The following is a 116,875-nucleotide window of genomic DNA, read 5'->3' on the forward strand; positions in this document are numbered from 1 at the left end:
CTTGCAAGTACTGAACCTGGGTTTCATCCTTGCTGCTTCAAACAATGGGCTCAGAATAAACAGTTGTGTCACTTATTAGTTCTGTTCTTGCACTCTTAATGTGAATGGTGTATATTTACTGTGATGAGGGAAGTCTTATGTCTACTCATATGAAATGTTATATATCTATATACTTTCACATGTATGGTATAGTTTATGAGAATATTCTCTACTATAATATGTTATATGGCAACTGAGTGATTAGTGTGAATAATATAACATTGTAGCATAACGAATATAGTTGTAAATTAAGTGTCTTCACTAATATGTATGTTAAGGCTAGTAAAACAACAGTGGAGATACAGAAAAATCTGATTAATATGAAATATAAATTAAGGACTGTAATAAAAAGCAATGAACCATATGTATTAATGATTATTGCTTACAATAAGGATCTTCTATTAAAATACTCTGAGCCATTTAAGTAAAACTGGCATTGTAGGGTCAAAAGACTTATACTGTTCATGTTACTTGTCTTGTTAAATATGTACTGTGTTGTTTATTGTGGTGAAGAGAGATGACAGTTGTAGCAAACTTGTGTTTTATTATCACCAGGGGGGTACCTAACTTATCACTTACTCCTTTTTCAATGACACGCACTGTAAGATAATTACCATAAACCTCGAAAACATTGCAAAATTACATGTGTACATCTTAAATTAAATGTAACAAACAAAATGTTACCCCTCAATATTTTGTTTAATGTATCTCATTACTCCATTCTTTATCTTTAACTAATCTTTTCTCTAATACATGTCACCCTTTCAAATTTTTACTGTTAACTGCAGTTTACCCTTTCTTCTTCTTGTTTCAACAAACTGGCCATATCCCATGGCAGCAGGGTGGCCCAAAAAAGAAAAACAAAAGTTTCTCTTTTTAATTTTAGTAATGTATACAGGAGTTACTAGCCCCTTGCTCCCGGCATTTTAGTCACCTTTTACGACACGCATGGCTTATGGAGGAAGAATTCTGCTCCACTTCCAAATGGAAAAGTTTACCCTTATCATATCTAATACTAAATCTTATAACAAAGATAAGCAAAGCTATATTTTTTTTAGTTTTTGTTTGGAATAATACATTTTTATAAAAATTCTTTGGTGCCATAATAGACATCATGTTTAAACTTATTGTGAAAAATATTACCATTCGTGCTATAACATTAGTCGCCACCTCCGAGAGTGTAGCGAAGGTCCTTCTGTGTTGGCCTTTGTAGTGGGTGTGCCAGGAGACTACCACAGTGGTTGTGGAGCTTGGTTGCATTACGAGACACCTCCAAAACATAACTCCAACCACTCTCGTCTAAGCCACATAAGATATCAAATATACCCTGAAAAAACAATGAGCAGTGTTTGAGGTAATAACCAAACTCACATATTGATTAACATTTAAATTAAATATTTATACAAATTGCAGTTAGACAGGTCTTGGGTTGCTGAAAGAAAATAAGTAGCTTAATGATAAAAATTTACCTACCTAACTGTAATGAAGACGCATTACCTTGCAATAAAATCAACAAGAACAGTAACTGGGTCTGAATGGTTACGGACAATGAATTGAAATTAATACATATACTGTATACTGCTATTATAAAGTAGTGGATCGGTGATATGATATCCACCTGGTGCTTGCCAAATAATTTTCTTCCGGGGAAGAGTTTAGGTTGCTAAATAAATACAGTATACATACATTATTGTATAGGAAAGGTAGGGGGTGTGTGGACCAGGTGTTTACAGTGAAACATATAAGTGAACAGTATTTAGATAGGCTAAAGAGGTTTTTGTGGCATTTATGGATTTGGAAAAGGCGTATGACAGGGTGGATAGGGGGGCAATGTGGCAGATGTTGCAGGTGTATGGTGTAGGAGGTAGGTTACTGAAAGCAGTGAAGAGTTTTTACGAGTGAGGCTCAAGTTAGAGTATGAAGGAAAGAGGGAGATTATTTCCCAGTAAAAGTAGGCCTTAAACAAGGATGTGTGATGTCACCATAGTCATTTAATATATTTATAGATGGGGTTGTAAGAGAAGTAAATGCGAGGGTCTTGACAAAAGGCGTGGAGTTAAAAGATAAAGAATCACACATAAAGTGGGAGTTGTCACAGTTGCTCTTTGCTGTGCTCTTGGGAGATTCTGAAGAGAAGTTGCAGAGATTGGTGGATGAATTTGGTAGGGTATGCAAAAGAAGAAAATTAAAAGTGAATACAGGAAAGAGTAAGGTTATGAGGATAAAAAGATTAGGTGATGAAAGATTGGATATCAGATTGGAGGGAGAGAGTATGGAGGAGGTGAATGTATTCAGATATTTGGGAGTGGACGTGTCAGCGGATGGGTCTATGAAAGATGAGGTGAATCATAGAATTGATGAGGGGGAAAAGGGTGATCGGTGCACTTAGGAGTCTGTGGAGACAAAGAACTTTGTCCTTGGAGGCAAAGAGGGGAATGTATGAGAGTATAGTTTTACCAATGCTCTTATATGGGTGTGAAGCATGGGTGATGAATGTTGCAGCGAGGAGAAGGCTGGAGGCAGTGGAGATGTCATGTCTGAGGGCAATGTGTGGTGTGAATATAATGCAGAGAATTCATAGTTTGGAAGTTAGGAGGACGTGTGGGATTACCAAAACTGTTGTCCAGAGGGCTGAGGAAGGGTTGTTGAGGTGGTTCGGACATGTAGAGAGAATGGAGCGAAACAGAATGACTTCAAGAGTGTATCAGTCTGTAGTGGAAGGAAGGCGGGGTAGGGGTCGGCCTAGGAAAGGTTGGAGGGAGGGGGGTAAAGGAGGTTTTGTGTGCGAGGGACTTGGACTTCCAGCAGGCATGCGTGAGCGTGTTTGATAGGAGTGAATGGGGACAAATGGTTTTTAATACTTGACGTGCTGTTGGAGTGTGAGCAAAGTAACATTTATGAAGGGATTCAGGGAAATCTGCAGGCTGGACTTGAGTCCTCGAGATGGGAAGTACAGTGCCTGCACTCTGAAGGAGGGGTGTTAATGTTGCAGTTTAAAAACTGCAGTGTAAAGCACCCTTCTGGCAAGACAGTGATGGAGTGAATGATGGTGAAAGTTTTTCTTTTTCGGGCCACCCTGCCTTGGTGGGAATCGGCCAGTGTGTTAATAAAAAAATTAAATACTTTTTTCCAACAGACTGGTTGTATCCCACCAAGGCAGGGTGGGACCTAAAAAGAAAATAGTTTATCTTTTTTTTGTGTTTTTTTTTAATTTACTAATGTTTACAACATAGGGTTACTAGTCCCTTTCCCCTGGCATTTTAATTGCTTCTTACGACATACATGGTTTATGGAGGAAGAATTCTGTTCCATTTCCCTATGGATATAAGAGGTAATAAAGAAGAACAAGAACTATAAGAAAATAGAAGAAAACCCAGATGGGTATGTAAAATATATGCATGTACATGCATATGTAATGTGACCTAAGTGTAAGTAGAAGTAAGAAGATATACCTGTTATCCCACATGTTTATGAGACAAAAAAAAAAAAAAAAAAAGACACCAGCAATCCTATCATCATGTAAAACAATTACAAGTTTCCGTTTCACTCACTTGGCAGGACAGTAGTACCTCCCTGGCTGGTTGCTGTCTACCAACTTACTATCCAAGTGTATACATGAATATACAGTATATGTATATTTTAACACAGCTCAACATTATTATTGCATTTAAAAACTTAACACATTTAAAACAAAAGCCCTGAAAATTTTACAAACAAAATAAATATACAGTATATTGACAACCACAACACATTAACACTGAAAATTTTACAAATGAAATAAATATATTAGAAAGTATGCACCAAACCTGTGAAAATCTTTCAGTATTCACAACTGAAAATACACAAACTTTAAAAAACCTGAAGCTAAAACAATATTACACAAAAAAAATATACTAGCAATTCACTGTAAGTGTTCTAAACTAACCTCACATTTGTTGTCATCACAAGGAGCCTCATGCATGTACAAAACATCCAAAAAGAAGTGTGGACTCTGGATGAGGTGTGTGAATACACCTTTTCCTTCAAGAAACTGAGGCAGACACTGTGATCTCCCATACAAAAGAACTGCAAAGGAAAACAATGAAGAGCTTTCATACTGTTAAGCAAAAATAATTTAAGATGTACAGATATTTGTTTATCCTTGGTATTAACTATAGTTATCTCCTAAAAGAAACCCTTCAAGGGAGGTGCTGGAATGCTGGTGAAGGGCTCTTGATCCAAAGAACTGGAGCTATCCTATGCTTTCTTGAATCAAATATGATTGCCTCCCATTTTACAGTCATATAACCCATTTGAGTTTAGCACTTCCTTATAAATATAATAATAAAATGAATAACAAGAGAAGCCAGGTTTATTAATTTTATGAAAAGCTTCTCCGTTCAATTCTTTAACAGTAGTGTTCTGTAAATGGAACTTGAATCCTCAGATACTATATGACCCCTACAGGTTTAGCACTTCCTCAATAAAAAATTAACAATAATGTCAATCCCTAAGGAATATAATAAACTTAATCAAGAGCCTTACAAAAACATGCAATATGTGCTACTTTTTGAGTACAAATTATTATTGTAACGAATTACAGTAATTATTTTATAATGATAATTTACCGAATTTAAAAAGCAATTTTAGTTGATTAAAAATAAAAATTACAGTAATTTCTCATAAGAAGTGAATGTTAAAATACTTGATGCTATGTAATTTTTTTCATTATATGTACAAGTAAATAGGTATATATTTTATTACAGTTGCAGGACATATATGGGAAGAGACTTAGTGCTTTATTTTAAAAATAAGATGTTACAATAACTACAGTATGTACCACAGCATTACTGACTTGTTCTATATACACAAGGTGGAGGAGCAACAGCTGGATTGGAGCAACTGGGCAAGGAGATCTGCTGTGCAATGAGGTCAAACAGAAGACTCAAGTCACAGTGACTCGTAGCTAAAGCATCATCTATGTCATCCAGTTCAGAGATGATCTCCTTTGGGTTATTTGTAAAGTCATGGAGCTGAAAAACAATGTATTAGTTAATGACACCTGCAAATTTAGATCTTTGAATTTATTTTTCCCCAAACCTTCTGGCTAATATCCAACAATTTATGCTTTAACTAAATACTTAAAATACTGGATGAACTAACATTAAGAATTCATTGTACATGTATACTTTCATAAAGATATATAGCATAGGAGAGAGGGAGATTACTTCCCAGTAAAAATAGGTCTTAGACAGGAATGTGTAATGTCACCATGGTTGTTTAATATATCTATAGATGAGGTTGTAAAAGAAGTAAGTGCTAGGGTGTAGGGGAGAGGGGTGGGATTAAATTATGGGGAATCAAATACAAAATGGGAGTTGACACAGTTACTTTTTGCTGATGATACTGTGCTTTTGGGAGATTCTAAAGAAAAGTTGCAAAGGTTAGTGGATGAGTTTCGGAGGGTGTGTAAAGGTAGAAAGTTTAAAGTGAACATAGATAAGAGTAAGGTGATGAGGATATCAAACAATTTAGATAAAGAAAAATTGGATATCACATTGGAGAGAGGGAGTATGGAAGAAGTGAATGTGTTCAAATATTTGGGAGTTAACTTGTCAGCAGATGGGTTAACGAAAGATGAGGTTAACCATAAAATTAATAAAGGAAAAAAGGCGAGTAGTGCACTGAGGTATCTGTGGAGACAAAAATCGTTATCCATGGAGGCAAAGAAGGGAATGTAAGAAAGTATAGTGATACCAATACTCTTATATGGGTGTGAAGCTTGGGTTGTAAATGCTGCAGAAGGAGGCAACTGGAGGCAGTGGAGATGTCGTGTGTAAGGGCAATGTGTGAGGTAAATATTATGCAGAGAATTTGGAGTGTTGAAATTAGGAGGTGTGGAGTACTAAAAGCATTAGTCAGAGGGCTGAAGAGAGGTTGTTGAGGTGGTGTCATCATTTATAAAGAATGGAATGAAGTAGAATGACTTGGAGAGCATATAAATCTGTAGGGAAAGGAAGGCAGGGTAGGGGTTGTCCTCAAAAAGGTTGGAGGTAGAGGGTAAAGGAGGTTTTGTGGGCGAGGGGCTTGGACTTCCAGCAAGTGCATTTGAGCATGTTAGATAGGAGTAAATGGAGATGAATGGTTTTTGGGACTTGATGACCTGTTGGAGTGTGAGCAGGGTAATATTTAGTGAAGGGATTCAGGGAAACCAGTTATTATAGATTTAGCTGGACTTGAGTCCTGAAAATGGGAAGTACGATGCCTGCACTTTAAAGGAAGGGGTCTGGGATATTGACAGTTTGGAGGGACTTCTAAACTGTTGTATCTGAGCGCCTCTGCAAAGACAGTGATTATGTATGAGGTGAAAGTGTTGTATGATGAAAGTATTTTTTTTTAGGGATTTTCTTTCTTTTTGGGTCACCCTGCCTCGGTGGGGGACGGCCGACTTGTTGAAAAAAAAAAAAATTAGAAGACAGAAGAACTATATACAAAAGATGAGGTAATCAGTCCCTCAGCCGTGGAGCTGTGAAGAATCTGGAGCACAGGCAAGAAAGCTGGCGCTTAGATACTGGCGTCAGGTTGAAAGAGGCGGGTAGCAGATGAAGGCATTGTCATTGGTTGGAAGGATTTCTCAGTGGAAGTAGGTCATACTGAGGGACGGGTTAGTAGTAGTGAAGGTTGTAATGTCCTCTGAACCAAGATTCCATGATGTTGCAGTGTCTGACAGGTTGTACAAGAATGATATACAATACCTACAAGATGAAAATTAGACATATATGCAACATCTGGGTATCGTTATTGTAGACACTTCACTATCCAGTGGCTCTATCAATACAAATTCAAGGACATAATTGGAAGGCAGAAGAAATGGATGGCAAAAACGTCTACAGAAGAACTGGATGGCAAGAACGTCTAGAGAAGAAGATGGTGAAATATCTACAATAAAGATATCCAGATGTTGTACACGTGCCTAATTTTCATCTTGTCGGTCTTGTATACCATTCACATACATAGAAACAGCTGTTGGTTGTTATACTACTAGATGCTTAATGTTTCCACAATAAAGTTACCCAAGTATTTCACAAATGTCTCAATCACCTACTGAACAGAAGCAGTGCTTGCAATCTAGCAGTGCATTCAATCTAACAGTGCTTCCAATCTAGCAATGTTTTCAGTCTAACAGTGCTTTCAATCTACTTCAATGCTCTTCTACTATTCATTTAATAAATGGTTATATGAAAGAGAAAGGATTTTTGACCAAAAATAAGGAGTCAACTTATACACAGTACTGAAGTACATATGGCAAAACATATTGCACATACTCAGAATACTCATAGTTACTGCTTAAAAATTAAACAGTGAATTTTTATTCAATACTGACATACCCATATTGGCGATTCATGAAGCACTACTAAAGCAAACTTATGTCTTATATCTATGGCGTGTTTGTTCTGAAGGAAGAGGGTAAGGGCACGTTTCACCATATAGAGAGCTGAGAATTTTGTTCCGTCAGCCAACTTATATGGGGTATTTCCTTCTTCTTTGCATACATCAACAACCAGAATCTATAAAAAAAAAAGCCAAATTATCATATAAAAACACACTGGCACTATATTTAGATTTCTTATACTGCACATCAAATGTATGAAATGTCACTGAAATATTAAATATACTTTTTTTAACACATCAGCTGTCTCCCACCAAGGTAGGGTTACCCAAAAAAGAAGAATAACTTTTATCATCACTCATTCCATCACTATCTTGCCAGAGGTGTGCCAATACTACAGTTCAAAACTGTAAATATCCCCATCCTTCCTTCAAAGTGCGAGCACTGTATTTCCCACCTCCAGGGCTCAAGTCCAGCTAACCAGTTAAATATACATATATGTACATGTATGTACCTTTGAATGTATGGACTACCAGTACACTTTTATAAAGTAAACCCTTGACTTAATGGACTAGCAGAGGGAGAGTTAATGGATGGTAATGGTCACAAAAGATTGCAAAGTTTTGTCCTATCAACAGAAAAAGAATGATATATTACACATACGTACATCAGAGTAAGCCAGAGTTTTACCACAAAATTACTAATCATTTTGCTCGAAAGTCAAGAACATTACTGAACTATGTTTAAAATATTGAGTTAAAAACATATTTCCTAAATCATTTGTTAAATGAATCAGTAAAAAACAAATATTCATTAATATTCTTACATTATCTCTATCAAAAAAAAAAAAGCCTTATAGTGTCATTCACTTAGCCTTTCAGTTTCTTTTACAACACAAGATTACTTTCTAACAATATTTAAATTTATAAAATGTTCTAAATGGTTTAACATACTAACTGGAATTCACTGACCATTATTATGAAAATATTGGTCATGCATTCTTATCCATTATATGTGATAATACTGTATACATTTAGCTTATTTCTTAAAAATCTGCAGAGAAAAGTTGGAGAGATTATGTCCTGCCTCATTATTAGCTGCAATTTCATCATCAAAAATGTCTAACTTTCTCTTTCCTCACTGATGTGTAGTGATTTCTATTTCTTTTACTGTATGATATTATAATAATATCATTCATGTTGATATATAAATTTGCTAAATACATTAATTATACCAAGCAAAATACTGTACAGAATAACAGTTGGCAAAAAAACTTACAATTGCAGAGAGAAATTTTATTGAAACATTTCACCTGTTGAAGAGGCTGCTTCAGTCAGGCTTCTGAAGACATCTGTTCTACAAGCAAAACATCTAAAAGCTCCTCTCTGCAACTGTGAATTTCTCACCACTTGTTGACTCTGTGCCCCATGGCCTGGTGGCTAAAGCTCTTGCTGCACATAGTGAGGGCCCAGGTTTGATTCCCAGCAAGGGTGGAAACAGTGAGCGTGTTTCCTTATGCTGGTTGTCTAAGTTCACCCATCAGTAAAATGGGTACCAGGGTGTTAGTCGACTGGTGTGGGTCACATCCTGGGTCAAAACTAACCTAATTTGCCCATAATGCTCTGCATAACAAGCAGCTTTCTATATAGTAGTTTGTTACTGATGTCAGCTAGGCCTGTATACCTTGTACATGTCCTTGTAGAAATAAAGATATTATTATCTGTGCCATTTGTCTCCAGTATACCAGTGTATAACTTGGTACTCACAATATGTTCTGGGCAGTTAATCCTGGGCACATGCCGCTCTATCGTTACATTTTCAAGGTGTTCAGTGGCTTCTTGTGCCTCCGAGGGAGAGGATCGTCCAGATGATCCATCCTCACCACTCATTTCTGAGGTGTAACTCACTAGAATAAAATAAATGTGAAAAGATATATGAAATACACATAAAAGTTTAAAATTATCAAATAACACAAGTACAAAAAAATAAGCTGTTAAGCAAATTCATTGTGTGCACAGACAAATCAATAGCTATAATTGCAATGAACCATATGATGGTATGTCAAGAAGTACGGTAGCTAAAAATAATAATATTTTGGAAAAATATGTGATGGAGAGAGGGGGTAAAGGAGGTTTTGTGGGCAAGGGGCTTGGACTTCCAGCAAGCGTGCGTGAGCGTGTTAGATAGGAGTGAATGGAGACGAATGGTACTTGGGACCTGACGATCTGTTGGAGTGTGAGCAGGGTAATATTTAGTGAAGGGATTCAGGGAAACCGGTTATTTTCATATAGTCGGACTTGAGTCCTGGAAATGGGAAGTACAATGCCTGCACTTTAAAGGGGATATTGGCAGTTTGGAGGGATATGTTGTGTATCTTTATATGTGTATGCTTCTAGACTGTTGTATTCTGAGCACCTCTGCAAAAACAGTGATAATGTGTGAGTGTGGTGAAAGTGTTGAATGATGATGAAAGTATTTTCTTTTTGGGGATTTTCTTTCTTTTTTGGGTCACCCTGCCTCGGTGGGAGACGGCCAACTTGTTGAAAAAAAAAAAAGATGAATGTGAGATATATTTATGTGAACAAAATGAAGAAATTGAGACACAAGTAAAAAATAAAAGAAAAGATGGCTATGGAAAAAATAAAGAGATAAATAGGGGAATAGAAAATAATCATGAGTTACTGAGGCAAAAATGGTGATAATTTTTGTGATAAAAAGATTATAATAGTGCTGATAGAATTATCGACAATTATCGAGTACACTGAGACAACATAATAAGTGTCCAGGGCCCAAGACTCTTCAATTGCCTCCCAGCATACATAAGGGGGATTACCAATAGACCCCCTGGCTGTCTTCAAGAAGGCACTGGACAGGTACCTAAAGTCAGTGCCTGACCAACTAAGCTGTGGTTTGTACAGCAGCTTACAGCAGTAACAGACTGGTTGATCAGACCCTGACCCACCATGAGGCCTGGTCTTAGACCGGGCTGCAGGGGCAACATTTCGCTCTCCAGGAGCTTTATCAAACTCATGGAGAGCTTTGACATGTAGCTGAATGGTTCAGAGAACTGACACGTTGATAAATTAGACACATGTGCAACTCTTGATAAATTAGACACATGTGCAACTCTTGATAAATTAGACACATGTGCAACTCGATGTGATCAGTCCATCAATCAAGATTGATGGACTGATCACATCGACTCAAGGTTGAGGGACTAATTACCTCATTCTCCTCCTGTTCTTCAAGATTCTCCTTTGTATGGACTGATGAAGCCACTGTGTGGCGAAACGTTTCCTCAATAGATACCCAAGAGTTGCACATGTGTCTAATTTATCAGAGCTTTGACATGTTGATGAATGGTTCAGAGAAACAACAAGTTGATAAATTAGACATATGTGCAACACTTGGGTATCTTTAATGAGGAAACGTTTCGCCATACAGTGGCTGATGAAGCCAGTGTGTGGCGAAACGTTTCGGAATAAAACTATTTAACTTTCGCACCTATGTCTTACTTATCAACTTGTTGGTATTGTGTACCTTGTACATGTACTTGTATTAAATAGATATTATTATTACCATTCACTCCAACATTCCCCACCTGACCCTTCACATCACCACTCCTTATGTCAGCATAGTTGCTGAATCCGACACTTATATATATATGCACATCCTCTCCCAGGTAGAACTTTTTGTGACGATAAAGCCCACTGTGTGGGGAAAACGTTGCAAGAACATAAGAAGGGTGGAACACTGCAGCAGGCCTACCGGCCTGTATTTGGCATGTCCTTCTCAAATCCCAACCCAACCTTGGGTAGCCCATTTTCAAAGCTACCCAAGGAATAAACTTTGACTGCCATGTGATGAATGGTTTGAAAAACCGACAAGTTGAAGATTGAGACACTTATGCAGCATATGGGAATCTTTATTCAGGAAACGTTTCGCCACACAGTGGCTTCATCAGTCCAATACAAAGAGGAAGGCGTAAGGAGAGGAGGAGAATGAGGTAATCAGTCCCTCAACCTGGAGTCGATGTGTTCAGTCCATCAATCTACAAGATTGATGGACTGAACACATCGACTCCAGGTTGAGGGACTGATTACCTCATTCTCCTCCTCTCCTTACGCCTTCCTCTTTGTATTGGACTGATGAAGCCACTGTGTGGCGAAACGTTTCCTGAATAAAGATTCCCATATGCTGCATAAGTGTCTCAATCTTCAATTTGACTGCCATCCTAACTCATGCAGATAAATGGTATAAAACAGACAGTGGAAAAGAATAATGCAATCCTTTATTGACAACGTTTCGCCCACACAGTGGGCTTTATCAAGTCACAATGAAATCTACCCGAGTAGATAGAACATAAGACCGTAGTCGTGGAGAATCTCCACGACTACGGTGGTCTTCGCACCTACTGCTAGGTTGAGGGACTGATTACCTCATCTTCTGTACATAGTTCTCCTGTCTTCAAGTTATGTCCTTGTAGATGAATGGTTCGGAGAACCGACATGTTGATAAATTAGACACATGTGCAACTCTTGGGTATCTTTATTGAGGAAACGTTTCGCCACACAGTGGCTTCATCAGTCCATACAAAGGAGAATCTTGAAGATTCAAGATTCTCCTTTGTATGGACTGATGAAGCCACTGTGTGGCGAAACGTTTCCTCAATAAAGATACCCAAGAGTTGCACATGTGTCTAATTTATCAACATGTCGGTTCTCCGAACCATTCATCTACAAACCTGTCAGACACTGCAACTTCTTGGGATCTTAATACTTGGGAATTCTTCGCTTGCCTAATTCTTGGGCACGACCTACTTCAACATTGAACAAATGTTACACGACCTATGACTTCTGAACCTCTCCTGCCAACGGTTTATAAGCTCCTTCTCAGCACGTATGCCGTATTCTATTCAAGATTGATGGACTGACCACATCGACTCAAGGTTGAGGGACTGATTACCTCATTCTCCTCCTGTTCTTCAAGATTCTCCTTTGTATGGACTGATGAAGCCACTGTGTGGCGAAACGTTTCCTCAATAAAGATACCCAAGAGTTGCACATGTGTCTAATTTATCAAGTTATGTCCTGGAATTTGTATTGATAAAGCCACTGGATGGCGAAACGTCTACAATAAAGATACCCAGATGTTGCACATGTGTCTCAATTACATACCTTAATGATATCTCCTCTCATTCTTCGTCTCTTAAGAGAGTGAAGAATCAAGGAGATTCATTACACAGTTAGTCAACTTTGTCATCCTTCTCTGTATGTTCTCCAATGAATTTATATCCAGTCTGTAGTAAGGAGACCAAAACTGGGCAGCATAATCTAAGTGAGGCCTCACTAGTGATATATTGAGCTTTAAAATAACTTTTGAACTGTTACTGCTTGATATAAATCCAAGCCATCTGTCAGCCTTATTGCCACACTTAGGCACTGTTGTCTTGTGGTTAGGTAAGACACATATGCAACAGTTAGACAACTTTATTCCGAAACGTTTCGCCTACACTATGGAACTGAACTTCTCCAGGCCGAGGGACTGACAACCTCAAATTCTACGACTTTAAGGGTGATGGACTGATTACATCGTCTTCACATCTCTACTGTTCCTGCCTACTTTCTGTATTCGACTGAAGAAGCCTACTGTGTAGGCGAAACGTTTCGGAATAAAGTTGTCTAACTGTTGCATATGTGTCTTACCTAACAACCTGTCGGTATTGTATACCATTTTGATGTTCACTGTTGTCTTGTGTTTAGATTTCTGTTTACTATAAGAACAAGGAAGGAGCACTGCAGTAGGCCTACATTAGAAGAAACGTTTCGTCACTAATGGTTTCTTCAGCCCTAATTAAGAAGCCACTAGTGGAGAAATGTTTCCTCTAATATATGTCCTGAGTTGTACACCACGCCTGATGCCTCTATAATTGACTGAAAAAGCCTACTATATAGGGGTAACGTTTCAATCAACAATACAGACACCTTTTTTAATATTCACACCCATGTGTTGCACACGTGTCACACTCTCCAGTATAAGGTTAGCATAAGAGGTGGCTGCCATGACCTCACTCATCTGCCAGTCAGTGAAGAGGCGGGGCAGCGGGAGGACGCCAGTTTGCAGCTAGGCCACACTGGCTTTTTCCAGCCACAACTGCCTTGACATACTTTTACCATCAAAGGTCAACAACTCTCACGGTGACCAGTTCAGTTGTGTGTGTGACATTGTGGTGGTGTCACGTCTCTCGCATCCACCATTTCTCTGGTGATGTGGTCTTACCGGTGATGCTGCACCAGCCTTCCTGGTTTCCTCTTGCAGGTGCAATGTTGTCAATGAACAGCTGATCAGTAACATGTAATATAACCATCTTCTTGATTCGGTTCAAAAGGAATTCATCGTGTCGGTGAAGCCTCCCCTATCTCATCACTCTAAGGCCATTACGCTGTCTTGAATTCAGGTATTCCATCTCATCTGTAACACAGTATCCAGCAACAAGTTTCCCTAAACCAGCGGAGAAGTGTCTCAAGGTAAAGTTAAAAAAAAAAAAGTTTTAGCACAAAAACTTGAACATGAACCCCTTCAAGAACGTAATGCGTTCGATCCTGCAGCGTCGTAGTGGTGATGCTCGGTTGTCTCGCTGGGCCTTGAAGGTGGCCTGTCTCCAGGATCTATTACAGCACCTGGTAGGCCAGGACAAGTCTATCAACGCCATGGGTAACGTCGCTAGTGATCTACCCCAGGAAACTCCTGCCAAAAAGGGTTTACAGTTGCCCGCCGACAACCATACATCCTGCCATGATTCTCCAGAATTTCTCGTCAAGTTAGCTAAGGTAACTTAAAATTTCTTGTTCTTAAAACTAGCTGAATACTGAGTAGGCCTATTGGCGCCTGTTGGGTAAGACCTAGCCAAACCCATACGTTTGTTTGTTTAACCCAATGTTAAAGCTGAATTTATCCAACTTTTTAGTTATTTCGGTAATTATAGAGGTCAGGTCCTTGAGCGACTGAGACTAATTTATTCCCAAAATGTTCAATTACCTAATGTAACTATGTATCTTTAGTAAGGGTTCATTTAGACTGCTACGCAGAATGGACATAAAGGTTTATCCCATGCGTCAGAAATCTTGTTATAAATCTTGGCAACTGATACTGACAAATTAGTTAAAAAGGACACATGAGCAAACATTGGGATATATTTGAAACCATTTCAATCCTCGAACCGATTACTGCAGGAATACTGCAGTAGGCCTGTTGGCCCATACTAGGCAGGCCCTTCACAAATCTAACCCACTTATTGCTTGGGTAGCGTTTATTCTGTTAATGAGTTGGATTTGTGCAGGACCTGCCTAGTATGGGCCAGCAGGCCTATTGCAGTGTTCGTCCCTGCTTATGTTCTTAAATACTACCCAAGCGATAAGCTTTGATAATTCTGTTCACTCACGTGCAAGTCCCTACTCAGATCCAACCCCTCTCACTTATGTATTTATCCAACCTAAATTTGAAACTACCGAAGGTTTTAGCTTCGATAACCCTACTAGGCAGACTGTTCCACTCATCAACTACCCTACTACCAAACCAGTACTTCCCTATATCCTTTCTAAATCTAAACTTATCAAATTTGAATTCATTATTGCGGGTTCTCTCTTGGAGGGATATCTTCAAAATCTTATTTATATCCACTTTGTTAATTCCCGTCTTCCACTTATATACTTTGATCATGTCTCCCTTCATTCTTCGTCTTACAAGTGAATGTAAATTAAGACTTCAATCTTTCTTTATACGGAAGATTTCTAATGCTATAAATTAATTTAGTCATTCTACGCTGAATGTTTTCTAACAAATTTATATCCATTCTGTAATATGGAGACCAGAACTGAGTTTTGGTCTCCATATTACAGAATGGATATAAATTCGTATTGGACTGATGATGCCACTGGCGGGCAAAATGTTTTCCCAGTAAAGACCACCCAAGTATTGCACAAGTGTTTCATTCATCAACTTGTTGGTTTTCTAAACCACTTATATAACCATTAAAAATAGGTTGGACAGGTACATGAGTGAGTTGAATTTGCCTCTCATGGGCAGTTGGCCTACTTTTTGTGCTCCTTTCTTATGTTCTCTAATGCATTTATATTCAGTCTTGCTCACCCTTGTGTATATCAGAGAGATGAGGATGCATGCAAATCAACCAAAGAGGCACGCATAAAAAAACATTACAAGTAGTCAATTAATGCAATGCTGGGTATGAAAATAGTATATCTGAAGGTCTTTACGAAGGATGTAATGAGCCTTGCCATGATATGGCACACCCTCCAGGGAAGAAATTCTGGTGAAAATTAAATCATCAATGGTTAAAGAATCACCATTGAATAACCCTTGTGGGTTTAGCACTTTAATAATAATGTATTGCCCCATCTGGTTATACTGCCTTTGACTCATTTAATCCTTGTTTACTTTTTCACTAGTCACCCTCAGCATATATAATTTTTATATGTTAATGGCTTATCTGCAGTGTTCCTCTTTTTCTATGTTCTTACTGTTGTTTCCAGATCCTTGTGGTAAAGTCCCTTGCTGAAGACAACCTGGATGGCATCACAGAAAATGTTTTCTTGGTAAGAATGTTTATGTAGTCTTTGCAACTTTTAAGATCAAGAGTGTAGAAAACAATCACTTTTATTTGGTTTTAACTACTGTATTGTATTCTAATGAGTTAATAATTTTTTTACTGTACTTTTATGCACTCAATTTTTGGATATGTTGTTCATCTGTGTTGTTTTGTAATCCGAGAGTTATTTTTGACAGAACTTGAGAACTCTTGAAGAATCTTTACTGTATAAGTTGTAATGTAACAATATTTAAATCAACTTTGATTGAGCTAGTGTATTGGTTAAAGATAAGTTTACCTGGAGTTTACCTGGACTGAGTTCTGGGGGTCAATGCCCCCGTGGCCCGGTCTGTGACCAGGCCTAAACAAATATTAACCATATTCTTGAATGCATAAGGTTTATAATACATCTCTCAATCTCTCCTTCAGAAATACGTGTGCAAGGATAACCAGCCACTTGGTAAACGGTTGTTTCACTACCTCATGACTCGCTGGCAAGAGAGCTCTGAAGTAGAGTCAGAGAATGACGACTTGCAGGGTCTTATGTCTAAAGCAGCATTCTTATCATCAGCAAATTGCCTTTTGGGGCTCTTGTCAGATTCTCGACAACTTGAGTTCTACATTAAGGTATTTGCCATAATTTATACTTTATGAATTAACTGTTCTAAAAAGTTAATGTCATTTTCTTCTGTATGTAAAAAAATCTCTTATTGTACTTACATTAATGATTTGTATAGAATCTGAACTTAAGAATAGATACTTTTGTTTAAAAGAAGACTGTAAGACCATAACAGCTATTCAGAAAGTACTTACATCAGTGATGTTACATGGTAGTTTTTCATTCATCTGAAATTCCATTGACAGACCAGTATTTTCCTATGTCCTTTCTAAATCTCAAATAGCATTTGTTAGCTTTCATTAGAAATAAAGTTGGTAATCTTTAAGAACATTACTCTTCCTGAAATTTCTTTACTCTATTACCCACTTAGGCATGGTAGTACACTTTCAAAAAAGCAATAAATTATATTCTCAACAGGTATTTGCAGATGACAAAGAAAAGATTGAAAGAAAGGATGTGTATGAGCTGGTATTTGCTGCCTATCAGATATCCACAGTTGCCCATCATACTTGCTGCTTGCCAGATGATATCCTCATGGCTGTTGTAAATTCTGCTGTAAGTATCATCATAATTAGCTTATTTCCACAAATCTGTACAACCTTGAGGAAATGAGAGGGCTGTCCTATTATGGTGTTTTTTACACAAGTTATAGCAGTGATTATAACTGGTTTGTTTAATACAAGAGAACTTTTGAGCAATCCAGGCACATTGTATACTGTATTAATATTGGTAGAATTACCGACACAAATGCAAATAATGTGATGTTTTATTGTGGCCACAATAAAATGTCACATTAGTTGCATATGTGTCCTTTTACTTAACATATTGTATACTGTTTGTCTCATAAGAATCCAGAGATTACATTACTTCACTTACAAAATAATATAAAACAATATAAGACAAAATACTGTACTAATGGTTTAGCCCTTGTGGCTTAGCACTTCTTTTTGATTATAATAATAATAATGTACTAATGGTTAATGGAGGCCTGTTCACCTTACATCATACAGCTAGCCACCATAGTGACAAGCAGGTTCACTTCAGCTTGGGAGGCCAGTATGGAGTAAATAGCTCTCCCATGCTCATTGAAAGTGGCACTACAAGACTATTAGGTGGCTTGGTGGCTAAAGCTCCTGCTTCACACATGGAGGGCCCAGGTTCGATTCCCAGTGGGTGGAAACATTTCGACGCATTTCCTTACACCTGTTGTCCTGTTCACCTAGCAGCAAATAGGTACCTGGGTGTTAGTCGACTGGCGTGGGTCGCATCCTGGGGGACAAGATTGAGGACCCCAATGGAAATAAGTTAGACAGTCTTTGATGATGCTCTGACTTTCTTGGGTTATCCTTGGTGGCTAACCCTCAGGGGTTCAAAATCCAAACAAAATCTTATCTCAGTAAGAATATATAATCATGAATTTTCTATGGTTCTGATGTCCTTGTAAGACTCATACATGTGAACCTGTTTAGCATCATTAAATAATACACAGAATCTTGTAACTAGCTATTTTTGTTTGAGGAGAGCTCAGAGCTGTTGGTTCCACGTTTTAGCTTTTTGATCCAGTCGTATGAAATAGCATCTTCATATCTAATTTTGGAATGTTGTGCTATATTTAGTCTGTACATAAATGGTATGCAATACTGACAAGATGAAGAATTAGACACGTGCAACACCTGGTTATCTTTATTTGTAAGATATCCAGATGTTGCACACACAACTAATTCTTGGTATTTAGTCATCTTCCACTCAAGTTTCACTTCGTTTTGCTAGGTGAGGATTTCAGACAGGTGCTGTAGGCTCAGGAATGGGTTGTAATTTTGATATACAATGTGTCAAAGGTTCTGAATGTGACTCTTGGGGACACTTGTTGCCCACTTTGAGAAAACTATAATTGTATGCAAAAAATTATTAATGCATAAATTAATAAATAATAATTAATGCTTCAGAAATAATTGAATGGTTGTTGCTTTTATTGTAGGTTAAGAGTCAAATTGAAAGTTTCTTGCTAAGAGAGAGAGAGCACTGTTGCTGTGGTTGGCACCATTCTAGTTGTTTCTCTGTATTAAATACTATATTAAATATTATTGCTATTAACTTGGCTTATGTAATACTTAATTGTTGTACATGTTACAGATGCATGGGAAGGAGAGTGTGAGCACCAAATATCTACACAGTTGGGTGTCTCAACATTGCCCTCGTCTAGTGATGTGGCTACACCGTTGCATCACTCACATGCTGACTGTTGGTCATCGTACGATACCAGATAATACAGATGAAGGAGAGGTTAGTTGTATAAGGAGATAGGGGTCCCACAGGGCAACATTCTTGGTAAAACAGCTTGCCAGTGCAGTTAATGGCAGTATGTTTGCAAGTGATTGGTTTATGTCCTTCAAAGTTTCTCTCGTGTTAGTCATGGAATGTCAGGTGATGCCCATTCAGACTCTGGTGTCTTACTTTCATAGGTTTACATTAGATGGTTTGAGGCAGCTTGCAGGCGAGTCATAGGTATTTTAAGAGCATTGGCTTCCACTGCCTCAGGAACTGAAAGGCATATTGTACTATACTCTGTCTTGGCCATACAAACCCTTTGTTTTGTCAGAGCTAAACAGGGATGCAAGGTGTATTTCTTGGGTCCTTGCACTTGTTAATGTTTTTGGTAATGAGTAGCCAATGAAATAAATAAGTATTACATGACAGGTGGTCTTTCTTAAGTGTTCTTTCTCATTTTAAGTCTTGTTGCTCATGTTTATAAGAAGCTTAGGTGCAAAAAAGAGTAGTTTGTCCATGATTATATTCTCAAAGGTTAAATTGGTGGGACACAGTGCATGCTTCCCTAGAAATGGGCCACAATCCTCTCAATCACAGCTACTTAATGGACAGTGGTCCACCTACTACATGTAGCAGTTACAGGGTTTTTGACTGTATGGAACTTTGAACAGTACTGTCTCTCCTACACTGAAGGAACTTTGGTTCTGGTGCTCCCACGATTGTCAAAGCCATAATAAGTTTCCCCACTACTGGTTTTTAATTTTGTGTGATGTTTCTTTTCCAGTAAGTGGTACTTTTCCATATTATTAAGAAGATAGTATCATTAAAATCTCCATTCTAAGTGTATTTTGTAAAACAAACCTATAAAAACTTTTTTTGTTTTAATTTAACTTCATTATTCTTTCATATTGTTTTATCCAGCATCAGTTATCAAATAACATAATGTCAGTCATAAATAACCAATTTGTTATAATGAATTAGACACATGTGCAACACTTGGGTATCTTCATTGAGGAAACGTTTCACCATGCAGTGACTTCATCAGCCCATGCAAAGGGCAAAGGTGAAGAACATGAGGAGTTTGAGGTAATCAGTCCCTCAGCCTTGAGTCGATATAATCAGTCCATCAATCTTGAAAAGAATAAAGCATGTGTGTGAAGAACTGGCTTACATACTGTAGACAGGTGAGATGAAGCAGTTGTAGGAGGTATCACACTTGACAAATCCAAATGTGGAAGTAGGTCATGCCTAAAGGTTAGGCAAGTGAAGAATTCTCTTTGTTTGAGCTGATGAAGCCACTGTGTGGCAAAACGTTTCCTCAATAAAGATACACAAGTGTTGCACATGTGTCTAATTTATCAACTTGTTGGTTCTCTGAACCATATATCTACAATTTGTTATGATGTTAGTCATATTTAACTAATTTGTTAATTATTTGTGGAGGCAAGCATACCCTCTGGTGAAAGAAACATCAATTGTGAATGTCTTGAAATGTGTAAAAATGTCTGTTAAATTGAAGGATGTTTTGTCTTATTTAACAGGATGTTCGAGATACACCAGTCCTAGACTGCCCCAGCAAGACTTCGTGTGTAACTCTTCACCCAGCACTCATCTGGCTTTTAACAGGAACTCTGCCCACTATATACACAAAGCAACAGAAGAACCAGGATCTTTCCTCATCTAATAATCTGTTGTTGGATCCTCATGTCTTCATTAACAAAATGGTGGGATTTTTAAGGATTTGTTATATTGTGACTGATAGAACACTGCATTGTATTACAGTGGTCCTTTGAGTTATGATGGCTGGGGTTGCAATAATTTGGAGTTACCATTTACCCCTTACAGAGGAATTTTGTTTTGAGTTGCAGTTACAAATATGATATATGTATGATGGTATGACTGTTCTTTCCTGTCTGATCTCTTTTAGTTTGTTATATGTTTTCAAGTTTTAAATCCCTGTTTGTGTTCTGTGAGGAATATTATACTTTCTAGATATTAACAGTTTGGAGGGATATGTTGTGTATCTTTATATGTATATGCTTCTAAACTGTTGTGTTTTGAGCATCTCTGCAAAAACAGTGATTATGTGTGAGTGAGGTGAAAGTGTTGAATGATGAAAGTATTTTCTTTTTGGGTCACCCTGCCTCAGTGGGAGACGGCTGACTTATTAAAAAAAAAAAATAATCGTTTCTAATAATTTGCATGTTATGATCATTATTGTTTCTCCTTTCTTATGTTCTTATGGACACTAGTTTTGAGTTTCATGACTGTCCTTTTCTTTAAATATTGGTTTCATGTCTTGCCATCTGTTAGTAGTCTCAGTTTGCCATTATTAATGATGTAAACATTGTGGGAATAGCTTGTTCAATTGATCCAAACATTATTAAGAGTGTTCATGCTTACGAAGAGGGTTGGGTGGGTGAATTTAAAGAGAGTGAATGGAGTACTTCTTTTAGTTCATACACCCTGCACAATTGTATTTGATACTTTTCTATCAGTAAACATAGTTTGATTTTCCTCTGTTGTAAGTGCAGGAATTATTCATAAAAACTAAAGGAGAAAATTCAGAAACTACCTTTAAAGAAAAAGAAAATTTATAATGATGTTTTAGTCCAACTTGAATTGAAATGTTGTCATGAGTTTGTCTCCTAGGTGCAGGTTATTTGTGTATTGTCCTAGTCATAGTATTGTGCCTTAAAATTCTGTACCTTTAAAAACTAAAAGTAAAAAAAAAAGATGTCTTGATACCTTTTTTGTTTTTTAGTGTAAAAAATTGCCTCAACATTTAATATAGCTCAACAGTAACAGTGCTGGAGTTGCTTAAGATATAAAGATACAATACATCATTTGTTATATTGAAAGAAATAGCTTAGGAAATCAGGACACCTCTTTACTCTGAGACACAGGTGTTACTAAAGCCAGCTGATGTAATACCATTGTGTTGCATTATCCCTGTCAATCTTTTATTGCTAGCCTAGTTTTTCCCTTAATTTTTAAATGCTTAAAGCAGCTGATTTTCCTTCTGATTCTTAAATATTATAGATTCAAGTGCATGAATAAAACGTTTTTCTTGTAGATTTCTGCTGGAAGTCCTACACACTGGATCCTACTCTATAACAGTGAAAATGATGGCCTCAGTATTAACAGGTAAGTTTTAAGTAGTGAGATCTTCATTATCAGACGGTAAGTAATGAGATTAAATATGTAATAACTCTAGTGAGTGTTACCTATTTGTGTTTGTATGATGAACTAGCTCTTGCAATCACCTCTAAATTTTTTATTGATGTAGATTCTTCCTCTTTTACCCCCTCCCTCCATCCTTTCCTAGGATGACCCCTACCCCTCCTGCTTTATTGGTAAGAATTAAAATATTCTTCACAAGAACTGGTTTAATTAAATTCATAGGAAGAATTATTTTTAATTTTTAACACATCAGCCATTTTCAATGCAACATTAACAGTTGCAGTTTTATAACTGTAGTGTAAGCATGCCTCTGGCAGGACAGTAATGGAGTGAATGATGAAAGTTTTTTTTTTTTTTTTTGGGGGGGGGGGGGTGCGACCCAACCTTGGTGGGAAACGGCTGTGTTAATAAAAAAAATAAAATAATTCTTCCTATGAATTTAATTAAACCAGTTCTTGTGGAAAATATTTTAGTTCTTAGCAATAAAGCAGGAGAGGTAGGGATCGTCCTAGGAAAGGATGGAGGGAAGGGGTAAAAGAGGTTTTGAATGCAAACGTGTGAACACGTTAGATAGGAGTGAATGGAAATGAATGGTTTTTGGGACCTGGTGAGCTGTTGGAGTGTGAGCAGGGTAATAATTTTTGAAAGGATTCAAGGGAATTGGTTAGCCAGACTTGAGTACTGGAGGTGGGAAGTACAATGCCTGCACTTTAAAAGAGGGAGTTAAATGCATAGAAAACAGCATACAACAGATTTTTCCTGTAATATATTTGACAGTTGCAAATTATTTTAGCGTAAAGTTGATGAAGTCATACGTCTGGCAGTGAACATTTAGGGGTGGACTGCAGCTCTGCAGCTCTTATGGATGAGCTACCACTGGGTTTAGGATATTGGCTGTTTGGAGTGATATCTAAACTATTGTATCTAGATGCCTCTGCAAAGACAGTGATTATGTGTAAATGATGGTGAAAGTGTTTATTTGTTGGGTCATCCCTTCTCGGAGGAAGACAGTCGACATGCTGACAAAAATTTTTTTTACTTTTATTGATAAAAAGAATATAATGCTTAATTCATTCATTAATATATAGGTACTTTACTCACAGATTCCAGTACCATGTATTTGGCTACCGAAGCCCAACAATGATGTTCATAACAGCAGAAGGTGGTAACCTGTTTTGCTTGGCATGTGACATTGATTGGAGAGACTCGAAGCATTTCTGGGGTGGCGAGAATTGTCTCTGCATGCAGTTAACCCCAGAATATAAAATCATTGAAAGTAAGGGATATATTATAAGAGTTTTTAAAAATAGTAATAATGACTTACCTTAAAAAATATTGTGCATTACATATATAAGTATACATATTACACTATTTTTAGACAGTTTTGCAAAATCCATATAGTATTACATGCAGTGTTTCAGTGCAGGTTTTCAGCTGTATGATTTATTAGTAATATATACAATCTGATGAATTTGGTAAGAGATTTCAGAAGAGTTTATTTAGCATGCTTGTCTCATAGCCAGTGGAGAGGGGGGAGATCAATTCTTTGTGAAGATTCCTTTACTAAATTTCACAATAATAGTGTGAAATTTCATTTTTTTTCCAATGTATATAATTTGTTGAATTCCTAACTAGTTACTGCTTCATTTGTATGAGAGTGAACTTCATGGTTTAATTTAGTCTTTACTTATTTTTGATTGAATGACAACAAATTTAAAAATGTTGCTTTGTATTTCCTACACACTTCTGGTAATATGCCTGTTGAGTGAGTCATGGTGAATGTGTTACCTTCCTTAGGTACAAAATTAAATCCCCTTTTTTATGTTATAATTTTATTAAGAATGCCATGAGGTAAGTTTCTTCTACAGTAATTGCAATACATTCTTACTTGAAGTAGGAAAGTGTGCAAAAAAATCTTGTTGGGAACAAAACTGAATATGGAAAATACACTTATAATCCTTTTGGTAACCCCACACCTAATCTTCAATCTCTGAATTCTCTGCATGTATGATGCAAATATCATACAGGGAAGAGTAGATGTGGGGTTACTGAAGTGTTCAGAGGTTGAAGGAGGGGTTGTTGAGGTGGTTTGAACATTTAGAGAGCATGGAGCAAAATAGGAAAGGTTGAAGAGAATGGGGATTCAAAGAGGTTTAGAGTGATAAGGGTTTGAATATTCAACAGGCATGTGTGGACACTTTAGACAGGATTGAGTGGAGCCAAGTGGTTATTAAGGTTTGATTTCCTGTTGTAAGTCCTGAAGGATGGGTGGGGATTTTGCAGTTCAGCGGGCTATCTGAGCAGTGATGTGGCTGATGTCAGCATATATCTGGGAGATGGCCGATGTGTTAAAAATTATAATATACAATTATTGTGTAACCAGTTTACATTGTTCTTTTCTCTACGTAATTAGGTGGTGCAAAGATAATGTACTTCAATATATCATCACGAGGGTTTCCAACTGGTATTCAAGTGGGTAAAGACAGCACCAATCGTGCCCTCACACTTGACTTAAATCTCACATTAGTCACCTACCGCATGATTCCTTACAAGTTGCAGTCGATTGAAGTCTGGGGATGTGGTACATGTGAAGCCAAGTAAGTAATTTTCAAGTTCTGTAAAAAGGTTTTTATATAGAGAAAGAGGCTGTTTAAAATTGTGAATGAAATCATTATATCAGGAGTTTCATTACAGGTAGAGAAAAGTTAAAAAAAAAAAAAATAGTAAATTACAGTTGACCCCCAGTTAACGATATTTTTTCATTCCAGAAGTATGTTCAGGTGCCAGTACTGACCGAATTTGTTCCCATAAGGAATATTGTGAAGTAGATTAGTCCATTTCAGACCCCCAAACATACACGTACAAACGCACTTACATAAATACACTTACATAATTGGTCGCATTGGGAGGTGATCGTTAAGCGGGGCTCCACTGTATTCTAGTCATGGTACCTGGTATTGATTTTTTTATTCTTCATGGGAAATGATGACTATGAGTAGAGAGAAATGGTATAAAATACTGACAAGATGGAAAAAGACAAAAACAGTATAATATGATCCTTTAGTAACAACATTTTGCCCACACGGTGGGCTTTATCAAGTCAGTAACAGATCTACCTAGGGAGAATGGGGTGTGTATGTATATATATATATAGTGAGAGTGCTAACCTGAAGAGTGAGATGAATTATGTTAAAAAATTCCTGATAGACTGATGAAGCCCACTATGCGGGCAAAATGTTGTCAATAAAGGATCACATTATACCACTTTTGTGTCCTTTTTTTTTATAAGGATTTCATTTCTGTTCTGCATTCTGGATAGGTTTAGCACTGCATGATTTGGTATGATGCTGAAAGTTATCCTTAAATGTTACTCTCATGTTAGAAAAACATCAAATTTGTATTCAGAGTTTATTACGCAGTTGTAATTAAATGTGTATTTCACTTACCAAAACACAGCTCGTATGTTTTGGTTTTTCCTAGGAACCAAAATGTTTTGTACCACTTTTTTCCTCTGTATTACCAGTCATTCTATCAGTGCTATAGACCTGTCTAGAGGAAAACATTTCCCCAGTATTAACCACTTAAGTCCTACCACCCTTTATTTCAATATTAAAAAATCTTACAAAAAAAAAATCTTATTGAGGATGAATATTAACAACTATGATAATACTGATATGATACTGTGCTTATGGGAGACTCTAAAGAAAAATTGCAAAGGTTAGTGGACGAGTTTGGGAGTGTGTGGAAAGGTGAAAGTGAACATAGAAAAAGAGTAAGGTGATGAGGGTATCAAATTATTTAGATAAAGAAAAATTGGGTATCAAATTGGGGAGGAGGAGTATGGAAGAAGTGAATGTTTTTTAGATATTTGGGAGTTGACGTGTCAGTGGATGGATTTATGAAGGATGAGGTTAATCATAGAATTTATGAAGGAAAATAGGTGAATGGTGCGTTGAGGTATATGTGGAGACAAAAAACGTTATCTATGGAGTATGAAAGTATAGTGGTACCAACACTCTTATATGGGTGTGAAGCTTGGGTTGAAAATGCTGCAGTGGGGAGACGATTGGAGGCAGTGGAGATGTCCTGTCTAAGGGCAATGTGCGGTGTAAATATAATGCAGAAAATTCTGAGTGTGGAAATTAGGAGAAGGTGTGGAGTTAATAAAAGAATTAGTGAGAGGGCTGAAGAGGCGTTGTTGAGGTGGTTTGGTCATTTAGAGAGAATGGATCAAAGTAGAACAACACGGAGAGCATATAAATCTGCAGGGGAAGGAAGGCGGGGTAGGGGTCGTCCTCGAAAAGGTTGAAGGGAGGGGGTAAGGGAGGTTTTGTGGGCGAGGGGCTTGGACTTCCAGCAAGCATGCGTGGGCGTGTTAGATAGGAGTGAATGGAGATGAATGGTATTTGGGACCTGACGAGCTGTTGGAGTGTGAGCAGGGTAATATTTAGTGAAGGGATTCAGGAAAACTGGTTATTTTTATATAGCCGGACTTGAGTCCTGAAAATGGGAAGTACAGTGCCTGCACTTTAAAGGAGGGGTTTGGGATATTGGCAGTTTGGAGGGATATACAGTGGACCCCCGCATAGCGAACTTAATCCGTGCCGGACTTGAGTCCTGAAAATGGGAAGTACAGTGCCTGCACTTTAAAGGAGGGGTTTGGGATATTGGCAGTTTGGAGGGATATATTGTGTATCTTTATATGTATATGCTTCGCTGTTGTATTCTGAGCACCTCTGCAAAAACAGTGATTATGTGTGAGTGAGGTGAAAGTGTTGAATGATGATGAAAGTATTTTCTTTTTGGGGATTTTCTTTCTTTTTGGGTCACCCTGCCTTGGTGTGAGACTGCCAACTTGTTAAAAAAAAAAAATTAACAGCTATCAATCCTAACAGAAATCCTTTTGCATTTCAGAGAAGCACAAACCGAGCTGAAAAAACGTGAAATAAGAGATGTCGAGAATCGACGGAAAGTTAAATTAAATAGTTCTGACTGGTTGGACAATCCTGACCGCTATCTTATTGAATTGGCAGGTACACGCCTAAGTTATGCTCAATATGACACACCTGCTCCTGGAAACTCTTCTAAAAATTCATAGTTGAGGCCACTGATTTCTTTGTGATTGCTTTAAATACTGTACTGTATTAGACCTGACTGCAGTAGTAGTTAAATGTGTTAAGATAGTTATTCAAGTTTTTAAATTCTGGTAATGTATAAGTAAATACAGAAATTAGTGAGAAGACATACTCAGGATATCCATGTTGACTATGGTTGTTAAATCTTGTTTTTGAATGCACATTAAATCCATAATATTATATGTAATAAAGCTGTTAGGTTTGTTATTTGTATAAGTCATATTGTTATGAAATTTGTATGAGGCATATTCCAGTTGTTGGCTTCATTCCATCTTATGATTCCCTAGTCTAGTGATCTAATTTCAGTGTAATGTTGTTTAGTATTCATAATCAGTTAAGGTTATACGCTGAAGAAGGCTGTAATTTCTTAAACCAAATTTTTGTTTTTTTTTTGTCTGGCTTTTTACATCCATGCTTCACTTGTACTAATTTTCATGTACGAGTTTGGTCATGTATTGTTCTGCAATTCACTTTTCCCCCTTCATCCAACATTTAAGCATTTTTCTGTTTTGTTAATACTATGCTATGTTTACAACCCTGTTTTCATATCAACAACTTGACCTCTTTACTCCTGAAATATGAAGTTTATTTTACATGGACATTCTCTTATCCATTTTACTGAGAGTATATTTCAGAGTATATTTCTTTCTTTTTGGGTCACCCTGCCTCGGTGGGAAACAGCCAATGTGTTAAAAAATAATTATTTCTCATACTACCCATATTGTGAATGTTCCTTCTACCCAATCCCATTTAAATTTGTTAACCTTTGCCTTCCTGTTGGGTATTTTCTCAATATAGTAATATCACTAATATTAAAGACTTGAGCCCCGGGATTGGGTCTGCGATAAGTTTTTTTTTTTTTGTGTAATGCATCTTCACATTATGTATTGTGCAATTATTCAGATCCTCAGTGTTTTTTAACTGCACTAACAACTCTTCCTCAGTATTTTTTGTTACTAAGCACTAGCTGCATTTAGTCATTATTATTACTTATTTTTACTAAGTACTTGCTATATTTTAGTTGTTAATTTTACTGAAGACTCTTTCGGGTTTAGCTCTTAGTCTGATTGTATTATTATTAATAGTATTAATTTTACTAAAAAGAAAACAAAGCTTGATCACTTTTACTTAGAACAAAGCTTCATGTCTTATTGTGTAAAGAAGTGTTTTGTGTGATGGCTGAGGTACCAGTGAGTACTCTATGGCTGTTCTATATGCTGGGTTTTTGTTTTCAGATAAACTAGGTCTGTGATCTGGTTTATAGATAATATGCTTCTCTCAAGTTTTTTAAAAGAAGGAAGATTAGCCATTTACTTACACCAAAATGAAAAAGTGTTGTGTAGATACTTAAAAAGGATTTTCTTGCCTGGACCAACAAGCCTACTTCCGTGCCTCACTTTTTTTTTAATATATTTTAACACTTCATAATTTTAGAATACTGTACTGATAATCACTACATAGTGTTTTTAACTATCTGAAAATTATAGTAAATTAAAGTAGAGACAGTTATATTCTTCTTAAGTTAGTCTTTTCCTTTCACCTTTTTCAATGTATTTTGAAGCTGTATATTTTCTCATTCCATTTTTGTATCTTATTTTTAATACCTTTATCATAAATATGGGAGGTACATATTGTCACCCATGTCTGACCATATTATTTTTGTTTGTGGTTAAATGGCTTGAAACATTCTTCTGAACTTGTTATCTTGCCATCCATATGCAACATTATGAAATACTGTGATTGCAAACCTCTTTAGAGGTGCCTTCTTGCCAGTGAAGGGCTCTTGATCCAGGGTGCTCTACATGTCCATCTATTCCTGGGATTGAACCTCGGTGCCTTGCATTCTCTGAGTACTATGTGACCCCTGAGGGTTTAGCACTTTCCATGATAAAAAGTAAATGGAATTACAAATAATCGGGTCTTTGTGAAATGGGTTCTCCAGGCAGGAGAATGATGATGAAAGTATTTTCTTTTTGGGTCACCCTGCCTCGGTGGGAGAGAGCCGACTTGTTGAAAAAAAAAAATACACAGATGTGGGTCTTATGCATTATCTATATATATATTCCTTATTTATAGCTAAATAATGGACACAAAAATTCAGGGATAATTTTTTTTCACATTTATAACATTTGTACATTCAAGTATGTAAGAGTTTTACATGTATACAGTTTAATCTCAAGAGTTGATTTTCAGTGGTATATTTAAGATGGTTAGTAGGTTGGTAGACAGCAACCACCCAGGGAGGTACTACCATCCTGCCAGGTGAGTGTAAAATGTAGGCCTGTAATCATTTTACATGATGGTAGGATTGCTGGTGTTTTTTTTTCTGTCTCATAAACATGCAAGATTTCAGGCACATATTGCTACTTCTGCTTACACTTAGGTCACACTACATAAACATGTATAAGCATGTATATATACATACCCCTCTGGTTCTTCTATTTTCTTATTAGTCCTTGTTCTTATTTCCACTCATCTCCATGGGAAAGTGAAACAAAATTCTTCCTCCATAAGCTATGTGTGTCATAAGAGGTGACTAAAATGCTGGGAGCAAGGGGCTAGTAACCCCTTCTGTATATTTTACTAATTTTAAAAAGAGAAACTTTTGTTTTTCTTTTTTTGGGCTACCCTGCCATGGTGGGATACAGCTAGTGTGTTGAAAGAAAGAAGAAAGGTTTAAGATGGTTTATTTTATAGTTGTAAGCCTTTTTTTAGAATATCAGTTGATTGTAAGAAGATACAATGTTAAACTTTTACTGTCTAGTAAGGGATTGAGTCAAATCCTTTGAATCTCTTCATCAGTGATTTCATAGCTTTATAGGGGTATGGGTGATCTGAAGTCTCTTAAGTTTTATAGGTCGCTAAAGGGTAATAGTACGTACGTATATTGTTTTAGTGATGCACTTAATGAAACTCAAGAAATGAACCCAAATGAGCACCACCACATGTTCACACCATAATGTGCCCCCCTTCCATTCACACCCAAGTGTGCACTCCCGATCCCTCTGTTCACACCCACATATGTGTGCTCCCTCCTATTCACACCCAGATGTACAGCTCTTTCCCTTTTCTTGTGGTGCCTTCCTTTCCCACTTCTTACCTTCTCCACTAATTTAATATTATTATTAATATTTGCTGAATTTCAAATCAGGAGCTTTGTGACAGTTGTCACAGCAGCTTGTTCTGTCATATTTCTTTGTATACATGGCATGTATACAGGTACGTGTATAGAACAGTATTTGTTACTTGTTACAATTCGCCAAAGTTTACATTTTATTGAATTTCTTATTTTTCAGTAATGCATGTTCGTTTATTACTGTGGGGGACTGGAAAATGTTTTTATGCAGTCAATGATTTCTGTAACAGCAGTGTTTTGTGTACCACATCTTTGTTGTTGAAATGGGATTACTTGTAATTCAAGTAACAAAAGACAATTTTTTATGTGGTTAAACATTGGTAGATGGATGAATGAAAAAGTTTGGGTTATTCAGCAGGCATATGTGAGCAAGTTTGGCTGGCAATAAAGCTTTTAGAGTATTTGACACATGGTTGATTATATGGACAAGGTAGTACAATTTTTTTGAATATTTGGAGGGTTTTAGGGAAACTGCAGGCCAGAATTTGTTTTTGGAGGTTTAGGAGACAATCAAAGTGGAGAGGTTGCAGTTCACTGGGTTAGAATTGGATCATGTTAAACATAGACTGAAACTTTGCACACCACTTAATAGGATTTTGTGAGAGAACTTTGAGCCAACAAATAAGGCCTAGTGCTTGCATGTTTATAACTAAAAATTTTTGCTGTAATACTGGTTTTGTATGCACAAGTTGCATAACTACTTAGCAGTTTATATTTTATTACTTTCAGACAAGTGTCCTCATAGGTTTTGTATTTATATTTCTTCATTTGATACTAATGTGTATTGAGTTGCTAAAATGTTAACCTCTCTTATATTGTCTATTTATATATTGCATGTTTATATGTTTTAAAAGAGGATGGGAAGTGGGAGTGAGTCAGTGTTAGAGAAGTGTTAGTGCCAGCTGAAGGGTGGTAAAAATGGTCAGTGGTTTACCAAATTTTCTTTTTAATATGGTGAGGATCTTTGTAAATATGCCCTAATTTTCATAATTTGAGCATTATTCCTGTAGTAATTACCCATTTGCCTGTTCATCCTGACTTCCTAGCTCAGCATTTTCCCAGTCTCTTCACAGATATTATGTAAAGTACTACATTCAGTTTAGCAGCAGGTCACATCCCAAAGAGAACTTGTATACTCACTGTGATCTAACATGTTAATGTATGTCTGCTGGATGTTCACTATTTTCTTTACACCCTTCTTTCATATGTCCCCTACACCTTCCATCCATCCAAGATTTATATGCCTTATTCAGTCTGTCTTGCAAGTAGTATGATTCTTAAGCATATATACTCTTCGAAAGCCTTTTCTAATAGTCAGTATTTTTTTATTAATGTTTTATTGCAAGGGTTCTCTTCAATAAGGGCAGATATTTTAACAGTTTAGTACTATATATACAGTAGACAGATTTTCTACTTTTAGTTGTATATGTTAAAGGTTTCTTCATTTTTTTGGTTAGGTGATCTTTGCTTCCCCCAGTATTGACCTTGTGGCTTTATTAAACTAGAATGTTTTAACAGAAGGTTATCTTTTTATAAGGTTTGTTATTTAGTTTTAATTTTAAATTTCATATATATCAGAAGAGCACAAAAATGTGTGTACACGTGGTAGAATGTTTAGTCATGTGTGCCCTCCTAAACTAGTCTTCCAGTTGATAAAGATACATAGTTGATGTTGTTCCCTGAAAGTTTCTTCATAGTGCTGCTTCATAGCTTGTCTGGCCACTTTATAACTATAATTTCATACTTTAATAATTGCTCTAATGCCTGCATCATAGTATGTGGGGGTACTAATGGAGATTCTGTATCTCCTGGCATGTTAGCATGAAAATTGATTGATGTATTTTAATTAAATTAGGTGTGAATATAAATGTGACAAAATTAAATAAAAATTGGAAGGAGCCACAAAGCAGGAAATAAAATCCCAGGTGATAAAGATTGTTGATTTTTTATTAGCATAAGTTTTATATAATAAACTAGTTTGAGGACTATATTAAATACTGTATGAAATGTTACTGGCATTTACACATATATGTACTGTATGTTGTACATCTACAAAGGAGGATATTTAAATAAAAAGGAGAATAAAGTAAGTGAGATTAGTAGCAAATAAAAGTTTATCATATAGAAAGTATTTGAAATGAACATAAATGTTGGAAGCTGGACAGCTCAAGTTGGAAGACATATTGCTAAGAAATGTGGTATAAAAACACTTGGTGCAGAGTAGACCTTTATTGTAGATGATGATTTCACAAAATTTCGTATATTATAAATACTCTGTAGCAAGTGTGTTTTTATAGCATACCAGGTGGTTAATACAACATTTACTTTATACAGTGCTTCTGTATCACATAAATTATGCATAATTTTTTAAAGATACTTTATTAAATGTAAATAAATGAATCAAGTATGGATGCATATTTACAAGTTAACCTTTTAAGTTATTGTAATTTGTTTATTAGCACAGTCAGATATAGTATGATGGATATGACTGTGATACAAGGCTCACTTAAGACTGCAAGGCATGCTCAGTAAAGTGAAAGGGAGAGTTCAGTTAATGGTAGGATATTAAGTTAGTGAAGATAGTTGTAACAAATACTTGTAAGGTGGCAGCATACCAAAATACCAGTGCAATATCAGAGTATTTTAAGGTGTATTGTTGTTTCTGCTTTATTTGTGTTTCACCAGAGTGACAAGTTCCTCGTTTAGTACTTTTCTTTCTTAATTAAATGCAAGGGTGTCATCAGTGAGTGTAATAATATCCTGCACTATACTTGAGTTCTTATTACACCCATTGTATTTTTATGCAGTATTATTACAGTAGATATTATTAATGCTAAGCAAGTAGTGGTCAGTAATCTGATTAGTTGCTGTTGTCTTTGCACTATGGAAGGAAGCAAGTGTCAGTCATAATATGAAACTAACTACTTACTGATTCGTTTTTAGTTGTCTATAATCAAACAGAACACGCACAATTTACACTCTTGAAAACTTTTTCTTCACATTCAGTAAGACATGTGCATCTTAAAATTTAACTATGGTAGAGCTGAGTAATAATACCTGTACACCACGACTCGCGAAATCATAATGACACGATTGCAAACAAACCATACCACGGACGGGGATAGAACCCACGACGATCTTGAGTTTTGAGACTCGCTGAACGCAGGTTCTATCCCCGTCCGTGGTATGGTTTACCTGTACACCAGTTTTGAGCAATATGTTGGTCTACAAGGGCAGTTGCTTATTGTAGTTTCTAATCAGTATTTTTAAGTCTTGGCAGTATTCAAACTACTAGCAATCAACCTTATATGAATTTCATGTTTTTAGATAATGGTGTTCAAGTTAACAATGCGATACTGTTAGACATTGTGTAATATTTCTCCAGATATGTGCACTTTGGAGCATATAAATGAGTAATTTTGAGGCAACTATTCTTTTAAACTTAATTGGATAAAAACCAAATTACCACTCATTTCTTAGGGGCCTTATGGATTTAGCGCTTTAATGAAAACATACTGTACTCCTTCCTTCAGCAAACCGGCCACATCCTACTGAAGCAGGGTGGCTCAAAAAGAAAAACAAAAGTTAACCTTATTAACTTTAGTAATGTATACAGGAGAAGGAGTTACTAGCCCCTTGACATACTGTACTTTACCACAGAATTTCAAGTGTAGATTCAGACTTGATACATGACTTTCCTTTGCAAAACTGAAAAAAATGCTCAGTGCTGTTTCAAGGATATCCTTTTTACCTGTTCTGTGAATGGGCTCAAGTTTCCTCTATGCACAGCCCATACAAACATTGTAATTTCTCATTCTTTCCTAATTTTCTCTTATTTTCACTCATTCTCTAATCTAAGCTATTTTGTTGCCAAATGAATTGTTATATTATAATAAAAGTTTTTGACTAATAGTATTTGTTTTATTACCAAAAATAATTTTATAACTATAACGTTTTCTTTGTGTCCCCAGTCTTGGTGGCTGATGGCAAATGTGTTAAAAATCTTTAAATGAAATATATGTAGGTGATCTTGAAGAAATTTGATTAAGTAGCTCAACATTTTTAACAAAGCTATTTTACTTTTCTCTTTAATGTTGTATTATGTGCAGTAATTAGAGTGCCTGATTAAGGAACAGATTTCTTCCTTTCCTCAGATATAACATGATTACATTCCATTTCTCAGACTATGATCACAGTGGCTTTATTACTTCTGGCATGATAGTTGAATGATCATGAATGTTTCCTCTCTGGGTTGTCTTGCCCTGGTGGACAATGACTGATGTGCTGAAAAATAGATAACTCAGAGTTAGTATGTCTAACCTTATTTTAAATAATGTTCTTCAAGGGGGATTCCTTAATCTAATTATTATAATTATGAGGAGCACTAAATCTGTAAGGATTATACAGTATCAGTGGAGATGGAAAGTATTCAAGTTCAATGCAGGGAACTGGAGCACAGATGCAATTCCCTAGATCAAGAGCCCCTCACCAGCATCAAGGAACCTCCTTTGAGGGAACCTTACTCTAAGCAACTGGACTTGTTCTCTTTGTTACAATGACTCTGCTTCCTATTGCCCAGGTACTGTATAATCCCTACAGATTTAGCACTTCCCTTATGAATGTATAAATTGTGGGAGCAGGGGGTATATATGTTGAGAGTTTATTTACTTCTAGTTTAGCACATAATCTTGGTTATTGCCACGAGCTTGATCACTATTTCTATTCCTCTGTGAATTTCTAATTTAAGTCTGATGAATCAGTAAATGAGGCCCCTGGCTCTGCTAGTGTTGAGGCATGGAGTTCACCTGACATAAGAACTGTGGTGGACATGCTGGAGTGAGGATGTCTCGCACTACCTGTCATGAGCATTTGTGATGGTTCATCACGACTCGAAATCGTAATAACATGATTCCAAACAAATTACAGAATGGGTGAGGACTTGAATCCATGGCAGATGAATGGTTAGTGCACTGGCCTGTGAGTTTTTAGGCTTGCCTACCATAACCTCTCAACGGAGGATCCTTAATGCTGGTGAGGGGCTCTTGATCTAGTGAATTGGGTCTGTGCTCCAGTTCCCCAAATTGAGCCTGAATACCTTCCATACCCCCCACATGCACTGCATAATCATACGGGTTTAGCACTTACCCACAATTATAATTATATGACTCGCGAAATCGTAATGACACGATTGCAAACAAACCATATCACGGGCGGGATAGAACCCGCGATCAGATTATTATAATAAAAAAGAAGCGCTAAGCCACAAGGACTACACAGCGCTGCAGGGCAGGAAGGAAGCGAGGGCATCAGGTGACAAAAGGGAGATGGATGAGTAATAGGTTACGGATAACAGCAGGGCAGTGGATGGTGAAAGGGTAAAGGGCGGCAAGAGACTGAACTAGAAAGAGCTGATTATTATTATTATTATAATCAAAAAAGAAGCGCTAAGCCACAAGGACTATACAGCGCTGCAGGGCAGGAAGGAAGCGAGGGCATCAGGTGGCAAAAGGGAGATGGATGAGTAATAGGTTACGGATAACAGCGGGGTAGTGGATGGTGAAAGGGTAAAGGGCAGCAAGAGACTGAACTAGAAAGGGCTGAGGGGAGTGCGAAAAGTATCATCAGAGTTTGTGGAGTAAATCAGTCGTTGTCAAGAAGTCAATGAGAGAGTCAGGATTAAAGGAGGGTCCATCAGCAAGAAGGGAAGGTAAAGAGAGAGTAGTAGAACGAAGACGACGTTGGAGGTAAATTCTGCGTGCTCGTTGATAGAGAGGGCAGTCTAACAGAATGTGGCTAATCGATACTGGAACTTGACACTGCTCACAGAGAGGAACAGGGTGCCTCTCCATGAGATACCCATGAGTAAGACGAGTGTGGCCAATGCGAAGGCGGGAGATAGTGGTCTCCCAACCTCGGCACTGATGACAAGAAGATGGCCAGTAACCTATGCTCGGTTTAATAGAATGAAGTTTGTTACCGAGCAGAGTTGACCAACGTTGTTGCCAACGGGTGTGAAGGTGGTTAGCTATTGCAGCAAAATAGTCCAGAAATGGAACACACCTATAGGAAATTGGTAGGTCATGTACTGCTGACCGCACAGCAGTGTCTGCCTGTTCATTGCCCTGTACGTCGACATGACCAGGGACCCAACAAAAAACAATATCTTTATGTTTGGTAGAGATACGGCGTAGCCAAAGTTGGATACGGAGAACTAGGGGGTGAGATGTATCAAATTTTCGTATAGCCTGTAGAGCACTAAGGGAGTCTGAGACTACCACAAATGATGACACAGGCATAGATGCGATACGAATAAGTGCTGCAAGAATGGCATACAATTCAGCAGTAAAAATGCTAGCCGAAGATAGTAAATGCCCTCGCACGATGCTGTCTGGAAACACTGCTGCGAATCTGACACCATCTGAAGACTTAGAGCCATCTGCGTACACAGCGATGGCATGAGAATGAAAGTGGAAGTGATCAAGAAAAAGAGAGCGGGAAGCCACCGTAGACAGTTGGGCTTTCGAGCAAGGGAGTGAGAAAGAACAGACCCGAACAACTGGAACTTCCCAGGGGGGTAGGGAAAAGTGAGATGCTACATGAACATATAAAGGTGGTAACTGAAAGGAAGACTAGCGAATGTAGGCGAAGAGAAAAGGGACAGAGCAAACAAGGGCAGCTAACAAATAAAGAATGTCTACTAATATTGGTGACCATTCTATAAATAGAAGGATTGTGGAGATCGTGAGAGCGTACATAGTAGCGAAGGCAATGGGCATCACGGCGATCAGACAAGGATGAGGCATAGAGGCTTTCAACAGGGGAAGAGCGAAAAGCACCAAGGCATAAACGTAATCCTTGGTGATGGATGGGGTTAAGGCTAGAGAGAGTAGCAGGAGAGGCCGCTGAATAAATCTGGTCACCATAATCGAGTTTCGATAAAACGAGGGCTGAATGTAGGCGAAGCAGAGTTCGACGAAAAGCTCCCCAGGAAAGATGAGCAAGGGTTTTAAGAAGGTTTAGCTGGCTGTGACAAGTTGCCTTTAGAGAGGTAATGTGAGGTTTCCAGGATAATCTACAGTCAAAGAGAAGGCCTAGAAACCTGACTGTATCACGTTCGGGGATTTGGGAGCCATAGAGATACAAAGGATGATCGGAGATGACAGAGCATCTAGTGAAAATAATTTGGTGAGTTTTGGTACTGGAAAAGTTAAACCTATGTGTGGTGGCCCAAGTGGAAACACGGTCGACCGCATGCTGGAGAGAAACTGCAATGAGATGACAGTCAGTGCCTGCACAAGCAATAGTGAAGTCATCAACATAGAGTGATGACCAAATATTGGGTGAAAGAACAGAGGCCAAATCATTTATAGCAAGGAGAAAAAGTGTTGTGCTCAGAACACATCCCTGAGGGACACCTTCAGCTTGGACAAAGTCCAAGGAAAGCACATTATTGACTCGAACACGGAAGTGTCTGTCAGTTAAAAAGTTCTCAAGGAAGGATGGTAGATTGCCTCGGAGGCCTAAGGAGTGGGCTTGGGCCAAAATATTATACCTCCAAGTTGTGTCATATGCCTTCTCAAGGTCAAAAAATATGGCAATAACTGAGTGATTATTTGCAAAGGCATTACGAACATACGTATCCAAGCGTAGTAAGGGGTCTATGGTAGAACGGCTCTTATGAAAGCCATATTGACTAGCGGAGAGACTGTTGTGTGTCTCTAAATACCACATTAAACAGCGATTTACCAGACGTCCCATCACTTTGCAAACTGCACTAGTAAGAGCGATGGGACAATAGTGGGAGGCATCATGTCCTGTAGTACCTGGCTTGCGGAAAGGGAGAACAAGGGAGAACATAAGATTGAAGAGGTGTAAGAGGACTACAAGGGCTGACTGATGTAAATGTTGTAACATACAAATATGAATGTCGTCAGGTCCAGCTGCCGATGATCGGCAAGCTGAGAGTGTTGCCTCCAGTTCCTGAAGTGTAAAAGGCACATTATACTGTTCTTCTCTGAGAGAAGAAAAGTCCAAGGGTACTAACTCTCTGGCAGACTTTGAGGAAGGAAACGAGGGGCATAGATGGAGCCCCCGGGAAATACGGACCAGATGAGTGCCAATTTCAATGGCAATGTCAAGAGGGTTTGCTATATCAATACCGGCGACCCGTAGAACAGGAGCTGGGTCAGGAGAGTATTTACCACTCAATTTCCTCACTTTTTTCCAGACTGAACTCATAGAGGAAGCAGAGGTGATGGTGGAAACATAGTCTCGCCAGCAAGTGCGTTTAGCATCACGGATGACACGGCGAGCGATCGCACGCTTCTGCTTAAAATCAAGAAGTCTCTCATTGGTTCTATTGTATCAGTACCTGCCCCATGCAGCACGTTTCAAACGTACTGCACGAGCACAAGCAGGAGACCACCAACGCACGCACTTCTGAGAATGCTTGCCTGAGGTTTGGGCTATAGAATGATAAGCTGCGGTATAAACTGACATCGAGAAGAGGTGTAGGAGCTCATCAATGGAGGATGAAGAAGGAACCGCACTAAAAGCAGTGAGCTGCAAGTAAAGGTCCCAATTTGCCCGATCAAATTGCCAGCGAGGGCTACAGAAAGGTGGTGAATATTAACTAGAAGTAAGAATGATTGGAAAATGATCGCTGTCATGTAAGTCCGGTAGAACAGACCAGGTGAAGTCTAGTGCAGTGGAGGAAGAGCAGACTGATAGATCGATGCAAGAGAGAGTATGAGTACGAGGATCAAAATGGGTAGGAGTACCCGTATTTAAAACATGGAGGGGGTGAGAGGCGAGAAAAGCCTCCAACTGGATGCCACGTGAGTCACAATGAGACCCCCCCCCCCCCAGAGGAAATGGTGGGCGTTAAAATCACCAAGTAACAGAAGTGATGGTGGTAAGGATGAAACAAGAAAGGCAAAGTCTGGGATAGAAAATGCTCGAGAAGGAGAGAGATATAAAGAACATATTGTAAACCACTTATTCAAGTGGATACGGGCTGCAGTGTAATGCAGTGAGGTATGGACAAATAGTTGACAGTACAGAATATCATTGCGTAGAAGAAGGGCACTTTCATTAAAGGTCCCATCTGAGAAAGGATCCGAAGAATACAATAAATTATAGCCTGAGATAGGTTGGAAAACAGCTGAGTGTAATTTTGGTTCTTGTAAGCAAGCACCAACAGGGGAAAACCTGGAAAGCAACATCTGAAGCTCACCCCGATTACCCCTGAGGCCGCTGATATTCCACTTTAAATAGGCCATGATTGGCGATGAAGAAAATACCAGGAATCCGTAGGGAAAGGCACCTACGGGCTAGAGGGGTTAGAAAAGTCAACGTGTGGTGGCATTGGAAGACGTTCAAGCAGCGAAGGAACGGAGCATTGCGAAGAATGGGGTTGTGAAGATGGAAAGAGGGAAGAGAAGGAACAGGAAGGGAATCAGTGTCTATTGAAGGTTTAGTCTCTGCAATATATTCTGAGATGGCTTCAAGTGTTTCTGAATTCAAAGATGTATGGGAGACCATATTGGAGGTAGAAATAGGAGGGTGAGTAAAGATTGGGATAGTAATGGACTGTACCAAAGTAAAGGGGGACGAAAGAGTGTAAGGGACTGGAGATGAAGTGTGGGGGGGGGACAGAAGAGGCAGAAACCTGGGAAGTGGCAGAAGAGGAAGAAACTTGGGAGGGGACGGGGGTGGAAGGCATAGTACGAGGAGGAGGGTGAATCTCCACACTTGTAATAGAGCCAGAGAGAGGGGAAGAACTAGGCACAGAGACTGGAAAGGTAAAGTGTGGAGGTGGAAGAAGGGAAGGAAGGGGCAAAGAAGATTTGAGCAATGTGGATTTTTTGGACTTCTAAGAAGTAGAGGGGCGATTGGTATAAGGTGTCGTACGAGATCTTGTCGATACTGGGGCTTGTGAGGAAGGACACGAAGATGTGAGAACAGACTGAGTTGTAGTCGGAACGTCAGAGCCAAGGACAGCAAAAGGATTAGATGCCAGAGTGGCTATGGGAGGGGTAACAACAGAGGAGGCTGCAGAAGATGGGACCCCAGAAGTGGGGGGATGTTTTGACACACGAGAATAAGAAACACGGGGTAGTCTCCCTTGGAGGCAGAGATGAGTAACTCCATAGCATAAGGGAGACCTTCTGCCTCTTTGAGGCAACGGATTTCACGTTCATTTAAGTAGACCTGGCAACGGCGAGAGTACGAAGGGTGAGCTTCATTACAATAAAGGCAAGATGGAGGTTGACTGCAAGATGTATTAGAATGGTCGTCGGCACCACAGACTGGGCATTCGGCTATAGATCTGCAATATTTTGCTGGGTGACCAAAACGCCAGCAATTTCTACACTGTTGCAGTGTAGGTATCACCTTTCGAACTTGTAACCAATGTCCTGCGACATATACAGAGAACGGGAGTTCTCAGCTGTCAAAAGTTAAATGAGCCACATTGCAAGGGTAACGTCTCCGCCCACGGGCAGGAAGGACATAAGTGTCTACTTTGAGGATTGGGAGATCCTGGAGTTCCAGCTGTTCAAGAATGTCATTGCCACATGACTGGAAATTCTGTTGGACTATGGTATGGGGCAGAATGACAGTACCACTACAAGAATTGAGAGAAAGATGTTTTTCAATAGTGATAGGAGTAGTATCGATATTCGAAAGGAGAGAAAGATCATGAGCTTGGGTAGCATTCTGGACAGTGATGATGAGCGTACCGCTCTTGAGAGCATGAAATGAAATATCTCTACCAACATGATGCAGGAGCGCTTTGCCAATACTATGGTCAGAAAGATAGGCAGAAGAAGTCGGTCTTAAAGTAAAGAATTTATTCCATTGTGTGGTCTGAAACTGAGCGTGGAGAGGGAGTGCATGACATGTCGGTCTTTTCCGAGTAGAATGGGAAGGTAACGAAGGAGCATCATCAGGAGATTGACGTTAGCATTTAGGAGTAGGACCGGAGTTGGTCCGGCGTGAAATGGGCTGACGATTCGAAAATTGCCGTACCGTAGAGGGAGAGGCCGGAAACATAGTCAAAGGAGAGTGGAGGTCAGACAAATCGAAGGAGTCAGTCGAAGCCCCGGTACCTGAAGCGGGTGAGGAAACAGCACCAGCAAGAGGTACAGGGGCATCAGGAGTGTCCGAAGAGTGGTCTAGAAACAAAGCAGAGTCAGAATGGGGTGTGGTATCAAGAAGGGGCCGGGGGTAGTGGGTTCATGGATTGGGTTCTCCATGGTTAGGTTACTCCTTTGCTTTTTGTTTTTAAGAAAAAAAAAGAAAGAAGAAAAGAAAATAAAAATAAAAAAAAGAATAAAAAAAAGGGGGGAGCGGGGAGGAATAGTTCCCAGGAGGAATGAAAGGGCCGGAAATCTCCCTCTGCGCCCAAGAGAACCTCAGCACCGCTAGTAGCGCAGATGCAGCATGGAACCCGTGCCATACCCTCCCCTTCATGCCAGTAAACCAGCAATCCGGGATAGCAACCTCACATCTGCCGAGCTACCTCGGTGGACAAAAGAGAGGGTGGCCGGATATCCTCCACAAAGCATACCTCCTTCGGTCACCACCCCCGGAATCCGAAAGGTGGCTTCCAGAGATATACCCGTCGCCCGAAAGACACCCAAAGCTACTCTGGGATACCGGAGAAGGATCGGAACATCCCCAGGCGATCCAGATTCCACGGCAAACTACGCCACCTCCAAGAACCTCAACGGAATGGGATGGAGCCCGGTATCCTTTCCCCTACCTAGGAACTAGCGCGCCTGTGGGAGAAATCCCAAAGGCCAAAAAGAGGAAGGGCAAAAGGGAGGGGTGGGGAGGAGGAGGAGGAGGAAAGGAAAAATGGGAGGATGGGAAAGGGAGGGGGGATTGGGGGGTAATTAGGTTCGGTCTGAGGAAGGAGACCGACAGGTCTGATTCCTCAGACCAAGAGCCTCTTCACCACAACAAGGAGCCCCCCTTGAAGAGGCCCGCGATCAGAGAGTCTCAAAACTCCAAAACCATGCTAACCTGCCTATGGTGTAGAAATATACCTAGTTGGACGAATCTTATTGTGGCTAGCTGGCCCTGTGGCTAACGTGACGGTCTGGAGTTTTGAGACTTTCTGATCGCGGGTTCTATACCCACCCGTGGTATGGTTTATAATTATATAATCGCCTACCAGAGGCTCCAGCCCTTTTCCCCCCACCTATTTCGCAATTTGTGACATGGTTGCGATATTCTCCCTGGTATACTCCAGGACTCTGGCAATTGACTAGGGCGCCATATATCAGCTTCGAAAAGCCTGTTGCTGTTCAATCATTTCAAAATATGTTCACTGGTAAACTAGTATCGCAAATTATGGCTTACTCTTGAATCAGAAAAGGTGACATTAATGACATTATTTACAGAAAATCACTGGTTATGCAGAGCATTTGAGACATCCTTAAACCAACTTTGTAAACAATTTGTAAGTTTTAGCCCTCTCAAGGGAAGTTCCTTGATGCTGGTGAGGGGCTCTTGATCTAGGGAATTGCATCTGTGCTCCAGTTCCCTGAATTGAGCCTGAATACTTTCCATTCCCCCTCCCCCCACCGGCGATGTATAATCCTATGGGTTTAGCGCTTCCCCCATGATTATAATAATAATAATGTAATTTTTAGTGAAATAATTTGATATAAAGTTTGTGGAGATTATTACAAATGCAATATATATTTAAATTTTCAGTGGCCTGGTGGCAAAACCTCTCGCTTCTCACGGTGAGGTTTCGGGGTTGATTCCCGACGAAGGGGTGGAAAAATTGGGCGTTTCTTTGCGCCTGTTGTTAGTCACATTCTATTAGACTGCCCCCTCTATCAACGAGCACGCAGAATTTACCTCCAACGTCGTCTCCACTCTACTATCTCTCTACCTTCTCTTCTTGCTGATGGACCCTCCTTTAATCCTGACTCTCTCATTGACTTCTTGACAACTGACTTACTCCACAAACTCTGATGACGATACCTTTCGCACTCCCCTCAGCCCTCCCCTCAAGGGAGGTACCTTGACGCTGGTGAGGGGCTCTTGATTTAGGGAATTGGATCTGTGCTCCGGTTCCCTGAATTGAGCCTGAATACCTTCCATCCCCCCCACATGCGCTGTATAATCCTACGGGTTTAGCGCTTCCCTGTGATCATAATAATAATAATCCCCTCAGCCCTTTCTACCTCAATCTTTTGCTACCCTGTACCCATGTACTATCCACTGCTCCGCTGTTCTCCGTACCCTACTAATTATCCCTCTCCCTTTTGCCACCTGATACCCCTGCTTCCTTCCTGTCCTGCAGCTCTGTATAGCCCTTGTGGCTTAGCGCTTCTTTTTGATAATAATAATAATAATAATAATAATAATAATAATAATAATTATTACCATTATTTATTATTATTATTATTATTATTATTATTATTATTAAACTCCGGTAAGGCCTCAATAAGATGTAAGCTTTAGTTGCCTTTAACAACCTCAACACAAACAATGGCAGCCAGAATTACAAGTTCCTTATCTCGGTTAACGCTATTTGTAAGTTTATATTAGTAATACTAGCGCTTGGTTTTGATTATAATGTTAATATTAATAATAGTTACTTAATTAAACAACTTAAATTTATGTGAAGGGCTCCTGGTCAAAGGAATTTTACCCCTCAAGGGAAATTCCGTGACGCTGGTGATTGGATCTGTGCTCCGGTTCCCTGAATTTATTTATTTATTTATTTTATTTATTTAAAAATTTGAGCACACATACAGAGGTACAACAAATACAGGTAAGAGCAGTATGCCAAAGCCACTTATACTATGCATAGCATTACGGGCTGGCTTAAAATTAACTTAAGATTAACTAAGCAATGATGAAATCAGTGATAAAACATTAATGTAAACAGATTACTATAAAGCACAAGTGAGTATTACAAAGACAGGTCATATGGTTGTATGCATTGTTGTACATTCAGTAGAATGGAGTATTCTGTTAGGTAGTGTATTTAAAAAATAATAAAGTTAGATTGGGTTTTAGGTTTAACATTTATGTGATATAATTGTGAGAAACATTTAAGATATACAATTTATAAGGTTCAGTTATTCAGTATTTATTTGGTTTTGGGTGAGTAAGTGATCTTTGAGAAGAGACTTGAATTTATAAACAGGTAGTGTTTCTTTTATATTTACAGGTAATGAATTCCAGATTTTAGGGCCTTTTATGTGCATTGAGTTTTTGCATAGTGTGAGATGGACACGAGGATCAAAGAGTGATCTGTGCCTTGTGTTATGGTCATGTGTTCTGTTGAGGTTGGTAAGGAGATGTTTGAGGGGAGGGTTAATATCAGAGTTAAGTGTTCTATGTATGTAATAGGTGCAGTAGTAAGTATGGATGTTTTGTATGGTGAGGAGGTTTAGTGTATTGAATATTGGTGGAGTGTGCTGCCTATAGTGAGAATTTGTTATCATTCTAACTGCAGCCTTTTGTTGGGTAATTAGTGGTCTGAGATGGTTACTTGTTGTTGAGCCCCATGCACAAATTCCATCCCCCCTCACATGCGCTGTATAATCCTACGGGTTTAGTGCTCCCCATGATTATAATAAAAAGGAATTTGAGCTACCCTGCTCTTCCTCAGATGGAACCTGGTTGCCTCCCATTACCCAGCTGCTCTATGACCCCTGCAGGTTTAATGCTTCCCCATGAATGTTTCTTCTAGAAGGTAGCCGAATGCAGATGTAAGGCTCGTGGCCTGGTGGTGGCCCGTTGGCCTGGTGGCTAAAGCTCCCGCTTCACACACGGAGGGCCCAGGTTCGATTCCCGGCGGGTGGAAACATTTCGACACTTTTCCTTACACCTGTTGTCCTGTTCACCTAGCAGCAAATAGGTACCTGGGTGTTAGTCGACTGGTGTGGGTCGCATCCTGGGGGACAAGATTAAGGACCCCAATGGAAATAAGTTAGACAGTCCTCGATGACGCACTGACTTTCTTGGGTTATCCTGGGTGGCTAACCCTCCAGGGTTAAAAATCCGAACGAAATCTTATCTTATCTTATCTTATCTCGTGATCCAGAGGATTAGAGCTACTCTTCACCTTGATTGCGACCCATTTCCCAGGTGCTGTAAGACTACTGAAGTCTTAAGATAAGATAAGATAAGATTTTGTTCGGATTTTTAACCCCGGAGGGTTAGCCACCCAGGATAACCCAAGAAAGTCAGTGCGTTTTTGAGGACTGTCTAACTTATTTCCATTGGGGTCCTTAATCACGTCCCCCAGGATGCGACCCACACCAGTCGACTAACACCCAGGTACCTATTTGCTGCTAGGTGAACAGGACAACAGGTGTAAGGAAACGTCGAAATGTTTCTACCCATCGGGAATCGAACCCGGGCCGTCCGTGTGTGAAGCGGGAGCTTTAGCCACCAGGCCACCGGGCCAGAGCTTCCCTATAAATATTATAATTAATATCAGTACAGAAGTGATTTATTTACAGACAGCTTCATTCCCTCGAGAAAGGTTCTTTGATCCAAGGAATTGGATCTGCCTTCTTGGATCAAACCTGAGTACCTCCCATTCCCCAGGTGCTGTATTACCCAATATGGGTTTAGTGCTCCACATGAATGTGATAACAAGATAATATCCTGCTAATGTCAGGTTCAGAAGCTAAACTTATTTGTTATTTGCTTATGAGTGGAGGAGTCATTCTTTGGTTTAATTACAATATAAACCTAACAGTGTTATATCCTAAAGCATCTACAAGAAACATTCTAGATATATCTATGTGCATAAACTTATCACATAGATAATAAGAATGCTCACCATGAATTATTGTTTTAAACAAAATACTGAAATATGTATGGGTTACTCACTTGACCTAGTATTTTGTAGACTTACCCTTCCTCATGATGCATTAATAGGGTTAAAATATACATTGATAGAAGAGTCAGTTCCCTCCCACACCTACTTAATGGCACTTGCAGTTTTGGGGATAGTGGACACAGCCATGCCAGGTAGCTCCAACAAACAAACTTTATAAAGAGGAGTACAGCATGTTATACAATTAAGGCGATTGACTTATATAACTACTTCATTGAAAGCCACTTATTATACAAAGCATTTTGGCAGTAATTAGTGATAATGAGGTTCCACATGTTCTGTATTGAATTAAATCCAGTTATTGGCAGAAAGGTGGGCTAGTGCAAAGATGAGTAGTGGAGGGGTTGAAGAGGGTTGGAATAGTTTTAAAAATGCAGTATTAGAATGTGGGGCAGAAGTTTGTGGTTATAGGAGGGTGGGGGCAGGAGGAAAGAGGAGTGATTGGTGGAATGATGAAGTAAAGGGTGTGATAAAAGAGAAAAAGGTAGCTTACGAGAGGTTTTTACAAAGCAGAAGTGTTATAAGAAGAGCAGAGTATATGGAGAGTAAAAGAAAGGTTAAGAGAGTGGTGAGAGAGTGCAAAAGGAGAGCAGATGAAAGAGTGGGAGAGGCACTGTCAAGAAATTTTAATGAAAATAAGAAAAAATTTTGGAGTGAGTTAAACAAGTTAAGAAAGCCTAGGGAAAGTATGGATTTGTCAGTTAAAAACAGAGTAGGGGAGTTAGTAGATGGGGAGAGGGAGGTATTAGGTAGATGGCGAGAATATTTTGAGGAACTTTTAAATGTTGAGGAAGAAAGGGAGGCGGTAATTTCATGCACTGGCCAGGGAGGTATACCATCTTTTAGGAGTGAAGAAGAGCAGAATGTAAGTGTGGTGGAGGTACGTGAGGCATTACGTAGAATGAAAGGGGGTAAAGCAGCTGGAACTGATGGGATCATGACAGAAATGTTAAAAGCAGGGGGGGATATAGTGTTGGAGTGGTTGGTACTTTTGTTTAATAAATGTATGAAAGAGGGGAAGGTACCTAGGGATTGGCGGAGAGCATGTATAGTCCCTTTATATAAAGGGAAAGGGGACAAAAGAGATTGTAAAAATTATAGAGGAATAAGTTTACTGAGTATACCAGGAAAAGTATACGGTAGGGTTATAATTGAAAGAATTAGAGGTAAGACAGAATGTAGGATTGCGGATGAGCAGGGAGGCTTCAGAGTGGGTAGGGGATGTGTAGATCAAGTGTTTACATTGAAGCATATATGTGAACAGTATTTATATAAAGGTAGGGAGGTTTTTATTGCATATATGGATTTAGAAAAGGCATATGATAGAGTGGATAGAGGAGCAATGTGGCAGATGTTGCAAGTATATGGAATAGGTGGTAAGTTACTAAATGCTGTAAAGAGTTTTTATGAGGATAGTGAGGCTCAGGTTAGGGTGTGTAGAAGAGAGGGAAAATACTTCCCGGTAAAAGTAGGTCTTAGACAGGGATGTGTAATGTCACCATGGTTGTTTAATATATTTATAGATGGGGTTGTAAAAGAAGTAAATCCTAGGGTGTTCGGGAGTGGGGTGGGGTTAAATTATGGGAAATCAAATTCAAACTGGGAATTGACACAGTTACTTTTTGCTGATGATACTGTACTTATGGGAGATTCTAAAGAAAAATTGCAAAGGTTAGTGGATGAGTTTGAGAATGTGTGTAAAGGTAGAAAGTTGAAAGTGAACATAGAAAAGAGTAAGGTGATGAGGGTATCAAATGATTTAGATAAAGAAAAATTGGATATCAAATTGGGGAGGAGGAGTATGGAAGAAGTGAATGTTTTCAGATACTTGGGAGTTGACGTGTCGGCGGATGAATTTATGAAGGATGAGGTTAATCATAGAATTGATGAGGGAAAAAAGGTGAGTGGTGCGTTGAGGTATATGTGGAGTCAAAAAACGTTATCTATGGAGGCAAAGAAGGGAATGTATGAAAGTATAGTAGTACCAACACTCTTATATGGATGTGAAGCTTGGGTGGTAAATGCAGCAGCGAGGAGACGGTTGGAGGCAGTGGAGATGTCCTGTCTAAGGGCAATGTGTGGTGTAAATATTATGCAGAAAATTCGGAGTGTGGAAATTAGGAGAAGGTGTGGAGTTAATAAAAGCATTAGTCAGAGGGCAGAAGAGGGGTTGTTGAGGTGGTTTGGTCATTTAGAGAGAATGGATCAAAGTAGAATGACATGGAAAGCATATAAATCTATAGGGGAAGGAAGGAGGGGTAGGGGTCGTCCTCGAAAGGGTTGGAAAGAGGGAGTAAAGGAGGTTTTGTGGGCGAGGGGCTTGGACTTCCAGCAAGCGTGCATGAGCGTGTTAGATAGGAGTGAATGGAGACGAATGATACTTGGGACCTGACGATCTGTTGGAGTGTGAGCAGGGTAATATTTAGTGAAGGGATTCAGGGAAACTGGTTATTTTCATATAGTCGGACTTGAGTCCTGGAAATGGGAAGTACAATGCCTGCACTTTAAAGGAGGGGTTTGGGATATTGGCAGTTTGGAGGGATATGTTGTGTATCTTTATACGTATATGCTTCTAAGCTGTTGTATTCTGAGCACCTCTGCAAAAACAGTGATAATGTGTGAGTGTGGTGAAAGTGTTGAATGATGATGAAAGTATTTTCTTTTTGGGGATTTTTTTTTTCTTTTTTGGGTCACCCTGCCTCGGTGGGAGACGGCCGACTTGTTGAAAAAAAAAAAATTTTTTTTACCAAATCAGTGATTAAAGATTGAAAAGTCACAATCATTTAGCCAGTGATCTGTGTTTGGCAATAATGGCAAATGACACTCCAAAAGTTACCCTGGCATTTCTTGAAAATATAAGCAAACAGTCTCCTAAAGGTGTACTTATATATGTGCATATTTTTGACACCTACGTATTCCAATTCATATTCTCGTGTAGCTCAGTGGTAGAGCCTTTTAAAATTATATGTAACATTTCTGACTGTATGTTAGGTAAATGGACATGAACATCTAACGAGGTATTTATTATAGTTATGTCTTGTACTAAAAGCATCAGTAAGAGTAAATATTGTAGATTGGTATCTGATTCACACCAAAAAAAATTTAAGGAGGCAGCTTGCTTATTTTTTTTTTCTTTTTTTTTTTTTAGTTTTTAATTACAGGAATTATATTATGAACACCTTCCTTTGCTGAGATGACTGTAATGCCTTGTGATTTCTTCCAGACTCCTCCTAGTTATGTTTGTTTAACACCACACAGTCGCAGCTACTATACACCGAAGGACCCCAACTACAAGTATTTTCGTCCCAATTTTGCCTTCAAGCGAAAGCATTATAATCCTAAATTCAAAAAGGATAGGTGGTTGAAGGTAAGGAACTTGATACTACTGTATATTTTAAACCAATGAAACCTGTAGTAGAGTTTGCTTTGATCTCATAAATTTTTCAAGCATTATTTGTAAACTGATTAGATTTTTTTCAGTTAACTCATCTTGTATATCTTGTACATCCTGGCTCATACTGGCTCATTAGCACACAGTTTTTGTAACTTTTAACATTTATGCCTGTGCATGTGAAATGAAAATATGATAACTGAAGACCGACAAGTTGACCCACAGCCTTCCTTTGGACATCTGAGGTACTTGCGGTTGTTAGTCCTACAGACTGTATGTGGCTAAAAGTCCTGTTCTAATCTCAGACTCAATTTTCATACAAGTATAATACTATATTGTGCTAGAATAAGTAAGACAGTTCAATACGGCTGAGAAAGCATTATAACTGGTAGTGTTTCTTCTTGGTTAACAAGCTTTTTCAGTACTGCATTAAAGTGTCTTCTTTGTTTCAAAATGTCGATATTCACATACCATTCCACTTACACTGTACTGTACTCTCATTCATCAGTAATTAGTTTTCATTCACTCATCGTTATTCCATTATAATCTACTTTACTTATATTTTTTTTCAGGTGACCAAAGTAGAGCTTCCAGAAATAGATACGAAAGATGATGTAGACAAAATGACTCCTGATGAGATCCGTGCCAAAGTTAGTGGAATTTTGCTGTTTTAGTTTATTATGTAATAAATGATATTGGTAGATGATATCTCTTATGGTATTATTTGTATCACAGATCATTTGGTATTTCTGTAAGCAATTATGTACTAGTAATATTTTTATAATTAGTTCTGTATTACTCTTATTTTCTTCAATTTTAATACAGTGGACCCCCGGTTAACGATTTTAATCCGTGCAAGAGGGGTAATTGTTATGCGAAATAATCGTTATGTGAATGAATTTTCCCCATAAGAAATAATGGAAATAAAATTAATCCGTGCAAGACACCCAAAAGTATGAAAAAAAATTTTTTTTACCACATGAAATGTTAATTTTAATACACACAAACTGAAAAAGGCATGCACACTTACATGACACTTACTTTTATTGAAGATCTGGTGATGATTGATGGGATGGGAGGAGGGGAGAGAGAGTGTTAGTGTTTAGAAGGGGAATCCCCTTCCATTAGGACTTGAGGTAGCAAGTCCTTTTCTGGGGTTACTTCCCTTCTTCTTTTAATGCCACTAGGGCCAGCTTCAGAGTCACTGGACTTCTTTCGCACAAGATATCTGTCCATAGTGGCCTGTACCTCTCGTTCCTTTATGACTTGCCTAAAGTGTTTCACAACATTGTCAGTGTAATAATCACCAGCACGGCTTGCAATAGCTGTGTGAGGGTGATTTTCATCCATGAAGGTTTGCACTTCAAGCCACTTTGCACAGATTTCCTTAATCTTTGTAGTAGGCAACTTCTTCAATTTCTCTCTCCCCTCCTCTGAACCAGTTTCCTCAGGTCTGGCCTCTTGCTCTTGAAGTTGATCTATCAGCTCATCAGTGGTTAGTTCTTCATTGTCCTCCTCCACCAACTCTTCCACATCCTCCCCACTAACCTCCAACCCCAAGGACTTTCCCAATGCCACAATGGATTCCTCAACTGGCATAATCATCTCAGGGTTAGCCTCAAACCCTTCAAAATCCCTTTTGTCTACACATTCTGGCCACAGTTTCTTCCAAGCAGAGTTCAAGGTCTTCTTAGTCACTCCCTCCCAAGCCTTACCTATAAGGTTTACACAATTGAGGATATTAAAGTGATCTCTCCAAAACTCTCTTAGAGTCAGTTGAGTTTCTGAGGTCACTACAAAGCACCTTTCAAACAGAGCTTTTGTGTACAGTTTCTTGAAGTTGGAAATAACCTGCTGGTCCATGGGCTGCAGGAGAGGAGTGGTATTAGGAGGCAAAAACTTCACCTTAATGAAGCTCATGTCCCCATAAAGTCGCTCTGCCACGTCTGTAGGATGACCAGGGGCATTGTCTAACACCAGGAGGCACTTAAGTTCTAATTTCTTTTCAGTTAGGTAATCTTTCACATTGGGGGCAAATGCATGGTGTAACCAGTTATAGAAAAAGTCCCTAGTGACCCATGCCTTACTGTTTGCCCTCCACAGCACACACAAATTATCCTTGAGGACATTCTTTTGCCTGAACGCTCTGGGAGTTTCAGAGTGATACACTAATAAAGGCTTCACTTTGCAATCACCAGTAGCATTGGCACACATGAGAAGAGTAAGCCTGTCTTTCATAGGCTTATGTCCTGGGAGTGCCTTTTCCTCCTGAGTAATGTAGGTCCTGCTTGGCATTTTCTTCCAGAACAGGCCTGTTTCATCACAATTAAACACTTGTTCAGGTTTCAGTCCTTCACTGTCTATGTACTCCTTGAATTCCTGCACATATTTTTCAGCCGCTTTGTGGTCCGAACTGGCAGCCTCACCATGCCTTATCACACTATGGATGCCACTACGCTTCTTAAATCTCTCAAACCAACCTTTGCTGGCCTTAAATTCACTCACATCATCACTAGTTGCAGGCATTTTTTTAATTAAATCCTCATGCAACTTCCTAGCCTTTTCACATATGATCGCTTGAGAGACGCTATCTCCTGCTATCTGTTTTTCATTTATCCACACCAATAAGAGTCTCTCAACATCTTCCATCACTTGCGATCTTTGTTTCGAAAACACAGTTAAACCTTTGGCAAGAACAGCTTCCTTGATTGTCTTTCTGGTGCCCACAATAGTAGCGATGGTTGATTGGGGTTTCTTGTACAGCTTGACTAGGTCGGCTATACGCACTCCACTTTCATACTTATCAATGATCTCTTTCTTCATTTCTATAGTAATTCTCACCCTTATTGGTGTAGGGTTGGCACTAGAAGCTTTCTTGGGGCCCATGGTCACTTATTTTCCAGAAACAGCACCGAAAACACTGTAATAATACGAAATATTCCGAGTGTATGCTTGGATGTTACCGCGGAGGCTGGCTGGTAAACAATGGCACGGGCGGCACATGTGAGGCTGGCTGAGGGCGCACATTGGACGCGTCTCGGACGAAAATCGGTGAGCGGGTTTTTAATCGGTATGCGCGGCAAAAATTTTGCGATTAAAGTAAGCGGTATGCGGAATAATCGCTATGTGATGCCATCGTTATGCGGGGGTCCACTGTACTGTACTTTACAGTTTAACTTTGTGCATCTTTTATAGGAGGAGCTTCTCAAATGATATTACCCAATAATAATTTGTCCATATAAACCCTGTGTAATTAATGTATAAAATAGTGTACTGTATGTAATTATTTCTACAGTATTTGTAAAATCATGTGTTCACGTGGAAAACCGTTACCATATTTTTTTTATAATTGTCCCTCAGTATTCATAGAATCTGTTTACAGTATTTGCAGTATAGTTATGTACATTATAATACAATCTCTACACTTGTTCCCTAATAATTTGAAGGCTTCATCTACTATTACTACCAGCAAGTGATGCAGCCTATACTAAACCATATTGAGGTTTTGCAGTCAAGTTGCTAAAGTCATTTAATTTAAACTTGTTAGCCATATTGGACAAATCTCCATTTGAATATGCATTGATAAGTGTACAGCCTGTGATATACTCAGGATTTACTATATCATTATGTAGTGAACAACAGCTCTCCCTAGACTGGAAAAACATGGGAAATCCTATAAAAGCCTTGTTACATACAAGTATTTTGTTTAGGGCTGATAATTACAACTCTTCATCAGTGATGTGTACTGGGGCTGCTATAAAAGGTGTGTATAACAAAAGCAGACTTTTGATTAAATACATATTTTGCCAACAAGAGGCTTTATTAGAACTGTTTCAAAAACTTTTATGATTTGTGTGTCAGTGATGTTAATTATGGCTCCCACTCTTGTTGGGGTTCCTCTTGCAAGTACTTTAGGTCTGTCTAGCACTGTTCCATGCTGTTATATGTTGGCTGGTATGAGTACACTTCATCCATCCAGTGTAGATAACAGTTGTAGTATTTGTGTCATTATTAGTTGTTTTCCTAGTTTGTATTCCTTATCTTTTTACAGTGTGTATTCCACTTTGTATCCCTTATTCAAAGGGATTTATGAAGTACATGATAAAGCCATTGGATAGTCAATTTGTAGTGAAATGTTGCACAATAAAGTCTCCTCTGTCATCATTGTCTTATCATACTATTGCTTTGCATTTCATATCTATGCACTGTATTTCTTTGGCATCTGAGGTGTCTTCCATTTCTTCTGTGTAGAAACATACTAAATGTTTTATGATATAGCACCCTCATCTGCAAAGGGTTGCTTCAGTATTCCTTAATTTTGACTGTTTATCATCCCCTAAGTGTGTTTACCACTGTTCATAGAGTGCATGGGGAGTGTTAAATAATCAGGTTTGATCTGAGGAAGGAAAGGGTAGTTCTAAATCATTTAGTCAAGAGCCCTGTAGCACAAGACACCTTCCTTGAAGGGAATGTTTCTGGTGATTTCTAGTTTTTCTACCTCCAGGCTCAAATCCTGTTTTTGTCTTTCAGAAACCTTAGGAAACTTGTAGACAGATAGAGTTGACTTATTTTACCCAAAACTATAAACAGTAATACAGCAAGCAATAATGATTGTAGAAGCTTAGAAAAATGAGAGAAATCTCTCATATATGTGCAATAAGTTTATGTGGTTCTCAATGAGGCTTCATGTCCAGTATGACTGCAAATAACCCATGATGCCATAATCAAAACTTCACTACAAAATGCCAGTGTATATGATAAAATTAACCTATTGCTATCATCCAATACAAAACAAATATCCACATTTCTTCACCATCCATCCATATTCTCAACAGTATGTAACCTGAGCACCACCACCTCATATTTATCACAGATGCCAGCCATCGTGTCATATTATTTGTTGGGAAAGACTTGTTTTTATCATGTGCAGTCTTTGCTTAATTAAAGGCTTTTTTTTTTTTACACAGGGTTTGACAAGGTTAAGGATCCCTAGCTTTATTGACAAGCTATTTACAGGTTAAGGATTCCTAACTTTATTGGCAAGCGTAGAGCTGTTACCTACATCAGCTCATTTGAAAGCATTTTTATTGTTATGAGACATACAAGTAGGGAACAGGATGAAATTGGGGCCATCTGTGGGCCAGCATTTTCATTTGATCAACTGACTTTATCTCGTTGACATCATTATGCTGTACGAATGTGTTCCACACTTGAGTCATCCTGGGTATATATGATCTCAGATGGAGTGATGTTCTGGAGAAGGGTACAGCCAGAGTGAAGTTGCTGCTTTCTGCCTGTCTTGTGGCATAAAAGCTTGTTTCACGCTGTCCTTGAAGTGTATCCAAGTGTGGTACTTTGACAATATTGGCCTTGTACATAACAGTAAGGCCACCCACATCCCTCCTGTGTTGAAGGCTCTGCTGAAATGACAGATCTATCCAGGATGGGTCCAGGCAAGAGATGAGACATCTTGCTCTGTTCTCTACTCTGTCAAGCAGTCGCAGATAAGAGGGGGGGGGGGCAGGCAAACCAAGAAAGTGGAGCATACTCAAGGTGTGAGTGTACTTGTGCCTCGTACAGAATCTTGCAACCCCTACTGTCAAGCAGATGCGAGATACGGCGAAGTGCTGTAAGCTTCCTGGCTGCCTTGTTTGCAAGATTTACAACATGGTTCTTCATGGTTAGTTTGGAGTCAAATTTCACCCCAAGGCTATCAACTCCTTCTCCAGGTGCCAACACCCTCCCATTCATCCTTACTACTGCACCAGCATTACCATCATGGTGCCTAGAGGCGATCATCATTTGCGTTTTCTCAGGTGCAAATGTTACTTGCCATCTATTTCCCCAAGCTGATATAGCTCTTAGCTGGTGATTGATGTAGCTTAGAGCAGCTGGCATTTCTTCTCTTGGATAAGTGAATGTCAGTGTACAGTCGTCTGCATATGTATGTGATTCTGGGATGAGATGAAGGTCATTGAAGGAGACATTCCATAACAATGGCCCCAGCACGCTTCCTTGTGGAACACTTGCCCCAATAGGATGTCTTGCTGATTCCGTTCCATTGAGAACTACACTTAGAGATCTACCATGAAGGTAATCACTGAGGAAACATAGCGTAGAGCCTGCAATTTCCAGTGCTTGAAGTTTTGCTAAGAGGCCCTGGTGCCACACCTGGTCGAAAGCACCAGCAATGTCCAGTGCTACCACACAGCTGACTTTGGATTCATCCAGTGACTGGTGCCACTTAGTGGAGAGGTTTAACAACAGATCAGCAGCAGAATAACCTTTCCTGAAGCCATATTGACGATCACAAAGGCTGCAGTTGCATGTCTGCTGCTTCAATCAAAATTTGGATTAAATATTTAACTATACTGTACATGGAATGCATATTCAGTTTTGGGAGTATGAGGAAATGGGTTTCTCTTACATGTAAATTTTGCCTAGTGTATTCTTTCTCCAGAACACCTCTCTTTCCATTATGAGATTACCCATTTGTTTTTCAGATGAAGGAGAAGGGCATTCAGCCTACACGTCCTTGGCAGGAAAAGCCTATAGTAATCTCATCTACAGCAGGAACTTTTGAGCCGTATGTTCCTCCTGAAGGTGATGGAAAACTGTCTACAACATCAAAAGCAGTGAGTTAATGCTCTAAAAATTAAAGACAAAATGTGGTGAAGGGTAAATTTAGGAAAGATGATTACCTTTAATGTTAGTTTTTATTTAAAGATTATAAACTACAGTATTATAAATGGTTTATCATTATTGTAAAATTATCAAATACTGCAATATTACAAAATCATCATGAAATGTTACTGTACTCTAGACAACTTTGTATAATACGTGTTTATTGACTTATTCATATACAGGGGAACCTTGGTACTCAAACAACTCCGTACTCGAACAGTTTGGTACCCAAACGCTTTGTTCGGTAAAAAAAAATAGCTCAGTAGTCGACCGTTTGCTCGGCACTTGACCAAACAAACACGACCTGCCAGAACATGTGCATCATTCTCCCTACAGCTGGCGCTCAGTCCAAAACTCCACTGAACTTCACTGTAAACTATTTCATGTTCTTTGCATTTTTTTTTTTTTATATGCCGGGAGCAATGGGCTAGTAACCCCTTCTCCTGTAGACATTTACTAAAAAAGAGAAGAAGAAAAACTTTATAAAACTGGGATGCTTGAATGTGCGTGGATGTAGTGCGGATGACAAGAAACAGATGATTGCTGATGTTATGAATGAAAAGAAGTTGGATGTCCTGGCCCTAAGCGAAACAAAGCTGAAGGGGGTAGGGGAGTTTTGGTGGGGGGAAATAAATGGGATTAAATCTGGAGTATCTGAGAGAGTTAGAGCAAAGGAAGGGGTAGCAGTAATGTTGAAGGTTCAGTTATGGAAGGAGAAAAGAGAATATGAATGCGTAAATTCAAGAATTATGTGGATTAAAGTAAAGGTTGGATGCGAAAAGTGGGTCATAATAAGCGTGTATGCACCTGGAGAAGAGAGGAATGTAGAGGAGAGAGAGAGATTTTGGGAGATGTTAAGTGAATGTATAGGAGCCTTTGAACCAAGTGAGAGAGTAATTGTGGTAGGGGTTCTGAATGCTAAAGTAGCAGAAACTTTTAGAGAGGGTGTGGTAGGTAAGTTTGGGGTGCCAGGTGTAAATGATAATGGGAGCCCTTTGATTGAACTTTGTATAGAAAGGGGTTTAGTTATAGGTAATACATATTTTAAGAAAAAGAGGATAAGTAAGTATACAAGATATTATGTAGGGCGAAATGACAGTAGTTTGTTGGATTATGTATTGGTAGATAAAAGACTGTTGAGTAGACTTCAGGATGTACATGTTTATAGAGGGGCCACAGATATATCAGATCACTTTCTAGTTGTAGCTACACTGAGAGTAAAAGGTAGATGGGATACAAGGAGAATAGAAGCATCAGGGAAGAGAGAGGTGAAGGTTTATAAACTAAAAGAGGAGGCAGTTAGGGTAAGATATAAACAGCTACTGGAGGATAGATGGGCTAATGAGAGCATAGGCATTGGGGTCGAAGAGGTATGGGGTAGGTTTAAAAATGTAGTGTTGGAGTGTTCTGCAGAAGTTTGTGGTTACAGGAAAGTGGGTGCGGGAGGGAAGAGGAGCGATTGGTAGAATGATGATGTAAAGAGAGTAGTAAGGGAGAAAAAGTTAGCATATGAGAAGTTTTTACAAAGTAGAAGTGATGCAAGGAGGGAAGAGTATATGGAGAAAAAGAGAGAGGTTAAGAGAGTGGTGAAGCAATGTAAAAAGAGAGCAAATGAGAGAGTGGGTGAGATTTTATTTTTTATTATCACACCGGCCGATTCCCACCAAGGCAGGGTGGCCCGAAAAAGAAAAACTTTCACCATCATTCACTCCATCACTGTCTTGCCAGAAGGGTGCTTTACACTACAGTTTTTAAACTGCAACATTAACACCCCTCCTTCAGAGTGCAGGCACTGTACTTCCCATCTCCAGGACTCAAGTCCGGCCTGCCGGTTTCCCTGAATCCCTTCATAAATGTTACTTTGCTCACACTCCAACAGCACGTCAAGTATTAAAAACCATTTGTCTCCATTCACTCCTATCAAACACGCTCACGCATGCCTGCTGGAAGTCCAAGCCCCTCGCACACAAAACCTCCTTTACCCCCTCCCTCCAACCCTTCCTAGGCCGACCCCTACCCCGCCTTCCTTCCACTACAGACTGATACACTCTTGAAGTCATTCTGTTTCGCTCCATTCTCTCTACATGTCCGAACCACCTCAACAACCCTTCCTCAGCCCTCTGGACAACAGTTTTGGTAATCCCGCACCTCCTCCTAACTTCCAAACTACGAATTCTCTGCATTATATTCACACCACACATTGCCCTCAGACATGACATCTCCACTGCCTCCAGCCTTCTCCTCGCTGCAACATTCATCACCCACGCTTCACACCCATATAAGAGCGTTGGTAAAACTATACTCTCATACATTCCCCTCTTTGCCTCCAAGGACAAAGTTCTTTGTCTCCACAGACTCCTAAGTGCACCACTCACTCTTTTTCCCTCATCAATTCTATGATTCACCTCATCTTTCATAGACCCATCTGCTGACACGTCCACTCCCAAATATCTGAATACGTTCACCTCCTCCATACTCTCTCCCTCCAATCTGATATTCAATCTTTCATCACCTGATCTTTTTGTTATCCTCATAACCTTACTCTTTCCTGTATTCACCTTTAATTTTCTTCTTTTGCACACCCTACCAAATTCATCCACCAATCTCTGCAACTTCTCTTCAGAATCTCCCAAGAGCACAGTGTCATCAGCAAAGAGCAGCTGTGACAACTCCCACTTTGTGTGTGATTCTTTATCTTTTAACTCCACGCCTCTTGCCAAGACCCTCGCATTTACTTCTCTTACAACCCCATCTATAAATATATTAAACAACCACGGTGACATCACACATCCTTGTCTAAGGCCTACTTTTACTGGGAAAAAATTTCCCTCTTTCCTACATACTCTAACTTGAGCCTCACTATCCTCGTAAAAACTCTTCACTGCTTTCAGTAACCTACCTCCTACACCATACACTTGCAACATCTGCCACATTGCCCCCCTATCCACCCTGTCATACGCCTTTTCCAAATCCATAAATGCCACAAAGACCTCTTTAGCCTTATCTAAATACTGTTCACTTATATGTTTCACTGTAAACACCTGGTCCACACACCCCCTACCTTTCCTAAAGCCTCCTTGTTCATCTGCTATCCTATTCTCCGTCTTACTCTTAATTCTTTCAATTATAACTCTACCATACACTTTACCAGGTACACTCAACAGACTTATCCCCCTATAATTTTTGCACTCTCTTTTATCCCCTTTGCCTTTATACAAAGGAACTATGCATGCTCTCTGCCAATCCCTAGGTACCTTACCTTCTTCCATACATTTATTAAATAATTGCACCAACCACTCCAAAACTATATCCCCACCTGCTTTTAACATTTCTATCTTTATCCCATCAATCCCGGCTGCCTTACCCCCTTTCATTTTACCTACTGCCTCACGAACTTCCCCCACACTCACAACTGGCTCTTCCTCACTCCTACAAGATGTTATTCCTCCTTGCCCTATACACGAAATCACAGCTTCCCTATCTTCATCAACATTTAACAATTCCTCAAAATATTCCTTCCATCTTCCCAATACCTCTAACTCTCCATTTAATAACTCTCCTCTCCTATTTTTAACTGACAAATCCATTTGTTCTCTAGGCTTTCTTAACTTGTTAATCTCACTCCAAAACTTTTTCTTATTTTCAACAAAATTTGTTGATAACATCTCACCCACTCTCTCATTTGCTCTCTTTTTACATTGCTTCACCACTCTCTTAACTTCTCTCTTTTTCTCCATATACTCTTCCCTCCTTGCATCACTTCTACTTTGTAAAAACTTCTCATATGCTAACTTTTTCTCCCTTACTACTCTCTTTACATCATCATTCCACCAATCGCTCCTCTTCCCTCCTGCACCCACTTTCCTGTAACCACAAACTTCTGCTGAACACTCTAACACTACATTTTTAAACCTACCCCATACCTCTTCGACCCCATTGCCTATGCTCTCATTAGCCCATCTATCCTCCAATAGCTGTTTATATCTTACCCTAACTGCCTCCTCTTTTAGTTTATAAACCTTCACCTCTCTCTTCCCTGATGCTTCTATTCTCCTTGTATCCCATCTACCTTTTACTCTCAGTGTAGCTACAACTAGAAAGTGATCTGATATATCTGTGGCCCCTCTATAAACATGTACATCCTGAAGTCTACTCAACAGTCTTTTATCTACCAATACATAATCCAACAAACTACTGTCATTTCGCCCTACATCATATCGTGTATACTTATTTATCCTCTTTTTCTTAAAATATGTATTACCTATAACTAAACCCCTTTCTATACAAAGTTCAATCAAAGGGCTCCCATTATCATTTACACCTGGCACCCCAAACTTACCTACCACACCCTCTCTAAAAGTTTCTCCTACTTTAGCATTCAAGTCCCCTACCACAATTACTCTCTCACTTGGTTCAAAGGCTCCTATACATTCACTTAACATCTCCCAAAATCTCTCTCTCTCCTCTGCATTCCTCTCTTCTCCAGGTGCATACACGCTTATTATGACCCACTTCTCGCATCCAACCTTTACTTTAATCCACATAATTCTTGAATTTACACATTCATATTCTCTTTTCTCCTTCCATAACTGATCATTTAACATTACTGCTACCCCTTCCTTTGCTCTAACTCTCTCAGATACTCCAGATTTAATCCCATTTATTTCCCCCCACTGAAACTCTCCTACCCCCTTCAGCTTTGTTTCGCTTAGGGCCAGGACATCCAACTTCTTTTCATTCATAACATCAGCAATCATCTGTTTCTTGTCATCCGCACTACATCCACGCACATTTAAGCAACCCAGTTTTATAAAGTTTTTCTTCTTCTCTTTTTTAGTAATTGTATACAGGAGAAGGGGTTACTAGCCCATTGCTCCCGGCATTTTAGTCGCCTCATACGACACGCATGGCTTACGGAGGAAAGATTCTTTTCCACTTCCCCATGGACATGGGTGAGATGTTATCAACAAATTTTGTTGAAAATAAGAAAAAGTTTTGGAGTGAGATTAACAAGTTAAGGAAGCCTAGAGAACAAATGGATTTGTCAGTTAAAAATAGGAGAGGAGAGTTATTAAATGGAGAGTTAGAGGTATTGGGAAGATGGAGGGAATATTTTGAGGAATTGTTGAATGTTGATGAAGATAGGGGAGCTGTGATTTCGTGTATAGGGCAAGGAGGAATAACATCTTGTAGGAGTGAGGAAGAGCCAGTTGTGAGTGTGGGGGAAGTTCGTGAGGCAGTAGGTAAAATGAAAGGGGGTAAGGCAGCCAGGATTGATGGGATAAAGATAGAAATGTTAAAAGCAGGTGGGGATATAGTTTTGGAGTGGTTGGTGCAATTATTTAATAAATGTATGGAAGAGGGTAAGGTACCTAGGGATTGGCAGAGAGCATGCATAGTTCCTTTGTATAAAGGCAAAGGGGACAAAAGAGAGTGCAAAAATTATAGGGGGATAAGTCTGTTGAGTATACCTGGTAAAGTGTATGGTAGAGTTATTATTGAAAGAATTAAGAGTAAGACGGAGAATAGGATAGCAGATGAACAAGGAGGCTTTAGGAAAGGTAGGGGGTGTGTGGACCAGGTGTTTACAGTGAAACATATAAGTGAACAGTATTTAGATAAGGCTAAAGAGGTCTTTGTGGCATTTATGGATTTGGAAAAGGCGTATGACAGGGTGGATAGGGGGGCAATGTGGCAGATGTTGCAGGTGTATGGTGTAGGAGGTAGGTTACTGAAAGCAGTGAAGAGTTTTTACGAGGATAGTGAGGCTCAAGTTAGAGTATGTAGGAAAGAGGGAAATTATTTCCCAGTAAAAGTAGGCCTTAGACAAGGATGTGTGATGTCACCGTGGTTGTTTAATATATTTATAGATGGGGTTGTAAGAGAAGTAAATGCGAGGGTCTTGGCAAGAGGCGGGGAGTTAAAAGATAAAGAATCACACATAAAGTGGGAGTTGTCACAGTTGCTCTTTGCTGATGACACTGTGCTCTTGGGAGATTCTGAAGAGAAGTTGCAGAGATTGGTGGATGAATTTGGTAGGGTGTGCAAAAGAAGAAAATTAAAAGTGAATACAGGAAAGAGTAAGGTTATGAGGATAACAAAAAGATTAGGTGATGAAAGATTGGATATCAGATTGGAGGGAGAGAATATGGAGGAGGTGAATGTATTCAGATATTTGGGAGTGGACGTGTCAGCGGATGGGTCTATGAAAGATGAGGTGAATCATAGAATTGATGAGGGGAAAAGGGTGAGTGGTGCACTTAGGAGTCTGTGGAGACAAAGAACTTTGTCCTTGGAGGCAAAGAGGGGAATGTATGAGAGTATAGTTTTACCAATGCTCTTATATGGGTGTGAAGCATGGGTGATGAATGTTGCAGCGAGAAGGCTGGAGGCAGTGGAGATGTCATGTCTGAGGGCAATGTGTGGTGTGAATATAATGCAGAGAATTCGTAGTTTGGAAGTTAGGAGGAGGTGCGGGATTACCAAAACTGTTGTCCAGAGGGCTGAGGAAGGGTTGTTGAAGTGGTTCGGGCATGTAGAGAGAATGGAGTGAAACAGAGTGACTTCAAGAGTGTATCAGTCTGTAGTGGAAGGAAGGCGGGGTAGGGGTCGGCCTAGGAAAGGTTGGAGGGAGGGGGTAAAGGAGGTTTTGTGTGCGAGGGGCTTGGACTTCCAGCAGGCATGTGTGAGCGTGTTTGATAGGAGTGAATGGAAACAAATGGTTTTTAATACTTGACGTGCTGTTGGAGTGTGAGCAAAGTAACATTTATGAAGGGGTTCAGGGAAACCGGCAGGCCGGACTTGAGCCCTGGAGATGGGAAGTACAGTGCCTGCACTCTGAAGGAGGGGTGTTAATGTTTCAGTTTAAAAACTGTAGTGTAAAGCACCCTTCTGGCAAGACAGTGATGGAGTGAATGATGGTGAAAGTTTTTCTTTTTCGGGCCAACCTGCCTTGGTGGGAATCGGCCAGTGTGATAATAATAATAAAATAAATAAGTCACCATGGGGCCTAAGAAGATTAGTGATAACAGTCAACCAAAAAGAAAATTGGTTGGTGTGTGTTTGCCCTGATGTAAACTGCCTCCGCCTCCATATAATGTGCCTTTTCTTAATTTAGGCATCTTTATTGTGCTTCTTGGTTATCTATCGTGTTTCTGATATCAGTTTGGAATAAACGTGATAGATAGATAACCTTTATTACCAATATTAGCGTATTTACACAACACTGTATTCACTCCACCACTAGTATCCAGCTATCGAGACAACTCATCAGATACTGAATGCTCCTTTTGCTGGCCCCTCCCTCTCTCTCCTATAGCTCTTCCCACTTTGGGCCCCTCTTATATTATGCTTGCTTTCCATTTGTAGACTACTGGATTATTGAAAAAACAGTATAAATAATATCAGCGCATTTGTGAAAGCATATTAGACCCACCAGTTGACGTGTATTGGACACTTGACATGATTTGTTTACTTTTGAACATCAGCAAAAATCGAACATTTCCATTACTTTGAGCTCAATTTCAAGGTGCTTTTTAGGCTGTAAACCATTCAAAATCATCTCTATTTCTGTAATATATCTTTTATTCTATCAAATGAGACCAAGAAAATGAGAATACAATCATAAATACCATACGAATATACACCGCAAAGTTGCTGTAGGTGTATTTTTGGGGGTCTGAAACGGATTTATCAAGTTTACATTATTCCTTATGGGAAAAATTCATTTGGTACTCGAACAGCCTTGTGGAATAATTTAAGTTCGAGTACCAAGGTTCCACTGTATTTGTAATATTTTTCTTAAGTATATAAGTATAATATATTGACAACTATCCACATATTGGAGAGAAAACTTTAGGCAATGTTTTGGACCATCTAAGACAGACTGACAAAACTTCAAATAATTTACCCCCAATTTGTGGGTTGTGGATCTTACCACAGAATTAAGATTTATTTCTTTACTATTTTTTTATTATTATTCAAAGTATACAACAATAATAATATAATTTACAAGTACAGCTCTTCTGCCAATATTCAGGTTCCCTCACTCCTTCCTCTTACCTAGACTGATTCTCCTTCACTGGTGGCCTGTTATGTAGCTGGTTGTATTACCAAAGTCTGGTAGAAAATTAATTTCCAACACAAAAACTAAAAAAGAAATGTGTTTAAAAACACAGCTATTGCATATTGGCAAACATAGAAAACATTGAGCTATTTTACATTTATAATTGAAATGTATAGTAAATAATGTTTGTTGGCTTGAAATCATACCTGCATTACTGTTTTGGCATAAGTTTTTACTATTTTTATCAATGTTTTGAAATTTGTCAATTTCTGGAAAAATTTTCCCAAAATTGTTTTCCCTTTCTACTCCTTGTAGGTGGGAAACTTATACAGTATATATACTATGTGTAATTATTAAAAAAAGGCACTATGCCTGTTTACAGTGTATTGTACCACGTACTATAATTATTTACTTTGTGATGTTTCTTTTATAGGGAGCTAAGCAAAAGTTTCAGTTCTTGGAGAAAAAAGGCAAGTCCATGATGGCGATTAGAAAAATAAGACAGTATGATGAGGACTTTGATCCCAAGGATTTTGCAGAGGAAGCACAGAAAATTTATATTGATACTCATAAGGCCTTAGCAGAGTAAGTTATCCAAACTTTTCTTGCTTTTTTATTAAAATAATCATTATATGAACTTTTTATTGCAAATTAAAAAAAAATGAAGATAATAATATTATCAATGAACAGTTTTGATAAGGTACGACTCCACCAAACAGTGACTGAGCGAGCCTACCCTATTGTTACCCACCAAGCACATAGAAGTACTATCAGATGGCACTTCTTGGGTTCTCTGGAACCTCCACGTGTAGTGCATGCCAGATGTACCGACGTAATTACTACTGATAATATTTTTGCTCAAATTACAGTTCGATTCCATACTAAACAGGTAAGATACATGATGTTTGCATCACCTTTGACAGTATACAGTAGTCTTGTATATAAATAATATATTTTTAGCTGTTTTTTGATCATAGTCATGAGTGTGTGTATAATCCTGACCATTTGTTTTAGTTTCTGTGAAATTATATGTTTTGGTATTATTCTATACCTATCCATTTTTCGTTGAGAAATCTCAGTCAAATAAAATATAAGGATTACTTCTTGCATGCAGTATATTTAATTTCCTTAAACTACACAGATCCTAGCAGTATATGATCGGTTTGGCCGCCTTCAGCATGGCTCAGAAGTTGTGGCTCGTGATGTGCTAGAGTATGTGGTTTTTGAGAAACACATTGCTAACACTTATGGGATTTGGCGTATCCATGACAAGATTATCCCAGACTGGATGCCACCACGTCAGCCTACATTAAAGACCTACAAAATTGAAGAGATAAAAGAGGAAGAAGAAGCTACTCCATCAGACAAGGAGTCCAAGGATGGTGTTGCAGCAGAATTAGAGAAACCATCAATTTCTGTTGCACATGCATGATCACCACGATTATTGAAAATGTGATTATTTTATATTTTGAAAATGTCAGTGAAAGAAAATGTTTTATCGCAGTAGATTTGCAGTATACAATTTTTAACACTGTAGGCAAGTGAGAGCTTTTTAGTGCTAATTAATGAAAATAGTCAACGTGTAGATAAAATATGTAAATTACAGTTAAAAATAACTTAAAAGTTTTTAGTATGTAGGCGTAATACACAATTATTATAAAATGAAAGCAGTTAACATGTGCAGTAGATGACGTGCTCAGTGTTGTAAGTAAAAATTTAGAAAATTGGCTTTACGATGCTACAGAAATAAGCATATTTAAATTTTTTTTTTTTTTTTTTTCAACAAGTCGGCCGTCTCCCACCGAGGCAGGGTGACCCAAAAAAAGAAAGAAAATCCCAAAAAAGAAAATACTTTCATCATCATTCAACACTTTCACCACACTCACACATTATCACTGCTTTTGCAGAGGTGCTCAGAATACAACAGTTTAGAAGCATATACGTATAAAGATACACAACATATCCCTCCAAACTGCCAATATCCCAAACCCCTCCTTTAAAGTGCAGGCACTGTACTTCCCATTTCCAGGACTCAAGTCCGACTATATGAAAATAACCGGTTTCCCTGAATCCCTTCACTAAATATTACCCTGCTCATACTCCAACAGATCGTCAGGTCCCAAGTATCATTCGTCTCCATTCACTCCTATCTAACACGCTCATGCACGCTTGCTGGAAGTCCAAGCCCCTTGCCCACAAAACCTCCTTTACCCCCTCTTTCCAACCCTTTCGAGGACGACCCCTATTTAAAATATGTTTGTATAAATACAGCCTCTCCTCACTTGACGATGGAATTCCACTCCTGAGACCACATCATTCAATGAATTCGTTGCTAAGTGAGGAGCATACTATAATGGTAGTGACTTTGTGTCAACCATCATTGATATTGTTTCTATGTCACCTTTGCACCATTTATAACATTTCTGGTATACAGTGGAACCTCTACTTGCGAGTTTTTCCAAATACGAGCAGTCGATGGGTCGATTTTTTGCTTCCATACGCGAGCAAAATTTCCACAAGCGACCAGACCTCAAGGCAGGGTCCTTGACACTGGTGAGGGGCTCTTGCTCTTGATATCGGGAATTGTATCTCATTTGTTTGTTGGACTATCTTATTGAAACTTGGGCAATGTATGATGGAAAGATGCTTCTTAACGTACACCAAAAATGAAAGAAATCTAAGCATAAATAATGGAGTTCACTTCTCAGCAATTAGCCACCCCTTAGTGGTAATTTTGAATGGTTTTTATGGTTGTATTCTCGTTTTTTTGGTCTCATTTGATAGAATGGAAGATATATTACAGAAATAGATATGATTTTGATTGCTTTCACGACAAAAAGTACCTTGAAATAGAGCTCAACCTAGGAGAAATGGTCCATTGCTTGGCTGTTTCACTGTAAACAAATGACGTCACAGTAAATCTTATATTTTTTGTAAATAAAAATTACAAATTATTTATATAATAATAATAATAATAATAATGAAAGAAATCTAAGCATAAATAATGGAGTTCACTTCTCAGCAATTAGCCACCCCTTAGTGGTAGTTTTGAATGGTTTTTATGGTTGTATTCTCGTTTTTTTGGTCTCATTTGATAGAATGGAAGATATATTACAGAAATAGATATGATTTTAATTGCTTTCATGACGAAAAGTGCCTTGAAATTGAGCTCAACCTAGGAGAAATGGTCCATTGCTTGGCTGTTTCAGAGTAAACAGATGACGTTACTGTCCATTCCAATATGCAGTCGTGAATGGGTTGACATATTTATACAATTATTGCAATGAGGAATAACAGTAAATCTTATATATTTTGTGTGAATAAAAATTACAAATAATTCATATATAATAATAATAATAATATGAATAATAACAATATGTATAATAATAACAATAATAGTATAATACAATAATAATATAATATGTATAATAATAATACTTCTTTCTTTCAACACACCGGCCGTATCCCACCGAGGCGGGGTGGCCCAAAAGGAAAAACGAAAGTTTCTCATCTTACATATAGTAATATATACAGGAGAAGAGGTTACTAGCCCCTTGCTCCCGGCATTTTAGTCGCTTCTTAAAACACGCATGGCTTACAGAGGAAGAATTCTGTTCCACTTCCCCATGGAGATAAGAGGAAATAAACAAGAATAAGAACTAGAAAGAAAATAGAAGAAAACCCAGAGGGGTGTGTATATATGTGCTTGTACATGTATGTGTAGTGTGACCTAAGTGTAAATAGAAGTAGCAAGACATACCTGAAATCTTGCATGTTCGTGAGACAGAAAAAAGGACACCAACAATCCTACCATCATGTAAAACAATTACAGGCTTTCGTTTTACACTCACTTGGCAGGACGGTACACCTACCATCCGACTTACGACCTGCTCGACTTACGACCACTCGACTTACGACCGTGTTTTTTATGCCAAATTTCTGGGAAACAAACAACTATTTGTGTTGTACACAGTGTTTATCCTAAACCTTACAGTATAAAATACAGTACTAACAGCATAAAAAGTAAAGTAAAACATGAAATACCAAAATAAAACAAAATAAAGTCATTACAAAAATGTTTTGTTGATATTCAGTAGTAAAGTTCGACTTACGACCGGTTTCTCGGAACCGAACTCGGTCGTAAGTCGGATGGTAGGTGTAGTATCTCCCTGGGCAGTTGCTGTCTACCAACCTACTACCTATGTATAATAATACATATATAATAATAATGTACTACATATAATAATTATAATAATAGACGGCTTCAAAAGGCCATCACTAGATGGCAGTGTTTACCACAACAAAGAGGGAGCAGTTGTGGCCGCCTCCACCTGTTACATAATGACATTTTATTCATTCTAGAGTATATATCGTGTTTCTATGTTATATTGTCTGTTATGTCATATTAGATGAACTGTGATATATAAATAAGCCGTATAGATGATACTAGCGAAATTATTCATGAAGTATTTTGCCCGGTGTCCAGACAAAATCTCCTCCACCGCCCATACCACTACATGAATGACATATTTCATTCATTTTAGAGTATATATTAGGTTTCTATGTTATTTATATTGTTTATTATGTCATATTAGATGAAGTGAGATAGATAAATAAGCCGTAGAGTTGATATTAGCGAAATTATTGAAGTACAGAATTCCACTGGAATGGATTAATTGCATTTCAGTTAATTTAAATGAGGAAAATTGACTCTGCAAACGAGCAAATCCAGTTGCGAGCAAGGTCATGGAACGGATTAAACTCGCAAGTAGAGGTTCCACTGTATTTTTAAATGTGTATACAGTAGTGTACTGTATATTGAAATAAACAGAATAGAAGAAATTAACTCTAATATACATTATTTAGGTATGAATACTGGTCAGAGTGCCCATTGTAAGTCTGAGGCATCGGTAAACGAGTACGTCACTAAGTGAGGAGAGGCTTTAGTATGAATAATGGTGGAAGATAGGAATAAAGATATAATTCAGAACAAACATGTTAAAAATAAAGACTTGCTCGGGTATATGTCAACTTGTTACCTCAGTCACCAATGACTGAGGATGTTTAATCCCATTTTGGAACAATAAAGATCACACCAAGGTGACAGTTTTACATATTTGTTTTATTTTCTATGTAAACAGTAATCTTGTTTGCTTTAAGGAATTGTTCACAGGAATATATTGTATGGGAATTAAGATTGAATGGTTGTTTGCTTTAAGGAATTGTTCACAGGGCTATGTTGTATAGGAATAAAGATCGAATGGTAATACAGATGAAGATGATAGTATAGTTGCATACAGGAGGGCCCCAGTTATATGGTGCATTAGGTTCCAGACTACTGTCATAAAAGGGAAAATTGCCATAAAACGAATTGCCCTTTTTTTTCACTTTAAAATACATATAAAGGCCTGACAACATGTTTACAATATTACATATTAAGTGTGCAATAGAGCTAGGCCTTACAAAAAAATATGAAAGTAAAATGAATGTATAGTACACACATTACCTACCTTAAAATATTTTTGTCCTTAGCTTATACATTGTGAATGGTGAATTTGAAACTTTGAAAAATTACCAGAATACAGTGTTTTTTTTTAACACGGCTATTCCCCACCGAGGCAGGGTGACCCAAAGAGAAAGAAAAAACTTTCATTATCATTCAACACTTTCACCATCACTCATACATAATCACTGTCTTTGCAGAGGCACTCAGATACAACAGCTTAGACATCCCTCCTAACTGCCTATATCATAGACCCCCAAAATTCTGTAAACAGAATGAATCACTGACAACACATCCTGGCAACAGTCATGCAGGTTACTGCATTAATGTGAAGATAATTTTTATATACATTTATACTCCATAAATGTATATATAATGTGAGTGTTGTGGGTGGACACATTAAACGGCCAGTTGGACATAGATGTACAACTTGGAGTGACTAGCGACACTAAACAAATTCTTCTTCCTCTTCTCTCAACAAGCTGGCCGTATCCCACTGAGGCAGGGTGGCCCAAAAAGAAAAACAAAAGTTTCTCTTTTTAACTTTATTAATGTATATAGGAGAAAGGGTTACTAGCCCCTTGCTCCCGGCATTTTAGTTGCCTCTTACGACACACATGGTTTATGGAGGAAGACTTATGTTCCACTTCCAAATGGAGATAAGCAGAAATAAACAAGGGCTAGTAAGAAGATAGAAGAAAACCCAGAGGGATGTGTATATATATGCTTGTACATGAAGGATGAGGTTAATCATAGAATTGATGAGGGAAAAAAGGTGAGTGGTGCGTTGAGGTGTATGTGGAGTCAAAAAACGTTATCTATGGAGGCAAAGAAGGGAATGTATGAAAGTATAGTAGTACCAACACACTTATATGGATGTGAAGCTTGGGTGGTAAATGCAGCAGCGAGGAGACGGTTGGAGGCAGTGGAGATGTCTTGTCTAAGGGCAATGTGTGGTGTAAATATTATGCAGAAAATTTGGAGTGTGGAAATTAGGAGAAGGTGTGGAGTTAATAAAAGCATTAGTCAGAGGGCAGAAGAGGGGTTGTTGAGGTGGTTTGGTCATTTAGAGAGAATGGATCAAAGTAGAATGACATGGAAAGCATATAAATCTATAGGGGAAGGAAGGAGGGGTAGGGGTCGTCCTCGAAAGGGTTGGAAAGAGGGGGTAAAGGAGGTTTTGTGGGCTAGGGGCTTGGACTTCCAGCAAGCGTGCATGAACGTGTTAGATAGGAGTGAATGGAGGCGAATGATATGTACTTGGGACCTGACGATCTGTTGGAGTGTGAGCAGGGTAATATTTAGTGAAGGGATTCAGGGAAACCGGTTATGTTCATATAGTCGGACTTGAGTCCTGGAAATGGGAAGTACAATGCCTGCACTTTAAAGGAGGGGTTTGGGATATTGGCAGTTTGGAGGGATATGTTGTGTATCTTTATACGTATATGCTTCTAAACTGTTGTATTCTGAGCACCTCTGCAAAAGCAATGATAATGTGTGAGTGTGGTGAAAGTGTTGAATGATGATGAAAGTATTTTCTTTTTGGGGATTTTCTTTCTTTTTTGGGTCACCCTGCCTCGGTGGGAGACGGCCGACTTGTTGAAAAAAAAAAAAACATGTACGTGTAGTGTGACCTAAGTGTAAGTAGAAGTAGCAATATGTACCTGAAATCTTGCATGTTTATGAGACAGAAAAAAAGACACCAACAATCCTACCATCATGTAAAATAATTACAGGCTTCTGTTTTACACTCACTTGGCAGGAAGGTAGTACCTTCCTGCCAAGGTAGTACCTTCCTGGGCGATTGCTGTCTACCAACCTACTACCTAGACTAAAATTATCTTTATATTAATGCAGTAGCCTGCATGACAACACACCCAGGCTCATAGTAACACACCCTGGCTCATGGCAACACACCCAGGCTCACAGCAAAACGCCCAGCCACTCACAGTTGATCATCTAAATCAGCAGTGGGCAAACTACGGCCCACCAAAGGTTTTCATGTGGCCCACCAAGCTCAAGTTTTATGAATCTCTACACTCTGAAAAGCTTCAAAATCTGAAAAAAATTTCAAGAAAGATGTTTGTGTTGTTTGCATCAGCTTACATTTGTGAGCAGACTTTCTCTATAATGAAAGGCCCCTGCACTGAAAAGTTTGCCCACCCCTGGTCTAAATGGTCCATTGTGTGTCCAAATGGTCATTTAATACGTGTCCGTCAGACCATCAATTACATGATAGGTTGTGTGTGTATATAATTTTCCATAATATTATTGAAAATGTCTGATAGCGTAAATATACAACATTTTTCGTGGCCCCCGAGTGACATTCTTCCTGTGTTATTGTACCTTCAACACAAGTGAGATACTCTTAGCTACTCCTTGGCACTATATCTTGTGAATGATGCAAAGATCTTAAGCCAAGTAGTTGGTCAAAATGATTAAAAATCCCTACTGGAAGACTTAATTAAATTCATCCAGGGAATGATAATTGTATGATGGCATTTAACTTAAAATGAGTGTCACATGATTGAAGGGGAAGAGTGAAAACAGGCTACATAAATATAGATTGTGCAATACACTTCAAAACTGACAAAAGGTATTTAAGAGTAATTATAGCAATAGATTAACACTGGAAGATCACATAAATGCAGTAGTGAAAAAATTGTATGCTATTATGAATACAGGTGTAGTTTACTGGCCTTCACACCTGGCTGTAGCACAATAACTACTTAGGAACGAGCAAAAAGGCAGCAGAGGAAGTAAATATTTGTATTTCCTTTACATAATAGTAATCAGGTAGGTACAATATGTATAGTCTAGGTATAATCGGGAAAATGCAAGCAAGAGACACGATGAGAATTGTGTAGCAACCAGACTTGAAGGGAAGTCTGCCATGGATGATTTACGAGTGTACCACATCGCTTCACATCTTTGGCCCTTGTAGGTTTAGTGCTTCTTTTTGATTATAATAATTCACAACTTTGGCAGGCTTCCTTGTGATTGGCTTGTTGAACCAAGGTACTAGCATAGTGATGGAGCCCCTACTCATTATGCCCTTAGCATCTCGTTTGCTGGTAAGGACGACATGCCTATGTTGTTGTGTGACATGCACTGAATGATATGTAACATACTCTCAACATACCACATATGCTATACTGAGAAGCAAGCTGTATAAACCCTTTCAAGTTTATTATTATTATTATTAATCGGAAATTTTTTTGTGCTGTTGACAGGCTCTTGATCTAAAATTGAACCAGTGCTCCAGTTCCTTGAATTGTGTCTGAATACCTTCCATTTACCTGCAGGAACTGTATGACTCCTACAGGCTTAGCACTCCCTGTGAGTGTAATAATAATTATTATTATTATTTTAACACACCGAGGCAGGGTGACCCTTAAAAGAAGAAATGTAAGTTTACCTTCTTTAACATTTAGTAATGTCAGTAGCTACCATTGTCTACACCGGCTGAAGCTTCCAATACAAGGGCTATACGCTGTATAGCCCTTGTGGCTTCGCGCTTCTTTTTTGATTATAATAATAATAAATGCAGGAACTAAGAGCTGTCCCCATGTGCCCCTCAAGGAAGGCTCCTTGACGGTGGTGAGGGGCTCTTGATTCAGGGAATTGGATCTGTGCTCCAGTTCCCTGAATTAAGCCTGAATACCTTCCACATCCCCCCACAGGTGCTGTATAATCCTACGGGTTTAGCGCTTCCCCTTTGATTATAATAATAATGTCCCCATGTGCTTGTTATGCATGGAGACTCGCAAACATTACTACTCATTTCCACGTGCCTGGAAGTTGAGCTTATCCCAGGAGCCGTGGCTGATGGTTAGCATCATGCATCATTAGTGAATAGAAAGAGAAAAGTGGTAAATTAGGCACCGACTCTTTATGCAAAGCTAGGGAAATTCCTTGACGCTGGTGAGGGGCTCTTGATCTAGGAACTTGGATCTGTGCTCCAGTTCCCTGAATTAAGCCTGAATACCTTTTACATCATCCCCACAGGCTCTGTATAATCCTATGGGTTTAGCACTCCCTGATGATTATAATAATCGATTGTAATCTAGTGAGCCTGATACGGATTTGCTTGTTTATTTGCTGCCCAAACTTAGATTGTATGATTTTGGTTTTCACTTTAGGCATCACACCTCCCTTAATTATAAGTTTGTGTACCATTTGGCTTGCTGTGTTTAACTGGGATCAAATGACCAGCTGAGGTGTGGTCATGTGTGGTCCATCCTTGGAGGTAACAGTGCATCTAATACCACCATAGTAGGTGGATGAAATGGGGTACATATCAATGGAAATAAGTCACTGTCTGACTTTTTTGGGTTATCCCAGGTTCTCTACACATATGCTGCTATATATGATAATCTATGTAACTGTATTTGTGTATACCTGAATAAACTTACTTAATCAACCATAGGGCTGATGTGGATTGACAGTCACCCATATGATGGGTACGGGTGTCTACCAACCACTGATCTGGAACGATACCTGTGTGTAGTGATTTGCCATAAAGCCACACCTTTTGGGAAATCTTAATTTGCTAATAGTTACTTGATCCTAGTGTTTAGTCATGCTTCGGCCTTCGGTACGGGTGGAAATATTATTATTATTATAAGACGCCTGTTGTCCATGTTCACTTACCACTATAGGACAAAACCTTGCCAACAAAATCCCAAGCACAGATACCCCACCAAATGACTACCTCACTGGCAACTACCCGAACACACTGTTCCTAGCTCCGACTAACCCATACGAAGTCTCCCTTATTATCAACACACTAAAAAACAAGGCAGGAGATTTAAGATAAGATAAGATTTCGTTCGGATTTTTAGCCCCGGAGGGTTAGCCACCCAAGATAACCCAAGAAAGTCAGTGCGTCATCGAGGACTGTCTAACTTATTTCCATTGGGGTCCTTAATCTTGTCCCCCAGGATGCGACCCACACCAGTCGACTAACACCCAGGTACCTATTTGCTGCTAGGTGAACGTCCTAGGACAACAGGTGTAAGGAAATGTGTCGAAATGTTTCCACCCGCCGGGAATCGAACCTGGGCCCTCCGTGTGTGAAGCGGGAGCTTTAGCCACCAGGCCACCGGGCCTTTATATACAAAAAAGTGTCACAAGTACTATCACCAATCATTGCAACACTCTTTAACAAATCCATTGAATCCTCCACCTTCCCAACAGCTCTCAAAATAGCAAGGGTCACCCCGATCCATAAAGGAGGAGACCAAACAGAGTTGAATAACTATAGGCCAATATCCAATTTACACCCTCTCTCAAAAATCTTCGAAAAATTAATTCATAAACGAATCTACTCCTACCTCATCTCCCAAAACATTCTCAACCCCTGCCAATTTGGATTCAGGCCTAATAAAAATACTAATGATGCTATTATACACATGCTAGAACATATATACACTGCAATAGAGAAAAAAGAAGTCCCACTGGGGATCTTCATTGACTTACGTAAAGCTTTTGATACAGTTGACCATGACTTGCTCCACGTAAAATTGTCACACTATGGTATTAGAGGGCACTCCCTCAACTACCTCAAGTTATACCTCAGCAACAGAAGCCAATATGTGTATGCAAATGGGGCAAGCTCTTCCGCTCAACCAATTACAGTTGGTGTCCCACAGGGAAGTGTCCTTGGCCCTCTTCTCTTTCTCCTATACATAAATGACCTACCAAATGCTTCGCAATTACTCAAACCCACACTTTTTGCAGATGACACTACATACGTCTTCTCTCACCCGAGCCCAGTCACGCTAGCCAATACTGTAAATACCGAATTACAGAAAATATCTACCTGGATGAGGACTAACAAACTTACACTAAACATTGACAAAACCTACTTCATTCAGTTTGGTAACAGAGCTACAGATGTACCTCTTAACATAACGATAAACAGATCACCTATCACTAAGCTAACAGAGGGAAAATTCTTAGGAATCCACCTTGATAATAGACTCAAATTTCATACACATATACAACAAATTTCTAAGAAAATTTCCAAGACTGTAGGCATACTATCAAAGATACGGTACTATGCTCCACAGTCAGCCCTCCTGGCCCTTTATCACTCTCTTATTTACCCCTATCTCACCTATGGAATTTGTGCATGGGGCTCAACAACAATTAACCATCTCAGACCACTAATTACCCAACAAAAGGCTGCAGTTAGAATGATAACAAATTCTCACTACAGGCAGCACACTCCACCAATATTCAAAACACTCAAAATGACAGGATGGATAATGAGAACCTTCAAAACTAGGGAGGCCAAGCCCATGATGACACTCTTCAGGTCACTTGTTCTATCTAGGCTGGAATATTGCTGCACACTAACAGCACCTTTCAAGGCAGGTGAAATTGCCGACCTAGAAAATGTACAGAGAACTTTCACGGCGCGCATAACGGAGATAAAACACCTCAATTATTGGGAGCGCTTGAGGTTCCTAAACCTGTATTCCCTGGAACGCAGGAGGGAGAGATACATGATTATATACACCTGGAAAATCCTAGAAAGATTAGTACCGAACTTGCACACGAAAATCACTCACTACGAAAGCAAAAGACTTGGCAGACGATGCACCATCCCCCCAATGAAAAGCAGGGGTGTCACTAGCACGTTAAGAGACCATACAATAAGTGTCAGGGGCCCGAGACTGTTCAACTGCCTCCCAGCACACATAAGGGGGATTACCAACAGACCCCTGGCAGTCTTCAAGCTGGCACTGGACAAGCACCTAAAGTCAGTTCCGGATCAGCCGGGCTGTGGCTCGTACGTTGGTTTGCGTGCAGCCAGCAGCAACAGCCTGGTTGATCAGGCTCTGATCCACCAGGAGGCCTGGTCACAGACCGGGCCGCGGGGGCGTTGACCCCCGGAACTCTCTCCAGGTAAACTCCAGGTACTCACCATACAAAACATCCATACTTATTACTGCACCTATTACATACATAGAACACTTAACTCTGATATTAACCCTCCCCTCAAACATCTTGCCAACCTCAACAGAACACATGACACATGTTCCTCGTGTCCATCTCACGCTATGCAAAAACTCAATGCACATAAAAGGCCCTAAAATCTGGAATTCATTACCTGTAAATATAAAAGAAACACTACCTGTTTATAAATTCAAGTCTCTTCTCAAAGATCACTTACTCACTCAAAACCAAATAAATATTGAATAACTGAACCTTATAAATTGTATATCCTATATGTTACTCACAATTATATCACACAAATGTTAAACCTAGGACCCAATCTAACTTTATTTTTTTTAAATACACTACCTAACAGAATACTCCATTCGACTGAATGTACAGCAATGCATGCAACCATATGACCTGTCTTTGTAATACTCATTTGTGCTTTATAGTTATCTGTTTACAATAATGTTTTATCACTGATTTCATCATTGCTTAGTTAATCTTAAGTTAATTTTAAGCCAGCCCGTAATGCTATGCATATAAGTGGCTTTGGCATGCTGCTCTTACCTGTATTTTTTGTACCTCTGTATGTATGCTTAAATTACTAAATAAATAAATAAATAAAGTAGGTACTTAAATTGCCAGGCATACCATCTAAAGGGGACAAAAAGATACAAAACATCCAGGCCATGGGAAAACCTGGGTAGCCACAGCCACTCAAGAAGGAGAGGTTTTTTAGTGCCAGGAAGGAAAAAAAAACTGGCAGGAAATGGCAGAAATCGTACACCAAATCCAGTCATTCCTGGAGTGGAACCACAGTCGATGGCCTCCACTCCAAACCAACAGATACAGATACTAATGCCGGAAAAAAAATCCCCCCCCAGTACCAACAATACCACCAGTCCGATAACATTCTTCTTTGCAAATATACAGGGTCTAAAGCCAGCAACAAACAACAAAATACCTTTCATCCGTGGACTGCTTGCAGAGGCAAAGGCAATGTTCGCGGCTTTCACTGAGACCCACATAAAGGATCACTTGGACAACGAAATATGGATCCCAGGTTACAACCTATACAGATGTGACAGAGTGAACAGGCAAAAGGAGGGGGGGTTGGCCTGTACATTGCAGAGTCACTTGTTTGCACAGAACTGCTAAATGCCTCAAATGATGTAGTGGAAGTTTTAGCAGTAAAGGTCGAGAACCAAAACCTAGTCATTGTGGTAGTCTACAAGCCTCCGGATGCAACATCCCAGCAATTCCAGGAACAGCTGTTAAAAATTGACCACTGTCTGGAAAACCTTCCAGCTCCTGCACCAAACATCTTGCTCCTGGGGGATTTCAACTTAAGGCACCTAAAATGGAGGAATATAGCAAATAATATTGTTGCAGTAATAACACCAGGAGGCAGCTCTGATGAAAACTCACACTCACGCGAGCTTTTAAATCTCTGCACAAAATTCAATTTAAACCAGCAAATAATAGAGCCTACTAGACTGGAGAATACACTAGACCTCATCTTCACTAACAATGATGATCTGATAAGAAATGTTACCATATCAAAAACAATATACTCAGATCACAACATAATTGAGGTTCAGTCATGTATGCGCGGAGCCCCAGACCGACATAATGAGATTAGTCACGAGGGAGCATTCACCAAATTCAACTTCAATAACAAAAACATAAAGTGGGACCAAGTAAACCAAGTCCTAACCGATATAAGCTGGGAAGATATACTAAGCAGCACAGACCCCAACTTATGCCTAGAACAGATTAACTCGGTGGCACTCGATGTATGCACAAGGCTTATTCCTCTAAGAAACAGGAGGAGTAGATGTAAAACAGAAAGAGACAGGCGCTCCCTTTACAGGCGACGGAAAAGAATAACAGAGCGGCTAAAAGAGGTCAATATATCTGAAATGCGTAGGGAGACACTGGTCAGAGAAATAGCAAGCATCGAACTTAAGCTAAAAGAATCCTTTAGGAGTCAGGAATCGCGGGAAGAACTAAAAGCCATAAATGAAATCGAAAGAAACCCAAAGTATTTCTTCTCCTATGCCAAATCAAAATCGAGAACAACGTCCAGTATTGGGCCCCTACTTCAACAAGATGGGTCCTACACGGATGACAGCAAGGAAATGAGTGAACTACTCAAGTCCCAATATGACTCAGTTTTTAGCAAGCCGCTAACCAGACTGAGAGTCGAAGATCAAAATGAATTTTTTATGAGAGAGCCACAAAATTTGATGAACACAAGCCTATCCGATGTTATCCTGACGCCAAATGACTTCGAACAGGCGATAAATGACATGCCCATGCACTCTGCCCCAGGGCCAGACTCATGGAACTCTGTGTTCATCAAGAACTGCAAGAAGCCCCTATCACGAGCCTTTTCCATCCTATGGAGAGGGAGCATGGACACGGGGGTCGTCCCACAGTTACTAAAAACAACAGACATAGCCCCACTCCACAAAGGGGGCAGTAAAGCAACAGCAAAGAACTACAGACCAATAGCACTAACATCCCATATCATAAAAATCTTTGAAAGGGTCCTAAGAAGCAAGATCACCACCCATCTAGAAACCCATCAGTTACACAACCCAGGGCAACATGGGTTTAGAACAGGTCGCTCTTGTCTGTCTCAACTATTGGATCACTACGACAAGGTCCTAAATGCACTAGAAGACAAAAAGAATGCAGATGTAATATATACAGACTTTGCAAAAGCCTTCGACAAGTGTGACCATGGCGTAATAGCGCACAAAATGCGTGCTAAAGGAATAACAGGAAAAGTCGGTCGATGGATCTATAATTTCCTCACTAACAGAACACAGAGAGTAGTCGTCAACAGAGTAAAGTCCGAGGCAGCTACGGTGAAAAGCTCTGTTCCACAAGGCACAGTACTCGCTCCCATCTTGTTCCTCATCCTCATATCCGACATAGACAAGGATGTCAGCCACAGCACCGTGTCTTCCTTTGCAGATGACACCCGAATCTGCATGACAGTGTCTTCCATTGCAGACACTGCAAAGCTCCAGGCGGACATCAACCAAATCTTTCAGTGGGCTGCAGAAAACAATATGAAGTTCAACGATGAGAAATTTCAAATACTCAGATATGGTAAACATGAGGAAATTAAATCTTCATCAGAGTACAAAACAAATTCTGGCCACAAAATAGAGCGAAACACCAACGTCAAAGACCTGGGAGTGATCATGTCGGAGGATCTCACCTTCAAGGACCATAACATTGTATCAATCGCATCTGCTAGAAAAATGACAGGATGGATAATGAGAACCTTCAAAACTAGGGAGGCCAAGCCCATGATGACACTCTTCAGGTCACTTGTTCTATCTAGGCTGGAATATTGCTGCACACTAACAGCACCTTTCAAGGCAGGTGAAATTGCCGACCTAGAAAATGTACAGAGAACTTTCACGGCGCGCATAACGGAGATAAAACACCTCAATTATTGGGAGCGCTTGAGGTTCCTAAACCTGTATTCCCTGGAACGCAGGAGGGAGCGATACATGATTATATACACCTGGAAAATCCTAGAGGGACTAGTACCGAACTTGCACACGAGAATCAGTCACTACGAAAGCAAAAGACTTGGCAGACGATGCACCATCCCCCCAATGAAAAGCAGGGGTGTCACTAGCACGTTAAGAGACCATACAATAAGTGTCAGGGGCCCGAGACTGTTCAACTGCCTCCCAGCACACATAAGGGGGATTACCAACAGACCCCTGGCAGTCTTCAAGCTGGCACTGGACAACCACCTAAAGTCGGTTCCGGATCAGCCGGGCTGTGGCTCGTACGTTGGTTTGCGTGCAGCCAGCAGCAACAGCCTGGTTGATCAGGCTCTGATCCACCAGGAGGCCTGGTCACAGACCGGGCCGCGGGGGCGTTGATCCCCGGAACTCTCTCCAGGTAAACTCCAGGTTAGTCGACTGGTGTAGGTCTCATCTTGGGGACAAAATTAACCTAATTTACCCGAAATGCTCTGTATAATCAGGGGTTTTCCATACAGTATGTCACTGATGTCAGCCATGGTCTGTATAAACTGTATCATTTACTTTTGAAAATGTAGAGAATTATTATTAATCAATAGCGGTTTCTTGAGGTGCTTCGACCCATAAACCCAACAATGAGAAATACAGTGAGCATCAGCTTCTAGGCTAGTAAGTTTATTTAAGTACAGGTACACATAAGTACAATTGTCATACATAGTTGAACGTATGTGTAAGTTACCTTGTTTCTTATATAATTCCAGTGCAGGTTTTGGCATAATATTTTTGCTTTTCCCGGGAAGTAAGGTTCAATAAGGCGTAAGTTGTATGCTCCCTTAACAAGAAGAATAACAAGAATGATGGCGCGGGTTTTAAGGTCTTCTCTCACTAAGTCTCAACCTGTTGGCCTCACTGGAAATTCGAATTGTACTTCACATGAAAATACGAAATCACAAGTTCAAGATATTAGTTTATGCGTTGGCAATACAATGTTAACTCCAAACAAATTGTCTAAGGTCAGTGATGAGTGTCCTTTACTATGAGTATAAAGCTCCCGCTTCACACACGGAGGGCCCGGGTTCGATTCCCGGCGGGTGGAAACATTTCGACACGTTTCCTTACACCTGTTGTCCTGTTCACCTAGCAGCAAATAGGTACCTGGGTGTTAGTCGACTGGTGTGGGTCGCATCCTGGGGGACAAGATTAAGGACCCCAATAGAAATAAGTTAGACAGGTCTCGATGACGCACTGACTTTCTTGGGTTATCCTGGGTGGCTAACCCCCCGGGGTTAAAAATCCGAACGAAATCTTATCTTATCTTATCTTAGTATAAAATAAGATTTTGTTTGCCTTTTTTTAATCGGGAATGGTAGTCACCCAGGATAACCCAATAAAGTCAGTGTGTCATCGAGGACTCTGTTTCCATTGGGGTCCTTTAATCTTATCCCCCAGGATGCAACCCACACTAGTCCACTAATACCCAAGTACCTACTTACTGCTAGGTGAACAAGGAGAGCAGGTGTAAGGCGACTAACACTCGGGTACCTGCTTACTGCTAGGTGTAAGGCAACTAACATTCAGGCACCTACTTACTGCTAGGTGAACAGAGACAGCAGGTGTAAGGAAACATGCCAACGTTTCACCTGTGCCGGGCATCAGACTACAGACATTCAGCATGTGAGATGATTGTACTGTCAACTGAGGTTTGACGGTTAATTGGATGCAGTTAATTGGAGCCATCCTTCCTTGTATCAAACATGATTGCTTCCCACATCCCAGGCACTGTAAGACCTCCAGTGAGATTACAGGGGATCTTGGAGCTCACCAGGTGACCTGGTATATTCTTATAATGGTACACTAGCTTTGCCCGATCATACTCTTCAAGGGAAGGTACCTCGCCTTGGTGCTGGTAAGAGGCTCATGATCCAAAGAACTCGACCTATCCTTCAATCCCTTGAATCAAACCTGAATGTCTCCCATTCTCCAGCACTACATGAACTCTATGGATTTTGTGCTGTTCCCTGATTAAAATTAATAAAAATCAGATGAACTCATATTGCCTCCCATTCTGCAACCTCTGTATAACCCCTTCAGGTTTAGATCTTCCCTGTAAATATAATAATTTACCCTCTTTATTATTATCATCATGCTGTATATCAGTACTGCTGTAAAAATCAGTATTATCTCACTTTGGTAGAAAGTATCTGTCATTGATTTCCTAAGTTAACTTTCAAACCGGTTATTTTACCTCTATGTACAGAGCCTTGAGGCACTCCATTGCAACATTTTCCCTTGCACTTGTTGCTTCATTTATGCTAGCCATCTTGTTTCTTGTAAAAATTGCTCCTTATGGCACTAATTTTAATTGATGTTGCACTACTGTAACCTTCAAGGGGGTGCCGTAATGCTGGTGAAGAGATCTTGATCCAGGGAAGTAGGGCTACCTTCCCCTTCGAATGAAACCTGATGAGCTCCCATTTTTCAGGCATTCTGTGACCCCTTAAGGGTTTGGTGCTTCTCATGAATATTATATATTTTATTATCACACTGGCCGATTCCCACCAAGGCAGGGTGGCCCGAAAAAGAAAAACTTTCACCATCATTCACTCCATCACTGTCTTGCCAGAAGGGTGCTTTACACTACAGTTTTAAACTGCAACATTAACACCCCTCCTTCAGAGTGCAGGCACTGTACTTCCCATCTCCAGGACTTAAGTCCGGCATGCCGGTTTCCCTGAATCCCTTCATAAATGTTACTTTGCTCACACTCCAACAGCACGTCAAGTATTAAAAACCATTTGTCTCCATTCACTCCTATCAAACACGCTCACGCATGCCTGCTGGAAGTCCAAGCCCCTCGCACACAAAACCTCCTTTACCCCCTCCCTCCAACCCTTCCTAGGCCGACCCCTACCCCGCCTTCCTTCCACTACAGACTGATACACTCTTGAAGTCATTCTGTTTCGCTCCATTCTCTCTACATGTCCGAACCACCTCAACAACCCTTCCTCAGCCCTCTGGACAACAGTTTTGGTAATCCCGCACCTCCTCCTAACTTCCAAACTACGAATTCTCTGCATTATATTCACACCACACATTGCCCTCAGACATGACATCTCCACTGCCTCCAACCTTCTCCTCACTGCAACATTCATCACCCACGCTTCACACCCATATAAGAGCGTTGGTAAAACTATACTCTCATACATTCCCCTCTTTGCCTCCAAAGACAAAGTTCTTTGTCTCCACAGACTCCTAAGTGCACCACTCTTTTTCCCTCATCAATTCTATGATTCACCTCATCTTTCATAGACCCATCCGCTGACACGTCCACTCCCAAATATCTGAATACGTTCACCTCCTCCATACTCTCTCCCTCCAATCTGATATTCAATCTTTCATCACCTAATCTTTTTGTTATCCTCATAACCTTACTCTTTCCTGTATTCACCTTTAATTTTCTTCTTTTGCACACCCTACCAAATTCATCCACCAATCTCTGCAGCTTCTCTTCAGAATCTCCCAAAAGCACAGTGTCATCAGCAAAGAGCAGCTGTGACAACTCCCACTTTGTGTGTGATTCTTTATCTTTTAACTCCACGCCTCTTGCCAAGACCCTCGCATTTACTTCTCTTACAACCCCATCTATAAATATATTAAACAACCACGGTGACATCACACATCCTTGTCTAAGGCCTACTTTTACTGGGAAATAGTTTCCCTCTTTCCTACATACTCTAACTTGAGCCTCACTATCCTCGTAAAAACTCTTCACTGCTTTCAGTAACCTACCTCCTACACCATACACTTGCAACATCTGCCACATTGCCCCCCTATCCACCCTGTCATACGCCTTTTCCAAATCCATAAATGCCACAAAGACCTCTTTAGCCTTATCTAAATACTGTTCACTTATATGTTTCACTGTAAACACCTGGTCCACACACCCCCTACCTTTCCTAAAGCCTCCTTGTTCATCTGCTATCCTATTCTCCATCTTACTCTTAATTCTTTCAATTATAACTCTACCATACACTTTACCAGGTACACTCAACAGACTTATCCCCCTATAATTTTTGCACTCTCTTTTATCCCCTTTGCCTTTATACAAAGGAACTATGCATGCTCTCTGCCAATCACTAGGTACCTTACCCTCTTCCATACATTTATTAAATAATTGCACCAACCACTCCAAAACTATATCCCCACCTGCTTTTAACATTTCTATCTTTATCCCATCAATCCCGGCTGCCTTACCCCCTTTCATTTTACCTACTGCCTCACGAACTTCCCCCACACTCACAACTGGCTCTTCCTCACTCCTACAAGATGTTATTCCTCCTTGCCCTATACACGAAATCACAGCTTCCCTATCTTCATCAACATTTAACAATTCCTCAAAATATTCCCTCCATCTTCCCAATACCTCTAACTCTCCATTTAATAACTCTCCTCTCCTATTTTTAACTGACAAATCCATTTGTTCTCTAGGCTTTCTTAACTTGTTAATCTCACTCCAAAACTTTTTCTTATTTTCAACAAAATTTGTTGATAACATCTCACCCACTCTCTCATTTGCTCTCTTTTTACATTGCTTCACCACTCTCTTAACCTCTCTCTTTTTCTCCATATACTCTTCCCTCCTTGCATCACTTCTACTTTGTAAAAACTTCTCATATGCTAACTTTTTCTCCCTTACTACTCTCTTTACATCATCATTCCACCAATCGCTCCTCTTCCCTCCTGCACCCACTTTCCTGTAACCACAAACTTCTGCTGAACACTCTAACACTACATTTTTAAACCTACCCCATACCTCTTCGACCCCATTGCCTATGCTCTCATTAGCCCATCTATCCTCCAATAGCTGTTTATATCTTACCCTAACTGCCTCCTCTTTTAGTTTATAAACCTTCACCTCTCTCTTCCCTGATGCTTCTATTCTCCTTGTATCCCATCTACCTTTTACTCTCAGTGTAGCTACAACTAGAAAGTGATCTGATATATCTGTGGCCCCTCTATAAACATGTACATCCTGAAGTCTACTCAACAGTCTTTTATCTACCAATACATAATCCAACAAACTACTGTCATTTCGCCCTACATCATATCGTGTATACTTATTTATCCTCTTTTTCTTAAAATATGTATTACCTATAACTAAACCCCTTTCTATACAAAGTTCAATCAAAGGGCTCCCATTATCATTTACACCTGGCACCCCAAACTTACCTACCACACCCTCTCTAAAAGTTTCTCCTACTTTAGCATTCAGGTCCCCTACCACAATTACTCTCTCACTTGGTTCAAAGGCTCCTATACATTCACTTAACATCTCCCAAAATCTCTCTCTCTCCTCTGCATTCCTCTCTTCTCCAGGTGCATACACACTTATTATGACCCACTTCTCGCATCCAACCTTTACTTTAATCCACATAATTCTTGAATTTACACATTCATATTCTCTTTTCTCCTTCCATAACTGATCATTTAACATTACTGCTACCCCTTCCTTTGCTCTAACTCTCTCAGATACTCCAGATTTAATCCCATTTATTTCCCCCCACTGAAACTCTCCTACCCCCTTCAGCTTTGTTTCGCTTAGAGCCAGGACATCCAACTTCTTTTCATTCATAACATCAGCAATCATTTGTTTCTTGTCATCCGCACTACATCCACGCACATTTAAGCATCCCAGTTTTATAAAGTTTTTCTTCTTCTCTTTTTTAGTAAAAGTATACAGGAGAAGGGGTTACTAGCCCATTGCTCCCGGCATTTTAGTCGCCTCATACGACACGCATGGCTTACGGAGGAAAGATTCTTTTCCACTTCCCCATGGACAATAGAAGAAATAAAAAAGAACAAGAGCTATTTAGAAAAAGGAGAAAAACCTAGATGTATGTATATATATATATATGCATGTGTGTGTCTGTGAAGTGTGACCAAAGTGTAAGTAGGAGTAGCAAGATATCCCTGTTATCTAGCGTGTTTATGAGACAGAAAAAGAAACCAGCAATCCTACCATCATGCAAAACAGTTACAGGTTTTTGTTTCACAGTCATCTGGCAGGACGGTAGTACTTCCCTGGGTGGTTGCTGTCTACCATTCTCATGAATATACTGTATATAAAAATAATGTTTTGTACTGTAGTACATAATGAATCGCCAACGGCAGAAATCGTCTTTTTTATTCTTACCTACCATTTATCCACCATAATATTTTAATTTTCAGCATCTCCAATCATCCTCGTATATAGCTCCAGCAAAAAAATTGGCTAGAAGATGTGTCCAAATCAAGTATGAAGAGGAGCCCAAAATAGATCGACTCTCTTCAAACCAAAATGGAATTCATTCTGACACTCATCCTCAAGCAATAAATAGAAACTCTAATGATGAATACAACCATTGTGCAGGCACGAAAAAACTCAAAATGGTAATAAAACATATTGGATAATTTCAAGCTAGTGATAAATACTGCTCTTTCAAATTTTGTCTGTTATTTATTTCACAACTAAAGTATTGTATTAGACGTAGAACCCCATTAAATTTGTATTAACAACTTTTTCACTTTTTCTTGTTCTTATTATGTTCTACTAATAAGACTTGATTATAATAATAATCTGCTAATAAGAAAAATGCCCAGATTGTCAATGAAAAATGCTTTGGGATTGACATTGTATCATGTCATATTTTTTAATGTAGTTTCAGCTTTCAAGCATTTTAATTTTAATTTAAGGAAGATGAAGAAAAGGCATTACAGTCAAGATGGGAGCCACCACACTGGCAGGAGGTTCTGAAGAACATTCGGCAGATGAGAGCTGCACGAGATGCTCCTGTTGACTCCATGGGAGCTCAAAAGTGCACGGATGTGGATGCCCAACCTGAAGTAATGCCCAGTAGTGTAGTAATAAATTTTTGTTACTGCATCCTAGAGGACTATGGTTGTTGAGATTTACATTTTCCAAGTTAGCCAAAGAAAGTACCCTGAAAAAACTAGATTACTTAGGCATGTTATGGTAGTAGGTTGGTAGACAGCAACCACCCAGGGAGGTACTACCGTCCTGCCAAGTGAGTGTAAAACAAAAGCCTGTAATTGTTTTACATGATGGTAGGATTGCTGCTGTCTTTTGTCTGTCTCATAAATATGCAAGATTTCAGGTATGTCTTGCTACTTATTCTTACACTTAGGTCACACTACACATACATGTATACAGGCATATATATATATGTACACACCCCTCTGGGTTTTCTTCTATTTTCTTTCTAGTTCTTGTTCTTGTTTATTTCCTCTTATCTCCATGGGGAAGTGGAACAGAATTCTTCCTCCGTCAGCCATGCGTGTTGTAAGAGGCGATTAAAATGCCGGGAGCAAGGGGCTAGTAGCCCCTTCTCCTGTACAAATTACTAAATTTAAAAAGAAAAACTTTCGTTTTCTTTTTGGGCCACCCTGCCTTGGTGGGATATGGCCGGTTTGTTGAAAAAAAAAAAAAAAAACAACTTAGGCATGTCTTGTGTCTAGCATTAGGAATAATATTAGGAGAGAAGTAAATAATGAAATTCAATGTCATAGGAATACAGTTAGAAGGCTGAGTAGATAAGTATGACTGATGTTGTAGTAACCAGGTTTAGGCTTGATTATAAATACATTTAGCATTTTGGTAGATACACAGATGTAGATCTAACTAAATGCAATAATCACTTTTTTTTAGAACACTATATGCTTAATGGTTTACTTACTGAGGATTGTAGGGATAGATAGCATAATAACCTATGTGATCTGTCAAGGTATCTTATTAATGAAAATAAGATGCTGGACAATAATCAGAAATCCAAAATTTGCTGGCAACAAATATATCAATTTGTAGATATGAATCCATATGTCCAAATGTTCTCCTGTTAACCCTTATGCTGCTGTCAACAAGATGACTATGGGATTCACAGTAAACTAGTCACTTTACTGATGGATTAAAAAATGCACTCATACAATAACTTCATATGACAGGTTTACTAGTGGATTAAGTTGAATGCATTTTTCCATACTTTTTTCAGATATACAGGTTCCAGGTACTTGTTTCTCTAATGTTGAGTAGCCAAACAAAAGACCAGGTGACCCATGCAGCCATGGCCAAGCTACGAGCACATGGACTTACTGTTGATAACATCCTGGCAACAGATCCTGACACTCTTGGTCAGCTTATACATCCTGTTGGGTTCTGGAAGGTTAGCTAAAAGTATTATACATAAAATACTGTATATAATGTATGCAGTATGTTTTTTTTCTTGTTACCTTCTCAGCAGTTTCCCATCAATGAAGACTGGAAAGTGATGCTAAGAAAATAAATGATTTCAATTAGTATTTTTTATTAATTATAGGGAAAAGAGTAACCAGCTTTTCATCCCTGGCATTGAAGTTACTGTTCTTTTTATAACTATGTTGATCATCATTGTTTTCAGAGTGGATGTTTACAACAGTTAGCGAAGTGGGGGCTTTGATTCATCCACTCCTCAAGAAGCCTTCCTTGATTCAGAAAACATGCAAGAATATTAATTTGTGTTTAATCTGGTGCTTCTTTCTGAACTGATTGAAGATGCTATTTTTAATCAGTTGTTTCATTTTCAGGAATGGAGTAATGTTTTACTGTGTATTTAGTCTGCATATAGACCATTTCATTCAACTGGGATGGGTTTGTGTAAAGTTCATTATGATTTGGTACTAAACACTTGCTTAAGAAATGGACTGCTGCTAATTTTGTTGGACCTCTTTTCTGCACTTGATACCATTGATCATTTCTGTTAAGCTATTTTTTTGGTATGGCCTTGGAAATATTGCACTGTCATTTCTGCAGGATTGCCAAAACTGTTGTCCAGAGGGCTGAGGAAGGGTTGTTGACGTGATTCGGGCATATAGGAGTGAATGTAGACAAATGGTTTTTAATACTTGACGTGCTGTAGGAGTGTGAGCAAAGTAACATTTATGGAGGGATTCAGGGAAACCGGCAGGCCAGACTTGAATCCTGGAGATGGGAAGTACAGTGTCTACACTCTGAAGGAAGGGTGTTAATGTTGCGGTTTTATAAATTGTAGTGGAAAGCACCGCTCTGGCAAGGCAGTGATGGAGTGAATGATGATGAAAGTTTTTCTTTTTTGGGCCACCCTGCCTTGGTGGGAATCGGCCGATGTATTAATAATAATAAAAAAAATTTCTGACATCGTATGTTCTCTTCCGCTGGATGTTTGGATTTTGATAAATAGTAAATTGAAACTGAATGAACATAAGACAGGTTTTGATTGTCAGGGAAAACCTCTGTGAAGTACAGATCAGAGATTTTAATGCCTTTCATTATGGTACATTGAGTTTGCAGTGTGTGGAATCAGTGAGGAATCTTGATGTCTTCCTGGATTCTGACTTGTCATTTGTCAGACACATCACCCTCTTTTTATTTACTGGGTACTGTAATTCAATTAGGGGCAGGCAGGGTGACCCAAAAAGAAAATACTTTCATCATCATTCAACACTTTCACCTCACTCACGCATAATCACTGTTTTTGCAGAGGTGCTCAGAACACAACGGTTTAGAAGCATATACGTATAAAGATACACAACATATCCCTCCAAACTGCTAATATCCCGAAACCCCTCCTTTAAAGTGCAGGCATTGTACTTCCCATTTCCAGGACTCAAGTCTGGCTATATAAAAATAACCGGTTTCCCTGAATCCCTTCACTAAATATTACCCTGCTCACACTTCAACAGATCGTCAGGTCCCAAATACCATTCATCTCCATTCACTTCTATTGAACATGCTCATGAATGCCTGCATGCTTGATATGTATTATACCACTTGTTAAAGTAGCAAAGGAAGTAATGTACAAATAATATTTTATTTTATATACATTCCAATAAAATGTATACTAAGAATGTAGTAAAAGAAATAATTCAGTAACAAAATAATTCTTTAATCTTATACATTCATTTGTATGTCTTCTAGAAGAAAGTTGTGTATATAAAGAAAACGTGTGAAATACTGAGGAAGTATTATGGTGGGGATATTCCTCCTACACTTAAAGACATGTGTAAGCTTCCAGGAGTTGGACCAAAAATGGCTCACCTCTGTATGGATATTGGCTGGGGAAAACTAACAGGCATTGGTAAGACCCAAGGCAACAGCAGCTTGCAGATTAGCATTGCTTATAGTATTTTGCATATTGACTATTTTTAATTTTAGAATTTAATTTTTCCATCACTTTCTTTTTTATGGAACTTCTACATTTCCTTATACTTTGTAATACTTTATGGAGAAATAGGCCCACACGAGAGAGGAGCTTATGATGACATTTTGGTCTGACTTGGACCATTTACAAAGTTGCTCTGTGAATTTGTAAGCTCCTCTCTTCTTCTATCAGTTATTTGTGTATAGTACTTTATTATGATTTTGCTATAATTCAGGTGTTGACACACACGTGCATCGCATCAGCAATCGACTGGGATGGACTGGACGCGATACAAAAACACCAGAAGAAACTCGAATTGCTTTGGAATCCTGGATGCCAGAAGAAATATGGAGTGATACCAATCTGCTTATGGTCGGGTTTGGGCAACAAATATGTTTACCAGTGGGTCCAAAGTGCAGTCAATGTCTCAATGCAACACTTTGCCCCTTTGGTATTAATCCTCTCAGTAAATCTCCAAAGATAAATTCACCATTGAAACTGCCAGTCACTGGTAAGGCTTGTTAGTTGCACAAATCATTCAGCTTCTGTTTTGCCAAAATTGTGATGATGTCAGTTTAGATGACCTTGTGAACTACAATAATAATACCGTAATAACAATGTGAAGGAAACTATGAAAAACGTGTTAAAATTTTATTTGGTAACGTATAGCAGTAGTTCATGTCTAGGAATTTTAATCACTTTTAAATATAAAGTATAGCATCTACCTGAGGTAATACTTTTCAGTAATAAAACAACCTACAATTATTTAAGGATACTAGGACACACTACTGTGATTTAAACAAATATGGTATTTAAAATATACCATGGATAAGTTTTTGGAATGTCATTGAAAGAAACCAGTAATGAGAGATTTTACCCATATTCAGGTCTCTGAAATCACATTACTGTATTTAATACTATACAACATTAATAATCGTTATTGTCATAATGAAGTCAAGCACTAAACCTAAAAGGGTTAATAAAATAGATTTTCTTTATGCTCAGTTTGACCTTTCAGTTTTAGTGCTCTCCATGAAGGTTAAAAAATTTTTGCTTATTGACTGATATATTGGCACATTGTAAACAATTTACACAGCAAGTTCATAAAATACACTTACACAGCATATGGGAATCATTATTGAGGAAATGTTTTGCCACACAGTGGCCAAACTGATGAAGCCACTGTGTGGCAAAATGTTTCCTCAATAAAGATTCCCATATGCTACATTGTCACCTTCTTCAACTTGTCAGCTTTCAAACCCATTTATCACATAAAATAATGAGGTTAATTTGTAAGGCACAAATGGCTGTTTCATTTTGTACAATTGTATCTCAGAATTTGAAATATTTTACAGACTTCTCATTATTTTATATATACACGGTATATTACTATATTCATAACTAAGCGCTAAACCCACAGGGGTCATGCAGTGCATATACACTGTATAAAGAAATAATTTTAACCAGTTTCACTTGACACTTTCACTATTGTACATCAAAATCTTTACACAAATAACTTGCACATAGGAAACTGAAACTACAATAATGTTTCAGTCCAACATGGACCATTTACAAGCCCATGTGACTTATCAGTGGTCCAAGACAGAATAAAACATCATCATAGTTTGTCTCCTACATGCAAGTTATTTGTCTTGTTCGAACCATGGTATTGTGACCTCTTAATCTTTATTAAAATCTTTCTGATGCAGGAGTTATCATAAGGTTACTGGAAGACTGGCATGTTCTCAGGCCATTATAACGACTAACATCTTGCTAAAGCTACCTTATACCTAAAAGTAACAATTTATGAATTAATATTCACAGGATCTTCATTAGACTAATTGTTTCTGAAGTATTATTTATAGTAATCATACTTATGCATACCCATGCTCATTATTTACATGAGAAGGCATGAATTACTGTCACAAACATATAATGTGTAACAGATTCCATAAATGTACACAGTACAGAAAATTTCCAGTGAAGTATTGATGCAAAGCACAACAATGTACATAGAGCACTACACTTTCGAAAATTACAGCAAGTTTCTTTTCTGACCACAATAAGAAATTTTACCTAACTCCTGTAACTGCAGTCGAACAGTTACTCCTCCCTGACATGGCTTTGCCATTCCCTGCCTTCTATTAACAGACATGGAGGCATTTTTTTTTACACTGGTATTGGCATCTGCAACACTTGAGGTTCCTGAACAGATGATATCTAGAGATACTCCTGAGTTGTGACCTAGTCTTTGTTTATAAAATGTGGTGAGCATGGATATCGAGATAAAAAATAAATTGGAATTATAGTTTTTTTTTTTTAAATGTCATGTCTGAGGGCAATGTGTGGTGTGAATATAATGCAGAGAATTCGTAGTTTGGAAGTTAGGAGGAGGTGTGGGATTACCAAAACTGTTGTCCAGAGGGCTGAGGAAGGGTTGTTGAGATGGTTCGGACATGTAGAGAGAATGGAGCGAAACAGTGACTTCAAGAGTGTATCAGTCTGTAGTGGAAGGAAGGCGGGGTAGGGGTCAGCCTAGGAAAGGTTGGAGGGAGGAGGTAAAGGAGGTTTTGTGTGTGAGGGGCTTGGACTTCCAGCAGGCATGCGTGAGTGTGTTTGATAGGAGTGAATGGAGACAAATGATTTTTAATACTTGACGTGCTGTTGGAGTGTGAGCAAAGTAACATTTATGAAGGGGTTCAGGGAAACCGGCAGGCTGGACTTGAGTCCTGGAGATGGGAAGTACAGTGCCTGCACTCTGAAGGAGGGGTGTTAATGTTGCAGTTTAAAAACTGTAGTGTAAAGCACCCTTCTGGCAAGACAGGGATGGAGTGAATGATGGTGAAAGTTTTTCTTTTTCAGGCCACCCTGCCTTGGTGGGAATCGGCCAGTGTGATAAAAAAAAAAAAATTTAAATGTCAGTATTATACCAAGTCACAAATAGTTTTTCTTGCAAAGTGTAGGCAATCGTCATATGATGAGATGTCAGTCTTAACATATATAAGGTGGCTTAGCATTTAGGGAGACAATGATAGATAAGGATAAGAATTATTTGGAAAAATACAGTAAAAAATTAGAATTGCATATGCGTACAAGGCGAGATCAGAAATTACGTATATGTGAAGAAAAAGCTATGGCTAAACATACTTTTTAAATAAACATTATAGGCTATAAAAGTGAAATGCATTATCTGAACATGTGCTTCAGGCTTACCCATCTTTCCAATGTTGTGTAGCAGGTAATTAAGAGTAGCCATTTGTGTGGCAAACTTCATGGGGGGCATAGTTCGTAAAGATGCACCATACAGCATGTCACAACATTGGCTGCAGTCTGCCACCTACTACAAAGCACTAACCATGCAGTACAGGTTTGGTGTACGTTTTTAAATATGTATAATAATACATATTTAATAAATGCGAGGGTCTTGGCAAGAGACGTGGAGTTAAAAGATAAAGAATCACACATAAAGTGGGAGTTGTGACAGTTGCTCTTTGCTGATGACACTGTGCTCTTGGGAGATTCTGAAGAGAAGTTGCAGAGATTGGTGGATGAATTTGGTAGGGTGTGCAAAAGTAGAAAATTAAAAGTGAATACAGGAAAGAGTAAGGTTATGAGGATAACAAAAAGATTAGGTGATGAAAGATTGGATATCAGATTGGAGGGAGAGAGTATGGAGGAGGTGAACGTATTTAGATATTTGGGAGTGGACGTGTCAGCGGATGGGTCTATGAAAGATGAGGTGAATCATAGAATTGATGAGGGGAAAAGGGTGAGTGGTGCACTTAGGAGTCTGTGGAGACAAAGAACTTTGTCCTTGGAGGCAAAGAGGGGAATGTATGAGAGTATAGTTTTACCAAAGCTCTTATATGGGTGTGAAGCATGGGTGATGAATGTTGTAGCGAGGAGAAGGCTGGAGGCAGTGGAGATGTCATGTCTGAGGGCAATGTGTGGTGTGAATATAATGCAGAGAATTCGTAGTTTGGAAGTTAGGAGGAGGTGCAGGATTACCAAAACTGTTGTCCAGAGGGCTGAGGAAGAGTTGTTGAGGTGGTTCGGACATGTAGAGAGAATGGAGCGAAACAGAGTGACTTCAAGAGTGTATCAGTCTGTAGTGGAAGGAAGGCGGGGTAGGGGTCGGCCTAGGAAAGGTTGGAGGGAGGGGGTAAAGGAAGTTTTGTGTGCGAGGGGCTTGGACTTCCAGCAGGCATGCATGAGTGTGTTTGATAGGAGTGAATGGAGACAAATGGTTTTTAATACTTGACATGCTGTTGGAGTGTGAGCAAAGTAACATTTATGAAGGGGTTCAGGGAAGCCAGCAGGCCGGACTTGAGTCCTGGAGATGGGAAGTACAATGCTTGCACTCTGAAGGAGGGGTGTTAATGTTGCAGTTTAAAAACTGTAGTGTAAAGCACCCTTCTGGCAAGACAGTGATGGAGTGAATGATGGTGAAAGTTTTTCTTTTTTGGGCCACCCTGCCTTGGTGGGAATCGGCAAGTGTGATAATAAAAAAAAAAAATAATAATACACAGCATTAAAAATTAAGCAACTGCCTTAAAGGGTCTTTTTGTTAAGATACTCTAGCACATACATGCTCGGATAATATGCTGCACTTTTATACCCTTATGTGTATAGGTAATTCCTATACACATGTCATGTCATTTGTGTGTGCCATGCAACTGGAATGAGTTATCAACACAATCAGTAATTTTCTTATGATAATCTTAATTATCTTTCTATCTTCCTAATGATGAGTACAGTTATAATATTTAAATGCAAATCATATTTTTTCATTTTTAGATTACATATTAAGATATGAAAAACCTAAATTAAAATGTTATGAAGAGGTTTAACCATATGAAAACTTGAAAGCTTATATGTGAACTCTAATAGGAAACTGAGGCATAAACAGAATAGCAGCCAAGCCTGGTGCTATTTTTGTATGCTACTCCATGAACATAGTAGTCACCAGAGATCAGCCAAGAAGGTAAATAACTCACAATACCTGGAACACTGAATGTACTATTCTTCACAATGTAATGGCCCTGAAAGGAAATAAGACATTATCTGTATTAACAGTATTATTATTATAATAATATTCACAAAAAAGCATTAAACCATATGAATGAAAAGCAAAACTCATCAGAATGAACAATGCAATCTTTTTGTGTGAATTATGAAAGTGACCTGTTCTTCCCTTCCTTGGAGCAAATCTGATTGTCTCCCATTCCCATGCACTGTATGACCCCTAATTCAGCAACATAAGATTCTACCAAAAATATCATAAACATTTATACTTTTGAGAGAGACAGGCAGAGAGCATGCAATATTCCTTTGTATGAAGAAAAAGGAGATGAGAGAATAATAAACCTGTAAGTGTACTGGGTCAAGAGTATAGTAGTATTATTAATGTAAGAGTTCGGGGTTAAGCCTGAAAGTAGGATTCCAGAGGAACATGAAGGATTTACTAAGAGCAGGATATGAATAAACCAAGTGCTTACACCGAGGTATATAAGTGAGCAATAGATTAGGAACTGGTCTGTAACAATTAGCGGTGTATGACCCAGGTAGTTTAGCATTTAGTTTTGATTATAATAATAATTGTAACAATTATGGATTTAGAAAAGGCATTTGATATAGTAGATAGGGAAGCAATGTTGCAATTTCATGGAATAGGTAATAAGTTACTAAAAACAATAAGTGTGAGAGGTATGTAGGAGAGAAGGGGATTATTTTCCAGTAAAAGTAGGCCTTAGGGATGTGTGATGCCACCAAGGTTGTTTAACATATTTAATGATGGTGAGGGCTCTTGGTTCAAGGCTATGGAGCTATCCTCCACTTCCTTGGATCAAACCTGATTTCCTCTCATTCAAAATATACACTATGATCCTTACAGGTTTAGCACTTCTACTCAATTATAATGATACTGTAAAAGAAGCAAATGCTAGGGGTGTTGGGAAGACTGTGGAATTCATTTACTTTGTTGATGACAGTTATTTAGAGAGATTCTGAAGAGAAGTTACAAAAAGTGGTAGAGGAATTTGAAATTAAAAGAAAAATTAAAAATGAAGATGGGAAACAGCAAGAATTACGAGTGTAGCCAAAAAAAAAAAAAAATAGCTGGTGAAAGCATGGATACTGGATTGCAGGAAGTGAACATATTTAGATATTTCAGAATGGACATGTCCACAGACGAGTCAATGAGAGAAGAGGGGACCAATAGAACATGATGGAGTAAAAAGGTGTAATGAGATGTCTGTGGAAAGAAAAATATGTGGAGGTAAAAAGAGGAATGTACCACAGTAGTAATAACACTTATAAGGGTGTGAGGCATGGGTTTTAAACACTGCAGCAAAGTAGCTAGAGGCAGTGATGTCACATATGAGAGCAATGTGTAATGTGAATATTATGCTGAGAATTTAGAGCATAGAAGAGGGTGTGGTAGTTGTGAAAAGCACAAATCAGACTGCAAATGAGGGGTTGTAGAGGCTTTGTGAGCATTTTACTCAAAATAATCAACAATATTCTGATGAAAGGCACTAACCTTTAAAGCAGGACAACGACATGGAAGTTTGAATCTTGGGAATGGATCAGGGCATGGTTCAGATGGAGGAAATGGTATTACCTCACACACATCATTATAATGGCAGGATCCCAAACCATCGAGACAAGGTATCTTCACCCACAGCCAAAAAATGCGACGTTCCACCTCAAAATCTGCCTGTAAATTTCCACGTGATAAATACAGAAATACGTATTTATTTTACAATTATGTACTAAATATTCTGGAATATGAGCAATAGATCCACTACAATAAGCCCTTTACAGGTGGTGCCTTGATGTTGGTTAAAGGGTCCTTGGATCAAGCCTGATTACATCCTATTTCCCAGATGCTGTATAATCTTTGTCAGTTTAATGGTTCCACATGAAAACAATAATAATATAAATGTAGGAAGATCTGTTTTGACATTTGCAAAGATACAATGTATATGACTAATATAACTCTTCAAGGTTTGTATGGGTTTAATGCTCCCATGAATGTGATAATAATAATGTGGCTATTAAATAGTCACATAACTCTCATCAAGATGACTAAAATATTGTATCCTCTTGACATTATGGCATACCCCTGACTACATTTTAAAGTGCTGATTTAGCACTTCTCATGAATATAACAGGAATAATCCAGTAGATTTATCACCTATTAAAAATATATCACGACTAGTTAAATTCTCAAGCCAATGTGAAATAACACTTAATATTTAGAATAAAATTATTGGTAGAATAAAACCAATGAAACATTTAAAGATAACCCTAAAGTGAGGGAATGGGGGAGAAAAAACTAACCATGAATCATTTCCCTATTTCCCACTTTAGCAGGAGGAAGATGGGCAAGCACAAAGGAATAAGAGGCATAGAAGATATTGAATAAATTCAAAGTAATGCACTTCTTTTTACATTCAGAGATGAATGGCCTTCAGTTAAAATCTTTTACGTTCAGAGATGCACATCAATTATAATGAAGAAATTCAAAGTGATACATTTTCTTTTACATTCAGAGACGTACATCATTTCACAGACAAAACTTTAAACCTGTTGGCATTTAAGGAAGGTACTTTGCTATCAATGACGGGCTCCTGGTCCAAAAAGTTGGATGTACCCTTCTGTCCCTTGGATCAAACCTGACTGCCTCCTATTTCCAGACACTATGGCCCAATTATTCTTATTATTATAAGTAATTTATACAGGAGAAGAGGTTACTAGCCCATTGCTCCTGGCATTTTAGTTGCCTCTTACGACACACATGGCTTACGGAGGAAAGATTCTTTTCCACTTCTCCATGGAGACCTCTTCAAGGGGGGCTCCTTGGCATGGTGAAGAGGCTCTTGGTCTGAGGAATTAGCCCTGTCGGTCCTCTTCCTCAGACCGAACCTAATTACCCCCCATTCTCCCCTCCCCTATCCCATCCTCCCCTTTTTCCATTCCTCCTCCTCCTCCCCACCCCTCCCTTTTGCCCTTCCTCTTTTTGGCCTTTGGGATTTCTCCCACAGGCGCGCTAGTTCCTAGGTAGGGGAAAGGACACCTGGGTCCATCCCATTCCGTTGAGGTTCTTGGCGGTGGCGTAGTTTGCCGTGGAATCTGGATCGCCTGGGGATGTCCCGATCCCTCTCCGGTATCCCGGAGTAGCTTTGGGTGTCTTTCGGGCGACGGGTGTATCTCTGGAAGCCACCTTTCGGATTCCGGGGGTGGTGGCCGAAGGAGGTATGTTTTGTGGCGGATATCCGGCCGCCCTCTCTTTTGCCCACCGAGGTAGCTCGGCAGATGTGAGGTTGCTATCCCGGATTGCTGGTTTACTGGCATGAAGGGTAGGGTATGGCACGGGTTCCATGCTGCATCTACGCTACTAGCGGTGCTGAGGTCCTCTTGGGCGCGGAGGGAGATTTCCGGCCCTTTCATTCCTCCTGGGAACTATTCCTCCCCGCTCCCCCCTCTTTTTATTCTTTTTTTTATTTTTCTTTTCTTTTCTTTCTTTTTTTTTCTTAAAAACAAAAAGCAAAGGAGTAACCTAACCATGGAGAACCCAATCCATGAACCCATTACCCCCGGGCCCCTTCTTGATAATACCGCACCCCATTCTGACCCTGCCTTGTGTTTAGACCACTCTTCGGACACTCCTGATGCCCCTGTACCTCTTGCTGGTGCTGTTTCCTCACCCGCTTCAGGTACCGGGGCTTCGACTGACTCCTTCGATTTGTCTGAACTCCGCTCTCCTTTGACTATGCTTCCGGCTTCTCCCTCTACGGTATGGCAATTTTCGAATCGCCCGCCCATTTCACGCCGGACCAACTCCGGTCCTACTCCTAAACGCCAACGTCAATCTCCTGATGATGCTCCTTCATTACCTTCCCATTCTACTCGGAAAAGACCGACACGTCAAGCACTCCCTCTCCACACTCGGTTTCGGACCACACAATGGACTAAATTCTTTACTTTAAGACCGACTTCTTCTTCTGCCTACCTTTCTGACCATAGTATTGGCAAAGCATTCCTGCGTCATGTTGGTAGAGATATTTCATTTCATGCTCTCAAGAGCGGTACGCGCATCGTCACTGTCCAGAATGCTACCCAAGCTCATGATCTTTCTCTCCTTTCGAATATCGATACTACTCCTATCACTACTGAAAAACATCTTTCTCTCAATTCTTGTAGTGGTACTGTCATTCTGCCCCATACCATAGTCCAACAGAATTTCCAGTCATGTGGCAATGACATTTTTGAACAGCTGGAACTCCAGGATCTCCCAATCCTCAAAGTAGACACTTATGTCCTTCTTGCCCGGGGGCGGAGACGTTACCCTTGCAATGTGGCTCGTTTAACTTTTGACAGCCGAGAACTTCCGTCCTCTGTATATGTTGCGGGACATCGGTTACAAGTTCGAAAGGTGATACCTACACCGCAACAATGTAGAAATTGCTGGCGTTTTGGCCACCCAGCGAAATATTGCAGATCTATGGCCAAGTGCCCAGTCTGTGGTGCCGACGACCATTCTAATACATCTTGCAGTCAACCTCCATCTTGCCTTAATTGTAATGAAGCTCACCCTTCGTACTCCCGCCGTTGCCAGGTCTACTTAAATGAACGTGAAATCCGTTGCCTCAAAGAGGCAGAAGGTCTCCCTTATGCAATGGCAGTTACTCATCTCCGCCTCCAAGGGAGACTACCCCGTGTTTCTTATTCTCGTGTTTCCAAACATCCCCCTACTTCTGGGGTCCCATCTTCTGCAGCCTCCTCTGTTGTTACCCCTCCCATAGCCACTCCGGCATCTAATCCTTTTGCTGTCCTTGGCTCTGACATCCCGACTACAACTCAGTCTGTTCTCACATCTTCGTGTCCTTCCTCACAAGCCCCAGTATCGACAAGACCTCGTACGACACCTAATACCAATCGCCCCTCTACTTCTCAGAAGTCCAAAAAATCCACATTGCTCAAATCTTCTTTGCCCTTTCCTTCCCTTCTTCCACCTCCCAAGTTTCTCCCTCTTCTGCCACCTCCCAGGCTTCTGCCTCTTCTGTCCCCCCCCCACACTTCATCTCCAGTCCCTTACACTCTTCCCTCCCCCTCTACTTTGGTACAGTCCATTACTGTCCCAATCTTTACTCACCCTCCTCCTTCTATCTCCAATATGGTCTCCCATACATCTTTGAATTCAGAAACACTTGAAGCCATTTCAGAATATATTGCAGAGACTAAACCTTTAATGGACACTGATTCACTTCCTGTTCCTTCTCTTCCCTCTCCTCCATCTTCACAACCCCATTCTTCGCAACGCTCCGTTCCTGCGCTACTTGAACGTCTTCCAATGCCACCACACGTTGACTTTTCTAACCCCTCTAGTCCGTAGGTGCCTTTACCTACAGATTCTTGATATTTTCTTCATCGCTAATCATGGCCTATTTACAGTGGAATATCCTCGGCCTCAGGGGTAATCGGGGTGAGCTTCAGATGTTGCTTTCCAGGTTTTCCCCTGTTGGTGCTTGCTTACAAGAACCAAAATTACACTCGGCTGTTTTCCAACCTATCTCAGGCTATAATTTATTGTATTCTTCGGATCCTTTCTCAGATGGGACCTTTAATGAAAGTGCCCTTCTTCTACGCAATGATATTCCGTACTGTCAACTATTTGTCCATACCTCGCTGCATTACACTGCAGCCCGTATCCACTTGAATAAGTGGTTTACAATATGTTCTTTATATCTCTCTCCTTCTCGAGCATTTTCTATCCCAGACTTTGCCTTTCTTGTTTCATCCTTACCACCACCACTTCTGTTACTTGGTGATTTTAATGCCCACCATTTCCTCCGGGGGGGGGGGGGTCTCATTGTGACTCACGTGGCATCCAGTTGGAGGCTTTTCTCGCCTCTCACCCCCTCCATGTTTTAAATACGGGTACTCCCACCCATTTTGATCCTCGTACTCATACTCTCTCTTGCATCGATTTATCAGTCTGCTCTTCCTCCACTGCACTAGACTTCACCTGGTCTGTTCTACCGGACTTACATGACAGCGATCATTTTCCAATCATTCTTACTTCTCCTTCCTATTCACCACCTTTCCGTAGCCCTCGCTGGCAATTTGATCGGGCAAATTGGGATCTTTACTCACACCTCACTGCTTTTAGTGAGGTTCCTTCTTCATCCTCCACTGATGAGCTCCTACACATCTTCTCGACGTCAGTTTATACCGCAGCTTCTCATTCTATACCCCAAACCTAAGGCAGGCATTCTCAGAAGTGCGTGCCTTGGTGGTCTCCTGCTTGTGCTCGTGCAGTACGTTTGAAATGCGCTGCATGGGGCAGGTACAGGTACAATAGAACCGCTGAGAGACTTCTTGATTTTAAGCAGAAGCGTGCAATTGCTCGCCGTGTCATCCGTGAAGCTAAACGCACTTGTTGGTGAGACTATGTTTCCACCATCACCTCTGCTTCTTCTGTGAGTGCAGTCTGGAAAAACGTGAGGAAATTGAGTGGTAAATACTCTCCTGACCCGGCTCCTGTTCTACGGGTCGCTGGTGTTGATGTAGCAAACCCTCTCGACGTTGCCATTGAACTTGGCACACATCTGGTCCGTATTTCCCGAGGGCTCCATCTATGCCCCTCGTTTCTTTCCTCAAAGTCTGCCAGAGAGTTAGTACCCTTGGACTTTTCTTCTCTCAAAGAAGAACAGTATAATGTGCCTTTTACACTTAAAGAACTAGAGGCAACGCTCTCAGCTTGCCGATCATCGGCAGCTGGGCCTGACGACATTCATATTCGTATGTTACAACATTTACATCGGTCAGCCCTTGTAGTCCTCTTACACCTCTTCAATCTTATTTGGGCACAAGGAGTTCTTCCCCAGCTGTGGAAATCTGCCATTGTTCTCCCTTTCCACAAACCGGGTACTACAGGACATGATGCCTCCCACTATCGTCCCATTGCTCTTACTAGTGCAGTTTGCAAAGTGATGGAACGTCTCGTAAATCGACGTTTAATGTGGTATTTAGAGACACACAACAGTCTCTCCGCTAGTCAATATGGCTTTCTTAAGGGTCGTTCTACCATAGACCCCTTACTACGCTTGGATACGTATGTTCGTAATGCCTTTGCGAATAATCACTCAGTTATTGCCATATTTTTTGACCTTGAGAAGGCATATGACACAACTTGGAGGTATAATATTTTGGCCCAGGCCCATTCCTTAGGCCTCCGAGGCAATCTACCATCCTTCCTTAAGAACTTTTTAACTGACAGACATTTCCGTATTCGAGTCAATAATGTTCTTTCCCCGGACTTCGTCCGAGCTGAAGGTGTCCCTCAGGGATGTGTTCTAAGCACAACACTTTTTCTCCTTGCTATAAATGATTTGGCCTCTGTTCTTCCACCCAATATTTGGTCATCACTCTATGTTGATGACTTCACTATTGCTTGTGCAGGCGCTGACTGTCATCTTATTGCAGTTTCTCTCCAGCATGCGGTCGACCGTGTTTCCACTTGGGCCACCACGCATGGGTTTAAATTTTCAAGTACCAAAACTCACCAAATTACTTTCACTAGACGCTCTGTTATCTCCGATCATCCTTTGTATCTCTATGGCTCCCGTATCCCCGAACGTGATACAGTCAGGTTTCTAGGCCTTCTCTTTAACCGTAGGTTATCCTGGAAACCTCACATTACCTCTCTGAAGGCAACTTGTCACAGCCGGCTAAACCTTCTTAAAACCCTTGCTCATGTTTCCTGGGGAGCTGATCGTCGAACTCTGCTTCGCCTACATTCAGCCCTCGTTTTATCGAAACTCGATTATGGTGACCAGATTTATTCCGCGGCCTCTCCTGCTACTCTCTCTAGCCTTAACTCTATCCATCACCAAGGATTACGTTTGTGCCTTGGTGCTTTTCGCTCTTCCCCTGTTGAGAGCCTGTATGCAGAAGCGAATGTTCCATCCTTGTCTGATCGCCGTGATGCCCATTGCCTTCGCTACTATGTATGCTCTCACGATCTACACAATCCTTTCATTTATAGAATGGTCACCGATATTAGTAGACATTCTTTATTCGTTCGCCGCCCCTGTTCGCTCCGTCCCTTTTCTCTTCACCTACATTCACTCTTGTCTTCCCTTCACTTACCACCTTTATATGTTCATGTAGCATCTCACTTTTCCCTACCCCCCTGGGAAGTTTCAGCTGTTCGGGTCTGTTCTTTCTCACTCCCTTGCTCGAAAGCTCAACTGCCTACGGTGGCTTCCCGCTCTCTTTTTCTTGATCACTTCCACTCCCATTCTCATGCCACCGCTGTGTACACAGATGGCTCTAAGTCTTCAGGTGGCGTTGGATTCGCAGCAGTGTTTCCGGACAGCGTCATGCGGGGGCATTTACTATCTTCAGCTAGCATTTTTACTGCTGAACTGTATGCCATTCTTCCAGCACTTATTCGTATCGCATCTATGCCTGTGTCATCATTTGTAGTAGTCTCAGACTCCCTTAGTGCTCTACAGGCTATACGAAAATTTGATACATCTCATCCCCTAGTTCTCCGTATCCAACTTTGGCTACGCCGTATCTCTACCAAACATAAAGATATTGTTTTTTGTTGGGTCCCTGGTCATGTCAACGTACAGGGCAATGAACAGGCAGACACTGGTGCGCGGTCAGCAGTACATGACCTACCAATTTCCTATAGAGGTGTTCCATTTCTGGACTAATTTGCTGCAATAGCTACCCACCTTCGCACCCGTTGGCAACAACGTTGGTCAACTCTGCTCGGTAACAAACTTCGTTCTATTAAACCGACCATAGGTTACTGGCCGTCTTCTTGTCATCAGTGCCGAGGTTGGGAGACCACTCTCTCCCGCCTTCGCATTGGCCACACTCGTCTTACTCATGGGTATCTCATGGAGAGGCACCCTGTTCCTCTCTGTGAGCAGTGTCAAGTTCCAGTATCGATTAGCCACATTCTGTTAGACTGCCCTCTCTATCAACGAGCACACAGAATTTACCTCCGTCGTCGTCTTCGTTCTACTACTCTCTCTTTACCTTCCCTTCTTGCTGGTGGACCCTCCTTTAATCCTGACTCTCTCATTGACTTCTTGACAACGACTGATTTACTACACAAACTCTGATGATACTTTTCGCACTCCCCTCAGCCCTTTCTAGTTCAGTCTCTTGCTGCCCTTTACCCTTTCACCATCCACTACCCCGCTGTTATCCGTAACCTATTACTCATCCATCTCCCTTTTGCCACCTGATGCCCTCGCTTCCTTCCTGCCCTGCAGCGCTGTATAGTCCTTGTGGCTTAGCGCTTCTTTTTTGATTATAATAATAATTCTCCATGGAGATGAAAGGAAATAAAAAGAACAAGAACTATTTAGAAAGATAAGAGAAAATTTAGATTGGTGTATATATATGTGCATGATGAGTATATGAAGAATGAGGGTAACCACAAAATTGAGGAAGAAAAAAAGGTGAGTGGTGCATTGAGGTATCTGTGGAGACAAAGAACGTTATCTGTGGAGGTAAAGAAGGGAATGTACGAAAGTATAGTGGTATCAACACACTTATATGGGTGTGAAGCATGGGTTGTAAATGCTGCAGCGAGGAGGCAGTGGAGATGTCGTGACTAAGGCCAATGTGCAGTGTAAATATTATGCAGAGAATTCATAGTGTGGAAATTAGGAGGAGATGTGGAGTTACTAAAAGTATTAGTCAGAGGGCTGAAGAGGGGCTGTTGAGGTGGTTTGGTCATTTAGAGAGAGTGGAACAAAGTAGAATGACTTGGAGAGCATATAAATCTGTACGGAAAGGAAGGCGAGGTAGGGGGATTGGCCCTGAAAAAGTCAAAGAGAGGGGGTAAAGGGGGTTTTGTGGGTGAGGGGCTTGGACTTCCAGCAAGTGTGTGTGAGCATGTTAGATAGGAGTGAATGGAGATGAATGGTTTTTGGGACCTGATGAGCTGTTGGAGTGTGAGCAGGGTAATATTTTGTGAATGGATTCAGGGAAATCAGTTAGCCGAACTTGAGTCCTGGAAATGGGAAGTACATTACAATGCTTGCACTTTAAAGGAGGGGGTTTAGGACATTGGCAGTTTGGAGGGACATCTAAGCTGTCTCATCTGAGAGCCTCTGCAAAGACAGTGATTATGTATGAGTGATGGTGAAAGTGTTGAATGATGATGAAAGTTTTTTCTTTCTTTTTGGGTTTTTCTTTCTTTTTGGGCCACCCTGCCTAGGTGGGAAATGGCCATGTTAAAAAAAAAAATGTACATGTACATGTAGTGTGCCTAAGTGTAAGTAGAAGTAGCAAGATGTACCTGTTTTCTTGCGTGTTTATGAGACAGAAAATGACACCAGCATTCCTACCATTGTGTAAAAAATTACAGGTTTCCATTTCACATATATTTGGCAGGACGATAGTACTTCCCTGGGTACTATCCGATTCCTATAATAATAATTAAGTGTAAATGTAAGTTACCAGTGTTCTTTTTGCAAAGACATAGTAGCATTCATCCTCTATATAATTATGTGTAAGCTACACTGACTATTTCTAGTATAATAAAATGTTTTAAGTTCAGGAATGAACTCAAATAAAAATATAATAATCTCAAATACTTTATGATTTTAAGTTTTTAAAATTCAAGTTCAAACTTGAGTCCATAGAATCCTTTAGGAGTCAGGAATCGCGGGAAGAACTAAAAGCCATAAATGAAATCGAAAGAAACCCAAAGTATTTCTTCTCCTATGCCAAATCAAAATCGAGAACAACGTCCAGTATTGGGCCCCTACTTAAACAAGATGGGTCCTACACAGATGACAGCAAGGAAATGAGTGAGCTACTCAAGTCCCAATATGACTCAGTTTTTAGCAAGCCGCTAACCAGACTGAGAGTCGAAGATCAAAATGAATTTTTTATGAGAGAGCCACAAAATTTGATTAACACAAGCCTATCCGATGTTATCCTGACGCCAAATGACTTCGAACAGGCGATAAATGACATGCCCATGCACTCTGCCCCAGGGCCAGACTCATGGAACTCTGTGTTCATCAAGAATTGCAAGAAGCCCCTATCACGAGCCTTTTCCATCCTATGGAGAGGGAGCATGGACACGGGGGTCGTCCCTCAGTTACTAAAAACAACAGACATAGCCCCACTCCACAAAGGGGGCAGTAAAGCAACAGCAAAGAACTACAGACCAATAGCACTAACATCCCATATCATAAAAATCTTTGAAAGGGTCCTAAGAAGCAAGATCACCACCCATCTAGAAACCCATCAGTTACACAACCCAGGGCAACATGGTTTTAGAACAGGTCGCTCCTGTCTGTCTCAACTATTGAATCACTACGACAAGGTCCTAAATGCACTAGAAGACAAAAAGAATGCAGATGTAATATATACAGACTTTGCAAAAGCCTTCGACAAGTGTGACCATGGCGTAATAGCGCACAAAATGCGTGCTAAAGGAATAACAGGAAAAGTCGGTCGATGGATCTATAATTTCCTCATTAACAGAACACAGAGAGTAGTCGTCAACAGAGTAAAGTCCGAGGCAGCTACGGTGAAAAGCTCTGTTCCACAAGGCACAGTACTCGCTCCCATCTTGTTCCTCATCCTCATATCCGACATAGACAAGGATGTCAGCCACAGCACCGTGTCTTCCTTTGCAGATGACACCCGAATCTGCATGACAGTGTCTTCCATTGCAGACACTGCAAGGCTCCAGGCGGACATCAACCAAATCTTTCAGTGGGCTGCAGAAAACAATATGAAGTTCAACGATGAGAAATTTCAAATACTCAGATATGGTAAACATGAGGAAATTAAATCTTCATCAGAGTACAAAACAAATTCTGGCCACAAAATAGAGCGAAACACCAACGTCAAAGACCTGGGAGTGATTATGTCGGAGGATCTCACCTTCAAGGACCATAACATTGTATCAATCGCATCTGCTAGAAAAATGACAGGATGGATAATGAGAACCTTCAAAACTAGGGAGGCCAAGCCCATGATGACACTCTTCAGGTCACTTGTTCTATCTAGGCTGGAATATTGCTGCACACTAACAGCACCTTTCAAGGCAGGTGAAATTGCCGACCTAGAAAATGTACAGAGAACTTTCACGGCGCGCATAACGGAGATAAAACACCTCAATTACTGGGAGCGCTTGAGGTTCCTAAACCTGTATTCCCTGGAATGCAGGAGGGAGAGATACATGATTATATACACCTGGAAAATCCTAGAGGGACTAGTACCGAACTTGCACACGAAAATCACTCACTACGAAAGCAAAAGACTTGGCAGATGATGCACCATCCCCCCAATGAAAAGCAGGGGTGTCACTAGCACGTTAAGAGACCATACAATAAGTGTCAGGGGTCCGAGACTGTTCAACTGCCTCCCAGCACACATAAGGGGGATTACCAACAGACCCCTGGCAGTCTTCAAGCTGGCACTGGACAAGCACCTAAAGTCAGTTCCTGATCAGCCGGGCTGTGGCTCGTACGTTGGTTTGCGTGCAGCCAGCAGCAACAGCCTGGTTGATCAGGCTCTGATCCACCAGGAGGCCTGGTCACAGACCGGGCCGCGGGGGCGTTGACCCCCAGAACTCTCTCCAGGTAATAGTCTCCAGCCATCTTAAGACAATGACAACACTGTACTAAAAATGCTATAAATAATGAATTAACATCATGAACAATTCTAATTGTTTTTTTTTAACTTACTGAAATGGGTGCATTTGCAGTCTCTGTTACAAGACAATTCAGGTCCAAAGTTATGTTGCCATTAAGGGGTACAGGATCTGGGCTCACTCTCAACTGTTTCAGCTGAAATATTGTGAACAACAAGAATCAATATAAAAAGAGCCCTTACAATGAAGTTACCAACCAAAACTACATTGTACACAAATTTAAAATTTTAGGCAAATTTACACTGAAAAATCTTTTCTTCCTCTCATTTATCCCATTCCCTCACCCCGTTTGCCCCCCCCCATTCAAAAATGCATAAGTTACAACAGGAATATAAACCATACCTGTACATGATTTGAAGTTTCATTACAGTTAGATCTGGAAATATAAGAACACTGGGCAGCACTAAATGACCCCCTAAGATTTAACACTTTACATGAATATACAGAAATAATAGTAAATCATACCTGTATAGGATCTAATGAGTCACCACAGTTAGACCAGGAAAAATGCACATGATGCAACTGGAAAACACAGTTTGACATATAAGTACAAAAAGCTGATACAGAAGAATGGGAGAAAAGCTGTTGAGGTTAAAACAAATTATAATGGAAAAGATGAATGAGGAAGATTATGAAAATGAAGCTGAAATGTTTATTTCAAGTAAATACAGCATACACTTGTTAAAGGAATAGGTGACATATTATGCAGTTTTGTAGGAAAGCCCCTGGATACACAACAGCATTTTGAGCATTTGATTATTTTAATCCTATGGATTACAAGTTACAGCTATATTTACTAAATAAATATCAGGGAAAACAAGAGAAATTATGAAAAGGCACTGAAAACTGATGATGTAACTAGCTGCTATGAGAGAGATGCCAAAATTTATATCTAAGAAATGAATTGCCAAGTCAAAATATCTTAAAATTAGTTCAATTAAAAAATCAGAAAACATAAAATTTCAAGATACAAAATTATTAATAAACTCTGAGTAGTACTTGCCTTTCCTAGAGTATCATTATAAACTAGGTGACCAGCTGGAGTGTAAAAGGCTCCCCAAGTACTGAGCAGGTACAGGAAAAGAAATGCTTGAGAGCATATCACTACACTCACTACAAACACAAGTGATAGCCATGAACCTCCACAGCACCTGTATTGAAAACTGGAGTGAAAACAAGAAATTAAAAAAATGCTGTATACTGTTGATAATGTTTGTGATCCACAGTTCATTACACATGAACTGATAAATGCTGCCTCGTGAGGCTCAAATTTTAATTATTAAGAGATAATTTATAGATCAAGCAACAGGCTAGAAACCCCTTCTCCTGTAAACATTACTTTCGTTTTTCTTTTTAGGTCACCCTGCCTCATTGGGATATGGCCGATTTGATGACAAAAAAAAATTATATATCAATGTCAGGCTATTATTGGCTTTGCATTTTCTGTGAATACACTACAATAATAATAAAATAATAATTGCTACTATTACTGCTGTTACTATTACTGCTGCTACTACTAGTGCTGCTACTACTACTACTACTGCTGCTGCTACTACTACTGCTGCTGCTGCTACTACTGCTGCTATTACTGCTGGTACTACTGCTGCTGCTACTGCTACTACTACTGCTACTACTACTGCTGCTGCTACTACTGCTGCTGCTACTACTACTGCTACTACTACTGCTGCCAGCCAGCACCGCCGCCAGCCACCACACCGCTGCCTGCACACGCCGCCGCTACCACCACCGCGCACCACACCACCGCTGCTGCCGCACCACCGCTGCCGCTGCCACCACTAGCCAGCCGCGCCGCATTACCACCATGCTGCCGCAGCCACCAGCCGCCTGCTGCCACAGCCGGCCGCGCTACTACCACCGCCACACCACCGCTGCTGCTACCACCGCCGCGCACCACAGCACCACCGCCGGCTGCCAGCACCGCTGCACCACCTGCTGCCACCACCGCAGCAGCTAACGCCAGCTGCGCACCAGCACCATTACCAGCAGCCACCGGCAAGCCGCACCACTGCATTACTACCAGCACCGCGCCACAGCCACCGGCACAGCCACCGCCACCACACCGCCGCCCTACCACCGCTGCACACCGCCGCAATCACTACCTGCTGCTACTACTACCTGCGCCACTACTACCATCCATTCCAGCTGCCTGCCTACACCAATACTGCACCACCGCTAGCCGCGCTACCACCACCGCCCACATTACCGCCGCTACCACCGCAGGCCACCGCTGCCTACACCGCAGCTGCCACCATTGCTGCCTTGCTGCTACTGCACCGTTGCTGCTACTGTGCTGCTTGCTGCTGCCACATGCCACCTACCACTACCTACCACCACCACTACACCGCCTGCTGGCGCTGCTGTGCCACCGCTGCTGTTGCCACTGCCTGCTGCTGCCACCACCATGCGCCGCCTGCCTGTTCCTTGCCACTGCTACCTACCTGCTGCTGCTGCACCGCTGCCGCTGCCAGCCGCCGCCAGCACCGCAAGCTACCAGCCAGCCGCCGCCGCCACTGCCGCCGCCACCGCCGCCGCGCGCATTACCACCGCCAACCACGCTGCCAACCACCGCCTGCCACCGCTGCCAGCAGCCAGCCAGCCACAGCCACCTGCCGCGCTACAGCCTGCCGCAGCCACTGCGCGCTGCCTACTTGCGTTGCCTGCTGCACCACCACCGCGCTGCACCACTACACCATGCTACGCTGCACTGCCAGCAGCCACTGCTGCTGCCTACTACAGCCAACATTCACTATTGTTGCTACAGCTGCCTGCTGCACTACTGCTGCTGCTGTGCTACCTGCCTGCCGCAATATGCTGCTGCTGCTACTACCTACCTGCGCCGCCGCTGCTGCACCACCGCCGCCGCAGCAGCTACCAGCCAAGCTGCTGCTACTACTGCACAGCAGCCAGCCGCCGCTGCTACCTGCTTGCCGCTACCATGCATGCACCTGCCTGCTGCCTGCTGCCTGCTGCCAGCTAGCCGCCTACCAGCCGCGCCGCTACCACACCGCTGCTACCAGCCACACCGCTTGCTGGCACCACGCCTGCTGCTACCACACCGCTGCTGCAGCTACCTACCTGCTGTGCCTACCACCGCCAACGATGCTACCAGCCACCGCTGCCGCTACTACCAGCCGCCTGCTGCTAGCTACCTAGCCAGCTACTGCACCACTACTACTACTGCTGCTGTTGCTACTACTACTACTGCTGCTACTACTACTACTGTTACTGCTACTACTACTACTACTACTGCTGCTACTGCTACTACTGCTGCTGCTACTACTACAACTACTAGTGTACAATTATTACTGTTACTACTACAACTACTACTGTATAATTACTACTGCTACAGCTACTAATTACTACTACTACTAGTTTCTATTACTACTACTACTAGTTACTATTACCACTACTACTAACTGCTACATATATAACAGCTTACAATTTAAAAACCTTAAGAATATGAATGCTAAATTTTATCTTGCAATATGAATACATGTACAGTACCTCATCTGGCCTGGCAGCCTCTGACTGACATCTAGACAAAGCTGATTCAAGTTCAGTGAGTGTAAAAGATAGTTGTATAGGTCTCATTAGAATGAGAAAGAAAATCCTATGTCCTGGATTCTCAGGTTATAAAAGTATACAAATGAATATTATCCTCATAAGAAAGAGCCAAACCTATAAGGGCCTTGGAGTATTTGGGGAATGGAAAGTAATCAAGTTTGATCCAAAGAAGGGGAGGAAAGGCCTACTTCCCTGGATCAAGAGTCCAGCATCAAGGCTGGTGAGGTGATAGACAACATATTTTGTTTTTAACACATCGGCCTTTTCCCACCAAGGCAGGGTGACCAGAAAAAGAAGAAAAACTCATCATTACTCACTCCATTACTGTCTTGCCAGAGGCATGCCTACACTCCATTTCTGTCTAGCTAGAGGCATGCTATACTACACTTCAAAAAGTGCAACATATTTCCACCCCTCCTTGAGAGAGCATGTATTCTATAATAATTAATGCAAACAAACCCACTTGTAGACAATAAAAAATATAATAAGATGAACATTATGCAGATTTTTTATATATGTAGTACATTTTAGCCTAACTTTTCAGCTTGCCGAAGATGTCTTAAGTGTGATACCACAGTACGTGTTACTGTAATTATCTTTAATCATCATCTCCATGTGGATTTGCTATATGTTTAATGTTATAGCACATATTTACATTATGGAATGTTCCAATCCTGCAGCAGGCCTAATATGTAACTACTGTAATTACCCATGATTATTTGCTCACTTCCTTAAGCATTTTCTGCAACAGTTTTCCTGTTGGTGCCTCTGATCAAGGTACTGTTCCTTGTCAAGTGCCTCCAACAGCACATCCCACGATACTTCCCCTTTGTCTCCAAACTGTATCTTCATTGTCCCACTCTACCATGAAGACTGCTTCCTTACTTCACTCTCACTCACTCACTGAAAAAAAAAATGTACATATAGAATAACATAACGTCATAAAAATTATCCATCTAATAAACTTTTGTAATAAAACAAGGTACAGCACTGTATATAGGTAGGCACTGCATATCATAATTATTTATATGTACATTAGTATTATTATTTTTATTATTTTATTTCAACATGTGAGCCATCTCCCACCGAGGCAGGGTGACCCAAAAAAGAAAGAAACACTTTCACCATCATTCACAAAGACATAATCATTGTCTTTGCAGAGGTGCCCAGATACGACAGTTCAGATGTCACTCCAAACAGCCAATATCCCAAACCCATCCTTTAAAGTGCAGGCATTGTACTTTCCACCTCCAGGACTCAAGTCTGGCTAACCAGTTTCCCTAAATCCTCTGCTCACACTCTTATAACTCATCAAGTCCCAAAAACCATTTGTCTCCATTCACTCCTATCTAACATGCTCACATATGCCTGCTGTATGTTCAATCCCCTTGCATACAAAACCTCTTTCAACCCCTCCATCCTTTTCTAGGATGACCCCTACCCCTTCTCCCCTCCACTACAGATTTATACACCTTCTAAGTCATCCTATTTTGCTCCATCCTCTTTAAATGACCAAACCACCTCAACAACCCCTCCTCAGCCCTCTGAATAATAATTTTAGTAACTCCACACCTCTTCCTAACTTCCACACTATGGATTCTCTTCAAATATTTACACAACACATTATGATTATTATTATCATTATTATTATAAATTTAAGTGCTAAAACCATAAAGGTTATACAATGCTAATATGTACAAATAAATTTTGTCTATACCTGTAACTAAAATAAAGTACTGTACTGTATATAATGAGTCAATGTTTCCAAAACATTTTAGACTTTAATTCTAGAAGGATACAGTATCCTGTATGTGTGTGACTGCAACTAATAGGGTACTGTTTTTCAGCAACCCAATCAGTCAACCTATGGGTTCCACAAGGTAGTGTCTTAGGCTCTCAGCTATTTATCTACATCAATGACCTTCCTAATGCTTCACAGGGACTTAAATCAATTGTTTGCAGATAATACAACTTTTATCACTTCAAATGCCAATCTGGCTGCACTCACCAACACTGTAAACGTCAAACTTGCAAAAAATATCTACCTGGATCACAACTAAGAAACTCACTCTAAATATTAATAACACCTAACAATTCTCATTTAAGCATAAAAATTAACTATACATGAATCGATAGGCAGGCCAAGGGTAAACTCTTGGCAATAAAATAGAGTTGAATTTTAGTACACTGTCCAGGTGTATACTCCAGGTAGTAAACACCTGGACAGCAAACCAAAATTTAACTTACATAAATACATTATTAGAAAATAGTTATTACAGACCAAATATGAGACACAAGTTAAAAGTATGACAACTTCATCCTGTGCAATGGAATATGACAGGAAAATCTATGTTATATGAGGGAGAATAATAAGAAACTCATTCTGTAGCCCATGGCCTGGTAGGCAATGCTTTCGTTTCACACACTCGAGTGTTCGTGGTTCAATCCCTGGCAAGGGTGGAAACACTGGGCATGGTTCTTTAAACCTGTTGTCCTGCTGACCTAGCAAGCAAGTAGGTACCTGGGTGTTAGTCAACTGGTGTGGGTCGCATCCTGGGGACAAGACTGGGAACCCCAATGGAAATATGACAGACAGTCCCTCGATGAAGCACTGCCTTTCTTGGGTTATCCTGGGTGGCTAGCCCTCTGGGGTTAAAACAAAATCTTATCTTACCTCTTATCTTCTGTGATGGACTATTCTGAATGGCTTATTACTGTGGACATACAAATACAAGTTTAATTCAACATAATACATTGTTTATAAAAAATGAGTGATGCTAGAGTGCATGCTGAAAGCCCATGGTTATGCAAAGCATTTTGGGCAAGCTTAATTAACTCCTGGGCAATCCATTGGGGGTCTGTAGTCTACCCTTGGACTAACAGTACAATGTAATGGTATCTGGGTATTAGCCAACTGCTGTGGTTTACATCCTAGAACCACAACAAAATAAGACATCGTGAGTTTCTTGAGTAGGACTTGCGCATGAGTTAATAGGGTTATCAAAGCTTATTCCTTGGGTGGCATTGAAAATGGGTTTGGGTTTGAGGAAGACCTGCCAAGTATGGGCTAGTAGGCCTGCTGCATTGTTCCTCCTTTTTATGTTATACTGGATTACTTCCTTGCTGGGTTAATAATTCGAATAAAAAATTTATTCCCACATTTCTAACTCTCCTACGTCAGCGAGTTATCCTGCTTAAAGTCGGTGACTTCGTAAAATATATCGATGTGTTATCCAACAACATAAATACATGTATACTATTTATATTCAATTACACCATAGTCATCATAAATATAAAACATAAACAGAACTTACACTTGCAAATTATACAACTGATTGTATATGCATATAATCTGGTCACTATGCTAAGAACTATAATTAAGTAAATTGTTATTTAAGTATATATATTTTTTTTCAATAAGCTTCAAAGCAAACTGGTTAACGCCATTATATAATACATTATGTAGATTTAAAATCAATGTAACTTATTTTCACTGGCTGCTGTTTATTTAATAGACGTGCACCAAAAACCACACAAATGAAAGACTCTAAAGTTAATCCCCTGTCAGAACTCTTTTTCTATAATGATTAACTAAGAAAATAAAACTTACAGTACATGAGCTGTGCATCAACCCCTGCAACTACATATAGGAGAGTACACTGTATATTATTAAGGCGTAGAATGTTCATAAAAATAAATATTGTGTAATTGAAGGGCACATACGGCCCTAGAACCGTGTGTGCCCTTTAGTATTTATTTAATCTTAACCTAGAACTAATAACTAAGTTTATTTAAGTACAGGTACACATAATACAGTTATATAAATTATCACACATAGCAGCATTTGTGTAGATTACCTAGGATAACCCCCCAAAAATCAAACTTGATTTTGTCTTTAATGTTATTAGTTACAAGACAGTGCGGGGGTATCTTTTACTTAAAACTTCCCATTGGCATTTTTTTTCCTAATTTGACTCACAGCTTTCCGTATCCATGGGCTTTCCTGAGTAATATATACTGTACTGTAAGGACATGTCTGACCTCTTTTGGATTTACACGTACTCACCTATTTGCGGCTGCAGGGGTCGAGTCTTAGCTCCTGGCCCCGCCTCTTCACTGGTTGCTACTGGGTCCTCTCACTCCCTGCTCCATGAGCTTTATCAAACCTCGTCTTAAAACTATATATGGTTCCTGCCTCCACTACGTCACTTTCTAGGCTATTCCATTGCCTGACAATTCTATGACTGAAGAAATACTTCCTAACATCCCCTTGACTCATCTGAGTCTTCAGCTTCCGATTGTGACCTCTTGTTTCTGTGTCCCATCTCTGGAACATCCTGTCTTTGTCCACCTTGTCTATTCCGCGCAGTATCTTGTATGTCATTGTTAACTGTCATGCCCAATTATTATTATAATCACAGGGAAGCGCTTAACTCGTAGGATTATACAGCGCATGTGGGGGGGATGGAAGGTATTCAGGCTCAGTTCAGGGAACTGGAGCACAGATCCAATTCCCTAGATCAATTATTATTATTATAATCAAGGGGAAGCGCTAAACCCGTAGGATTATACAGCGCCTGGGGGGGGATGTGGAAGGCATTCAGGCTTAATTCCGGGAACTGGAGCACAGATCCAATTCCCTAAATCAAGAGCCCCTCACCAACATCAAGGAACCTTCCCTGAGGGGTCCCTAGATCAAGAGCCCCTCACCAGCGTCAAGGAACCTCCCTTGAGGGGTGTCATGCCAAGCATAGATTAGAAATACCAACACTCATGTACCACAACGTATAAGCAGGTGATACTGTGCTCATTATGGATGTATAGACATGTACTCACCTAATTGTGGTTGCAGGGGTCGAGACTCGGCTCCTGGCCCCGCCTCTTCACCGACCGCTACTAGGTCCTCTCTCCCCCTGCTCCATGAGCTTTATCATACCTCGTCTTAAAACTATATATAGTTCCTGACTCTACTACATCGCTTGCCAGACTATTCCACTTCCTAACTACTCTATGACTGAAG

General features: G+C 39.9%; 5 protein-coding genes across 13 annotated transcripts; 3 read left to right on the top strand and 2 right to left on the bottom strand.

Moving 5' to 3' along the window:
• Positions 1-894: 894 nt before the first annotated feature.
• LOC128697795 (BRISC and BRCA1-A complex member 1) lies at positions 895-13,902 on the bottom strand. Of its 2 annotated transcripts, none has more exons than XM_053789705.2 (6): positions 13,688-13,902; positions 9,175-9,314; positions 7,407-7,586; positions 4,874-5,051; positions 3,965-4,104; positions 895-1,366 (listed from the first exon to the last, which is right to left on the bottom strand). In XM_053789705.2, the coding sequence occupies exons 1-6, from the start codon at positions 13,773-13,775 to the stop codon at positions 1,199-1,201; spliced, it is 894 nt and encodes a 297-aa protein (XP_053645680.1). In that variant the 5' UTR covers positions 13,776-13,902; the 3' UTR covers positions 895-1,198. The 2 variants fall into 2 exon arrangements, with proteins under 2 accessions (XP_053645680.1, XP_053645679.1); XM_053789704.2 differs by lacking the exon at positions 13,688-13,902 and adding an exon at positions 13,393-13,486 and having other exon boundaries at positions 1,054-1,366.
• On the top strand, positions 13,843-27,950 carry LOC128697794 (uncharacterized). Its single transcript, XM_053789703.2, has 10 exons — positions 13,843-14,238; positions 15,958-16,020; positions 16,443-16,640; positions 17,050-17,187; positions 18,766-18,915; positions 20,442-20,624; positions 21,977-22,047; positions 23,187-23,359; positions 24,497-24,680; positions 26,998-27,950. Exons 1-10 carry the CDS (start codon positions 13,978-13,980, stop codon positions 27,179-27,181), a joined length of 1,605 nt encoding a protein of 534 aa, XP_053645678.1. The 5' UTR covers positions 13,843-13,977; the 3' UTR covers positions 27,182-27,950.
• Positions 27,951-43,805: 15,855 nt separating this feature from the next.
• mRpL45 (mitochondrial ribosomal protein L45) lies at positions 43,806-69,489 on the top strand. The gene is made up of 7 exons (XM_053789698.2): positions 43,806-43,911; positions 49,461-49,604; positions 50,201-50,278; positions 56,132-56,263; positions 64,811-64,962; positions 65,068-65,266; positions 65,519-69,489. The coding sequence occupies exons 1-7, from the start codon at positions 43,867-43,869 to the stop codon at positions 65,807-65,809; spliced, it is 1,041 nt and encodes a 346-aa protein (XP_053645673.1). The 5' UTR covers positions 43,806-43,866; the 3' UTR covers positions 65,810-69,489.
• Positions 69,490-71,165: 1,676 nt separating this feature from the next.
• Positions 71,166-93,605, top strand: Nthl1 (Nth-like DNA glycosylase 1). 3 transcript variants are annotated; one of them, XM_053789696.2, is made up of 6 exons: positions 71,166-73,288; positions 86,578-86,778; positions 87,082-87,231; positions 88,395-88,565; positions 90,335-90,494; positions 90,793-93,605. In XM_053789696.2, the coding sequence occupies exons 1-6, from the start codon at positions 73,193-73,195 to the stop codon at positions 91,080-91,082; spliced, it is 1,068 nt and encodes a 355-aa protein (XP_053645671.1). In that variant the 5' UTR covers positions 71,166-73,192; the 3' UTR covers positions 91,083-93,605. The 3 variants fall into 3 exon arrangements, with proteins under 3 accessions (XP_053645671.1, XP_069955730.1, XP_069955731.1); XM_070099629.1 differs by lacking the exon at positions 71,166-73,288 and adding an exon at positions 81,173-81,362; XM_070099630.1 differs by lacking the exon at positions 71,166-73,288 and adding an exon at positions 82,033-82,198.
• Positions 91,195-116,331, bottom strand: LOC128697910 (ganglioside GM2 activator). 6 transcript variants are annotated; one of them, XM_070099635.1, is made up of 7 exons: positions 115,922-116,331; positions 112,583-112,758; positions 109,274-109,433; positions 108,736-108,792; positions 108,305-108,406; positions 97,099-97,275; positions 91,195-95,599 (listed from the first exon to the last, which is right to left on the bottom strand). In XM_070099635.1, exons 2-7 carry the CDS (start codon positions 112,705-112,707, stop codon positions 95,441-95,443), a joined length of 780 nt encoding a protein of 259 aa, XP_069955736.1. In that variant the 5' UTR covers positions 112,708-112,758; positions 115,922-116,331; the 3' UTR covers positions 91,195-95,440. The 6 variants fall into 6 exon arrangements, with proteins under 6 accessions (XP_069955736.1, XP_069955737.1, XP_069955732.1 ...); XM_070099636.1 differs by lacking the exon at positions 115,922-116,331 and adding an exon at positions 115,466-115,710 and having other exon boundaries at positions 109,274-109,421; XM_070099631.1 differs by lacking the exon at positions 115,922-116,331 and adding an exon at positions 115,466-115,686.
• Positions 116,332-116,875: the final 544 nt, after the last annotated feature.

This window comes from Cherax quadricarinatus, chromosome 68, assembly GCF_038502225.1.
Source record: "Cherax quadricarinatus isolate ZL_2023a chromosome 68, ASM3850222v1, whole genome shotgun sequence".
Classification (NCBI taxonomy): domain Eukaryota; kingdom Metazoa; phylum Arthropoda; class Malacostraca; order Decapoda; family Parastacidae; genus Cherax; species Cherax quadricarinatus.

What these genes read in the sequence shown, in the direction of transcription:
- LOC128697794 (XM_053789703.2), top strand. Translation starts at nt 13,978, where the DNA reads ATGAACCCCTTCAAGAACGTAATGCGTTCGATCCTGCAGCGTCGTAGT. An exon ending in TGGCTGTTGTAAATTCTGCT is followed by an intron (nt 17,188 to 18,765) that starts GTAAGTATCATC and finishes TACATGTTACAG; the next exon opens with ATGCATGGGAAGGAGAGTGT. An exon ending in TGTGGTACATGTGAAGCCAA is followed by an intron (nt 24,681 to 26,997) that starts GTAAGTAATTTT and finishes TTTGCATTTCAG; the next exon opens with AGAAGCACAAACCGAGCTGA.
- Nthl1 (XM_070099629.1), top strand. Translation starts at nt 81,204, where the DNA reads ATGATGGCGCGGGTTTTAAGGTCTTCTCTCACTAAGTCTCAACCTGTT. An exon ending in GCACGAAAAAACTCAAAATG is followed by an intron (nt 86,779 to 87,081) that starts GTAATAAAACAT and finishes TTTTAATTTAAG; the next exon opens with GAAGATGAAGAAAAGGCATT. An exon ending in ATGTGGATGCCCAACCTGAA is followed by an intron (nt 87,232 to 88,394) that starts GTAATGCCCAGT and finishes TACTTTTTTCAG; the next exon opens with ATATACAGGTTCCAGGTACT.
- LOC128697910 (XM_070099635.1), bottom strand. Translation starts at nt 112,707, where the DNA reads ATGAAGATACAGTTTGGAGACAAAGGGGAAGTATCGTGGGATGTGCTG. An exon ending in TGCAGAAAATGCTTAAGGAA is followed by an intron (nt 109,434 to 112,582) that starts GTGAGCAAATAA and finishes TTTTCACTCCAG; the next exon opens with TTTTCAATACAGGTGCTGTG. An exon ending in GTCGTTGTCCTGCTTTAAAG is followed by an intron (nt 95,600 to 97,098) that starts GTTAGTGCCTTT and finishes ATTTCCTTTCAG; the next exon opens with GGCCATTACATTGTGAAGAA.
- mRpL45 (XM_053789698.2), top strand. Translation starts at nt 43,867, where the DNA reads ATGGCAGCCAGAATTACAAGTTCCTTATCTCGGTTAACGCTATTT. An exon ending in AAAAGGATAGGTGGTTGAAG is followed by an intron (nt 49,605 to 50,200) that starts GTAAGGAACTTG and finishes ATTTTTTTTCAG; the next exon opens with GTGACCAAAGTAGAGCTTCC. An exon ending in ACTCATAAGGCCTTAGCAGA is followed by an intron (nt 64,963 to 65,067) that starts GTAAGTTATCCA and finishes ATCAATGAACAG; the next exon opens with TTTTGATAAGGTACGACTCC.
- LOC128697795 (XM_053789704.2), bottom strand. Translation starts at nt 13,483, where the DNA reads ATGAGTGAGGTCATGGCAGCCACCTCTTATGCTAACCTTATACTGGAG. An exon ending in TTCATGAATCGCCAATATGG is followed by an intron (nt 5,052 to 7,406) that starts GTATGTCAGTAT and finishes ATTGTTTTTCAG; the next exon opens with CTCCATGACTTTACAAATAA. An exon ending in GTGATGACAACAAATGTGAG is followed by an intron (nt 1,367 to 3,964) that starts GTTAGTTTAGAA and finishes TTGTTTTTTCAG; the next exon opens with GGTATATTTGATATCTTATG.